This window comes from Dendrobates tinctorius, unplaced genomic scaffold (genome assembly GCF_039654945.1).
Source record: "Dendrobates tinctorius isolate UK_male_01 unplaced genomic scaffold, ASM3965494v1 ptg000211l, whole genome shotgun sequence".
In the NCBI taxonomy this organism is placed as follows: Eukaryota; Metazoa; Chordata; class Amphibia; order Anura; family Dendrobatidae; genus Dendrobates; species Dendrobates tinctorius.
Window position 1 is genome coordinate 22,231,043 of NW_027361878.1, and position 144,179 is coordinate 22,375,221.

The following is a 144,179-nucleotide window of genomic DNA, read 5'->3' on the forward strand; positions in this document are numbered from 1 at the left end:
TGAAAGAGTCAATATTGACTTTTAGGATCGCTAAGCTCAATAGAGATAGAGATCTAGTCCTCTTCCTCTATGAAGAGCATATTTGCATATTCATTTTTGGAGGAGCATTATAAGGCCTATAAGTCTCTTTACACTGGATCTTCTTCTGTGAAGAGCATATTACATGTTCGGAGGAGCATTATAAGGCCTATAAGTCTCTTTACACCTGATTGGCATTCTCTACAAGAAGAAACGTTCCCTTTTAAACACCTTATTTTAAGAACTTTTTTTTTTTTTACTACATTTTTATTTGAGTACCCCTGCAGAACCTGAACCTACGATTGATGACTTGTTCTATATATTAAAATACTTCAGTATTGCAGTATAGAGTCAAATTTACAATCTCCCAAGCCAAACCCCTGGCTGTATAAAGGTTGCAGTGGCAGGACCTTAAGAAGGCTCCCAGCGACTGTAGCAACCCATCAGCAACCTGCAATCACAGCGCGGGGGTGGAAACAGGTAACAAAATCAGTGTGCCAACGGAATTGGACCACTTAATTGCCGCTGTCAAAAATTGACACTTAAGTGGAGAAAGTATACACTATGGAAGAGACCTGTCGATTACCTCTAGCGGCGCTAGGAAAAGCCGTTCAAGGGTAGAACTGGACTAGTCTGGATTGGCCACGAGCTGCGCAAAATTTTCCTTAACCTCCAGGCTCGGCTAATGATAAACTGGGCTGGCGAGACCTCACTCCTGTGCTCAGAATTTCAAGAAATTCGTCAGTTTCTGTCGCCGGCCAGAGAGCACTGACCTGGACTGGGATTGTGCACAGAGATAGGCTCATCTCGCTCAAGTCGTAAAAACATAAAGTCACAAAAAAGGCTGTGTGTGTACTGAGTCTAATATCTCCCAGGAAAATTTTGTTGCAAAAAATGCAGCGTGAAGCCTCATAAAAAACTATTTAAGGGTGTGTGCACACGTTGCGGATTCTGCTGCGGAATTTTCTGTACGGATTTTGCAAAATCCGCAGGTCAAAAGACCTGCGTTTTATCTGCAAATTAGCCTGCGGTTTGACACCTCTACAATGGAGCTGGTGTGAAGCCGCTGCGGATTCCGCACAAAGAATTGACATGCTGCGGTTTTGAAACTGCAGCAAATCCGCGCGGAAAAATCTGCACCGTGTGCACTGCGGTTTTTGTTTTCCATTGAAAATAATGGTACTGTACACCGCAGCAAAAACTACTGCGGATCCGCAGGGCCAAAACCGCTGCGGATCCGCAGCAGAGTCCGCAGCGTGTGCACACACCCTAAGAGTTATCCTGTGATCTGGGTCGATCATGGAGCAAAGTCGATAACAAATGAAGCAGTCTGTAAGTTTATATTCTTTAATACACAGTATACACACTTGTCACACATAGGATCAGATACATGAAGAGAAAAAAAATGACAATTCGTTCACCGTCTCCGAGCACCGTTTTTTCTCTTATTTTCCAGCCTCATCTTTCAGGTTTCGTCCATACAATTGCCTGAGCCTTTCTTCATGTTTTTGCTGTAGGATCTCCTGCTGAAGGTTAAATCCATTCATCCTGTACAAAAGAATAACATGAACTATTCCTAGTATTTACACTACAAGTCTTGTGTCCTCAACATAAGACACATTAATAGGGCTGGAGTTAAGACGGGTCACGTTAATAAGACAACGAGGGCTTATGCACGCTGCGGAGGTCTGCACACGAAGCCTGCACTACATGGACTCGTTAGTATGATACTGTACAGTACTAGGAGAGTTTATAATAATGGGAATAACCATAATTTACCTCCTTTATTTACCTCGCGGGTAATAACGGTCAACCAAAAGACTGATTGGCAACAGCTACAGTCATGGCCGAAAGTGTTAGCATCCTTGAGATTATTCCAGGAAATGATTGCAATTACACGTTTTGTTATACACACACGTCTATTTCCTTTGTGTGTATTGGAACAACACAAAAGAACAGAGAAAAAAAAAAAAGAAAATTGGACATAATTTCACACAAAACCCCCAAAATGGTCCGGACAAAATTGTTGGCACCCTCAACTTAATATTTGGCTGCACACCCTTTGGAATAAATAACTGCAATCACTTCCTATAACCATCAACAAGCTTCTTACACCTCTCACCTGGAATTTTGGAGCACTCTTCATTTGAAAACCGCTCCAGGTCTCTCATATCTGAAGGCGCCTTCTCCCAACAGCAATTTTAAGATCTCTCTACAGGTGTTCAATGGGATTTAGATCCGGACTCATTGCTGCCACTTCAGAACTTTCCAGTGTTTTGTTTCCATCCATTTCTGGGTGCTTCTTGAAGTATGTTTGGGGTAAATGTCATGCTGGAAACCCATCTTTCTGACACTGGGCACTACATTCTGACCAAAATCCGTTGGTAATCTTCAGGCTTCATGATGCCTTGCATACAGTCAAGGAACCCAGTGCTAAAGGCAGAAAAACAATCCCAAAACATCTTTAAACCTCCACCATACTTGACTGTAGGTACTGCTTTCTTTTCTTTGTTGGCCTCACTCCATTTTCGGTAAACAGTAGAGTGATGTGCTTTATCAAAAAGCTCAGTCTCATTTGTCTAGAATATGATTTCCCAGAACAATTTTGGCTTACTCACGTACATTTTGGCAAACTGCAGTCTAGCTTTTTTATGTCTCTGTGTCAGCAGTGGGGTCCTCCTGGGTATCCTGCTGTTGTGTTTCATTTCATTAAAATGTTGATGGATAGTTCGCGTTGGCACTGATGCACCCTGAGCTTGAATTTCTTTGGAACTTGATTGGGGCTGCTTATCCACCATTCGGACTATGCTGCGTTGCAACCTTTCATCAATTTTCTCTGTCGTCCACATCCAGGGAAATTAGCTACAGTGCCATGGGTTGTAAACTTCTTGAGTATGTTGTGCACCATAAACAAAGGAACATCAAGATCTCTGGAGTTGGACTGGTAAACTTATGATTGTTGATATTTTTAAACAATTTGGTTCTCAAGTCCTCAGACAGTTCTCTTCTCCTCTTTCTGTTCTCCATACTTAGTGTGGCACACAGGCACACAATACAAAGATTGAGCCAACTTCTCCCCTTTTTACCTGGTTTTAGGTGTGATTTTCATACTGCGCACACCTGTTACTTGCCACAGGTTAGTTTGACGAGCATAGTTGTTTACCCACTATTTTGGAAAGATACCAACAATTTTGTCCAGCTCATTTTTGGGGTTTTGTGTGAAATTATGTCCAATTTGTATTGTTTCCTGTGTTTTTTTGTGTTGTTCCAATAGCCACAAAGGAAATAAACATGTGTACAACAAAACATGTATAATGGCAATAATTTTCTGGAAAATATGCATGTGTATTCTGGTCTTTAAGAAAGCCCTTCAATTTTTGAAGGTTAATATATCTTACAACATGATTAGACATGTAAAAAAGTTATAATAGACTGCAATTTCCCTTTCCGGTTTCTTCTCTAGTGCGCTCCAGAACAGTACAGACAAGGTGTTAATGCAAAATAAAAGTAAAAAAAGTAGGATAATTTGACACCTTGCTGTTTCTTGAAACATTCATCCACTCCTTCATTTTATAGAACATTCAAAAACTAAAAAAAAAATATAAATGTAAAAGTCACAAGAATACCTATGTGTGCTGTGTGTGCACTCACCTGGCATTCTCTTTCCTTTCATTGTAAAATTTCAAAATTTTCATCTGTTGTTCGTCCAGTTCCTTATTCCGAACATCTCTAAATGCTCTATAACAAGGCAAACATCAAGGTTTAGGCCAAAGAAGTCACATAAAAGGCTTAGATCAGAGTATGACTATGTTACACAACCGAGTGCTGTCCATGGAAAAAAAAAACTTACTGCATTCAGATCAATGCTATCCATCAATAGGGTAGTTCAGATGGCTTTTTTTTCCCAACACCTGATCTATTGAAACATATCCCGCTTTCAATTGACTACCCTAACCATATGCCACTATTCAATTTTAAAGGGGTTGTCCGGGCTTTTCACATAATCTCAGTACATATCTGGGCTGCAGAATTATGACAATAAGTAATTTACTTTCTGTCACTAGTTTGCACGGTTTTCTAGATATTCTGAACAGAACGTCCAAGGGGGGGTGTTATGGCATTGAAATGAGAACTAGTCGTAACCTCCTACTCTACTCCGAACATGCCCTCTATAGCAACAACCCCATCCTCCATAGCTACAGGCCCTCCCCGTCCACATGAAGAAGCCTATCCCTCATCATACCGTAACAAATCCTCCCCTCTAGCAGCCTCAGTGCAGAGAGCAGACCACCCAGCTGCTCCTCCCCCAGACACATGCTGAACAGTGATCTATGGAAAGTGAAACCAGTGAGGAGGGAAAATCATCCTGTATTCTGGGCATTCCATGATTACAATACATAACTCATTATCAGTAATACCTTCCCTCACTGTCCCAGGCTGCTGGCAGCAGTGAGAACAGACTGTGTGATGGCCAGTGATGGGGGTCTGCAGCTTCTAATCTGCACAGGGGATGGCAGTTACTGATGTAATCTGTTGTGTGACAAAGCCTCTGCTGTGTGAATGAGACAGCTCTGTGTCACTGATGTCTTCACACAGCAGCAGATTTGGTGCAGTGTATGTGTGAGCACTGTGTCTCTAATGACACAAATACTGATGGGAGCAGCCTGTCCCAGAATAAAGGACGATTTTCCCGCCTCACTAGTTTCACTTTCCATAGATCACTGTTCAGCGTGTGTCTGGGGGAGGAGCAGCTGCTCTCTGCAGTGAGGCTGCTAGAGGGGGAGGATTTGTTACTGTGTGATAAGGGCTTCTTCATGTGGACGAGGAGGGCCTGTAGCTATGGAGGGTGGGGTTGTTGCTATAGAGGGCATGTTTGGAGTAGAGTAGGAGGTTACGACCAGTTCTCATTTCAATGCCATAACACCCCCCCCTGGACGTTCTGTTCAGAATATCTAGAAAACCGTGCAAACTAGTGACAGAAAGTAAAGTACTTATTGGCATAATTCTGCAGCCCAGATATGTACTGAGATTATGTGAAAAGCCCGGACAACCCCTTTAATCCTTTTGGGACCCGGCCACCCTACATTTCTTCCTCCCTTTCTTCCGTGAGCCATACATATTTTTTTTAGTTTTTTCTCTCAATATGAGGTATAGTTTAGAATTACATCATTAATTTTACCTTATAATGAAATGGTGAAAATAAAAATGCAAGTTTTTCATTGATTTTTTGGGTGGGTTTGATTGTTGAAATGTTCATTGAGCGGTAAAAAAAAAAAAAAATGACCTGCCAATATGATTCTCCAGGTCAGTATGCGTGATCCCAAACTTGTATAGCGTTTGTGAAAAACCAGGAAGGGTAATAATTTTTAGACACACTGATCAAATTTAGGCCAAATATTTTTGGCAAATTCTGGATTAAATTGGCAACTGCTCACAGGAGGAAATGATTTAATTTTTGGACTTTTTTTTTCAGACTTGCTTTTAAACCACTAGGCTTGATAAATCTGACTCTTTGGGCAGATTCATTAAAGGGGTTATCCGGGAATAGTTTTTTTTTTTAACAATGTGCATAAGAACTTACAAGCAGGAGGCTTCTACCTTCCTGTTGTGCCTTGCGCCTCTCTCTGCCGGCACAAAGTGGTCACAGACCACTTCTTCCGGAGTCTCAACGGCTTCTGTTGACGTCACGTCGACAAAGCGGTGACTTCTATTTCTCTGCTCTGATGGGGCATGACTGCCAACATCATGCTGACTGACAGACGGTTCCCTGCTGCATAACTGTGGGGATCCGGCTGTCAATCAGTATGAGGTCCTCATTCACGCCCCATCAACAGAGCAGCCTGGAAGAAGAAGAGCTGCTCTGTTGACATGACGCAGCTGAATTGTCAGCAGGAGGGATTGGTGATTGCATGGTGTCGGGTAGAACAGGGCGGTAGTTGCCTCTGCTAGCAAACTACATGCCTGGTTTTTTTTTGTTTTTTTTTTTTACCATGGGCCTAAAAAACTAAGTCCTGGACAACTTCTTTCTGACTGGCACTTTGATGGGCGTGCAGTCGTAAGATACACCTAATATAGTAAGAGTCACCCACAGCCTAATGAATTTGGCGCATCTTACCACTGGTGTCCGCCTCCGTGCAACTCGCTAGAAGTGTTACTCCAGTTAGTATATTTCTGTCATAACTTTTGAAGAATTTGTCGGATGAGCTTCAACATGCCCGGTCTCGCCCACCTGGGTAGATATGGACTGATGTGAAAACGTCAAAAGTCTCAAAGTTTTTGTGCAACTTCCGAGTTGCACGAAACTTTAGCAACCTTTCAAAGTGTTTTAAGTCAGAAATCTGTCAAAACACCATTATGTTTAAGACACATTACTAGTTTTGGACACCAAATTTATCCTCCATCTCGAGCCTCGGTCATAAATTTTGCACATTTTAAGACTGCCTGGTCTGCTTCAGTTTTGCTGGACGGCGTGCACTTTAATGCAACGACCTGTACAATGGCAACGTATATGTACGGCGCTTATTGGGTCAAATGAAACTTAAAGTGATGAAAGGTAATTACCTAAAAAGCTCAAAATGTACAAAAACACTTAGGCCTCCAACTAAGAAGCAATAAAAAACTATCGCGATATTGCTCCTTCTGCGTTCTTCTGTAGGTTCTTCCCAATTTCCTTTTGGAGGAAATTCGGACCAGTACCGTGCGTGGTCTTGTGATGTGGACCTGATTAGGGAATAAGCACAATCATAAGTAAAAAGTGAAAAATCTAAACAAAATGAAAGAGAAAAAGTAACTGATATGGGGAAAGTTAGTTTGGTTTGACATCAACGTTAATGACTTTTTTGTGAGTTTTGTGTATACGACGTTGCATTCCTCCCCCACTCCGGCCCTTATACATTAGTATCAACCAAAGAATGTTCTGATATCACGGATTTTTGGAGAGAAGAGTGGAACGTAACATGAAGAAAGGGAAAGTTGCTACAGAAAGAAGGCCGAGAACAAGGATGGAGACGTGTGAAGGTGTTCTGCAAGAAAGGAGCCCTGAGTTTCGGTGGTCACCTGGTATATGGTCCCTGCTCTGTCTGATATGATTGTTTCCAGTTGTTTGTTGTACCGGAAGGTTTATATTGGCTGCGGCCTCGTAAATTCCAATTTTCTCTCTGTATTGCGTCCAAGACATCATCATACTGTGTGCGGGAAGCGTGCTTGCTTAACACTCTGTAGGCCTCATTCAGACGCACAAACTGGGAATGCAGAAGAGGGTTTGTGGGGTCGCTGTCGGGATGGCACTGAAAAACATGGGCAAATGTTTGCACATAAATGCGAGATATTTACTTAAGTCTAGTATTAAAGTGGTTTTCCAAACCCCCAATATGCAGTATGTTTTAAAGATACAAAATGAGCCTTACACACCATCCTCAGGTCCAGTGCCGAGTCTTTGCAGCTGCTGCTATTGTCTGCGGCGCTGTCGTCACATCAACAGCTCTGCAGCCAATCAGTGAGCTCAGTGGTGCCACCAACTTGGGCAGAGCCGCTGAGCTACATGAAAGCTGATCGGCGCAAGTGATTGGAGCTTGCTCTGATTGCTGCTATTTAACTCCTTAAATGCCACTGTCAATCACTGATAGTGGTACTTTTGTCATGCCATCCTGATGGCATGACCATTCGGATGCCCATCGCCCACCACCGGCAAGGTGACTGTGGGAAGCCGATGGGTTGCCATCGCAGCCGGGGGGGCCATCTTGGTACTCCTGTGAGGTCTAGTCTAGTCACAGCAGTGCTCTGTCCTATATATTGCAATACAGAAATATTTTTTGGTAAAAAAAAAAATAAATAAATAAATCACAGGTTCAAGTCCCCTACTGGGAATAAAAAAATTAAGTGTAATGTAAAAAAAAAGTTTTACAAATATTAAAATAAATACAATTTTTAATCACCCCACTTTTCCCTAGTTAATATTTAAAAAAACAACTTCAGTATTGCCAGTGTAGTCCACTAAAATCAGATCCCTCATAATATAAAACTATTGAAATCATACAATAAACGTTGTAAAGAAAAAAAAATAAAAAGTGGCAAAATTGCCATTTTATTGAGTCACCTCACCTCCCCCAAAAATGCAGTAAAAAGTGATCAAAACATCATATTTACCCCCAAATAGTGCAATGAAAAACTACAGCATAAAACTAGACCTTATACAGGTCCACTGATATAAAAATAAAAAAAAAAAAACTATGGGTCTCTGAAAATGAACAATTTTTATTTATTTATAAAATACTGAATTTTTTTAAGTTACTAAATCAATAAAAAAAACCCTACAATCTTATAAGTTTATTCTTGTCGTAATTGTACTGACCTGGAGAATCATGTAGCCCAATCCATAAAAACAAAACCCAAAAGGCATTGTTTGAAATGATAATTTTTGCACTATTTTGCAGCTCTTGGAACAAAAAAATCCCATTTTTTAGGGCAAATGATATTAGTCAAAACTAAAACTAGACAATAAAAAATCCTGGCTTCTAGAAGAAGAGATGGAAAAATATAAAATCCAAAAATAAAAATTGGCTGCGTCCTTAAGGGGTTAAGTAAATGTCCTACTTAGTGCATGCTCAGCTGTTTTTTTTTTTTTTTTTAGGGGGGGGGGTGAATTTCTAGGACTCCTGGATGTTCTTAGTAAATTGATCAAAACCTATGACAAGGGATGCTTATAGAGACGCAGAATTCTTTCTGGAGGAATGATGAGGGATGTGTATAAACTAATGGAGGAACAAGTTATCGGGATTCGCTTATCACTAGAGACCTTGGTGACATGATAAGGATGTACCAGCCTCAGCCATTTCATTAACTCCTTCAATGCTTCAATGTTTCGGTCACTACCGCAGTGTCTAAGGTTTAACGTTTCTCCTTGTGGAGAGTGACAAACCAAGCTTGGCATGCCAGAGTGAGGAGACTTATAAGCCATGCATGTTCCTCTAAAAGTAATCGCTTTGGAAGTTTTTCTGCACTCTCTGGAGTTATGACACGAGCTGTAGTAGATAAATAGATAAAATTGCAGGTTTATTGCAATGCTCCTCTGGGAAATTAAATATGCAAACTGTCTCTTCTGAGAGGACAAGGACTAGAACTCTAGCTCTACCGATTGTAAGCAGCGATTCTAAAAGTCAAATATCGACCCTTCAATAAGCCTTGCACTGTCACTTAAGATAAAAGCCAAAACCAGAATCTTAATTTTCAGACACAGTGTTTTGGGGTGTTGCCCCTCATCAGTGCAAAGTATGAGATCTGATTTGGCTGGGTGAGAAGCATAAGACTGGGATTTAAGTGATAACGTTTCTCCTTGTGGAGCGTGACATCGCTGATACCAATAGGTGACGCTAGCGTTCAAGTCAATGTATATTTAATTTCCCAGAGGAGCATGAATGGCTTTTAAGTTTCCTCACGCTGACATTCCATGCTCTCCGCAAGGAAAAATGTTACCTCTTAGGCTCTGGACCGTGGTCTCTCATCCAGCCAAATCAGGTCTCATACTTTGCACTGAGGAGAGGCAATACCCCAAAACAATGCGTCTACACATTAAAATTCTGGTTTGGCTTTTAGCATAAGTCACATTGCAAGGATCGTTAATGGGTCAATATTGACTTTTAGGATCGCTCCTTCCAATAGGTGGCACTAGAGTTCAGGTCCTCTTACTCTCTGAAGAGAAAATTTGTATGTTCGCTACAGATAGAAGCAGATGTAGAAAACTCAAATTGAAGTATTGGCGGCCTTTCCATTATGCAGAACTGACTTAAGGGGCATTTACACTGCAAGATAATCGAGATCAAGCATTGTTAAAGGCAATTATCGCAGGTCAGATGATCTGGCAGTCAGGACAGATATTGAAATTGCAATATTTCATGGACGAGTGAAACTAGTCGTAAAGGGAAGAAAATGACCGATTGTTAGTGTTACATTAATTTTTTAAACATTTTTTTCATTTATTTTTCTTATGCATATCACAATTTGTATTAAAATGTATTTCGACTCCTTGTTGCTTCAGGAAACAACACATGTATAAAGCCACAATTACGGTAAGAGACAATGACCCTATCTTTTGTACTGGAGCATCTAATAAGCATGTGCAAAGGGCAGTGTAAAGGGAGGAGCAGGGAGTCATTGTAATCCTGCCTCTGCTGATAATGAGACTGCTGAAAGCTCTTCCTGAAAGGAAAGTGAGTAACAGTCTAAAAAAGTCCTAGTGGCCAGTGAGAAAAATACAAGATTACTATTTTTTTTAATAAAGAAAAAAATATTTTTTTTAAGTCAATTTGATATAAAAAAAAAATAGGTAATTTTCTGATGATAGCTTCCCTTAAAAGACATCTCTCCAGTCTCATTCACAGCCAGTACTTATCTGCGCCTTAAAAATAATGAAGATGATGACGCCTTACACTAAGTACTGGCCATCATTTTTCTCCTTTCTAGTTTCATACAATGGTGACATCATGGCCGTAAATAAAACTAACCTTCTTTGACAAAGCGAAAAAGGCATTCTTGATTTCCTCACTTGTGGCTTTTCTCCCAACACCTAGGACTTGGTAATGATCCTTTAAATTTGACCTTAAAAAGTATATAACATAAAACAATTAAAAAAAAAAATGAACACTAGCCGTTAGGCGTATATACATGTAATATTAATATTATACACGCTACTCAACTCAAGAAGGAAGAATCGTGGAATTATGGAAATCATGGATGGAGACAAGTTAGTGATCTCTAAATGCTGGAAAAATGAGGGATCGTCACACCGGTCCCACTCCCGTGATTATGGTGTGAGGTGGCATAATGTACGGTAGTCAGACCCCTCCAGTCTTCATTCCAGGTGCACTAACAGGTCGCCGTTAGATTGTTTGGTCGTAGAACCAGTGGTGCGACCGTTTCTCCAAAGTGTCCCGGGAACCATTTTTCTACATGACAACGCTAATCCACAAGTTGCTCGTATTCCTGAGAGCAACCTGCGTGGCCTAAACCTGCTACCATGGCCATGGATGTCTCTTTATCATTACAGGGTGAAGCATTTCATGGGGTTCTCCACTACAGAGCAATCAATGGCCCCAGAGTGATGCACAGATTAAATTATATATACTCACCGCCTGGACTGGAGCCGCTCCTCCATTCTTAGTCCCATGTCCCCAACTGTTCACCTGACATAAATAATGTCACATGACCGCTGAAGCAAATCAGCAACTCAACTCCCAGATCGTCTGCAGGCGTCACATTTACATCTTAGTGGGAAAAAAATACTTTTCTTCTGCTCATATGTAGTTGTGAAAACTGCAGCTGATCAGCTACTACTGATTGGCTGCAGCAATGTCACACTGTGAAGGTCTTCGGTAAAGAAGGGTGGCCTCAAACTGTCCCTGGAACTGGAATCCTAACTATCCCATTCCCGAGGGTACTGTTGAAGGTAGAGAGGCCCGAGTCTCCGACCTTACTATGCTCCTGTTAAACCCTGATCTACCCCTCCCCCACCACATGAGGTCTAGGACAGAAATATAAGGTAAACAAGACACAGACAAAATCGGGATAACAGAAAGCAACAAACATGCAAACACTCGCCAAAGGTAGAGCGATATATAGGGAAGGATAGGAATACACCAACCAAATGGGAATAAGACAATGAGGAAAGCAGTCACCCAAAAAGAGCATGCAACAATCTACAGCAGCAACAATGATCTCCTATTCAGCACAGCGTCTCCAAAGAGCTAGGAAGCAAACCTTTCACTGGCAAGGCAGAGAGGGTTTGGCCAGGTTTTATAGGGAGAGGTAATGACCAGATCAGTAGCAGCTGAAAATACAGCTGCAACTTCCTGACCAGCATACAAAGGGTTGTTAACCTCTTCAGCACCAAAGGAAACCAAATCCATTTAATATGGGACACAAACACCCAGGCTAAATGGAAGATATGGGATTCACAATATGCAGTGACTGTCTAACCCCAGATCTCCCAGGAGGACGTGACACATTCGTGACAGGTGGTCATATGATATTGTTTATATCAGGAGACTGTTAGGGCACATAAGACTGAGATTGGAGGAGTGGCACTGGTCTGGGAGGTAATTATAGATTTCTTTTTAAATTTATGCAACATTCTGGAGCCATTAATAATGGATATGTCTCACTCCTCTTAATGAAAACTGACTGCTCTATTGTACAACTGGGGGCACGGATAAGGCAGAAAAACAACACTATACAAGCATATATGATGCTACTCCCTGGTCGATGGGACGCAAGGTTGTATCCCATCTTTTGTAGCCAATCACTGCAGCTGCCATAAAGCAAGCACAGCCAGCTGCACTGTCTGTAAAGAAAATGCAGGAAGGATGCTTCTCCAATATGGCCGCCCCCTGGAAAGAGCTAAACCATAGGAAATAAATATCCAAAAGGAATTTGAGTTCTAGAACTAACATTAAATGTTTGAAACATTTGTCTTAAGGATTATTAAATGCAAATTGGTCACTAAAGTTGTATTTGTCTGTTTGATATTCAGCCCCTTTAAATCCCGAAATCTACAACTTGTGCGTTCATCTTTGGTCATCTCTGTCACCATTGATTGAATGTTATAGTCTTGTTATATTTTATGATTAATACATGATGTAGGATACAGAATAAGTGATTTACGCAGAACTGGCCAAGTCTGCTCTAGATAAATAGATAATGGTGGGTAGAAACATGGGGCATCTACGAGTTGGCTTCTTAGCGGAAATGTAATATATATACAGTATATATATATATATATATATATATATATATGTATATATCACTCAGGAGACCTGGCGGAGACCTTTGAAGGAATTCCCAGAATTTATTAAGTGCTGATCCTCCCACATGTATTTACAAAGGGCATCCCCCTCTGCATCCTCCATTATCTATTGTTGACACCAATCATGATGGGGATGGCCGGAGCAAAACCTCTACGATCTAGAGTTAGGTTCCGGATAACCCACACGAGGTAGGGCATTTTGGTGATTTTTTTTGGCCCTATGAGTGACATCTTTGGGATGAGCCAACTGGCAGAGGAAGTAGTAGGGTCTTAGGGTTTAAGTCTGTAATGACAAGGTGGCTCAGACACGGCTTGCGCAATCGAAAGAAGGTCTAGGTGGGATCTGATCAATTGTTCTAAAGGCGGCAAGGTGCAGCAACACATCGCAATGGTATCAAGTGACGCTGGGGTCATGAGTTCAGTTCCAATATTACAAGCATCTGGAAGACTTTACGTCCTCGGCGTTCATTGCCTGTGGTAGGTCAGTTTCTCCGCAGAGTTCAAAAAACACAGGTAATAGGGTATTTTCTAGGCAGTATAATTAACCTCAATGTGTGTGGTAAGGAAATTCAATTATGTGTCAGCAAATGAACACAATTCTCTATGATGGCTGCAAACGATGGAATGACCGGTAGCTTAGTCTTGGTCTTGTGTTGATATACTGGTACAATAGTCAGGGGTTTTCTGCAGCCGGGATCACATTCCAGCCACTGCTTTTATTTGTTCCAGAAGGTGCAACACTCTTCCTGATCTGTTTGTGCGCCAACAGACCCCACTAACTCATAATGGGGTCTGTCAGGTGCCGCCCAGGAGTCTGATGCAGACATGATCCTATGCCCTCATTCAGACAAGAGTGTAAGAAAAAAACGGAGCCATGGTCAGCAACATGCTGGATCTGATCTTCATTCATTGCCCATTTTTACCATCAGTGCGACATCCGTTTTGCTTGTATGAAAAAAAAAAAATCTAACCTTTTTCTGCCCATTAAAATAAAAACCACAAGGATAATATAGAGATGGCATCTGAGTCCTAGCCCTTTATTAACAGACTCATGCCCCCAGTTTTTTTTTTCTTTTGCAGACAATCTTCCCCCAAAAAAACGGACATGTGAGCAGCCACATATAATGGGTATGTGTTGTATCATTGAAAAACACAGATACCTGAAAAACGAACGTAGGAATAAGAATGAAAAGAGTTTTCATTTTTATTTCATAAATCAATAGTATGTGTGAAAATAAGAAACTTCACACTATATCTTATCAGAGAAATCTGCTTCTTTCTCCTGCTGGACTGATCTTTCATTCTTGAAATTCTCAATTCTTGGGTGACATCTGTCTTCAGCGAGTACAGATTTTTCCATTACGGAGATAGGAGATGACAGTTGGTGCTCATAAAGTTCTATGGAGAACCATATCTGTGGTTTTAGGAGAACTTGCAGCACAGTGTTTGTGTCTGCCTCTATCAGACGCAACAGAAAACCACAAAAATCCACAACAGAAACCAGTGTAATGTAAGTGGTTGTCCACGTTTGGAGACAATTTTTGTTCACTTAATTTTTGTCTGAAAATCAGTTTCATTAAACTTTAGCACCGTTTGCCTTTTATTACCTCTGTGTTGCACTGTCCTATGCTGGTTGCAGAATGAGTTATCTGAGAATCTGTCAGTGAGCTCATTCCGATGGTCCAATCAATAAATTTCCAACTCTCTCATATCTGTGTTTTATTGAGCACCACCTCTCAGCTCATTTATCCAATTGCAAAAATAACTTTAGTCCAAATTACTTATATTCAGGATTAGGCCATAATTAAAAGAAAAAAAAAAAAAGGTTGTTATTGAAGGAGAACTCCCCTACGACATCAGTATTTATTAGGCGCTACATGGCCACTTGGCAATTTAATGTCTCATTTATGTTACAGGTTATAGGAAAGCTTTTCGTAGCGTCATACCGCAATATCACAAGGAACATTACTGAAGAGGTTAAACATAGGAATAAATTGAGAATGTTCAGAGCAGGGTGCAAATAGCACCCATAACTATATACTATACAGAAGCCTGGGGGTTGTCACAAACGCTCCCCATTATTAGCCCTATGGCCCAGGACACATATACCACCTCACCGTGAATACGTTCCAGCACAGCGATGAGTCTGCAGCATACATAGTTGTCGTCCTTCTTTACACAAACCGCGCCATGACATCATGGGTCATGTTAAATCCCTGTGAGTTGAGAGACAATGGGGTAAGTGTTAAATGAGAACTCACGTTCCATTAAATTACTCTAAAATATGGCTATTATTCTAACACATCAGCCACTACAGGGGCCTACTGCTAGGGGCTGTCAGTTATAGTTTATTCTAGCTCTGGTTTACTACTGCTTCACCTAATTGATTCCTGTTTTGCCCTCAGCCAGTTTACTGGTGATTCTTCTGACTCACGACTTTGTCTCTTGTCTAGCCTCCAGGATCTGACCCAGCAAATTGACCAATCCTGCCATCCTGCTCCACCGGTCAGCTGCTACTTCACGGACTCAAATCAGGGCTCGTGTGTAAGACCACCTCAATGTACAGGGATTTAAAGGTGAAGGCAAGGGCTTGCTGACGATTCTCCTGACTCATGATTTAGTCTCGTCTAGCCCGTTCTGACCCGGCGGCATCAACATTTCTGCCATCCTTCTCTACCGGCCAGCTGCTACTTCAAGGACTCAAATCAGGACCATGTGTATGTCCACATCCTTGTACAGGGGTTAAAAGGTGAAGGTAAAGGCTTACTGACTATCCTCCTGACTCTGTCTCTTGTCAATCCTCTGCGTTCTGACCCGGCAGCATGACCATTCCTGCCATCCTTCTCCACCAGCCAGTTGCTATTTCAAGGACTTAAATCAGGGCCCATGTGTACGTCCACACACTTGTACAGGGGTTAAAAGGTGAAGGTAAGGGCTTACTGACAATTCTCCTGACTCATGATTTTGTCTCTTGTCAATCCTCTGGGTTCTGACCCGGTAACCTGACAATTTCTGCCAGCCTGCTCCAACAGTCAGCTGCTACTCCAACAACTCAGGGCCCATGTGTAATTTCACACCCACTGCACAGGGGTTAAAAGATGAATTTATAGATTTCCCTGGGACCTGATAGTCAGAGGGGCTGGCTAAAGCTGACAAACTATGGAAGCCAAAATACAGTTGTGTACTGGCTCATCTGTATGAAGCCTTATACTGCAGTGATTTGACTGTAGACAAAACTCATACTTCATGCAATAAAGACTGTGGGGGAAAGTTGCATGTGACCCCTCTGAACAATAATCAAAAATGGATCGTTTTTTTCTTTTTTTACAATGGTAGTCAAGTGGTTGCGTTGGGTCATGTGCTGCAACATTGGTTTAAATGCAATATAGCAATATTACACAAAGATCATCATGCCACGCTACAGATCACCCTAAAACTGGGTTCACAGAGCAGAAAATGTGTGTTCAGTGGGAGAACCTGAAATCCCAGGAACAAGTTGTATTGATAAAGTGTCAGAAACATGTAACGTGTGGGAGCTGGGGAGCAATAGGGTCTTATCCCACAGTAAACAATTATTTTAAATGGGGTTTGATAACCTGATAAAGTTGTGTGTCACACATTTTAGAAGTGATCAGCTACCAGAGATCCATAGGTCGCCAGACTAGATACAAGTGGTGAAGAAAAAGTTGTGGATTATTCCCTGCTGCTAGAGGAAAGACAGGATCCAGAATACAAGGAGTTGTTTTTTTGTGGTTTTATTATCAAAGCATTTCAAAGCATAACACACATCATCTTCAGGATAAACCACATATAGTGGTTTGCCAAAGTATTCACCCCCTTTGTATTTTTTGTGTTATGCTTCCTCACAACCTGGAATTTCAGGTGTTTTTTTAAGGGTTTGCATCAGTTCATGTAAAGAACATGCCTACAACTGTGAACATTTGGTTTTCTTTTTATGTGAAGCAAAAAACAAATAGGACAAAGTAACTGAAAATTTCACTGTGCACAACTATTCACCCCCCTAAAGTCAGTACTTTGTAGATCCTCCTTTTGAAGCAATTACAGCTGCAAGTCACTTTGGATAAGTCTCTATGAGCTTTCCACATCTTACCACTGAGATTTTTGCCAATTCTTAAGAGAAAACTGCTCCAGCTCCTTCAAGTTAGATGGTTTCCTCTGGTGAACATCAATCTTCAAGTCTGACCACAGATTCTGAATTAGATAAAGGTCTTGGATTTAACTAGACCAAATCAAATCACATTTACACGTTTCCCCTTACACCACTCGAGCGTTGCTTTAGGCCTGTTTCACACTTCCGTTTTTTCAAATACGTCAAAATCCGTTGTTTTCCTTAAAAAAACGGATCCGCCATTTTTTGCAGGATCCTTTTTTTTGTCCCATAGACTTCCATTACGGTTACCGCGGATCCGTCAAAAAAACGGATCCGTTTTTTAAAAACGGATCCGTTGGCATCCGTTTCCGTCAAAAAACGGAAACGGATCCGTTTGGCGGACACAAAAACGGAAGTGTGAAACAGGCTTTAGCAATATGCATTGTGTCATTGTTGTGATTCAGAGTGGTCAAGGAGTCCAAGGTCAGAAGCCAGCAAGGGTAAGTCATAAACAAAAGGAAGAGACAGAAGAGTAGTCAGGTAAGGTTCCGAGGTCAGAGTTCCGGGAGGATAATGGATCAGAGCTGAAGGGGTTAAACAGGTGGATGGTCAGAACGAAGTCCAAGGTCAGGCAACAGATCAAGCATATAGAACTCAAGGCACAGGGAAGCACAAACCTCACAAGATGAATGTATGTCTGGCAGTGGTCTGGGCAATTACCGGGATAGTGAACACTTGGGAGACAGCCAACGCCTCCCAGTCACCGATTGGATAGTCAAGCTGTCAATCAACACACAGATCAGCATGCCCCTGTACCAGATTGGATGGCTGAGCTGTCATTAACTGCATTCCAGACACCTTGAGGGGTGGAACCGTGACAATTGTCTTGTTGAAAGGTGAACCTCTGTCCCAGTCTTAAAACAATGACAGACTGAAATAGGTTTTGCTCAAAAATATCCCTGTATTTCACACCATCCATCTTCTCCTCGACCTGCACCATTTTCCCTGTCCCTGCTGCCGAAAAACATCCTCACATCATGATGCTTCCACCGCGTTTCACTGTGGGGATGGTGTTCTTGGGGTGATGACCTGTGTTGGTTTGACACCAGACATAGTGTTTACCTTGGTGGCCAAAAAGTTCAATTTTGGTCTCATGTGACAACAGCTCCTTCCTCCGCACATTTGAGGAGTGTCCCACATGTCTTTTGGCAAACTCAAAACAAGCCTTATAATTTGGGTGTTTGGATAATGTTGTTTAGTGAGTGGTGCTGTTGTTGTGGTGATGTTTGGTCAGTGCTACCTCTTGCTTAATAATGTTGCAGCCTCTGTGGCCTTTCAGAAAAGGTAAAGTGTATATACTGACAGACCATGGGACACTTAGATTGCACACAGGTGGACATCCTGTCACTAAACACGTGACTTATGAAGGTAATTGCTTGCACCAGGCGGATCACACACGAATCAGATTACAAAAATATTTAAAACACAGGTTGTAATATAACAAAAATAGGTAAAAAGCCAAAGGGGTGTATACTTTTGCAAGCCACTGTATGGCTACGTTGACAGAGAAAACAGCTTTAAAGGAATTAAATTGAAAAAAAGGCACCGAGGAGACACGTGACATGACAGAGGTCACCTCTCAACCATTCTGATGAAAAAACGATGATACTTATCCCAGTTTAAAAACTAGCCATATATTAGAGGATTTTGCACAAAGCAAAAAAAACAAATGTAATATATCAATTTAAAACAGTGTTGTTTTTTTAATAAATTATTTTTAATGTATAAAGAAAAATGGAAAAATAGAGAAAAAAAATGGAATCGAATAAACTAATGGAGTCGAACTGGTGATTGTATTTGGAATAAAGTGTCAATGAGTCGGTGCTGTTAAGTGAGCCATGGAGAATGGATGTAAAAATGTCTTCTAAAGTAGACTACAATTATACAAAGGGACGTGAATGAATGAATATAATAGTAAAATAAATTATGTAAGCGATGGAGATTTTTTAAAAATGACATGCAACTTGTTTAAATACCAAACTGTAAATGGGATTCGTACCAGTGTTTGTGAGGACATATGTGGTTTTGTCCTTAAGAAGAAGTTTGTTATACTCCGAAACGCGTCGATGATAAAACTGCAAAAATATAGCTCCTTGAATTCTGGATTTTATCATTCCTTCAGCCGGGTGGAATAATCCACAATTTTTCTTTCATCAAGAATATGTGATGTACAGATGACAGTCCACGATGTGTAATCAATGGAGTTTTGTACTAATTGTGTTTCGCATTAACGAGATTGATCATGTGATTTTCGGTCAGTATCAGGTCACGGTTGGGCTTCCACATTGGACGCAGCATGTAATTATCACTCTCTACCCGTCATCGCTATAGTTCTAATGCAAATACCCGTGTAATCGCCTACTAATGGCAGGGAATATTTTGGCCTTCACTTCGGTGTATGGTAAACTTTGTGGGCAGGCAATTAGATATGCCGCTGCTGTGAGGAATCCTGTTTGTGCCATTATCCGGTTTTCTACTCAGACATAAATGATCAAACGCCGGGAGAGGAGAGGCCGTCCGCTGGTGGAGATGCCAATGTAAACCACATACATGAAAACTAGTGCAGCTGAGCTACAAATAACAAACTAGCACACAGCACAACCAAGCATCAGGACTTTATATACATAAAGCTAAGTGGTGTTTCCCTGTTTGTGTTTTTCCTTAGTGTGTATTAGTACAGCGGTGGGGCCAGTGCCTGCGCCACCCAACTCCCTAGCAAGGGATAGGTGTAGGGTGTGCTTGGGTGACAGGTTCCTGATCGACGCCCCGGTGCGGAACCGGCATAGGGAACGTTAGGAGCGTTAGGGACGATGACTCAGGGGAGTGCAGGAGATCTCCATGGCCCATTTCCCTATTGCAGGGCCCACCGTTGTAACTGTTTCCCCTTTCCCAGTGTCTTGTTGTTGTAGTACCGGCCGACTGGCCATGTCACACAGGACAGTATCACGTGCCGCGTCTTATAGTTTCAGTTACCGGCCTGCGGGTCGCGTCACACAGGACGGGTCATCGTGACACTCAGCTCCATTTGTTGTCTACAGGATTGCTGGAGAAAGCCAAGTACAGTGCTTCGCTAACTCCGTCAGTCCCATAGGGAACGAATGGGGTGGAGGTGTGTATGCTCGGCCTCCGCTTCTTTCGGATGTGGCACTGCAGAGCCCCATTCTCAACATAGGTAGGGGTCCCAGTTCTTCTGAAGTTATCACATATATTTAGGATGGGGGATAATTTCCAAACTTGGTGCAACCCCTTTAACCCCTTACTGCCACTGGACGGAATAGTACTTCCAATGGCAGTACCCCCGCTTTGATGAGGGCTCCAGCGTTTTCAACAGCTGACATGTGCCCACAATAGGCACAGGTGGAATCGCGATCCACCCACGCCTATTAACAAATGCTGACAGCGGGATTTAACCAGCGCTTCCAGGCCGCCGGGCTGGAAATACGTGCATTGCTGACCCCCGTCACGTGATCAGGGGGGTCAGCGATGCATTGCCATAACAACCTGAGGTCTCTTCGAGACCTCTATGGTTGTTGATGAGGCATTGCTATGAGCGCCACCTGGTGGTTGGCGCTCATAGCAATGCTGTAATTCTGCTACATATAGGCGATCTGCTCATCACCTATACAGTTTGTAGCAGAGCCGATAAAGTAGTGGATGCTTCTAGCCTCCGATGGAGGCTATTGAAGCATTCCAAAATTACAAAAAAAAAAAAAATTCTAAAAAATATGCAAAAAATAAAATATAAAAGTTTAAATCACCCCCCTTTCGCCCCATTCAAAATAAAACAAATAACACATACACATATTAGGTATTGCCGCGTTCAGAATTGCCCAATCAATAAAAAGAAAAAATAAAGGATTAACCCGATCGCTAAATGGCGCAGCGGGAAAAAAAAGAAAATCGAAAAGCCAGATTTACGTTTTTTTTTGGTCGCCGTGACATTGCATTAAAATGCAATAATGGGTGATCAAAAGATCGTATGGGCACATAAATGGTATCCTTAAAAACTTCAGCTCGGCACGCAAAAAATAAGCCCTCACCCAACCCCAGATCACGAAAAATGGAGACGCTATGGGTATCGGAAATGGCGCATTTTTTTTTTTGCAAACTTTGGAATTTTTTTTCACCACTTAGATAAAAAAATAACCTAGACATGTTTGGTGTCTGTGAACTCGTAATGACCTGGAGAATCATAATGGCAGGTCAGTTTTAGCATTTAGTGAACCTAGCAAAAAGCCAAACAAAACAAGTGTGGGATTGCACTTTTTTTGCTATTTCACTGCACTTGGAATTTTTTTTCCCGTTTTCAAGTACACGACATGGTAAAACCAATGGTGTCGTTCGAAAGTGCAACTCATACTGCAAAAAATAAGCCCTCACACGACCATATTAACAGAAAAATAAAAAAAAGTTATGGATCTGGGAAGAAGGGGAGTGAAAAACTATAAGATATGCCATCATTTAAATGGCTTATTAGATGTTGCACACTAAGGGTGTCTGCACACGTCGTGGATTCTGCTGCGGATCCGCAGCGGATTTGGCCCTGCGGATCCGCAACAGATCCGCAGGCATTGTACAGTACAATGCTAATCAATGGGATTTCAAAACCGCTGTGCACATGCTGAGGATTTTTCCGCGCAGATTTGATGCGGTTTTGAATCCGCAGCATGTCAATTCTTTCTACGGATTCTGCAGCGATTTGACACCTATTCCATTGTCCAGGTGTCAATCCGCAGGCAAATCCACAGGTCACTTTACCTGCGGTTTTACCTGCAAATCCGCGCGGAAAAATCTGCAGATGATTATGCACTGTGTGCACTGACCCTTACACATCAGGAGATGAAGGAGTTCGGTCAGCACAAACCTGCATATGCTTGTGTCCTAATCTAATGGATAAGACAGGTGCATGATACCTGTCGATCAAGCACACATCCTACAATTAATGTGCCGACAATTAAGGGATTTGTCCCCTGGTACCCCACTGATCCTGATTATGAAGGGTTTCAGCGTTACCTTCCTCAGTTTTACTTCTGCAGTGTCGCCAGTAGAAACTGGGGACAAAGCGCTGAATCTGCACTGTAGCCCTTTCATTTTTAGGATTGGTGGGGTTTCCAGAGGTTAAGTTAAGCAATAATTCATTGATGGCTTATTCTAGGGATATGCCATCACATACTCAGTTGGAATAACCCTTTAAACTCTTTGGGGGTGTAAGCAAAGCCAGATAGGACTGGGTTAAATCCTAGCACTGCAAGTCTTGATTAGATGCACCTAGCTAGCTTTGGCTAAGAACCAGGAAATTGATTCACCTTGTGCCAGTCGACTGGATGTTGAACAGAGTGCAGTGTGTTGAATCTGGTGAGTGACCAGCCAAAATGTGAGCTGTAGCTGGGAGAGAGACAAGCCAGAGTCTCTCTCTGAATGGAGCCTGCAAGTGTCAGCTAGGAAAGCTGAGCAGTCTGCGTGATGGAGTGGCATAGAACCATATGGTAGCTGCAGCCTGTTCAGTGTGAACTGTGTATGGATTTGAACGCTTTTTGGTCAAGGAACTCAGTGTGAAGGAGATACCGAAACTGGTAGGACACTACCTCTTCTGTGTGTAAAGTTTGCTCAGGGACAAAGGACTGTAATCTGTCCGGAGTAGCCCATACTGACATATATGTGCCTGCTGAATAAACTTTATTTGCAGTGATACCTTTGTGCCCAGAAGAGGTCAATTTTGAGACTAAACTGCATTGTCTTTGTGAACGCTACCTAATTCCATTCTGAGAGCGTGAATCCCTACGAGGTCCTTCTGACAATCACTCCCAATAGTTATTTATTGGATGTTGTATATAGTGACCTATTTTTCTGCCTAAAAGCTATCCAGCAAAAAAAAAAAAAAAATCCCCCTTCATAAGTTTCTGTAGTGTATGTATTGGACGCATAACCTGAAGATCTGATTCTCAGTGTAAAATCTGTCTCCCCAGGTCCACATGTGCCATTTATAACACTTTGCTGGGCCCCTCACACACCTGGATTTGGGGCACAACTACCTCCTCTGTACCCCCTATAGATACACCCCAGCTGACTGGAAAAAGCTTATGTGGATTAGGCTTCAAACAACATCTGGATAAAATTCAAAGGATTTTTAGCAATGATTATGATAAAAAATATGTGGAAATGAATAACATGTATCACCGAATATGGAAAGTTCCACCAAAGCAGTGAAAGTCTGCGGCGCACAACATTTTTTTTCCACAAATTTAGGACCCGATTAATCAAACAGCTCCCACCCGAAATCTGCAGAACTGTCTGAAACTTAAAGGGAATCTGTCACCCTATTTTTTCGACTATCAGCTGCCGGCACCGCCATCAGGGGCTTATCTACAGCATTCTGTAATGCTGTAGATAAGCCCCCGATGTAACCTGAAAGAGTAGAAAAATTAGTTAGATTATACTCACCGGGGGGCGGTTCTGGTCCAGTCCGGGTCCGATGGGTGTCAGAGTCCAGTCCGGTGCCTCCCTTCTTCGAACGGTGACGTCTTCTTCTTTCATTCCCGTCACGGCTCCTGCGCAGGCGCACTGCTCTGCCCTGTTGAGGGCAGAGCAGAGTCCTGCAGTGCGCAGGCGGCGGGAGAGGTCCGGCGCCTGCGCACTGCAGTTTTCTGCTCTGCCCTCAACAGGGCAGAGCTGTGCGCCTGCGCAGGAGCCACAACAGGCAGCAAAGAAGAAGACGTCACCTGTTATGAATGAGTCACCGTAGGAGGCAAAAACAGAAATACTAGCTAAGTCCAGAAAACCAGAGAAGTTGGCAGCTATCGGATTGCAGACCCCTGAACCTATCATCAACAACTAGCAGTAGCCGTGGGGGGTTCCTACGGTGCCCTAGACCCCTCGATCACAGCCGGAGAACTACATAGCCTAAAGACAGAAAGGGAAATCTAAACTGCCCCAGAGCAGACCCCAAAGCAATAGGCAGCCCCCAACATATAATGACGGTGAAGCAAGATGAAAAAACATTCACACAGATAGAAAGATAGGCTGAGCAAATGATGGGGCCCAAGCTAACTAAATAGGACAGGATAGGAAAGCTGCTGTCTGCAATCCGCCAAAAACTCTATCAAAACAAGGGCCAACAGGCTGATAGGGAAAAAGGCCCTGAAGACGCTAGGCTTCAAAAAGACTATATCAGCATTCAGGTATTTTCTGAAGACAGAGCAAAAAGGAATTCAACTCACCCCAGCAGGGAATGGCAGAAATTCAGAAAAACAAGGCAAAACAAAACAAAACACAAATGCAAAAAGCAGTGCAGAAAACTTAGCTTTTGAGGAGCAGGAATCAGACTGGTCTCCTAGAATCCCTCAAAGAGATCATCAGCAAGGCAGAAGGGCGTCGGCTGCCTTATATCCAGTCAGCAATTCCCGTCACCCAGTCATCATCATCATACCCAGGTGCTTGGTAATCAGCCTCACTACCTTCCTTCACCAGATGAGGGAGTTCATCAGACCTCAATGGTGAAGGGGAAAATGAACTCACAACAGTACCTCCCCCTTGAGGAGGGGTCACCGAACCCTCATCCACGCCACCAGGGCGATCAGGGTGAGCCCGATGAAAGGCACGCACCAATCTTTTGGCATGAATATCAGAGGCAGAGACCCAGGAATTATCCTCCTGACCATAACCCTTCCACTTAACCAAATACTGGAGTCTCCGTCTAGCCAGACGGGAATCCAGTATCTTCTCTACCTCATATTCCATGTTACCTTCAACCAATACAGGGTCCGGAGGTGCCCCCCCAGGAACTACTGGTTCAACAAACCTCTTCAACAAGGACTTATGAAACACATTATGGATTTTAAATGTGACAGGAAGAGCCAAACGAAAAGAGACCGGATTAATAATCTCCAAAATCTTGTAAGGTCCAATAAATCTAGGCTTAAACTTAGGAGAAGCCACCTTCATAGCGATATTTTTTGATGATAACCAAACCATATCACCAACCTTTTACTGGGGACCAATGGTCCTATGTCGGTTGGAAAACCGCTGGGCATTTTCCTGGGAGAGAGATAACTTATCCACCACTTGGTCCCAGATCTGGTGCATTCTCTCCACCACAGTGTCAACACCTGGGCAGGCAGAAGACTCCACCTGCCCTGAAGAAAATCGAGGATGAAACCCAAAGTTACAAAAAAAAAAGGTGACATCAAAGTGGCAGAACTAGCTCTATTATTTAAAGCAAATTCGGCCAAGGGCAAAAATGAAACCCAATCATCCTGATCAGCGGAAATAAAACATCTCAAATACGACTCCAAGGTCTGGTTTGTTCTCTCCGTCTGCCCATTGGTCTGAGGGTGAAAAGCAGAGGAGAAGGACAACTGAATTCCCAGCTTGGAACAGAAAGTCCTCCAAAATCTAGACACAAACTGAACTCCTCTGTCAGATACAATGTTCTCAGGAATCCTGTGCAAGCGAACCACCTGTTGCAAAAACAGGGGCACCAACTCAGAGGAAGATGGCAACTTAGGGAGTGGTACAAGATGAACCATCTTAGAGAACCTATGACAAATCACCCAAATAACAGTCATTCTCTGAGAGACAGGTATATCAGAGATGAAATCCATTGAAATATGGGCCTCCTGGGGACCGGCAAAGGCATCAACAACCCACTACAGCGAGAACAAGGTTTAGACCGGGAGCAAGTCCCACAGGACTGCACAAAATTCCTGACATCACGAGACAAGGCGGGCCACCAAAAAGACCGACTCACCAGATCTCTAATACCAAAAATACCTGGATGACCAGCCAATGCAGAGCAATGAACTTCAGACATCACCCTCTTCTTCCACTGGTCAGGAACATACAACTTTCCCCTGGGACAACGCTCAGGTTTGTCCTCCTGGAACTCTTCCAGAGCACGTCTCAAATCGGGCGAGATGGCAGAAAGAACTACCCCTTTGCCTAAGATGGCAGCAGGCTTGGTCACCACAGGAGAATCAGCAATGAAGCTCCTAGAGAGAGCGTCTGCCTTGACATTCTTAGTGCCAGGAAGAAAAGAGACCACAAAATCAAAACGTGTAAAAAACAAGGCCCACCTAGCCTGTCTAGGGTTCAAGCGTTTGGCCGACTCCAGGTAAATCAAATTCTTGTGGTCAGTGAGGACCACGACTTGATGTTTAGCTCCCTCCAACCAATGTCTCCACTCCTCAAATGCCCATTTCATGGCTAACAGTTCCCGATTTCCCACATCATAGTTACGTTCAGATGGAGAGAACTTTCGGGAAAAGAAAGCACAGGGATTCATTTTAGATGTTACAGGATCCTTTTGGGACAAAACAGCTCCTGCACCAATCTCAGAAGCGTGCACCTTTACCTGGAACGGGAGAGAGACATCAGGTTGCCGCAAAACCGGGGCAGAAGTGAATCTTCGCTTCAGCTCCTGAAAGGAAGAAACAGCCTCCGGAGACCAATTCAACACATCAGCACCCTTCTTAGTCAGATCAGTCAATGGCTTGGCAATACTAGAAAATTTTGCTATAAATTTCCGATAAAAATTAGCAAAACCCAAAAACTTCTGGAGGGCCTTCAAAGAAGTGGGCTGAACCCAATCATAAATGGCCTGTACCTTGGCCGGGTCCATTTCAATAGTTGACGGAGACAAAATAAATCCCAAAAAAGAAATCCTCTGTACCCCAAAAAGGCATTTCGATCCTTTGACATACAGGGAATTCTCCCTCAAGTTCCGGAACACAGTCCGAACATGTTCCACATGAGAATCCCAATCCTTGGTGAAGATCAAAATATCATCCAGATAGATAATCAAAAATGTATCCACAAAGTCTCGGAAAATGTCGTTCATGAAGCACTGGAAGACAGAAGGGGCATTAGTGAGCCCAAAAGGCATCACCAGGTACTCAAAATGTCCCTCCGGAGTATTAAACACCGTCTTCCATTCATCCCCATGCTTAATGCGGATAAGATTATACGCCCCCCCTGAGGTCAAGCTTGGTAAACCAGCAAGCACCTTTAACTCTGGAGAATAGATCAGAAATCAGGGGTACCGGATACTGATATTTAATAGTAATTTTGTTGAGGGCACGATAATCAATACAAGGCCTTAATGAACCATCCTTTTTGGCCACAAAAAAAAAAAACCAGCACCTAAGAGGGAAGAGGATGGTCTAATATGACCCTTCTCCAACACCTCCTTAATATAGGATCGCATAGCCTCGTGCTCGGGTACAGATAAATTGAAGAACCGACCCTTGGGAAATTTACACCCCGGGCTCAGTTCAATTGCACAGTCATAACTCCTATGAGGAGGCAAAGACGCAGACTCATTCTCACTAAATACATCATAAAAGTCCGCCAAATAGTCAGGAACATCATGCGACTGAGGAGAGGTGGAAAAAACCGGAGCCTCACTAAGGGCACACCGACAACCCCAACTCACCACAGACACAGATTTCCAATCCAAAACTGGATTATGAATTTGCAACCAGGGAAACCCCAGAACAATGGTATCATGCAAATTATGCAACACCAAAAATCTGCAATTTTCTTGATGGTCTGGGGCGACCCGCATTACCACCTGGGTCCAAAACTGAGGTTTATTTTTGGCCAAAAGAGTGGCATCAATCCCTCTCAAAGGGATAGGCGTCCGCAGAGGTGTCATCGGAAATCCACAACGTTTAGCAAAATCCAAGTCCATGAGGTCCAGGCTGCTCCCGAATCCACAAAAGCCTTGGCGCAAAATGTGGACAGGGAGCAGATCAGAGTAATTGCCAGAAGTAACTTAGGTTGAACACCACCCACAGAAAACGTGTGTGCAAAATGTTTCTCTCGTTTAGGACAGACAGAAATAATATGCGAGGCATCTCCACAAAAAAAACACAGCTTATTACGCCTTCTGAACTCCTGACGTTGCTCCCTGGACAAAACTCTATCACATTGCATAGGTTCAGACACTTGTTCAACAGGTGGCAACACCTCTCGTGCAGTCCTGCGTTCACGTAAACGCCGATAAACCTGAATGGCTAATGACATAGAATCGTCAAGACCAGAGGGAACAGGAAATCCCACCATAGTATCTTTTACGGCTTCTGACAAACCCTTCCGAAAGAGAGCTGCTAAGGCATTATCATTCCAGGTAGTAAGGACCGCCCACTTTTGGAATTTTTGACAGTACAATTCTGCAGAATCTCGACCCTGGCTCAATGCCAACAGGGTCTTTTCAGCCTATCAATAGCATTAGGTTCATCATACAACAACCCCAAGGCTTGAAAAAAATGTGTTCACATTAGTCAGAATAGGATCATCTGGTTTCAAAGAAAACGCCCAATCCTGGGGATCGCCACGCAGCAAAGAGATGACAATTTTAACCTGCTGCGCGGAGCTCCCTGAGGAGTTAGGCTTCAAGGCAAAAAATAATTTACAATTATTTTTGAAATTCAAAAATTTAGACCGATCCCCAAAAAACACATCAGGAGTAGGGATCTTTGGTTCAGCAGCATGTGAATGAGCAAGGTAGGCGGAAATTCCACGCACTTCTGCAGCGAGCTGCTCCACACGATCAGACAATTGCTTTATCTCCATTGAGAGAAAAAAAAAATTCCCCCTATGCCTCAGAGATATAGAGGAAAGAATATACACACTTTTTTTTTTTTTACAATTCTTTCCTGCTATTGAGTACTCTAGGATCTGCGGTATGGCTGGTGATTCTGTTATGAATGAGTCACCGTAGGAGGCAAAAACAGAAATATTAGCTAAGTCCAGAAAACCAGAGAAGTTGGCAGCTATCGGATTGCAGACCCCTGAACCTATCAACAACAACTAGCAGTAGCCGTGGGGGGTTCCTACGGTGCCCTAGACCCCTCGATCACAGCCGGAGAACTACATAGCCTAAAGACAGAAAGGGAAATCTAAACTGCCCCAGAGCAGACCCCAAAGCAATAGGCAGCCCCCAACATATAATGACGGTGAAGCAAGATGAAAAAACACTCACACAGATAGAAAGATAGGCTGAGCAAATGATGGGGCCCAAGCTAACTAAATAGGACAGGATAGGAAGCTGCTGTCTGCAATCCGCCAAAAACCCTATCAAAACAAGAGCCAACAGCTGATAGGGAAAAAAGCCCTGAAGACGCTAGGCTTCAAAAAGACTATATCAGCACTCAGGTATTTTCTGAAGACAGAGCAAAAAGGAATTCAACTCACCCCAGAAGGGAATGGCAGAAATTCAGAAAAACAAGGCAAAACAAAACAAAACACAAATGCAAAAAGCAGTGCAGAAAACTTAGCTTTTGAGGAGCAGGAATCAGACTGGTCTCCTAGAATCCCTCAGAGAGATCACCAGCAAGGCAGAAGGGCGTCGGCTGCCTTATATCCAGTCAGCAATTCCCGTCACCCAGTCATCATCATCATACCCAGGTGCTTGGTAATCAGCCTCACTACCTTCCTTCACCAGAAGAGGGAGTTCATCAGACCTCAATGGTGAAGGGGAAAATGAACTCACAACAGTCACCGTTAGAAGAAGGGAGGCACCGGACCGGACCGTGACGCCCATCGGACCCGGACCTGACCAGGACCTCCCCTGGGTGAGTATAATACAGCTCCTTTTTCTTATCTTTCAGGTTACATCGGGGGCTTATCTACAGCATTACAGAATGCTGTAGATAAGCCTCCGATAGCGGTGTCGGCAGCTGATAGGGTGACAGATTCCCTTTAAAAGTTGCAAAAGGGTGTGTGCACACGTTGCAGCTTCTGCTGCGTTGCACAGTACCCTTTTAATCTATGTAAAATGAAATCCGCAGTGCCCACAATGCGGAATTTTCCGCGCGGATTTGCTGCGGTTTCAAATCTGCAGCATGTCACTTCTTTGTGTGGATTCCGCAGCGGTTTGGCACCTGCTCAATGACAGGTGTCAAACCACAGGCTAATCCGCAGAAAATCCACAGATAAACCACAGGTCTTTTGACCTGCGGATTTACCTGCTGATTCAGACAAATCCACACGGAAAATTCCGCAGCAGAATCCGCAACGTGTGCACACACCCAAAAAATGTTTTGAGTTTTGGCATTTTCATTTTTTTTTTTTTTTTTTTTTTAAAAAGGAGCAATACTTAGCGGGAAAGGGGAGTGGAAAACTTAGCTTCGCCATTAAACTTGTCCAGGCATATGATATTAACTTATCCTTTGGCCACCTTCACACGTTCAGTATTTGTAAGCCAAAACCAGGAGCGGGTGATAAATACAGAAGTGGTGACGTGTTTCTATTATACTTTTCCTCTGATTTTTCCACTCCTGGTTTTGGCTTACAAATACTGATGGAAAATACTGACCAAATACTGAATGTGACCTTTGAATTAGTTATTAATATCAAAGTCACATAAAAGCTCTGTGTGAACATGCACTAAAAAGCAAATGTCATTTGAGGTGTTTCTGCTTAACCCCATAACAATTTTGTTTTTAACTTTCCTTCTTCCACGAGCTATAACTTTTTTATGTTTCCGTTGACATACACACATAAGAGCTTGTTTTATGCATTACGAGATGTAGTTTTGAATGAATTAATTTTACCATATAATGAAGTTAAAATCCGTCAAAGAAAACAACAAATTAAATAATTGATAAAAAAATGTTTTTAAAATATTAAAAAAAAAAAAAAATCGAAAAGTTCAAATCGCCCCCGTTTCGTCCCATTCAAAATAAAAAAAAAAAAAAATCAAACATACACATATTTGGTATCACCGCGTTCAGAATCGCCCGATCAATAAAAAAAAGGATTAACCTGCTCGATAAACGGCGTAGCGAGAAAAATAAGTCAAAACGACAGAATTACGTTTTTTTGGTCGCCACAACACTGCAATAAAATGCAATAGCGGGCGATCAAAGGATCGAATCTACACCAAAATGGTATCAATAAAAACGTCAGCTCGCCTTGCAAAAAAAATAAGCCCTCACCCAACCAGAGATCACGAGAAATGGAGACATGACGGGTCTCGGAAAATACCGCGATTTTTATTTTCAAACAAATTTTGGATTTTTTTTTCACCACTTAAATAAAAAAGAACCTAGACATGTTTGGTGTCTAAGAACTCGTAATGACCTGGAGAATCATAATGGCAGGGCAGTTTTAGCATTGATTGAACATGGTAAAGAAAAAAAAAAACAGTTGCGGGATTGCACTTTTTTTTTGCAATTTCACTGCACTTGGAATTTTTTTCCCGTTTTCTAGTACATGACATGGTAAAACCAATGGTGTCGTTCAAAAGTACAACTCACCCCACAAAAAAACCCTCACATGGCCGTATTGATGGAAAAATAAAAAAGTTATGGCTCTGGGGAGAGAAAAACAAACGCAAAAACGAAAATGGGCCGCGGCGAGAAGGGATAAAGTATTTTAGTCCAAAACCCCACCCAATGTGGCACTGTGTGCGCCCTATGTATCCGGGATCCTGCAGGACGCCCCAAAATGCTAGCACAGCCCTCTGACACTGACTCTGGGACTGCTGTCAGGGCCAATAGGGAACATGTTGGAAATGAGTGGTGTCTGCTGCAGTGTGCCATAATGGAAGGGGTATTCATGGAGGAACTTAACTGCCCCTGTCCCCCCTTGCTGTGACTGGCTGCAGGGTAGGTAGGCCTTCTCTTTACACTGAGGTTATGTACAAACATTCAGCCTCACAGTCAGACCCCCCTATAACGACGCATCAGATCACTAACCCCCATTAAAGACAACACAGTCGCGGGGTAAACCATCTGCGTATCGGGGGGGGGGGGTTGGGGGAGTAACCAATCCTACTTACCGTCTTCACAGATGTCACCTTCGACGGGCCGCGCATGCGCTAACCAATCCAGTGGTCGCTTCTGATTGGCTGTGATGTTTCCTTGTGGCCGGTAAAGTCATCCAATGAGAGCAGAGGAGGCGGGGTCGTAGCGTTGAAGTAGGTAGGTATCGGAGGATTTTACGTGCACGATATATTGCGATATCACCAGGTACAGAGTGCGATAGATGTGGTCGGTGCATGAGGGGGATCGGTGTAGAGCTCGCGCTGCAGATTACCGCGTGCCGGCTGGGTGAGTGACGTATGTATGTGGTGGGGGCCAGGCTGCCTCCTGCCGTTCCTAGGACGGATATCAGCGACGTGACGTCACCAGCGCTGCAGGTATGACGTGAAGAAGTAAAAAAAAAAGTGCTCTTCCTCCCTTCAGGGTAACATGAAGCTCCCTGACACTGGCTCAGTGGGCTCCTCTGTGCTTCCAAGTTTCCAAAAGCGAAAACCTTTTTTTTAAAATTTTTTTCCCCCTGGTTGATCGCGTTGTGTCAGAGCGCGTGTATTGGGGACGAGCTGTAGTTTTTATCATTAACCCTATGGGATTTTTTTAAGAGAACTTGTTGGCCATTTGGAGAAACTCTACTTTGAAGCTCAGTCCAGTGATTCCCTAGGCCGGCTCTCCCCAGCGCTGCCAGAGGTGATGGACAAGCCTCTCCTCTGTCAGTCCCGGCAGTGGCGCCGGCCGGTCCCTGATGAATGGGACGGACCGTCCCCGATTTGTAAAATTGCTCTTATATGAAGCCCGGCCATTGGCGGGCAGACACTCCGGCCTTATTATGCCCCTGGCGACCATGTTGGCTCCATTTCTAACCGCTTAAATGCAGCTGGCGAAATTGACTGTGGCATCTATGGGGTTAAACTGGACTAGCACCTATGGCAGCAACTCGGCCGAGTCTCACACGTTAATACTCGGAGCGGAGCGTGCGGCTCCATGTATCACTTTGCGGCTGCCGCACGCTCCGATCTGAGTGCCGGACTCGGCCGTGTTTCTCGCACGTGTGACCCCGGCCTTAGTCTCCGGTGCTGGCTGTACGACACAACCAGCACCGGTTCTGTATAGAGCGGGCTCAGCTTCTGTTCCTGCAGTGCGCACAGGGCTGTGTGGCCCCGAGTGTTGGAACCTGCTGTCATATTCTATGGAGAAACTATGACAACATTTCCCATAACAAAAGGCTTGGAAAATGCTGCCCACGACCATTGCTGCTCCCGGACAGCTGGGACCAGAATTGCTGGTTACGTCTATACTCCTGAGCAGAATGGACATCGGTGCTCCTTCCTTCTACTGTATAGAAAAGCAAAATGAAGAAATCAGTCAGTAGATATGATACTGTATAAAGATACAGTTCGGGGAGTTTGGTGTCCTAATTTTTTTATTTTTTTTCTTCTTCTTTAAGGCCGCTTCCTCCTAGAAGCCACTAAAACAACAAAAAAACCCTACTACAGTACACAGCAATGTAAAAACGACACTGCTGTGCACGTGCTCAGCCTTTTATTATGTCTTTTAGCCGCTGCATGGTTCGGAAACTGTGTAGCACGGACTCTTTTTCTAAGGAGGTTTTCTGGCAGATGACTATTGAGTGACAGCTGTAAGTGTGCAGAGGCGCTGCAGGCAATCGGCTGCGCAAGCAACTGCAGATCCGGCGACCTGGGCTCTGCTGTGCGGGAAACCCAGGTTTGGGGGCGCAGAGAGGAATAAGCCTTGTTTGTGAATACACGTGACCCAATTATTTCGATGGAGGTAAATTCTGCACCTTGTTATACACTGAGTAATTCAATAGACGTGTGACAATCGGTGTGTGGGATTGTTGAACACTTGCAATTTCCTCCTAACAAATCCTCGTTTATATGCGCTAATTGGTGTGAACTCCGGGACCTGAGCGGAGGATTAGCGCTGCAGCATTAGTTCAGCTGCTGGCCTGGTATTAGGTGTCTTATGTAACACAATGTACAGAATGTGGGAACCAAAAAGAAAACAAAGACAAAATCCCAACGATTAAATACCCTGCAGTAAATAAATGGCATAGTGCATGAAAATAATATTCGGTACTCGGTTAATGTGGTTTTTTGACTTAAAAAGAAAAAAAAATGTGAAAGCCATCCCACTGCGTCACGGTGACCGTAGTTGGGACAGTCCTAACCGTAATATTAAAAACCAAGTGACATGCATGTGGGAACCAGTCTGTGCTGCGGCGGGTCCGTGACTGTGCCTGGAATGTGCACATGGTGCCTACATCACTGCCCCATCATGGCTGCACCCATCTGCCGGCTCCTTTACAGTGATGTATGACACACACTGCCACTAATAAATATATACATAATGACGCCACTGTGAGTGTGATTACAGCACGTTGGGCATGACTGTTCTCGGATGCATGGCAGCGTTTCGTAATAGTCTGCATTTACAGCAGAAACTACATTGATAGTGTCAATCACTACTAGGACCGCCTACTGGACTCCTATGCATGCAAACACTGGAAATTTCAAGAAATAAAATGCAAGTTTTACTGATTGTTTTCCCACAAATCAGATCTGAGCTCCTCCTGCTTGATAACAGCCGGCAGATCAGAGACTGTCATCAACATAACAGGTCCCTTTTAGAATGCGATTAGACCCTTAGGGTATGTGCAGACCATTAGGAACTGGCAGCGCTTCGGACGCAGAGCATGTTCTATACGTCCAAAGCGCCGTCGGCTATTGAACGCAGGTGAATCCACATGTGTTCACCGAACCGTTCCGAATCACCGCGTCCAATGCAGTATACGGGAGAAATTTATCTTGCGCAGAATCGCGTCTCCGTGAGAGAAATAGACATGTTGCGGTCTGGAGGTGAGTCATGGGCGTCTCTAGACGCATCTGGATGCTGCGGGTTGGACACTACAGAAGTACACAAAGTCCAACATGCCGTGCATGAGACTTCTGAAATCTCATAGGCTTTGCTGGTACTGTAAAAAGTAGCTGAAAATTTGCATTAAAAAACGCAGCAAAAAACTCTGCAAAACGCCTAATGTGAACTTAGCCTCATACTGAGGTCTGTGACAACTCCTCTGTATGTGCTGTGTAAGGAGTCACTAGGTGAGGCAGAAACAACCACACTGGATGGGTGACATTCCCGGGGTGTCCGTGACGCGAGAGAACAGGAGTGGTATGCCTTATTATCACTGCGGCTCCCGCACTGGAGGCGGCTGGCCAGGAGCGCTCCATACTACGCTGTCACTGGTAAGATCTCTATTGCTATTGTAATGCTTTACATATATGGCAGCCATTGGGGGCTTCATAGAAAACAAATGATTAACTACAATCCCCATCTTTTGGCAATGGAGCTAAAGTCCTACAGCGGATGCACTGGAAGTTAATGGCCTCATTTCATGTTCTCTCTGCAGGACACATGGATCCCGAGATCTCCATCTTATACTGCAGTCCGACCCCCAGGGGGATCCCTCAACGTAAAGTTCACGCTCAGCTCTCTCCTCTGTATCAGCGTCGCCGTCTTCCTCCTCCATTGGAAGAACGGATTCTGTCGGACTTTGAAGAACGTCAGCGGAAGCAGCCATGGGTATTTAACGGAGCCAAATTCAGGCTTCATTCTGTCCTTCCTGAAGGAGAATCTGGAGCAAGAGAGGCAGCCGAGCAGAAAAAGGAGAATGTGAATAGAGATGGCGGAAGGCAAGGAGGAGATGATGAAATTATTCTGGATGAACCGGGAGGGTTGACCCTACACCTGGCGTTGACCTGCTACAGAGACTTCCTTGGTACCAACTGGTCTGGCGAGGCGAGTGCCCTGCAAGAGAAGGGAGGACAAGAGTATGGGGACACGCAGGCTTACTTGGCACAGCCACTTGGTGTAGGAGCCGCTCTTCAGTGTAAAGATGGGCTCTTTGTGATGCTGAGAAGAAGCCATAGAGTAGGAGAGGCACCAGGCCAGCTCGATGTACCAGGAGGACATCCTGAACCTAAGGTAAAAGAAATGTGGAGAAAATTGGACCTTTCTCAAACTGCTGCATAGCAAAAGAGTAAGTGATAACTGAGCTGCATCAAGCAACATCACTGATTTCAGGGCGACAAGTTGACCATTGGATGTATAGGATTAGACTGCTGGAAATCAAAATGCCCAATCCTTTAGTTATCACATGAAAAGAGCTGTCTGGTGTAGTTTGACACCCTTATTCCGAATCGGGACGCATTCACACTCGGCCAATCATCTAAATGTTTGGGGGATCGGGTGGAATGGCTGTCGGCCACACAAATACCATTTATTGTGTATGGCCAGCTGAAGAACAAGTGGTGATTTTGGCTGCCTCTAGGGGGTTATTCTTTTGCCCTTCTAGAAGTGAATCAGAAGCTGAGCAGCTCCTTGGGGTGAAGACTTGTCCAGACTGGTAGGACTAGTTAACGTGAAAGGTCATGTATGACGGCGAGTTGATGACATTGGTAGTAACCAGGTGACGTGGGAATATAAGTATATATGTGAGATAAAGTTATAACGCCCAATTTCTGTCTCCCATTTTAGGCTGTGGCTCCCAATATTCCAGAGGAAGAGCTGAGCCTGGAAGTTTTGCAACCAGAATTAGTCATTCGGGAGCTGTTCTCCTCCATTCTTGCCGAAATACGGGACGAGGTGAGGGTCTCCTTCGAACCGTACGGGGTCTAATGCTTCCTGTTACTGGACGCTATCATCTATAATTATTTAATCATTAAATAGAAACAATGTTCTCAGCCGGTACCTGCCTATAGCAGCGGTGATCGGAGCTGGCCCTGATCGCTGCTGTTTACCCACTATCAATCTCCAACAGTGACAGTAAGTGGAGGGATTGCGTCCGCAACCATTATAATAATAATAAATTTTATTTCTAAAAGCGCCGACATATTCCGCAGCACTTTACATTTCAGAGGGGACTTGTACAGACAATAGACATTATAGCATAACAATAATCACATAGATCATAACAGATACCAAGAGGAATGAGGGCCCTGCTCGCAAGCTTACAGTCTAAGGGGAGACAGGAAAGGTGGGTGGTAACAGTTGCCCTGATTGCATGGACCAGCCATAATGTTAAGTGTGTAACAGTACGGACACAGAGGGCTAATGGATGCATAAAGCATGTTGGAACATGATGCGTGGAACCTGGTTATGGTACAACTTGACTGTGCCACACAGGGATAGATTAGGTTAATGTGTTGAGGCGGTAGACCAGTCTGAATAAATGCGTTTTCAGGGTACGCTTACAATTGTGGGGATTGGGGACTAATCTCATTGACCTGGGAAGTGCATTCCAAAGAATTGGCGCAGCACGTGTATAGTCTTGGAGACAGGAGTGGGAGGTTCTGATTATTGAGGATGCTAACCTCAGGTCATCAGCAGAACGGAGGACGCAGGTAGGGTGGCACACTGAAACAAGGGAGGAGATGTAGGGTGGTGCTGAGTCATGGAGTGCTTTGTAGGTAAGGGTAATAAGTTTGTACTGGATTCTGGAGTGGATGGGTAGCCAGTGTAATGACTGGCACAAGGTAGAGGCGTCGGTGTAACGATTGGTGAGGAATATGATCCTGGCTGCAGCATTCAAGACAAATTGGAGGGGGGAGAGTTTGGTAAGAGGGAGACCGAATAGAAGAGAGTTACAATGGTCCAGACGAGAATGAATAAGAGAAATAGTAAGAGTTTTTGCGGAGTCAAAAGTAAGAAAAGGTCGAATTCTAGAAGTGTTTTTGAGAGGCAGATAACAAAAGCGAGCCAGTGATCTGGTGTGGGGGGCAAAGGAAAGCTCGGAGTCAAGTATGACCCCAAGACAGTGGGCATGTTGCTGGGGAGTAATAGTGGAGCCACACACGGAAATGGCAATGTCGGGTATAGGTACATTTGTAGAGGGAGGAAACACAAGGAGTTCAGTCTTTGACAGGTTCAGTTTAAGATCTAGTGAGGACATGTTAGAAACAGCGTTTAGACAATCCCTGGTGTTATCTAAAAAGGCTGGCATGATGTCAGGAGAAGAAGCGTATAATTGGGTGTCATCAGCATAGAGATGGTACTGGAAACCAAATCTACTGATTGACCAATAGGGGCAGTGTACAAAGAGAAGAGGAGGGGGCCTAGGACTGATCCTTGAGGAACCCCGACAGGGGAAGGTGTTGTGAGTTCATTTTCCCCTTCACTACTAAGGCCCGAGGAACTCCCTCTTCTGGTGAAGAAAGGTAGTGAGCCTGATTGTCAGACACCTGGGGCTGATGATGATGACTGGCTGAGTGGAGTTGATGACTGGATATAAGGCTGCCGACGCCCTTCTGGCCTGCGGGTGATTTCTCTGTGGACTTCTAGGAAACCAGTCTGATTCCTGCTCATCTAAAGCTAAGATTTCTGCTTTGCCTTTTTGCATTAGTGTTTTGTTTTCCTTGCTTTTCTGGATTCTGCCATTCCCTGCTGGGGTGAGCTGAATCTCCTTTTGCCTGTTGCTCTGTCTTCAGAATATTCCTGAGTACTGACATAGCTTTTTTGAAGCCTAGCGTCTTCAGGGTCTTTTTCACTGTCAGTTTGTTGGCTCTTATTTTCATAGGGCTTTTCACGGATTGCAGACAGCAGCCTTCCTGTCCTTTCCTATCTAAGCTAGCGTGGGCCCCATCTTTGCTCAGTCTATCTTTCTGTCTGTGTTTTGTTCTTTCTTCTTGCTTCACCGTCATTATATGTTGGGGGCTGCCTTTTACTTTGGGGTCTGCTCTGGGGCAGTTTAGATTTCCCCTTTCTGTCTTTAGGCTATGTAGTCCTCCGGCTGTGATCGAGGGGCCTAGGGCATCGTAGGAGCCCCCCACGGCTACTGCTAGTTGTGTTGATAGGTTCAGGAGTCTGCAATCCAATAGCTGCCAACTTCTCTGGTTTTCTGGACTTAGCTAGCATTACTATTTTTGCCTCCTACGGTGACTCAATCATAACAGAATCACCCGCCTTACCGCAGATTCTAGGGTACTCAATAGCAGGAAAGAATTGTATAAAAAAAAAAAAAAAGTGTATATTTTTTCCTCTATATCTCTGAGGCCGTAGGGGGAACTTTTTTTTTCTCTCAATGGAGATAAAGCAATTGTCTGATCGTGTGGAGCAGCTCGCTGCGGAAGTGCAGGGAATTTCCGCCTACCTTGCTCATTCACATGCTGCTGAACCAAAGATTCCTACACCTGATGTATTTTTTGGGGATCGGTCTAAATTTTTGAATTTCAAAAATAATTGTAAATTATTTTTTGCCTTGAAGCCTAACTCGTCAGGGAGCTCCGCGCAGCAGGTTAAAATTGTCATCTCTTTGCTGCGTGGCGATCCCCAGGATTGGGCGTTTTCTTTGAAACCAGATGATCCTATTCTGACTAATCTGAATGCATTTTTTCAGGCCTTGGGGTTGTTGTATGACGAACCTAATGCCATTGATCAGGCTGAAAAGACCCTGCTGGCATTGAACCAGGGTCGTGATTCTGCAGAGTTGTACTGTCAAAAGTTCCGAAAGTAGGCGGTACTTACTCCCTGGAATGATAGTGCCTTGGCTGCTCTCTTTCGGAAGGGGTTGTCAGAAGCCGTAAAAGATACTATGGTGGGATTTCCTGTTCCCTCTGGTCTTGACGATTCTATGTCTTTAGCTATTCAGGTTGATCTGCGTTTACGCGAACGCAGAGCTGCACGAGAGGTGTTGCCACCTGTTGAACAGATGTCTGAACCTATGCAATGTGATAGAGTTTTTTCCAGAGAGCAGCGTCAGGAGTTCAGAAGGCGTAATAAGTTGTGTTTTTTCTGTGGAGATGCCTCGCATATTATTTCTGTCTGTCCTAAACTTTGCACACACGTTTTCTGTTGGTGGTGTTCAACCTAAGTTTCTTCTGGCTATTACTCTGATCTGCTCCCTGTCCACATTTTCCGCCAAGGCTTTTGTGGATTCGGGAGCAGCTCTAAACCTAATGGACTTGGATTTTGCTAAACGTTGTGGATTTCCGATGACACCTCTGCAGACGCCTATCCCTTTGAGGGGGATTGATGCTACTCCTTTGGCTAAAAATAAACCTCAGTTTTGGAGCCCGGGGTGTAAATTTCCCAAGTGTCGGCTCTTCAATTTATCTGTACCCGAGCACGAGGCTATGCGATCCTATATTAAGGAGGCGTTGGAGAAGGGTCATATTAGACCATCCTCGTCACCCTTAGGTGCCGTTTTTTTTTTTTTGTAGCCAAAAAGGATGGATCATTAAGACCTTGTATTGATTATCGTGCTCTCAACAAAATTACTGTTAAATATCAGTATCCGTTACCCCTGATTTCTGATCTATTCTCCAGAGTTAAAGGTGCTTGCTGGTTTACCAAGCTTGACCTCAGGGGGGCGTATAATCTTATTCGCATTAAGCATGGGGATGAATGGAAGATGGCGTTTAATACTCCGGAGGGACATTTTGAGTACCTGGTGATGCCTTTTGGGCTCACTAATGCCCCTTCTGTCTTCCAGTGCTTCATGAACGATATTTTCCAAGATTTTGTCGATACATTTTTGATTATCTATCTGGATGATATTTTGATCTTCTCCAAGGATTGGGATTCTCATGTGGAACATATTCGGACTGTGTTCCGGATCTTGAGGGAGAATTCCCTGTATGTCAAAGGATCTAAATGCCTTTTTGGAGTACAGAGGATTTCTTTTTTGGGATTTATTTTGTCCCCGTCAACTATTGAAATGGACCCGGCCAAGGTACAGATCATTTACGATTGGGTTCAGCCCACTTCTTTGAAGGCCCTCCAGAAGTTTTTGGGTTTTGCTAATTTTTATCGGAAATTTATAGCAAAATTTTCTAGTATTGCCAAGCCATTGACTGATTTGACTAAGAAGGGTGCTGATGTGTTAAATTGGTCTCCGGAGGCTGTTTCTTCCTTTCAGGAGCTGAAGCGAAGATTCACCTCCGCCCCGGTTTTGCGGCAACCTGATGTCTCACTTCCGTTCCAGGTAGAGGTGGATGCTTCTGAGATTGGTGCAGGAGCTGTTTTGTCCCAAAATGATCCTGTAACATCTAAAATGAATCCCTGTGCTTTCTTTTCCCGAAAGTTCTCTCCATCTGAACGTAACTATGATGTGGGGAATCGGGAACTGTTAGCCATGAAATGGGCATTTGAGGAGTGGAGACATTGGTTGGAGGGAGCTAAACATCAAGTCGTGGTCCTCACTGACCACAAGAATTTGATTTACCTAGAGTCGGCTAAGCGCTTGAACCCTAGACAGGCTAGGTGGGCCTTGTTTTTTACACGTTTTGATTTTGTGGTTTCTTTTCTTCCTGGAACTAAGAATGTCAAGACTGACGCCCTCTCTCGGAGCTTCTTTGCTGATTCTCCTGTGGTGACCAAGCCTGCTACCATCTTAGGCGAAGGGGTAGTTCTTTCTGCCATCTCGCCCGATTTGAGACGTGCTCTGGAAGAGTTCCAGGAGGACAAACCTGAGCGTTGTCCCAGTGGAAAGTTGTATGTTCCTGACCAGTGGAAGAAGAGTGATGTCTGAAGTTCATTGCTCTGCTTTGGTTGGTCATCCAGGTATTTTTGGTACTAGAGATCTGGTGAGTCGGTCTTTTTGGTGGCCCTCCTTGTCTCGTGATGTCAGCAATTTTGTGCAGTCCTGTGGGACGTGCTCCCGGTCTAAATCGTGTTCTCGCTCTAGTGGGTTGTTGATGCCTTTGCCTGTCCCCAAGAGGCCATGGACCCATATTTCAATGGATTTCATCTCTGATATGCCTGTCTCTCAAAGGATGACTGTTATTTGGGTGATTTGTGATAGGTTCTCTAAGATGGTTCATCTTGTACCACTCGCTAAGTTGCCGTCTTCCTCTGAATTGGTGCCCCTACAGGTGGTTCGCTTGCACGGGATTCCTGAGAACATTGTATCTGACAGAGGAGTCCAGTTTGTGTCTAGATTTTGGAGAACTTTCTGTTCCAAGCTGGGAATTCAGTTGTCCTTCTCCTCTGCTTTTCACCCTCAGACCAATGGGCAGACAGAGAGAACAAACCAGACCTTGGAGTCATATTTGAGATGTTTTATTTCTGCTGATCAGGATGATTGGGTTTCATTTTTGCCCTTGGCCGAATTTGCTTTAAATAATAGAGCTAGTTCTGCCACTTTGATGTCACCTTTTTTTTTTTTTGTAACTTTGGGTTTCATCCTCGATTTTCTTCAGGGCAGGTGGAGCCCTCTGCCTGCCCAGGGGTTGACACTGTGGTGGAGAGAATGCACCAGATCTGGGACCAAGTGGTGGATAAGTTATCTCTCTCCCAGGAAAAGGCCCAGCGGTTTTCCAACCGACATAGGACCATTGGTCCCCAATTTAAGGTTGGTGATATGGTGTGGTTATCATCAAAAAATATTGCTATGAAGGTGGCTTCTCCTAAGTTTAAGCCTAGATTTATTGGACCTTACAAGATTTTGGAGATTATTAATCCGGTCTCTTTTCGTTTGGCTCTTCCTGTCACATTTAAAATCCATATTGTGTTCCATAAATCTTTGTTGAAGAGGTTTGTTGAACCTGTTGTTCCGGGGGTTGCACCTCCAGACCCTGTATTGGTTGAAGGTAACATAGAATATGAGGTAGAGAAGATACTGGATTCCCGTCTGGCTAGACGGAGACTCCAGTATTTGGTTAAGTGAAAGGGTTATGGTCAGGAGGATAATTCCTGGGTCTCTGCCTCTGATATTCATGCGAAAAGATTGGTGCGTGCCGCTCATCGGTCTCACCCTGATCGCCCTGGTGGCGTGGTTGAGGGTTCGGTGACCCCTCCTCAAGGGGGAGGTACTGTTGTGAGTTCATTTTCCCCTTCACTACTGAGGCCCGAGGAACTCCCTCTTCTGGTGAAGAAAGGTAGTGAGCCTGATTGTCAAACACCTGGGGCTGATGATGATGACTGGCTGAGTGGAGTTGACTGGATATAAGGCTGCCGACGCCCTTCTGGCCTGCGGGTGATTTCTCTGTGGACTTCTAGGAAACCAGTCTGATTCCTGCTCATCTAAAGCTAAGATTTCTGCTTTGCCTTTTTGCATTAGTGTTTTGTTTTCCTTGCTTTTCTGGATTCTGCCATTCCCTGCTGGGGTTAGCTGAATCTACTTTTGCCTGTTGCTCTGTCTTCAGAATATTCCTGAGTACTGACATAGCTTTTTTTGAAGCCTAGCGTCTTCAGGGCCTTTTTCACTGTCAGTTTGTTGGCTCTTATTTTCATAGGGCTTTTCACGGATTGCAGACAGCAGCCTTCCTGTCCTTTCCTATCTAAGCTAGCGTGGGCCCCATCTTTGCTCAGTCTATCTTTCTGTCTGTGTTTTGTTCTTTCTTCTTGCTTCACCGTCATTATATGTTGGGGGCTGCCTTTTACTTTGGGGTCTGCTCTGGGGCAGTTTAGATTTCCCCTTTCTGTCTTTAGGCTATGTAGTCCTCCGGCTGTGATCGAGGGGCCTAGGGCATCGTAGGAGCCCCCCACGGCTACTGCTAGTTGTGTTGATAGGTTCAGGGGTCTGCAATCCGATAGCTGCCAACTTCTCTGGTTTTCTGGACTTAGCTAGCATTACTATTTTTGCCTCCTACGGTGACTCAATCATAAGGCTGTGTTCACACACAGCGTTTTTTTAGCGGTTTTTACCGCGGTTTTCACTATAAAACCGCTATAAAACCGCTAAAAATAAGGTGCACAGTCATTTCTATGCATTTTGCACTTTTTGTGCACATTGATGCGTTTTTTACCGCGAAAAAACCGCATCGCGGTAAAAACCGCAGCATGCACATTAATTTTGCGTTTTTTTCCGCGGTTTAGGCTTCTCCCATGCTTTTAGAAACCGCTGCGGTAAAAAACGCATCAAAACCGCAGCGGAAAAATAGGTGCGGTTTCTGGGAAGGGATTCAGGTTTTTGTGCAGAGATTTTCTGCAACGTGTGCACATACCCTAACAGGAAGGTGAGAGGAGGAGGAACCAGCAAAAGATACAGTAAAGGAGCAGTCAGAGAGATAGGAAAACCAGGAGAGAACGGTGTCCTTGAGGCCAATGGAACGGAGCATAGTGAGGAGGAGCTGATGATCCACAGTGTCGAATGCTGCAGAGAGATCCAAGAGATTTAGCATGGAGTAATGACCATTAGAATTAGCTGTTAGTAGATCATTAGAGACTTTAGTGAGGGCAGTTTCAGTAGAGTGTAGAGAGCGGAAACCGGATTGCAGAGGGTCGAGAAGAGAGTTATCGAAGAGATGGCGGATAAGACGGGAGTGGACCAGGCGTTCCTGGAGTTTAGAGATGAAGGGAAGATTAGAGACAGGTCTATAGTTGGCGACACAGTTTTGGTCGAGGGATGGTGTTTTAAGTAGTGGATGTATGATGGCATGCTTAAATGAGGAGGGAAAGATACCAGAAGAGAGAGAGAGGTTAAATATTTTAGATAGGTGAGGGGTGACAGCAGAGGAAGGGGCTGGAGGAGATGTGATGGAAATGGGTCACTGGTGCAAGTGGTTGGGTGAGAAGATGCAAGGAGCCTGCTTACTTCTTCTGTGACTGGTTCAAAAGCAGAGAGTGAGCTAGATGCAGTGGGGGAGGGAGGACAGTGCATGGTATGAGGTGATTGGGAGATAATTTCCTGTCTGATCTGGTCAGTTTTTTCCTTAAAATAATTGGCCAGATCGTCAGCTCGAAGCTCCGTGGTTGGGGCCTGTACTCTTGGATTGAGTAGAGAATGAAAAGTGTCAAAGAGACGTTTCGGGTTATTGGACAGTGAGGTGAAGAGAGTGTTGAAATAGGCTTGTTTGGAGAGGTGAAGGGCAGTGTGATATGTTCGAAGCATAAACTTATAATGGATGAAATCTTCGGGTAGGTTGGATTTTCTCCACAGACGTTCGGCGCACCTGGAGCACCGCTGCAGGAAACGTGTTTACAGGGTGTGCCAGGGTTGTCGCCGTCTGTGTTGTGTTCTATTTATAGGGGGTGCAAATTCATCCAGGGCACTTTGAAGTGTTTCATTGTAATGCTTCAGTGCAGAATCAGGACATGAGAGGGAGGAGATAGGGGCCAATGAAGACTGCAAGTTCTTCAGAAGTTTCTGGGTGTTAATGGCCTGTATGTTTCTATAAGTCTGGACAGTGAGGGTGACCTGAGCAGCCTGGCAGTTCTTGATAGAGAATGAAAGAAGATTGTGGTCAGAGAGCGGGAGAGGGGAGTTTGTGAACTCATCCACTGCACAAAGCCGAGAGAAGACCAAGTCGAGGGAGTTTCCGTCTTCATGCGTTGGAGAATTAGTAAGCTGCGAAAGGCCAAACGAGGAGGTTAGAGATAAAAGGTAAGTAGCAGATGGGGAGAGGGGAAGAGCAATGGGGATGTTGAAATCGCCCATGATGAGGGTAGGGATGTCACAGGAGAGAAAATGTGGAAGCCAAGTGGCAAAATGATCCAGGAACTGATCGGAGAGGCCGGGAGGACGATATATACCACCGCCACTCGCATGGAGAAGGGGGTGTAGAGTCTGACGGCATGGACCTCAAAAGAAGGTAAGACTAGTGAGGGTACATTTTGGTGATAGGAGCAGACCAACGCTTCCACCTGCTCTATTGTCTGATCTTGGGGTATGAGAGAAGTGTAATCCACCATATGAAAGAGCAGCAGCAGCGGTAGTGTCTGACTGCTGGATCCAGGTTTCAGTAAGAGCCAGAAGGTTAAGAGAATTAGAAAAGATGAAGTCATGGATGAAGGGGAGTTTGTTACACACTGAACGAGAAGTCCAAGGGCACTATTAAGAGAGACAGATGGCAGGCAGGGAATATTAATAAGATTAGAGGGGTTTCTGAGTGTAGCAGTTGGGGGGGTTTGACTTTCTATAACATGGGGGACCAGGTTTGGGAGCAGTGTCTCCTGCGACTAGTAGAAGGAGGATAGAAAGAGTGAGCAGAAGGATAAGTGATTTGTGAGAGCGTATCTGATGTTGAATGGTGGGACTGAATGGATCTGTGCAATTTAGCAATGTGAAAAGAGCGAGAGTGCTATACATAGGAGAGGAAAGGAGTGAGGGGCCGATATGGATGGAATGTAGAGAGTTAATGCCAGGGCGGTGGATGTGTGTGAATGCAGCGGCCAGGATATGAATCACACAAATGCATATAGTATATATTTGTTGTAATCCAAATGTACAGGGAGTAGATGAATATAAATGTCTTGCCTGTCTCCTGCCATGTTATAACTGCCTCATACTTTGATTAAATGTGCATAAATGCCCCCTGCATAAATGCCTTCTCCAAGCTATGTCTGAATATATAGGAGGCTAAGGCTTAGATCTCTTTTTTTTTTTTTTTTTTTTTTTTTTTTTTTTGCTCTCTCCCTTCTCGTTAATCAATCAAACTAAACTAAGACAGCAGGGCACAATAAATATTGGGCTCAGATAAGCCAATGTCCAGGCCTACATGCATCATAAACCACTTTGTAAAGTTTCTTGACCTCATAGCATAAGGGGACGAGCAGAGTAAGTTGAAATAACTATATACTGTCATGATCCATGCTGGATTATGACAGATAAAAGCACTAGTAACTTTTTTTTTTTTTCTTTAAGCTGGTAGTTTCAGTTCTAGCTTGCCCCCGGTGGCCGTTAGGGTCATTGCACTTGATGTTTTCTTTGCTTTGCCTTTTGCCCCCCGGTGGTCACTGGGATTATAGCAGCTTTTGGCCCCTGATCATTTGACCATTCCCTTTTCCTATATAGGGTCACATGGTCTATGAGCAGGTGTTGGTGATATTGCTCATTTCCAACCAAGACTGGTGAAGGAAGGAACTACAGAGAGCAGCTCAGGGGAGCTCTGGTGTAAAGTCTGGTGAAGGAAGGAATTACAGAGAGGTGTTCCTTGCAGCTCTGACAAAGCTTGGAGAAGTAGCAGCTATTCTGGAGGAAAGCTGCATTCTGGTGGTGTACTCTGTTGCTGGGAGCTATAGCAACAGAGCAAAGCTAAGTGGTGTTATCCCTGTTTGTATTTTTCCATGGTGTGTATTAGTACAGCAGTGGGGCCAGTGCCTGCACCACCCAGCTCCCTAGCAAGGGATAGGTGTAGGGTGTGCTAGGGTGACAGGTTCCAGCTCGGCGACAGGTGAGGAGCCTGTATAGGGAACGTTAGGAGTGTGAGGGACACTGACTCAGGGGAGTGCAGGAGGTCTCCACGTCCCCGTTCACTATCGCAGGGCCCTCCATTGTATCAGTTTCCCTTTATTATTTAAATTCACCCTGCTGGAGGTGGAGTATCCAGTTATACGTGTAATACTGAAATTTGCCTGCTGGAGGCGGTGTATCCGGCTGCACGTTATATTATTTAAACTCGCCCTTCTGGAGGCGGTGTATCCAGGGTCACGTGTGCCATAGAAATTCGCCCCCTGCTGGAGGCGGTGTGTCCAGTCACACGTAACCATCACATATACCAGATATAAGCTTGCGTAGTTGAAAACACATATGTAGCATTCAGGATTAACTGCTTGCTGACATTGAATGGAGTGGAGACACACAGGAGTTGATTCAGAGCAGAGATTGAAAAAGCTGGTTACCTGTGTGAAAAGAATAGAGATGCGTGTCACATTAATCCATGTTGTAACTGCCTCATACTTTGATTAAATGTACATAAATGCCCCCTGCAATAATTCTCGTCACACATCGATGATCTGGTTTCAGGAGCCAATGGTTAGCCGTGGCGGTGATGATGCTGTTTCAGGAGCTAATGGGTAGCCGTGGCAGCGATGATGCTGTTTCAGGAGCCCGTGGTTAGCCGTGGCAGCGATGATGCTGTTTCAGGAGCCAGTGGTTAGCCGTGGCGGTGATGATGCTGTTTCAGGAGCCAATGGCTAGCCGTGGCGGTGGTGATGCTGTTTCAGGAGCCAATGGTTAGCCGTGGCGGCGATGATGCTGTTTCAGGAGCCAATGGTTAGCCACGTCACTGCCATCTCTGTACTTCCATGAAGCCTTGCACCAGCCTTAATACAAAAGTTTGAATTTGCCCCCTTTTTCGAAGTTCATAAATAAAAGATAATTTGAAAAATCCTTTATCTCCTCATACCTTTCCAACAGCACATTCAGCATCTCCCACACTACCTCCTCATCCCACCTCTCTCTGTTGGAGTCCCCCAAGGCTCTGTTCTAGGACCCCTACTCTTCTCAATCTATACACTTGGTCTGGGGCAACTCATAAAGTCCCATGGATTCCAGTACCACCTTTATGCTGATGACACTCAGATCTACCTCTCTGGCCCGGACGTCACCTCTCTGCTCTCCAGAATCCCAGAGTGTCTATCAGCCATATCCTCCTTCTTCTCCTCTCGCTTCGTCAAACTCAATGTGGACAAATCTGAATTAATCATCTTTCCCCCATCTCACAGATCTTCCTTACTCGACCTTTCTATAACAATTGACGACATCACACTTTCCTCAGTACCGGAGGTCCCCCTGCCTCGGAGTAACCCTTGACTCTGCCCTGTCATTCAAACCGCACATCCAAGCTCTCTTCACCTCCTGTCGCCTCCAGCTCAAAAATATTTCCAGAATCTGTCCCTTCCTCAATCTACTAAACTACTTGTGCATGCCCTCATCATCTCCCGTCTCGACAACTGCAACATCCTCTTCTGTGGCCTCCCTGCTAACACCCTCGCACCTCTCCAGTCCATCCTCAACTCTGCCACCCAACTAATCTCTCTCCTCGCTAATCCTTCGCTTCTACCCTCTGCAAATCTCTTCACTGGCTCCCATTCCCTCAGCGTATCCAATTCATATTACTAATTCTGACCTACAGAGCCATCTACAACCTGTCTTCCTCCACATGTCTCTGAACTAATCTCCCGATACCTTCTCTCACGTAATCTCCGATCCTCTCAAGACCTCCTTCTCTCCCCCACACTTATTCGCTCCTCACCCAACCGCCTCCAAGACTTCTCCCGAATAGCCCCCATCCTCTGGAATTCTTTGCCCCAACACGTCCGGCTATCATCCACACTCGGATCCTTCAGACGGAACCTGAAAACCCACCTCTTCAAGAAAGCCTACAGCCTTCAATGACCCCGCTGCCTCCTCACCACTACCGGAGATATCACCTCAACCAACACCGGAACTGCTGCAACCCCCCCCAACCTACTGTCTCCTTCCCCACCATCCTGTAGCATGTAAAGCCCCCGTTACACACTGCGATATCGCTAGCAATATCGCTGTAAAGTCACCGATTTTGTGACGTTGCAGTGATATTACTAGCGATATTGCTGCATGTGATACTTGCCTCCGACCGGCTTCCCCGCTGGTTATCGCTGATCGCGCGAGAGGCTGCTGGACCATTCCTCGTCGGTCACTTCCTGCGGCACTTCCTGCTGTGACGACTAGCGACGCGTGGACGCGGGCGGGAGGATGCAGGATCGCCGCGTCTGACAGGTAAGTAGCGACCCCCCCCCCCCCCCCAGCGATGTCGCTGGCGAGATCTGCCTGAGTGGCAGCTCACTAGCGACCATCTAGTGATGCACCAGCGATCCTGACCGCGTCATATCGCTGGTCGGGATCGCTGGTGCATCGCTAGGTGTAACGGTACCCTAAGCCCGAAAGGGCAGGGTCCTCTCCCCTCTGTATCAGTCTGTGATTGTTAGTTTGTTTACTGTGACTGATATCTGTAATTTGTATGTAACCCCGTCTCATGTACAGCACCATGGAATCAATGGTGCTATAGAAATAAATAATAATAAAAAATAACCATACTTCATAATACGCATCTGTACAAGTCCGACCTATAAAAAATGATACAACTAGTGGTATGTACTCCCAAATGGCATTAATAAAAACATTCAGTTCACAGCTCCAAAAATAAGACGTCGCACAACTCCATCCACATAAAACTTAGACACAAACCATAATTTTATTGTTTTTAGAGAGTTTAGAATTATTTAGCCACTAAAATATTTTTAAAAAAGTTTGGTATCGCCTTCGATGTACTTACTTGAAGAATCGTGTTGACAGGTCTCTTTTTATCACAAACTGAACTTTTTTTTTTTTTTTTGTTTCTTTTTTTTCCATTGCTTGGAATATTTTTACCATTATTTATTTATTTATTTTTTTTCGTACCTTATTTGGTAAATGAATAGTGTGATCCAAAAATGCAACTTGTTCTGAATTTCGGAAGAAGGGGAGTAAAGAAAAATAAAAATAAATGAAGATCAAAAGCGAAAATTGGCTGCAGTGGGGAAAGGGTTAAAAAAAAATGTGTTTGGATTTGATCTTAAAAATGTTGACGAGAGTATTTAGTGGAAATGCTAGATGGAGACATCAGATGTAGGATCTTGTGGTTTCCATGTTTAAATTCCAGACTTGCTTTCATCTCCTGTAGACCTGCAGTACGTGCAGTGACCAGGAGGTGTCAGTATGTCGCACCCGCTGTCCTAGTTGCTTTTGCTTCCTCTCCTGAATTACACACATCTAATGCATTTCTATAAAATATTCATGAAGCAGATATATTTTTATTTTTTAGGTTAATCTACCCGTGTCTACCCTTAGTGAACCTCTTCTCTTGGGCATTGCACGCAATCACACCAGCGCAGGACGACCTAGTGCTGAATTCTACGTCAAGTGAGCACAGTTTAGACGCAAATAATAGTTTTTAGTTTTTTTTTTTTTTTCTTTCTAAGGAATGTTTTTGGCGTTGCTTGTTCTTAGGTGCAGTCTGACTTCATCAGAAGTGCAGGAGAGGTACTTGCAGGGTGGACCAGAAGCGCATGAATCAACAGAAATTATTTTTCTTGAAAAAGAGGTAAGAACCGGTGTGTGTTTTGCTCACTTCTGCACCCCTATGACATAACTTTACAATGAATACTTGCAAAGGGGCTAAAATGATTGTGGGACTTTTTTATTTAAATGCATGTATCCGATGTTTTTGGTCATAAATCAGCTGAACGGAGCTTCGAAATAGACAGATAAGAGGTACAACCCTATTGTTAGAAAGAGCTCACTGGTGGCATCTCAGTTAGCTCATTCTGATATATCATTTATTTTTTTTTTTATTAATATATTTTTTTACTAAATACATATCATTATTTTTTTGGCCTTATTCAGACATCAGTGATTTTTCTGTTACCCAAAAACAAACTGGTCCGATTTTCATCAGTGTTTTGTTCGAATCCGTTTTTATCCTCAGTGGTTTTCTCATGTGAAAAAAAGAAAAATCGATAAATTACCAAATCTTCTTCTATTCACTGTAATGTTAAAACGGAAAGTACACTGCTGATAGTGTGCTTTCAGTGTTTTGGTTTTTTTTCTTCCTTCCCTAGCCCCATAGACTTGTAAGGGTAATTTTGATCTGTGACTACTATCACAAAAGGACATGTCTCCTCCGGAGATGAGAACATTCCCATTGACTATATAATGGGTTCATGTTCTATCCATGGAAAAAAAACAAAAAACAAGACCACATTTGTGATTCATGGACATTTTGATTGATGCCTTAAGTGCCCGTCACACTAAACGATGTACCAGCGATCCCGACAAAGATACCACCTTGTCAGGATCGCTGGTGCCTCCCTACATGATCGCTGGTGAGCTGCCAAACAGACAGACTCGCCAGCGATCACCACCAGCGAGGACGCTGGTATCCAAGGTAAATATTGGGTAGCTAAGCGAGCGCGGCACTTAGTTACCCGCTGTGTACCTTGGATACCAGCTCCCAGAGCGAGCACGCAGGTATCCAAGGTACACAACGGGTAACTAAGCACGCGCGTTGCTTAGTTACACGATATTTACCTTGGATACCAGCTCTCAGCATCTGCTTACATTGCTGGGAGCTGGCTGATTGTTGCTTTCCCACTGCCACACACAGTGATGCGCGCTGGTCAGCGGGAGACCGACTATCAAAAAATGGCCCAGGACATTCCTGCACGATCAATGATACCCGGCGGGGGCCGGTCGCTGATACGTGTCACTCACAGTGATATCGCTGATGCATCACAAAATCAGCGATCTTGCTAGCGATCTCGCTGTGTGTGACGGGGCCTTTAGTCCCAAAAATTGTCTCCAAAAGTGGAGAACCACGTTAAAGTCTAGTGGCATTACAAAAAAGGAAAAAAAACTATGAACGTTGCTTGTTTGGCTTTTTCCTTAGCCACTAATTCTCCATTCAGTTTGTTGGAGTCTCTTTCGGTTGTTAATTGGTCGATGCAAGTTATAGGTCATCTACCATTACTCAAAAGTAGTTATGGGATACCCTCTTATGCCCAGGACTAGAGTTGAGCAACTTTGGTCGGATCGGGTTTCATGAAACAAAATTTGTTTCAGATGAAACTCGTCCGACTAGGGCAAAAAAAGTCGGAGTTTCGTCCGCTCAATGCCAACTTTTATTTCCCATTGACTTGCATTGGGGTCGGGTTTCGGACGAAACTCCGACTTTTTTTTGCCCTAGTCGGACAAAACCTGATCCGACCAAAGTCACTCAACTCTACCCAGGACAAATCTTGTGTTTTTTTTTTTTTTTTTTTGTTTTTTTTTTTTTTTATTGTGTGAAAAATATATAATATTTTTAATTTTTTTTTTTTTTTTTTTAAGGATCTACTGACCATGGAAAACTCAGAAATGTGGAAAGAATTATGCCCTTCAGCAAAAGGTTGTGTAAAACTGTATCTCATGGTACGAGAGCAAAGGCCTGAGACCGGACTGCTGGACATACGCTGACAGCATTGTTCTCTTTTATGTCAAAAATAATTTGCATTCCTAGATAGGACACAGTGGTGTGAACTCGCTGAATATAAAGAAGCACACGTTATTATAGAATATTTGCTATGTTTTGTAATATAATTGTGTGTATTTTAGGAATATTTGCTTATGTATCGGTGAACGAGGAAATCGCACATTGGAGGTGGATGACCGAAAGATGTAAGCTTGAGAATCTTTACAGATTATAAATTGAGTCAATCGTTGAGAACAAAATGATGAATCTATGGTCAATCCGAAATAATACCATCAACCAAATGTGGGCTAGGTTCCAAATCGCCCCGAAATTCAAAGCAAAAAGTTTTAAATCACAGGCAGATGCAAGTTATGTGAATGTCAGCACGTATCACATAAAATATAGTTACCAAAGTATAAGACTGCAACTAAAAGCCCCCATACACATTATAGAAGTCCTTTGACTCCACCGATATCAGCTGGAACAGCCAATGGTCTAATGTGTATGGCGGGACACATGACACCCGCGAAGGGAAGTTTCATCACATTGGAAGTTTAAAGATTAATCCTTTTGTTCATTGGGAGAGAGACCAAGATGAATTCAGCAAGTGCTCTACTAGAGAACACCGGAACAGTTAACCCGGCAGTCCTGTGTATTGAGGAGTTAGGAGAGATTGCTGATGGCCAGTTTGAAGTCCCTCCTTCCATATAATTGTGGCACTATTCACGTCTGCGATTCCGAACGCCTTTTCTATTCCGTTTCAAGAACCGGTGGGAAAAAAAATTGGACGGATCTGTTACATAACAAATACAAACAGCTTGGAGAGAAAAAAAAACAAACCCTAAAAATGTTATCCTAGAGTAAAACAGGAGAAAGAGATTAAAAAAAAATGCAGGCCTGAATAAGAGTCTAAGGCCGGGGTCACACTAACCGACGCAAAATACGGTCAGTATTTTACATGCATAATACGGATGAATGGCCCCCTAAACAGTGCTCCGTATGTCATCCGTAATCAAGGTGTGGTCGCGTATTTTGCACATGTAAGCATCCATATGTAATCCGTATGGCATCCGTATGGCGAGATGTTCTCGCAGGCTTGCACAGTGGACATATAATGGAGCCCTATGACAGGTTTTATAACACAAACCAAAGAATAGATATAGACACATAGAAAATATATATATATATATATATATATATTCTTTCGTTTCTTTATTAAACCTGTCAGTGTGAGTTTACTGTATAGCGCACTGAATTGCCGGCTTTGCTAAAAGACACCGGGTGCGTATTTCTCGCAAGTCACACGCGTGGTCCGTGTGTAATCCGTATTTTTTGCACACTCATAGACTTGCATTGGTGTACTACGGGCGTAGTACGCTGACAATCGCAGCATGCTGCGATTGGCACGGAGCGTAGAATACGGATGAGAAATATACGGCTGGTGCGAGGGACCCCATAGAGAATCATTGGTCCGTGTCTAATGCGTGCTTTTAGGGCCTCTCACTCCGCTGTATTCCTCGCCGGTGTGACCCCGGCCTAACATGAAGATTCCATCAAACTGAAAAGCTAATACATGCCTAAGGCTATGTGCACGCATTGCAGATTTTTTTTTCTGCGTGGAATTGCACCAAATCCGCAAAGGATTGCTCATGCAGTGTTAAGCAATGGGAATCCAGAATTGGTGTGCACATGCTGCGGAAAATTCCGTCCTGATTCACAGCGCTTTAGTTTCCGCAGCATGTCAATTCTTTTTGCGGATCTCCAGCGTTTCTGCACCCATTGACTTACATTGAGTAAGTCAAATCCGTAGCCTACCTGCAGGTGTAAAAAGTTTGCGGATTTGCGTGCCAAAAAATGCTGCAGAAAGGAAATGTCAGAAGGAGGAAGAGTGTGTGTGTGTGTCATCTGATGGGACTACTGCTTCCATCTGGCTATGTCTGTTTTCACATATAACAGTTACTGCATGAGCTGATGATGGGAGCATAGTCTCATTATCTGGCAACTGTGTTCAATTGTAAAAAAAAAAATAATTTACATAATTACATACTCGCCGAACACCTAATCCCCAGCGCCCGCGTCTCCTGCAACAAAAATAAAATAAACCAACACATACTCCTTGTTCGCTGTAGTCCATTTAATAACGTGTGTCCCACGGCGATATCACGTGTAGAACAGTCATAACGGGATATGTGACTGCTCTACCCGACCCCCGGTGATACACTGACAGGAGGTGATCCCTCCTGCAGTGTATCACTGTACTGCAGTGACAGCTCACTGGAGTTCATCAGCTGATCAGCTCTGGTTCTCACTTGCAGCATCGCTTGGGTGAGAAAATTCTCATGCAGAGGTGCCGTGAGAGCATGAACTCCAGTGAACTCTCAGTGATACACCCTAGGAGGGATTACTTCCTGTCAGTGTATCACCGGCAGCCGGGTAGAGCGGTCACATCTCCCGATGTGACTGTTCTACACATGAGATTGTCGTGGGACACTCATTATATGGACTACGGCAGACAGGGAGTATTATATGTTGTTTTATTTTATTTTTGTTGCAGGAGATCGAGGGATGAGGTAAGTATGGTAAATTAAGATTCAATAAAGGAGTCTGTGATTATTTCAATTAATGGACTTTACTCTGGCTGTGTCTTTATTTACCATACAACTATAGGATTAATAATGGATAGGTGTCTTATTTACACCTCTCCGTTACTAAGCTGAGGCCTTGATGTCCTTGGACAATACAAAGGTGACATCAACCCCACAAATAGTACCCCACTTGTCACCCCTACAGGGCAAGTGGGAAGAGCGAGGGGCTAAGTGCTAGAATTGGAGCATCTATAAGATGCTCCATTTCTGGGGCAGCCGAAAGCTGATGTTTTCAGCTAGGGGGGTACCAATATACATGGCCCCTTCCCAGGCTATTAATATCAGCCCGCAGCTGTCTGCATAGCCTTTGCTGGTTCGATTTTATAGGGAGACCCCATGTCAATTTTTTTTTTCTGGGGTTCCCCTGTAAACTAGCCAGTAAAGGCTAAGCAAACATCTGTGAGCTGATATTAATAGCCTGGGAACCTTTATGGCTATTGGCTCCTTAACAGAATATTAACATCAGCCGTCGGCTTTCATTCTGCTGGTTCTGAAAACTACGTGGGAGCCCACGATTTTTTTTTAGCATTTTGAAAAATAAACAGAATATTGTGTGTATTTATTTAGCTAATTATGTACCATTCTATTAATGAGGGTATCTGGCGGACACCTGTTCATTACTACACCTCGGGCTTGGTATTATGTGTATAAACATATATTTCACTTATATTTGTTTTGTGTGTCTGTAAACATTATATTTGAACAGGGTATGTGATGGTATTATGGTCTTCAATGGAAAATGAAAAAGAAGAGGTTGAATAAGGACATGACCTCACAATTACATTTTTTTTAAATAGTATCTTTATTTAGCTTACAAGTCCACATGTAAATCCGCACGAATTTTCAACTGCGTTTTCTGCCAAGAGAGGCAGAATCCACACAAAGTTTTACAAAAGCAAATCCGCAACGTGCGCGCCGGGACAAAGTATTTTAGTGCTCTAGACAGATAAAGTTAGTGGCGACCCCACCCCAAAGGAATGGCTCAGAGATTAAGGTAACAAGACCCCTAATGCACATCCCCCCCCCCTTCCCCTCCGATGGGTTAGGAAGCAAACGCTGATGACCACTTCCACTAGAATTGTTACCTTTTTCACAAAAAAAGGTCAAAAATAAAATAAAAATAGTGATTTTTTTAGGGATGTATCTTAACAGGGAGTGCAATTTCACAGTTAGATACAGAATCAATCATTTTTTGCAGACTATACAATACAGGGCAAAAAATAGCGAAATTCATCCGTGATGTCCTATATTTTAAATGTAGATCCCAAGGATAGTTATGGAAACTAATAAGGCGTAATGATAAGAGATCATGACTAAGACTTAAAGTTGAAATGCGTCGATCATTAGGGTATGTGCACACGTTGCGGATTTGTGTACGGATCCGCAGCGGATTCTCATGCGGTGTACAGTACCATGTTAGCCTATGGAACAAAAAACGCTGTGCACATGCTGCAGAAAATTATGCGCGGAAACGCAGCGGTTTACTTTCTGCAGCATGTCAATTCTTTGTGTGGATTTTGCAGAGTTTTTACACCCATTCCATTATAGGAATCTGCAGGTGTAAAAATGCAGGCCAAATCCACAGTGAATCAGCAGGTAAAACGCAGGCATTTTGACCTGCGGATTCTGCAGATTCCGCGCGGAAAAATCTGCACATGAATCCGTAACGTGTGCACATACCCTTAGGGGCATTGAGCCAGTGTGTGCATTGTGCTGGACATTATATGGAATTTTAACCATTTTTTGCATTAAAAGTTAATTTTTATTCTCATTATCTGCTGGACATCATCTATGCTTATTGGGTAATGAAAAGGTTTCAATTAGGGTATCTGCTACATACTAGACACCTTAACAGAAAATAAACAGACGCCGATTATAAATATTTATTAATAAACAGATACGTCTGATGGTTTTTACGTTCTTCATGTGACAAATACAGCTTTCACAAAACTGATGGTGGTTCTGATGACACATTCATGTAGTGATGGTTGTTTTGGTGCTGTATTCATGTAGTGATGATGAGTCCAGTGATATATTAATCATCAGAGCCATCAATAACACATGACTATGGCACCAGAAACATCATCAGTAAAAAAGATACGTCACCAGAAACACCTCAGCCACCCCATATATAGTATGCTGTCCACCTCAGCCACCCCATATATAGTATGCTGTCCACCTCAGCCACCCCATATATAGTATGCTGTCCACCTCAGCCACCCCATATATAGTATGCTGTCCACCTCAGCCACCCCATATATAGTATAATGTCTACCATAGCCCCCCCCATATATAGTAAGATGTCCACCACAGCCTCCCATATATAGTAAGATGTCCACCACAGCCCCCATAGTATAATGTCTACCACAGCCCTCCCATTTTTAGTATGATTTCCAAAACAGCCTCCATGTATACTACTATGTATTATACTATGTATAATGGCTATCACAGCACCACATAAAGTATTATGGCCCACAAACAACACCCCAAACCATACGATATTCACCACAGCCCCCTATCCAGTATGGTCACCACAACCCCAACTATATTGACCTCCACAGCCCCATATACAGCATGGTCACTATAGCTCTTCATATACTTTGATGTCCCCCATTCACAGCCTCTCATTTCATGGCTTAGACACACAACCCCTCATTTCATGGCCCACCTCACTGCCTCTTATTTCATTCCTCACCATCTGCACAGCTCTTCAGTTCATTCCATCTGCAAATCCCTCATTTTATTCCCCCAATCTGCAGTTCCTCAGTATATTCCCCCATCTGCAAATCCCTCATTTTATTCCCCCATCTGCACAGTCCGTCAGTTTATTCCCTCCTCTGCACAGCCCCTTATTGTATTCCCTCTCTCTACACAACCCCTCATTTTATTCCCCCCTATCTGCATAGCTCCTCCGTTTATTCCTCCATCTACACAGCCCCCCCGTTTATTCCATCTGCACAGACCCTCATTTTATTACACCCTACACAGTCTCTCACTGTATTCCTCCATCTGCAAAGCCCCTCATTTCATTACCCCCCTCAAGTCTCTCATTGCATTCCTCCATCTACACAGCCCCTCATTTTATTCCCCTCCTATGCACAGCCCCTCAGTTTATTACCCCCCCCCCCCACACACACTTTCCTTCATTTTATGACCCCTGCTTAGCAATATAAGATTAAAACACTGTGCACACAGCAATTGTATTCATGTCTGACAGCCAAGAATATAATTGAGTGCGAGGCGGGAGCGACGGCTGGTGCGCAGGGAGAGACTGACTGACATCGCTCACCTTCTTGCCTGTGCCACAGCTGTCACTGTGCTGAATGTCTGTGGCTGGAGGAAGGTGCAGGCGGCCGCAGGCATTCAGCAATTTTTTTTCTTAAATTGTGCACCCCCCCCGGGGTAGGCTGGAGGTGGCTCCCAAGGCGGGTGCTTACCCTGCTTATCCCTTGTCCCGGCCCTGAGTACAATGATACATAGACTTCACTTTTGGAAAAATGATCCTCTCTGGGATCAAGACCCTTCTGTTGACACCTCTTTCCCGTGTTTTTATTTACTGTAAAGTATAGGATTGTAGAAAAGCAAAATAAAAAGTAATGATCAGTGGGAAATTGGCCACAGAAAGGTCTGAAAGCATCTATACCTACATAGCTGTCTGCCAAATGGCTTGTTTGGAAAGCAATCAGCCTGGAAAACGTGCATGTTATACTGATGAAGGAATGAGAGGTTGCAAGGAAGCTCCAGCGCTGCTCGTCCACCAGAAGAGAAACATCACCTTAATATTTACTTAGCGCCTTTTCAGGCAGGTTAAAGTGCGGGATTAATGTGGGAAGGTGGGTAAGTATTATTAGTGCAATCTAACCAATACTGTGTAACTGAGATAATCATGTTACTAAAGCTGGACTATACGTTCTCGCTACCTGGGCGTCTGGACCTCAGTGCGAAATCTGTAAGGGGGCTCCCCACCTATCATTTGGTGAAACATCTATCATTTCTTTATACATTCTGGCTTTCTTTTCAGCATTCTATTTCCCTGCTAGAAGATCTAGACCTGCCGCGTTTCTCAAGTCATTCAGTCCTTTGTCCTCATCTGACTTCTAGTATCCTCAATTCACCTCCTATTGATCTGCTGAACGCCGACAAAACAAAGCAGACTCAGCTGTGTGTGTTCTGTACGACGCAAACAAAGTAATACTATAGAGGAGATCACTTATCTGCGGCGCTGCACATTTCTTTCAGGGTTCGTGTCATTCTTTCAGAAATGTATATATATATATATATATATATATTCAATATTGAGGGATGTGCGTGTATATACACTGCTAACAAAAACAAGGGGAACACTTAAACAACACAATGTAATGCAAGTCAATCCCTCTTCTGTGAAATCAACCTGTCCAGTTGTGAAGCAACACTGATTGCGAGTCAATTTCTCCTGCTGTTGTGCAAATGGAACAGATAACTGGTAGAAATGATAGACAATTATCAGGACAACCCCTATCAAAGAGTGGTTCTGCAGGGGGTGACCACAGACCATTTCTCTTCCATTTTGGTTGTTTTGGTAACTTTTGCATTTTGTTATTGCTCTCAAACCTAGAGGGGATGCTATGGACTGGCCCGCCCATCCCTGAATCCAATCGATCACATCTGAGACATCGTGCCTCGTTCCATCAACCAACGTCACATTGCACCACAGACTGTCCAGGAGTTGACTGATACTTTAATCCAGGTCTGGGAGGAAATCACTCAGAACGTCCGCTGCCTCATCAGGACCATGCCCAAGCTTGGTAGGGAGGTCATACAGGCACGTGGAGGCCACACACACTACTGAGCATCATTTCATTGTCTTGGGGCATTTCCACTGAAGTTGGATCAGCCTGTAATTTGATTTTCCATCTTGATTCTGTTTTGTTAGCACCAGAGCAAGCTTAGATAACACTTATGTGAGTACGTTTGCTCATCGCTAATTATTAACCATTGAGAATGAGAGCCATGTGCAGAAATCCCCCCACTTACAGCCTTGGCTGCTTTGAATAGGTTATTAAAGGGAATCTGCCACCTCATTTTTGGCCTATGAGCTGCGGCCACCGCCATGAGGGGCTTATCTACAGTATTGCTGTAGATAAGCCCCCATGTGACCTGAAAGATAAGAAAAACAAGTTAGATTATACTCACCGGGGGGCGTGGTCCCGTGCGGTGGGTGTCACGGTCCGACACCTCCCATCTTCTAGCGATGCCGTCCTCCTTGCTTCTGCCGCGGCTCCTGCGCAGGCGTACTTTATCTGCCCTATTGAGGGCAGAGTACTGCAGTGCGCAGGTGCCGGACCTCTCTGGCCTTTCCCTGCGCACTGCAGTACTTTACTCTGCCCTCACTAGAGCAGATAAAGTACGCCTGCGCAGGAGCCGCGGCAGAAGTAAGAAGGAGGACGTCATCGCTAGAAGATGGGAGGCGCCGGACCGCCCCCCCGGGGGAGTATAATATAACTTGTTTTTCTTATCTTTCAGGTTACATCGGGGGCTTATCTCCAGCATTACAGAATGCTGCAGCTAAGCCCCTGATAGCGAGACCGCATCTCATAGGCCAAAAATGAGGTGACAGATTCCCTTTAAAGGGGTTACTCCTTGTCTATACTGACGGCGCCTCTGAGCTCAGTGACTTCAACGCCGCAACCAATACCAGACACCGGTGCTGCAGCGGAGACACCCTGGTGGACCCAAGGAAGGGGTAGACTCTTAATGGAACAAGAACAACCCCTTTAATGGTTCTCAGAGGACTGTTCTTCGCATGATGAATGCACTTGGGCAAATCATCAAGATCCGCTGGTGGCAGCTCCTGTGTGATCACCGACCAATGAGGTCCCAGATGTGCTGGATGGGAGACGCTGCAGCTGTGGGAGCACATTCAGGCCTCTCACAGGAGCACCTGCAGGTGACGCACAGCTCCTGGGAGCCGCCATATCCCAGTCTATGGTCATGGTGCCTGCGGCTATAGGTGAGCGGTTCCCGGGCTCCGCAGCTGTGCCGGTGCTCAGAGCAGCCCGCCGTGGACTCCGGGTATTTATAGCAGCTGTCTCTATGCAGGGCGCCGCTTTCTTACGGTTTGCTATTGTTTTGCGAGTTTTCGCAGTCTAGACACCGGACCGTGCCACTTTTGCAGCACTTTAGGGGGTAACAGTTCACTTTACTCCCCAATTATTCGGCTTTCCTCACAGAAGCGCTGAGCTACTTTAGTTACAGCACCATTCTCTTATCCAGCACAGTGTGAATTTTCCCCAGGATTTTGCTCCCACGATAATGACGGCGCTGGTTGTCCCCCCCCTTTTTCTGAGTAGTGGCGTCCGGCCGTACCGCTATGTCCCGACGTGGCCCCTGATCACTTGACAAAGACAGCTGGGGCTGACCAATCAGCGGGCGCCGGTGATGTTCCCTGCGATGTGATTGGATGATGTGAGTGGTGACGTACACGGATGCGGAAGAGGGGTTGAGTCGGTGTGAAGCCGCGGCGTGCAGACAGATCAGGGGAGAGGTGAGGGCAGGAGGCCCGGGAAGGTGGGATGAGGAGGCCGGGGGAAGAGCGGGGCGCTGAGGCCCGGGGGAGGGAAAGGAGAAGACTCCGGGGAGGAGCCAGAGTGACTTGGGATGTCATTAGGGGCCCCCAGGATCTGATTATGGGCCGGAGAATGGAGGAGGTAATCCGGGAGACTCAGGAGAGAGCAGAGGGCGGCAGGGACGTGCAGGCGCGGGGCTCCATGGAGATGATCAGGGAACCGCAGGGGGAGAGGGCTCTGACACTGACCAGGAGCCTCACAGATGAGGACAAGGACTGGGGGAAGGGCAGCAGTAACACCAGCTGCCTCCAGGAGGCGACAAACCGGGGATGTGCAGGGGAGAGGGGTCCTCAGAGCCTGGACACTGGTGACTGTGCAGGGGAGAGGGGTCCTCAGAGCCTGGGCACTGGTGACTGTGCAGGGGAGAGGGGTCCTCAGAGCCTGGGCATGGGCACTGGTGACTGTGCAGGGGAGAGGTGCCTTCTGGGCATGGGCACTGGTGACTGTGCAGGGGAGAGGTGCCTTCTGGGCATGGGCACTGGTGACTGTGCAGGGGAGAGGTGCCTTCTGGACATGGGCACTGGTGACTGTGCAGGGGAGGACATCCCCGTCTGTGTGTATGGGAAGGATGCTAGTGGACCTGGGCTTGAATTGTGTACCATGCAGGAAAGGATGGATGTGCCGAACTCTCGTAGTCATGATGTCTCAGTCCTGCAGAAACGAAAGAAGAGCAAATCCTCTAAAGAGAAGAAGCGCATCCAGGGTAATGGTGGCTGCACAGGTGGTCACCAGTGCATGGAGGACAGTAGCTTTCAGGATCTTTATAGGGGGCAAAGTTTAGAGGAAGATGCGCTGGAGGACATTGGAGACTCTCAGTGGGAATTGAGTAGTAGCAGTACTGTGACCACCGACATAGGGACATCCAATGTGGACCTGAAAGACCAGGAACAGGAAATTAATGGGAATAAAAGACTATTGATTGGGGGCTCTAGTAGTCTAGGGGTGATGAAGGGCGTCAGTGAAGAGTGTCTGCAGTCCAACGGGAGCTATTGGGATGCGTTTAGGAGTCCTGGAAATGGATGTAGTGGGTCTACAGAGGGTCTTAATGTGGACCAGGGTAACTATCGTAGTGGAGACCCCTTTAGGGGATTAGGTAGTTGTGAGAAAAAATGGGACGATGAGGTGGAAGAAAAGAATTCCAACCCCATCAATTGCTTTTCACCGGCCCATCAGGTGGGATTGGCTGCTCACTCCAGCTTGGAAGGTTGCGGAACTGGGGAGAAAGCGGGCAGCTGGTGTTGGTGCCTTCATCTCTATTTAGGGGATGCTGAAGGGACTCCGCATGTGGAAAGTGATGAGGCCGATGAGGAGCACTCTGGAGAGAGTGGCTACTCAATGAGTAGCACTCTACGTGTAGGGGAGCACCCAGATAAAATAAATGGGGATGATGGCGCAAATCTAGGAGATATCCCTGAACCTCTCACTAAAAAAGGAGGGAAACTTGGAGAAACTCCTGAACTCCAGGAATGGGTGAACTGGTGGCAAGGGTGGGCTGGTTCTTGTCGTGCCGTATCTGGTCGTAAAAGGGGGAAACCTGCACAGTCTTGGGGGTGTCGAGAACAATCAAGAGGTGATGGACAGAAGCCACAGGATGTCTGGGTGTTACGAGAATGGGCCAGGAGAGATGGAAGGAAGGGAGGTGGGAATGGGCCAAGAGTTTCGGATAGTGAGGTGTGGGTACTGCGAGAGCAGGAGGAAGAAAAGCAGAGCTCTGCATGGCCATTAGGAAAGGAGGATGTATGGGTTCCCCGAGAACCGAGAAAACATAGAAGTGCATATTTCATGTCGGACAACACCAAGTGGACTCCTCATAGTGGGGTTTCAGATCGGGAGGACCCTTAATTTGCCATATGGGGTCTTATACCTCATTATAGGAGGAGACACTAAACTGTTATGTGTGCGTGTTGTGCGTGTCTGTCCTTAAGGGGTATGGGAGGGTATTTGAGGGGGAACTACTTGTTACTTTGTCACCTTTTGGAGGGGGGGAATAAGACACTTCTAGGGTGCACTTTGATTCACTGTACTAAGCTGATTTACTGGTGCTGCATTCCTTTTTCTATACAAGGTGCTACAACCAGGTGCTATGAGGTGCTGTATACTGCATGCTGATCATTTTGTATCCTCCTTTAAGGGGCTAAGAGGAACTATTCCTATCCAGGGTCCTTACCCCCCCAGGACGGGGCAAGTCGGGGCTATTAAGATCTTTTGAGTGGGTTAGGGAGGGGATACTTTTTGATAAAATAATATGGTGCTGTTGCCTTTTTTGTGGCAAACATGACTTCTACCTGTTAAACTATGTGAACAGAGCCAGCAATCCAGGTAAGTGTTATTAACAATATAACATTACCGGCCGTAATCTACACTGAGAACCCCCTGCGTGGTGCACCCTCTCATCTATCTCATGTAAGAGAAGACCCCAGTAGTCTATAACGTTCTAATCGGTATTTTCTGCCCCTCGGTAATACGTAGAGGACAGTCATACTGACAGTTTCCTTTTATTGTCACCCCTAGTACAGTAATCACTTTAGCTGGCTTCGAGGAATAGGGATCTTGGTCTAGATGATCCCTTCTCTTGCACAGTTTACCGATCCTCTCTTGTGCCCGCTTATCCATTACATTGGAGTCCCTGTTGACCATGGTCCCTTGTCTCCATATGTCCGTCCCCCCATCTTTTATGTTTTTAGAAATGAGACCCCTATTAACTAGCTTTTTCCATTCTTCTATCCTAACAGAAATTAAAATTGCGTGACTGTTAACTGTTTGGGTGCCCATCTTGCCATCACCATGAATTCTCTGTCACTCACGCCTCTGTGGTGCCTACTTGTCTTCTCTCTGCTTCCCCCGACTCTTGCTAAAGAGGGAAGTAAGAAGTTACAGATTGGTGTGAAGAAGAGAGTGGAGAATTGCCCGATTAAATCTCGGAAAGGGGATACCCTCAACATGCATTACACAGTGAGTACGTTATATTAGAAGCATGATTCTATTGGACGTTCTCCCTTTTTAGAGGGCATCTGTCAGTAGGATTAACCCTCTTAAACCGTCTATATGATCACGTTGGTGATAGAAAGATGAATAACGTAATACCTTGATATCTGCAATCCAATGTATTATTCCAGAGAAAGACACATTTTTTTTCTTAATATGCAAATGAGCTGTCACGATCTATGGGCCGGACAGTTCTCCCTGAGAATCTGCCTCCAGAGATTATTTGAAATGAAAGGAAATGTGGCCAGTGTGAGACATGTAATGACTGACAGTCTGCTCTCCTGATCTACATGTCTCACACTGGTAACGCCCCCTTTCATTTAAAATAATCTCTGGAGGCAGATTCTCTGGGAGAGCTATGTCCGGCCCAGAGAGCTTAACAGCTCGTTTGCATATTAAAAAAAAAAATGATTTCTATGGAATAACATATTGGATCACAGATATCAAGATATCATTTTATTCAGCTTTCTATGACCTGCATGACTATATAGATGACGTAAAAGGTTTTTTTTTTTATTACTTTTTTTTTTTTAAAAAAAACAAAAAATTGAGAAATACTCACTGTCACTAATGTTCTGCTGAACCCATTCTGATGCTGATTATGTCCTCACTGAACTCTATTTCTGACTCTCCTCTTGACATATTGGAGATCACTGGCGGCAGTGGTGACCTCTCTTAACCAGGCATGGCAGATATGTCAAGAGAAGACCCGAAAATTGAGGTTAACAAGGACAGAGTAAACATCAGAGTAGGAGCTGTAGGGGTTCGGTGAGAGTGTTTTATTTATTTCTTTTCATTGTCTGAGTAACTTTTAGGGTAGTTGCATATGGTGCAGATAAGCAAAATCTGCAGCATAATACAATACCAGAAAAGTTAATTGTGACACACAAATTTCTCCTACCATTATGGTCTAAGGGGTAACATTTCTCCTTGTGGAGAGTGAAGGTAAGGAGGCTTATTTACTCTGCTGGGAAATTTATTATGCAAATTACCTCTTTAGAGAGGAAGAGGACTTGACCTCTATAGCACCATCTATTGGATGCAGCGATCCTACAAGTCCCTGTTAACTTTGAAATGTGACTTGGGATTAAAGCCAAATCAGAATCTCAATTTGCGGCCATGGTTTTTCAGGCTATTGCCCCTCTTCAGTGCAAAGAAGGAAAAGTTGTGGAATTATAGAACTCACATGATGGATAGACATGTTACTGAAGAGGAAATGATGATAAACTGGAAACACATTCAAATTATCTTGATTTATTCCGTACTGTGTATGAGCGCCACACTCAGAAATCCCCGCACTTGCGGCCTGGCTGTGTGGTTTAAACGGACTACCATGGCTTTCAGCGTCTCCGGACTTGTCTCCTGTCGATCAGATCTGGGATGTCATTGGTCAGCAATTGCAAAGGGAGCTGCCAGCAGCGGATCTTGATGATTTGCCCAAGCACAGTCAGCACGGCAGAACATTGCTCAAACAACCACTAATAACCTCATAGATAGCAGCCAAGACTGTATGTATAGGGATTTCTGCACATGGCGCTCAAACCAGATGCTGAATAAAGATGATTTAAAAAATTTATTGTCTTTTTTTTTTTTTCCCATCACTTCATGTCATTAACATGTTTATCCATCCTGTGCTTTCCATAATTGCACAAATTTCCTTCTTGGTGCTGCAATTTCAATGTTCACGAATGTATTTCAGTAAAGCTTTACAACCTGATGACTGCAGTTGTGTTATTGGGCTGCGGACAGCATACATATTTTGTTACAAACTTTGTTTATTGTTTTTTTAAAAGTCTTACATTGGCCTTTAAACCTCTCTCCCTAGCAACTGCTTGCACACAACCAGTGTAATACTAATAGGCCAAAGTGTACAGACTTCATGACGAGGTGGTGGTCTTAATGGCTATTCCTATTCTAGCAATCATTGCTCAGTGACTTTAAAATCCTAAAATAAAGAAAGTTATAAAACGCAATGCATTTCCAAAACTGCTCGCTACTCCGGATATTGTCCCCCCTAAAAACGCGCGTCAGAGGCTTTTGCCTTCCTGGTTGCCCATGGATACGTCCGGTCGTTCTCTCATAAGAGGTCGCACATGCTCAGTAGTCACCTGCTCTTCTTCTATGTTAGTGTCTTTTTCTCACATTGTAATGAAGCAGCGCGTGTGTGACTGCGCCGTCCTCCCTGCACAGGGTGGGCACTGACATTGTGGGGAACAGCCCTCCTCCTCTCTGACTGCGCTGCTCGGCTGTGTGACAGACGAGAATGCTTTTTTTTTTTTCTCTGAAAGGCGTGAATATTTCCATCCATATGTGATATAATGGCCGCCTCCTCTCTACAGTCATGGCCAAAAGTTTTGAGAATGACACAAATATTATATTTTCACATGATCTGCTGCCGTCTGGTTTTTATGTGTGTTTGTCAGATGTTTTTATCACATACAGAAATATAATTGCAATCATATTATGAATAGCAAAAGGTTATATTGACAGAATGAGTTAATGCAGCAAGTCAATATTTGCAGTGTTGACCCTTCTTCTTCAGGACCTCAGCAATTCTCCCTGGCATGCTCTCAATCAACTTCTGGATCAAATCCTGACTGATAGCAGTCCATTCTTGCAAAATCAATGCTTTTATTTTGTCTGAATTTGAAGGTTTTTGTTTGTCCACCCGTCTCTTGATTGACCACAAGTTCTCAATGGGATTAAGATCTGGGGAGTTTCCAGGCCATGGTCCCAAAATCTCTGTTTTGTTCCCTGAGCCATTTAGTTATCACCTTTGCTTTATGGCAAGGTGCTCCATCATGTTGAAAAAGGCATTGTTGATCGCCAAACTGCTCTTGGACGGTTGGGAGAAGTTGCTCTTGGAGGACATTCTGGTACCATTCTTTATTTATGGCTGTGTTTTTAGGCAAGACTGAGAGAGAGCCCATTCCCTTGGCTGAGAAGCAACCCCACACATGAATGGTTTCAGGATGCTTGACAGTTGGCATGAGACAAGACTGGTGGTAGCGCTCACCTGGTCTTCTCCAAATAAGCCGTTTTCCAGATGTCCCAAACAATCGAAAAGGGGATTCATCAGAGAAAATGACTTTACCCCAGTCCTCAGCAGTCCACTCCCTGTACCTCTTGCAGAATATCAGTCTGTCCATGATGTTTATCCTGGAGAGAAGTGGCTTCTTTGCTGCCCTCCTTGAGACCAGGCCTTGCTCCAAGAGTCTCCGCCTCACAGTGCGTGCAGATGCACTCACACCTGCCTGCTGCCATTCCTGAGCAAGCTCTGCACTGCTGGTAGCCCGATCCCGCAGCTGAAACACTTTTAAGAGACGGTCGTGGCGCTTGCTGGTCTTTCTTGGGCGCCCTGGAGCCTTTTTGGCAACAAGGGAACCTCTCTCCTTGAAGTTCTTGATGACGCGATAGATTGTTGACTGAGGTGCAATCTTTCTAGCTGCGATACTCTTCCCTATTAGGCCATTTTTGTGCAGTGCAATGATTACTGCACGTGTTTCTTTAGAGATAACCATGGCTAACAGAAGAGAAACAATGATGCCAAGCACCAGCCTCCTTTTTAAAGTGTCCAGTGGTGTCATTCTTAATCATGACAGATTGATCTCCAGCCCTGTCCTCATCAACACCCACACCTGTGTTAATGGAGCAATCACTGAAACGATGTTAGCTGGTCCTTTTAAGGCAGGGCTGCAATGATGTTGAAATGTGTTTTGGAGGATAAAGTTCATTTTCTAGGCAAATATTGACTTTGCAAGTAATTGCCGTTAAGCTGATCACTCTTTATATCATTCTGGAGTATATGCAAATTGCCATTAGAAAAAATGAAGCAGTAGACTTTGTAAAAATTAATATTTGTGTCATTCTCAAAACTTTTGGCCATGACTGTACACTGTGTTCCAAATTATTATGCAAAAAATAATTCCTCCTATTTTCTGTAAATTACCTATATGAATTGCAGTCATTGCTATTTTCCAGTCATCTAATATTCTAGTATAATTGCAATGTTTTTGAACAAACTGCCTATGAAAACAGTATATTTTTAAAAATAAGAAACACTCAGAATGCATGTTCCAAATTATTATGCACAGCAGAGTTTTCAACCTTTTTATTTTGCACAAAAAAATGGTCAATTGTGAAGTTATAAGCATTATCAGATTATTGCAAAATGAAATCAAACCGTTTTCAAGTCAAAACTTTCTTCTAGGTGATGTTACATTTGCACATAGGACCCCTTGTTCGAAAGAAGCTTCTGAACTCTCTCGTCCATTGAATTTGTCATTTTTTGGATGGTTTGTGCTTCAATTGTTTTGCATGTGGACAGAATCCCCTCCCAGAGCTGTTGCTTAGATGTGAACTGCCTCCCGCCATCATAGACACTCCTTTTGATGATGCTGCAGAGGTTCTCAATGGGGTTGAGGTCAGGGGAAGATGGTGGCCACACCATAAGTTTGTCCTCTTTTATGCCTATAGCAGCCAGAGATGCAGATGTGTTTTTTGCAGCATGAGACGGTGCATTATCATGCATGAAAATGATCTTGCTGTGGAAAGCACGGTTCTTCCTCTTGAACCATGGCAGGAAGTGCTGTTTTAGAAACTCCACATAGATTATGGAGTTCATCTTTACCCCTTCAGGGATCCTAAAGGGGCCGACAATCTCTCTCCCCATGATTCCAGCCCAAAACATTACTCCACCTCCTCCTTGTTGGCGCCTTAGCCGTGTTTTCATGGGGTGTCCATCAACCAGCCATCCTCCACTCCATCCATCTGGACCATCGAGCGTTGCACGGCACTCATCGGTGAACACAACAGTTTGGAAGTCAGTCTTCATGTATTGTTTGGCCACTGGAGCCGTTTCTGCTTGTGTGCAGTGGATAGAGGTGGTCGACAGGATGGCTTACGCACAGCTGCAAACCTCTGAAGGACCCTGCATCTTGTTGTTCGGGGGACGTTGGAGGCACCAGCAGCTTCAAAAACTTGTCTGCTGCTATGACAAGGCATTTTTGCAGCTGCTCTTTTAACCTGATGCAATTGCCTGTTGGAAAGAGTCCTCAATTTTTCCTTTTCAGCACGCACACGTGTGTGCTGGGAATCAGCTACATACTTCTTGATTGTGCGATGATCACGATGAAGTGTCTTGGCAATGTTGATTGTAGCCATGCCTTGACCTAAATACTCCACAATTTGTTGCTTCTCAGCAGCCGACACATCCTTTTTCTTTCCCATTTTGGCAAAAAATGTAGGCTGCATAATAATGTGGAACAGCCTTCTTCAGTAGTCTTGCCTTTATTTGGACACACCTGCCAAACTAATCTGCACAGGTATCTGCAATTCCTTCAGTGATATAAAGAGCCCTGACACACATCACCATCAATGAGTGTAAATGACAAACAAAAAAATTCTAACCTTACCACTCCTAAACTCTTTCTGCATAATAATTTGGAACACAGTCTATAACTACTACCGGGCCTCTATGTCAACTGTCTGAAGGTGAAACTGGGTTTGTTGTCCACAGCAACCAGAGCTCAACTTTCATTTTTTAAACCGCTCTAGTAAAATGAAAGCTGCGCTGTGATTGGTTACTATGGGCAACACAAACAGCTTTTGGAGGCCGGAGAGGAACTATAGGGCCAATACACAGAATTGGAGGACAGAGGATTAGAAGGTGAAAGGATGGGATTTGTAGGGACAGACAAGTGGTAACTAATGTTATCTGGGTATGGAGAGTTCAGCAGTCTGGAGAAGAAGCAGGTGCTTGTGGGAAATGTAGTTTACAGTGGTCACATGGGCAGCAGTGAAGGACCGCCCACTTGTCACTGAGCAGATACGCACGAGCATGGAGGAGCTGGTGCCAGAAACTGATATAAGGAGTTAGCTAGGGCAGAGTTTATAAGCAAAATCTGCACAAAAATTGAATTTTGCAACTGAATTACAATCCAGTCTGTAAAAAGAGAAAAAAAAAATTTGCTCTGCAAAAAAAAGTGTAGTGTTCATACACGACACACGACTTTAGCCACTGATACGTGTGTTAGAGAGAGGCCAAAACCGTCCAGAAATGCACAAAGCATGCTAATTACATTGGGGATCGTAAATGTACAGAATTTCCCCCTGCGCAAGCGCCATCCCTAATCCATCATCCTAATCTAATCTGTGAAGTTTTACTACTCATCTTTTTTTTTTTTTTTTTTTTTTTTTTCTTAATTTAACTAATTGGAAATAGTCATTGATTGCACAGTCGGTCAATGACAATGTAATTTCTGTTCCTTCCGTCAGAAACATGTGCGGCGGTCCTTCCTAGTGTGTAATGAATGTCTCTAGAGCAGCGATTGACTGATTCTTATGATAAAGATCAGACTGAGATCGGCTAGGGACAACGTCCATTTTATTGATGCTCGTGTGCACCTGCCTGACATTGTGCGTACGCCATAGATGCAGATGCCCGTTAAACTCTTCAGGCCAAAGGAGGAAAAGAATCCAGGGTAAAAACAAACTAAGAACATAATCTTTTCTGCCACTTGCAATTGTGCAAACATGCTTTTACACCGTACTTGGCCTTTTTAAAATGTGGGCAGACCAGACCTGTGCACTCGTTATCAAGACTGACGCCAATCTTGATGAATTGGGGACTGAAGGATACCTCTTCCCCCCCTCATTTCTGAGAGGTTGGATCTTCTTTCTCATACACTCACATTTTAGGACAATATCGATGAGGGATCACTATTACCTTTCCTGAACTGGGCACCCACCAGGATTATTATTTATTATTATAGCGCCATTTATTCCATGACGCTTTACATGTGAGGAGGGGTATACATAATACATACAAGTACAGTAATCTTAAACAATACAAGTCACAACTGGTACAGGATGAGAGAGGACCCTGCCCGTGAGGGCTCACAATCTACAAGGGATGGGCGAGGGTAGAGCTGGTCGGGCAGTGGTTTGGTGGATCGGTGGTTACTGCAGGTTATAGGCTTGTCGGAAGAGGTGGGTCTTCAGGTTCTCTTTGAAGGTTTCGATGGTAGGCGAGAGTCTGATATGTTGTGTTAGAGAGTTCCAGAGTAGAGGGGATGCGCTCGAGAAATCTTGTATGCGATTGTGGGAAGAGGAGTTAAGAGGGGAGTAGAGAAGGAGATCTTGTGAGAATCGGAGGATGCGTGCAGGAAAGTACCGGGAGAGTAGGTCACGGATGTATGGAGGACTCAGGTTGTGTATGGCTTTGTATGTCATGGTTAATGTTTTGACATTGAGTCTTTGGGTAATGGGGAGCCAGTGCAGGGATTGACAGAGGGGAGATGCCGGGCAGCAGAGTTAAGAATAGATTAGAGGGGAGGCCACAGAGCATGAGGTTGCAGTAGTCAAGGCAGGAGATGATGAGGACATGGATTAGAGTTTTTGCAGATTCTTGGTTGAGGAATGTACGGATCCGTGAAATATTTTTGAGTTTAAGCCGGTAGGAAGTGGAAAGGGCTTGGATATGTGGTTTGAAAGAGAGATCAGTGTCAAGGATTACCCCGAGGCAGCGAGCTTGTGGGACTGGGGAGAGTGAGCAGCCACTCTCGCATTATGAGTTCCCCTTCCCCCACCCCGAGTCCTGACATTTGCAGCATTCATCAACAAAAATATATTTTTTTTATAATGTAAAATTAAAAAAAAAAAAAAAAAAATTTGGACGCAAAGGTCAGCCATACAAAAAGTGGATCTGTGGGGATTACCAGAAGCGCAAAGGTTCTTAAGCCTCAATATATACGGTCAGTGACTGGTTATGTGTATGTCCTGCTGGAATAACACTAATGCAAACACAAGACGATTGTTTTATAGTACAGGTTGTTACAGTGCAGCCATACAACATATTTTTTTATATATATTTAAATATATTTTTATATATTTAACTATTATATATTTAGTAAATAACTATTTTTATATATTTATATTTAATAATCACTATTTTTATATATTTTTTTTGCATTTTGTAAGATTACATTTTTAGAATGTATATAATGTTTTTTTTTTTGTTTTTTTAAATTAATACATAATTTTACACTAGTCCTACCTGCAGAAACTGACCATGCAGCCATTTGATAATTTCAATAGTAAACCACACTTCTTTATTCCAGTTTTAGGTTATAAATCGGATAAGTGCCATCTGATAAAAAAAAATCTGATAGCTCTCCGACCAATGTGATACAATGAGTGTAGATGTTCACTTTTTTTTTTTTTTTTCTCAACTGTATTCGGTGTATTGCAGCATGCTATGATTTCACCCCGAAATCGGTACAGTGAGATAATAAAAACCCATGTGATACGGACTGTCGGTACGGCTTATGATTTTTACGGATACGTTACAGTTCTGTAGCATAGGAAACTGTAAATGGTTGTGTAAAAGATTAATGGCTTCCAGGGTTAAACAGCCAGGATATATGTCATCTCTGATCACGGCTGTTGCAGTGGATTATCCGATGTAATATGCACTAAGAAACAGGCAATCCCCGCATGTTTTGCATCTCTCGAACAGCAGCGAGACATGCAGCCGCGAGGACTTCAACATATTATTCGAGCTCGCCGAAGTCACTCGGTTAGCAACCGAGCATGCTCAGATAACACCTCATCGGAGCACACTCGCTCATCACTACCATGTCTTCGTCAGCAGTCTACTAAATTCTCCCTAATTGGTCAGATCATCTTTATTTTGGCTGCTTGAAATATCCTAAATCTGCAGGAATGCTGCTGATATCGTGTAACCTTTCTCTTTCTTGCAGGGGAAGTTGGAGGACGGCACAGAGTTTGATAGCAGCATACCCAGAAATCAACCCTTCACCTTCACACTGGGCGCTGGACAGGTCATCAAGGGCTGGGACCAAGGTTTACTAGGGTACGTCCGCTCTGATGCTTAGAAAGTAACTTATTTTTGACAATGATGCAAAGTCCGCCAAGCTCCAGATCACATTGATACTCTTCCTGAAAATGAAACGCTTGATTAAATGCTCCAGCGGTAAGGCCTCGTTCACACAGCTGTTTTTTTTTCCTGAACGTGTTCTATCTATGGAAATCGGCCATTAGTCTAAAGATCCGTTCATATGTCCGTCAGTCAGACTCTTGTCTGTTTATGATCCGAGCAATGGATCAAAATTGCCCGTGCAAGTCTACGGGACCCACAGGACAGCAATCGCTGACGGCGCACGAACACCATGGGAGTGCTGTCAGTGATTGACATTGTAATGGGTAGAAGCTTTGCATTTTTTTTTTTTAATATTTTGTACACGAGAAAACACAATGATGAAAATCTGATCCAAAACAGCGATGGAAAAAAAACATTGTTTGAATGAGGCCTAACTAAAGGAGAAGTAAGAAAACCGTATGGTAGAACCTGTCCTTGTAAATCTTGGCAGGAGCAATAGGGCAGTCTGAAGCTCTATTCAAAAATGCAGGAGCCTCTGCGGAAACCTGAATTTTTTATAATTTTTTTTTTGTGTAGATTTTCATACTTGCCTTATTCATTTGTACTCCGTCCTGGCAGCGATACAAGCCCTGGCAGGGTTCGGATGGCTGGCACCTCACTATGTTGTTCAGCAGCGCCATTAATCATTTAGACCGGTGCAGAGCCGCTGGTCTCTGATCTGTGAGCTGGTAACGCGCCATATCTTATTGCAGCTTTATACGCATGGTTGTTCTGACGTCTTCCATCTCCCTTTATTTGACAAGAATCTGAGGAGAGACGGCATTTTATCATGTGTGCTGAAGAGGTGTCAGACGGAAGAAGAAATGCTGCATTTTGTGTTACAGCCCCATAGATTGAATACTTATCACCACCGATTAGAGGAGAGCTTGAATCTGACAGGTCTCCTGTAATAACAATTCCTCCTTGTCACCAGGGTTTTTATATATTTTATGATGTAGGGGCAGAGACGCTAATTCCAGCTATGTGACACTTACTGGACTGCTTGCTGCAGCTTTGCTAAAACCCCCCTGTTTTATCTGCTGCAGATCCACCAGTTCTCTGAATGCAGAGCTTTGTATAACCCCGCTAACACCACTGATTGACAGCTTTCTGTGTACAGTACGCTGTGCATAGGCAGAAAACTGCCAATTAGTGTTGTGGTAGGGGAGTATGCAGAGCTCAAGAATATAAACGAGTACCTGGCAGCAGGTTTATTAGTCCTCTAGTCATAATCTCATGCTGATAAAACAGAAAACAGCCTAGTAAGTGACGCATCTCTGGAATCAGGGTCTCTGTCTCTGCATTATGCTGAACCTGGTGACAGATTCCCTTTTTATGGATATTTTTTTTTTCTTGCGCTTCCAATTTTTTCCTCCCTTTCTTCCAATAGCAATAAGTTTGTTTTTTCAGTCAGCATAGCTGTAGGAGGGCTTGTCTTTTTGAAGGAAGAGTTGTAGTTTTGAATGACGCCATTCATTTTAGCCAGTGCAAAAAAAGAAAGACTTGCTCCATCCTTGCACTCCCTGCATGCCTCCTTAGCCTGCATGTCCTCATCAAAGTTTTTTGTTGCACAGATGAAATAAAACAACTTTGATATCCTTCTCAACGTGGTGAGTGCAGCAAGTCTTTCTTCTTTTTTTGCATTGACTATGGTAATGTTCTCTTTGCTGAGCACCAAACACCAGTTGAATATGCTGTATATACATTCAGTTTACTTAAAGGATCTGGCATTGAATGCAAAGTGCGAATAAGACCATTCTGCTGCAGTTCACTTTTTTTCTCTTTTTCAAAGACTATTCATTTTAGCATCTAATGTGTTGCACAACAGGGAAAAGCATTCCAAATGCTGGTTAAAAAGAGCAACAACCTGCAATTCCACCAACATTCATTGTATTTAAGTGCCACTGTTCTGACATTGTCATTTAAAGTGAACCTGACAGCTGATGAATGCTGCCCAACCCCCTCCAGGCGGCTGGCGCGTGCTGCCCGACCCCCGTTACATTAGTGTTATGGCCTCTTTACACATAACGATGTCCCAGCGATCCCACCAACGATCCGACATGGATGGGATCGCTGGGACATCGTTAGGCTGATCGCTGGTGAGCTGTCACATAGACAACCCCTCCAGCGATCAGGACCAGCGAGCAAGCTGGTATCCAACCTAACATCGGGTTTCTAAGAGCCATGGGGCTCTTAAAAACCCGATGTTTACGCTAGATACCAGCGTGCACTGCAGGGTGAGAGGTGGAGGCAGAGCGGCGCACAGACAGATCGGATTAGAAGATGGCAGAGCTACTCCGATCTGTCTGTGCGCCGCTCTGCCTCCACCTCTCACCCTGCAGTGCACGCTGGTATCTAGGGTAAACATCAGGTTTCTAAGAGCCCCGTGGCTCTTAGAAACCAGATGTTTACGTTTGATTGCAGCGTCGCTCATCTCTGGCTCCCGCTGGCCAGCGGGAGACCAGCGATGAAAAGACGGCCCAGGACCATCCAGCACGATCAGCGATACCCGGCAGGGGGGCCTGTCGCTGCTGGGTGTCACACACAGCAATCTCGCTGGAGATATCGCTGATGTGTCACAAAAGCAGTGATCTCGCCAGCGAGATCGCTGTGTGTAACGGGGCCTTTAGAAACAAGCAGCCCAGCATGCTGACCTCCCAAAGGGTGAGAACAGCCACTGCAGCTTCTAGCAGAGAACTGCACTCCTGTCCTTTTTAAATCCAGCCCCTCTTGTTCATTATCGTTCCCCTCCTCTTTACAGCAGCTCTTCTATTTATATAATTGCCTTGTAATTTTTTTCATTTCCTGTTCTGACCAGATGTCACCGTATCCCAGAATTCCAAGCGGAGGAAGTTCACCGACCACCATATTGGGACACCCATGTGATGGGTGTCTCAATATGGGGACTGCTGCTGGTACCAACCTATTGGGTGGTACCACCAGCGGAACACCGTTGCACCACACACACACTCTACATGCCGTACACACCACTCACACACACTCACTCGCACACACTTACAGTCAAACTCAGTCAGCCTCTTGCGCGGTACCTCTAGTGGAACACCGATGCCCTGTGTGAATTCCACACAGGCACAGTGAATCATTTGGCTGATCCCGGCGGCAGATGCGCGACGTTTCTACAGGCAGAGGAAGCCGGTCACATTAAAGGGGTTTTCCCACAAACAAAAGTTAATTTTAAAAATTGTCTGTGTGTGACCATGTACAGAGCATACCACAGCTCCTGGGCAGGGGAGGAAGCAAAAGACAATACTGACATTACAGCAGGGGATCACAGAAGATTCTTTTTGTGAGGTAAAATATTTCACTGACTGTTTTTAAACAATATTTCTCGTTCGCCTTATTGGGGGACACAGAGACCTTGGGTGTATGCTGCTGCCACTAGGAGGCTGACACTATGCACAAAAAAAGGTTAGCTCCTCCTCCGCAGTGTACACCCCACCGACCGGCAGAGAATTCCTCAGTTTAGCTTGGTGTCAGTAGGAGGTGGACACGGGTCTTTTATTAGACCCTTATCTACCTCGTCGTGCGTCATTCCTTTTCAGGTTCTACGGAGGGATACAGAGTGAAAAGTCACATCTGTACTCCCACGTGGAGTCTGCAAGTACGGCGTGTACTGCCACCCCGTATCCTTGCAGTTCTCCGCGGCAGGACCAGCCAGACGGACGCCGACACCAAGACGTGCCAGCGACTCCAGGGGTCCTTGTCGCCAGTCTCCCTCCCACTCGCCTACCAGAGCCTGTCGGTTGGATGAGACGCAAGACTTCTTCAGACAGGTAACGGATCGTGGATGGGTGAGTATTTTTTTTTTCATTTACCTGGCTGCCCATTCCCGACGGTCGCCTCTTCAATGGTCACAGGGGAACCCCGGGTGTAGGCGCTGCGGTCGCTCGCAGTCGCCACAAGGCTATAGGCAGCTCAATGTTGCTGGGCATCCCCCCCTTCCCTCCCCCCTTTCTGGGGACAGGGAGCACAGGGTTTTTTCTCATTGGGAGCAGCTTGCTACTGCGGCGTCCCACTTTTTCGGACCTCCGCGCCGACCCCCTGCTGACAGGCGGCCGCCACAACTAATTTAGGCCCCGGCTTCAGTTCGGGCCTACCGCTGCGTCGCGGCCACGCCCCCCGCCCCTTTCTTCTAAGCGGGCTTCTCTCCCGCTCTTCCCAGGCCCTCCCACCGCCTGTCCTTCACCTGCCCAGCCTGTTATTGGCTAGAGGGCAGTGAATTGTTAACCCTGCGTGGTGCTCTGCCCTCCCTCCTCTCCTGAACGCGCGCTTTTTCTCAGGCAGGCGCCATTTTCCCAGCCTGTTAGCCGGGCACCAGCTCCTCACTGGATAGCATCTTCTCCAGCTGGTTTTTTCAGGAGTTCTGTCGGCCGGATTTCGCTCTGACCTGCATCCACTGACAGGTCGCAGAGCATCGCTTCTGGGGACACCGGACCGTGAGTAGCTCTGCACTGCAGACTGACCCTTCTCCGCCCTCTGTCCCCCAACCTTCCGGCATTACCTCAGCTTTTCACTATGTCTAACTCTAAGTCTGATCGTACCCGCTCTACCGCCCCCCCTGCACTTTAGTCAAGTACTTTGCATGTTCTTCGTGCAATCGCAAACTTCCCTCAGGCCAGTCCACTCCCCTCTGCCTGGATTGTAGCAATCCAATTCAGCCTGACGCCGTCCAGGAGCCATCTGCGGCCCCAGGTGAGAGTGAGCCCCCCATGCCTGGCTGGGCCTCCTCGCTATCTCAATCAGTTGCAGACCTCACCAGGGTGTCTCAGTCCCTGGTAACAGTTCTTGATAAGTTGCCCCTGGACTCTTCAGCAGGGCCAAGCAGGTCCCAAATTGTTCCATCTGAATCAGCCAGCGGTGGTCGCAAGATTCCCAGCCGGAATCCTCTCCTAGTCCCATCTCACCGCATAGCCCTTCTCACCAGCCTCCCTCTCGGGCCTCCTCTCCCGAGTCAGGGGAAGCGCTTTCGGACAGGTCATCTGAGGGGATTTTAGAGCTGGATTCAGACCAGGATGCAAGCATGAAGGTCACAGTGCAGGACCTCATTGCTGCGATCCATCATACCTTCGATATTGCTGACCCCCCTGCGAAATCCTCAGATCAGGAGGTTTCGTTCAGACGGGCAGAAACTCCCTCCAGGGTTTTTCCTTTCCATTCCGAGTTTGGGAAAATTTTTACCAAGGAAAGAGAGGATCCGACCAGACGCTTTCAAAGAGGAAAACGTCTCGGCATACTCTACCCATTTGCTAAGGAGCTCACGGACAGCTGGTCGGCCTCTCCCTCGGTCGATCCGCCCGTGTCCAGGCTATCCAATAACACGGTTCTCCCGGTTTCAGGCGTGGCGTCCCAAAAGGATTCTAATGACAGGATTATAGAATCCCTGGCGAAGTCTGCCTTTGAAGCGGCTTCAGCGGCGGTGTGTCCAATCTTTGCTTCATCCTGGGCAGCAAAGGCCATAGCCACGTGGGCAGACGACCTTCGGCAGGGTAGCTTAGATAAGGCGCAACCGGAGCATTTGGCCTATCTCGCCAATCAGATCTCCCATGCTGGGGACTATCTTCTCTCCGCTTCCTTGGATGCTGCATCCTGTGCAGTTCAGGCGTTAAGCAACGTTGTTGCAATTCGACGTACAATTTGGCTAAAGGCATGGCAAGCGGACTTGTCTTCTAAAAAGTCCCTCACTAACCTACCTTTTCAGGGGGTGCGCCTCTTTGGGTCCCAATTGGACCAGATTATTAAGGACGCCACCGGAGGCACGAGTTCACTCCTCCCTCAGTCCAAGCCTCGCAGACCCCCACTAAGGCGTCAGTTTCGACCCTTTCGGACTTTCCGCCGTTTCAATACGGCGGACAACTCCTCCAGCCAACAGAGACCGCAGACTCGCCAGGAGAGAAAGAAAGTTTCCTTCAGACCCACTCCTTCCTGGCGACCCCACTCCTCCCAGGGCAGACCGTCCAGATCTAGATCTGGACGGTCTACTTCAGCATGACTATCATCGGGCACGCGAGGGGCCTTTCCAATTGGGAGATCGACTTCTTTCCTTAAGGGACGTTTGGCTGGCCGCCGTGGAGGACGCCTGGGTCAGGGAGGTCGTATCCTCAGGATACAAGATAGAGTATCTTCGAATCCCGGCCTCCAAAGGATCCAGCCTTGATCCCGGGGTTCTCTACGGCTATCGCCGCTCTCCTCAGTTCCGGGGTGATTGTGCCCGTTCCCGAATCGGAGCGCTTCACGGGGTTCTACTCGAACCTGTTTGTAGTGCCGAAAAAAGACGGCGCAGTTCCACCCATCTTGGATCTCAAGCTGCTCAACAAGAGGGTCCGCCTTCGCCACTTCCGCATGGAGTCGCTTCGCTCGGTCATCGCCTCCATGGAGGAGCAGGAATTCATGTGCTCAATAGACATCCAAGATGCCTATTTACATGTTCCAATTTTCTCCGGACATCAGTAGTTCCTGCGCTTTGCGATTCGACAGCACCACTACCAGTTTGTCGCACTGCCCTTCGGTCTTGCCACCGCTCCCAGAGTCTTCACGAAGATCATGGCTGCGTTGATGGCTTTGTTGAGAGTCAGAGGCCTCGTTCTTTTCCCGTACCTAGACGATATTCTGATCAAGGCTCCCTCATTCCAACAGGCTCACCAAAGTTTGTCAATCGTCCTGGACACTCTTTCCAATTTCGGGTGGATCGTCAACAGGAAAAAGTCCTGTCTGGTTCCTACCCAACGCCTGGTCTTTCTAGGTCTTCTGTTCGACACTCGTCGGTCAAGGGTCTTTCTCCCACAAGAAAAGATTCTCTCTCTGCAGCAGGAAGTACGATCGCTGCAGACCTCGCGATTCCCATCCCTCCGTACAGCCATGAGGGTCCTGGGAAAGATGGTGGCGGCGATAGAGGCAGTTCCCTTTGCCCAATTTCACGCCAGGCCTCTCCAGCAGGCCATTCTGTCGAAGTGGAACAGGTCGCCTCGGTCCCTGGATCGCCCTGTCCATCTTTCTTACCGGATCAAGCGGTCTCTCAACTGGTGGTTGTCGTCACCTCTCATTCTATCGGGTCGATCCTTCCTTCCCTTTCACTGGCAGATAGTAACCACAGATGCCAGTCTCCTCGGTTGGGGTGCTGTGTAACGCAACCACACTGTTCAGGGTCGATGGTCGGATCGGGAATCAGCGCTGCCGATCAACGTTCTGGAGATTCGAGCGATCCATCTTGCTCTGGTCCACTGGGAAAGGCTCCTCAAGGGACTGCCGGTACGGATTCAGACAGACAACGCCACAGCGGTGGCATATGTCAACCGCCAAGGGGGAACACCGAGTGTCTCAGCCCTGGCGGAGGTGTCCAAGATTCTTCGTTGGGCAGAGATTTCCGTTCCGACAATTTCCGCGGTTCACATTCCCGGCGTAGACAACTGGGCCGCCGATTTTCTCAGCCGCGAGGGTCTCGCGGCGGGAGAATGGTCCCTACATCCGGAAGTGTTTCATCTGCTCTGCCTTCGGTGGGGAACCCCGGATGTAGACCTCATGGCGTCTCGCCTCAACAGGAAAGTCCCACAATTCGTGTCCAGGTCTCGGGACCCTCTGGCAGTGGGCGCCGACGCCCTGGCTGTTCCTTGGTCCCAGTTCGAACTTCCCTACCTGTTCCCTCCTCTGCCTCTTCTTCCCAAGCTGTTGAAGAAGATCAAGGCAGAAGGACTTCCGGTCATTCTCATCGCCCCGAATTGGCCCAGAAGGTCTTGGTTCGCGGACATTGTCAACCTTCTCGCGGACGCCCCCTGGAAGCTTCCAGACAGAACAGATCTGCTGTCTCAGGGTCCGATTTGCCACCCCAATTCTCGGCCGCTCAATTTAACGGCGTGGCTGTTGAGACCGAGGTTCTGAGACGAGCAGGATTTTCCGACCACGTAATTCAGACCATGATCCGAGCCAGAAAGCCATCATCTTCCAAGATTTGCTACCGTACTTGGAAGGCCTATGGTGTGAGACCAATGACGTCGCGCCCATGTCCTTTTCGCTCCCTTCAGTCCTAGCGTTTCTTCAGGCAGGATTGGATGCGGGGCTTGCCCTCAGTTCCCTGAAGGGTCAAGTTTCGGCGCTGTCCATTCTGTTTCAGAAAACGTTGGCTTCCCGTCCTCAGGTTAAGACCTTTCTTCAGGGCGTGGCTCACACGGTCCCGCCGTACCGGGCGCCCGTGGATCCATGGGATCTTAATCTGGTTCTTGAGGTTCTGCAAGGTCCGCCCTTTGAACCCCTCAGGGATATTTCCCTTTCTCTCCTTTCTTGGAAGGTAGCCTTTCTGGTGGCCATCACCTCCGTCCGGCGCGTGTCGGAATTGGCAGCTCTTTCGTGCCGCTCTCCCTTTCTGGTTCTCCACCTGGATAAGGTAGTTCTGCGGCCTCCGCCCTCGTTCCTTCCGAAGGTGGTGTCCTCGTTTCACCTCAACGAGGATATCGTGCTACCGTCCTTTTGTCCGAATCCAACTCATCCCCGAGAGCGGTCCTTGAACAAGCTGGACCTGGTTAGGGCGGTAAGAGTCTGTCTAGGACGACTTCCTTGCGAAAGACAGAGTCTCTTTTCATTATCCCTGATGGAGCGCGGAAAGGTCACCCGGCGTCAAAAGCCACCATTGCTCGCTGGATCAGATCGGCTATCCTGGAAGCCTACCGTGTTAAGCGTCGCGGAGCCCCTCCGGGTATCAGGGCCCACTCTACTCGAGCAGTGGGTGCCTCCTGGGCGGTGCGCCACAGAGCTTCCGCACTGCAGCTTTGCAAAGCTGCAACATGGTCATCTGTTCACACGTTTGTGAAATTCTACAGAGTCCACACCTACACTTCGGCGGACGCCAGCCTAGGTAGACGGATTCTGCAGGCCGCGGTGGTGAGTCCGCTGGCCTGATGGAAGTTTGTTTCCCACCCCAGGGACTGCTTTGGGACGTCCCAAGGTCTCTGTGTCCCCCAATAAGGCGAACGAGAAAACAGGATTTTTGGGTTGCTTACCGTAAAATCTGTTTCTTGGAGCCTTCATTGGGGGACACAGCACCCTCCCATGTTTTACAGCTCCTGTTCTTACTTTGGTTGAATGGTTACAGTTGAGTTGTTTATGTTGTCAACCTATTCTGTTACTTCTCCTACTGCTTTCTCACTAACTGAGGAATTCTCTGCCGGTCGGTGGGGTGTACACTGCGGAGGAGGAGCTAACCTTTTTTTGTGCATAGTGTCAGCCTCCTAGTGGCAGCAGCATACACCCAAGGTCTCTGTGTCCCCCAATGAAGGCTCCGAGAAACAGATTTTACGGTAAGCAACCCAAAAATCCTGTTTTTACCTCACAAAATGTATCCTCTGCGATCTCTTGCTGTAATGTCAGTATTGTCTTTTGCTTCCTCCCTTGCCCAGGAGCTGTGGTATAGACAGGTCAAAGAAGAGAGCACAGACGGGAGAAGTCAGCACATGGGGAAAGAGAGAGTGGATAGGTGGGTGAGCACATGGGGGGAGAGATTCTCAACACTGCAAAGCCTGCCCCCATCGTGGCATTGCCGCCCTCCCGATGCGATAGCATCGGACCTCCATCTAGTCTGAACATAAACCCCCCCCCCCCTGCAGCGCGACCATACAGAAAATCAAGAGGTACAGAGCACCAGTTAAAACCACAATGCTGTTTTTGTAATGCAGATTTTTAGTTTTTCTTCCACTACTTGTAGGATCGTCAGCTCAGATCTTTGGTGGTTTCTGCTTTTGCTCATCTGATCTTTCTTGGCACAGTGAGTTTAATGTTTGCACTCGCTTATCAGTAGTTTTGACTATAGTCTCCATAGAAAGTAACAGTCGTGACAAATATATTACACACAGGTGAGCATAACCCAAAGATCCGAGCGCGTGTTTACAGCTCCCACCGGCCTCACCTGGCTCATGCCGCATTCCTGCCCAGATAACCCACAGAGCTTTGTGTTAGCCGTCTACGATAAGCCTCGCAGAAAATCCTCACTGTAGCAAATGCAAAATTAGTCCTAGACCATCACAAATTAGTACTGCGCTGCGGGGCTTTATGCGTTTTGTTTTTTATTTTTCTGTTTGATATTGATTACAGAGTAATTTTATGAACCCAAATTGTAAAAGTGATAAAGGTGACCGCACGTGCTCCTTCTGGGCATGGTAGGGATATCGTTACCTTCCTGATGCAGGCCTCTGTTGCCGCTTGCAAGCTGCGTCTACAGCGTATTGTCTATAGAGCCGGTGCCTGGATGGTGCACGACGCCCTCAGAGTGCGACACAAAGGAAATGCAAGCACGTCTCTGAGGCCTGCGACAAGAGGCATAGTTGCGGCACATTGATTGAATTGGCTTAAGGCTGTGTTCACACACAGCGTTTTTTTTAGCGGTTTTTACCGCGGTTTTCACTATAAAACCGCTATAAAACTGCTAAAAATAAGGTGCACAGTCATTTCTATGCATTTTGCACTTTTTGTGCACATTGATGCGTTTTTTACCGCGAAAAAACCGCATCGTGGTAAAAACCGCAGCATGCACATTAATTTTGCGTTTTTTTCCGCGGTTTAGGCTTCTCCCATGCTTTTAGAAACCGCTGCGGTAAAAAACGCATCAAAAACGCATCAAAACAGCGCAAAAAACGCACAAAAACCGCCGCAGAAAAATAGGTGCGGTTTCTGGGAAGGGATTCAGGTTTTTGTGCAGAAATTTTCTGCAACGTGTGCACTTAGCCTAATACATTTGGGTTATCTAGTCAAAAGGATGCCCGGTCTAAGCGTGTGTCTTAGAGGCCGGGCGACCCATTCAGTTTTTGAAGCAGAAGACGATTCAAGGTGGTGTTTTCCCTGAATCTTCCTTTTATAATTTTTGCATTTCCTTTCATTTTGACTGCATAAATAAATTAGCAGATTCCAAACACCTGAAACCGCATTAAAGGTTGTCTGGCCTTACACTACAAGTCTGCAGTCACTTTGTGTGCCTGCAGACTTGTTAGTCCTCACCATGCCTGGCAAGCATTGTCTGGTGCTGGCGCCAACAGCAGGCGGTCTCACATGTATGAGATTTTCACACTCCCGGCCACAGTCCCACTAGACTTGTCCAGCCTTGCTGAATTCAGTTGCATTGAGCGAGGCTGTGCATGTTTGCGCTGTGAGGATTCACAAGTCTGCAGTCACTTATAGTATTCCATACTTGTAGCGTAAGGCCATACAACCCCTTTGCAGACCATGTTTGTTTTTTACACTCTTAGAACCTCCTTTCATGCGAGTTATGGAGTAACTGAAAAAAAGACAGTGTACATCTTTAACCCCTTTCTGACATCAGACGTACTGTCCCGTCCATGGGACCCGGGCCCCTATGCCCATGGACGGGATAGTACGTCTAGCACGATCAGCTGCGCTCACGGAGGGAGCGCAGCTGATCGCGGCCGGGTGTCAGCTGATTATCACAGCTGACACCCGGCACTATGTGTCAGGGGCGGTCACGGACCGCCCCCGACACATTAACCCCCTCGCACACCGCAATCAAACACGATTGCGGTGTATCGGGGGTTAAATGGAAGCATCGGCAGGGAGGGGGCTCCCTCCATGCTTCCCTGAGCCCCCCACAGCAGCGCAATGAGCAGCGCTACTGCGGGGGTCTCCTTCTCTGCAGGTCCCCGGAACAAAGATGGCGACGGGGGCCTGTAGGGAGCTGACTTCCTCAGTGCCTGCAAAGCACAAGCATGAGGAAGTCTGTTTCTATGCCTGTGACAGATCGCTGTTCTGCATTGTTAGGGAAGGCAAAAAACCCAGAGTAGAAGCCAATTTTCTCCACAGGGAAAAAAATTCCTTCCCCTAAGCTGGGTCAACCATCTACCTATAATATTCTGTTATTCGTTACCTTCTATACTGTTACTCACAAGAAAAGCATCCATTCCTTTCTTAACCCCTTCCTGACATCAGACGTACTATCCCGTCCATGGGACCCGGGCCCCTATGCCCATGGACGGGATAGTACGTCTCAGCGATAAGCGGCGACCACGTGGTGAGCGCCACTGATCGCGGCCGGGTGTCAGCTAATTATCACAGCTGACACCCGGCACAATGTGTCAGGGGCGGTCACGGACCGCCCCCGACACGTTAACCCCTTGCACACCGCGATCAAACATGATCGCAGTGTATCGGGGGTTAAAGGGAAGCATCGGCAGGGAGGGGGCTCCCTCCGTGCTTCCCTGAGCCCCCCACGGCAGCGCAATGTGCAGCGCTGCTGCGGGGGTCTCTTTCCCTACAGGCCCCCGAATCCAAGATGGCAACGGGGGCCTGCAGGGAGCTGGCTTCCTCAGTGCCTGCAAAGCGCAGGCATGAGGAAGTCTGCAGTAGTGCCTGTGACAGATCGTGATGTGACAGATCAGCGATCTGTCACAGGACAGTGATGTCCCACCTGGGACTATGTAATAAAGTTAAAAAAAAAAATCGCCAAATAAATTAGAAAAAATAAATTCCCCCATTAAATCCATTTTTTGGAGAAAAAAAAATAAAATAAATAAAAAGTACACATATTAGGTATCACCGCGTCTGTAACGACCTGTCCTATAAAACTGTCCCATTAGTTAACCCCTTTAGCGAACCCCTTAAAAAATAAAAATAAAGCACGAAGCAAAAAATAAATGATTTATTATACACAGGTCAACGAAAAAAAATTTTTTTTCTGGTGTCCAAAATATTTTAATGAATTTGGGGTATTTTTGGGGTGCTGATTCTGAATATGTCATCAGTTTTGCCAGATTGGCTCAAGTTTTTGAGATTTTTGGTATCTTATTTATAGCACTTGTTGGTAAATGCGACGCATCATCTCATTAATTTCTTTGGATTAGTACTTGAACTGAGCAGTTCTCAATATAGTTTTGTGTTAATTAGTGTTCTAAAAGTTTGTTCATAGCTTGATTTTTGCACTAACTTTATGTTGTTGTCTGTTTTCCAGTGAAAAGCATGAACTCATCATGAAGAAGTTGTCTTAACGATCCAGACTCATTCTGTTACATTTGTGGTGAATATACACTGCCAAAACATAGAAGAAACATAACACACTTCGTAAAAAAAGTGTATTTTGCCTATTTTGGGGTTATGCTTGGGGACCAAGACAAGTTTTGGGCACCACACATAGTGTGCAAAGCATGTATCGAATTATTACGAAAATGGAGCAAAGGACAAAGAAAAAGCTTCAAATTTGGTGTTCCAATGGTGTGGAGAGAGCCAAAAAATCATCATGATGACTGTTATTTCTGTGCAGTGCAAGTGCAAGGATTCAATAAGCATAAGAAACGAAAATGGGAGTAACATGGAATCTGCAAGAAGGCCTGTCCCTCATTGTGAAGATGTGCCTGTACCTGTGTTTACCATAAATAACAGTCATCATGATGATTTTTTGGCTCTCTCCACACCATTGGAACACCAAATTTGAAGCTTTTTCTTTGTCCTTTGCTCCATTTTCGTAATAATTCGATACATGCTTTGCACACTATGTGTGGTGCCCAAAACTTGTCTTGGTCCCCAAGCATAACCCCAAAATAGGCAAAATACACTTTTTTTACGAAGTCTGTTATGTTTCTTCTATGTTTTGGCAGTGTGTATTCACCACAAATGTAACAGAATGAGTCTGGATCGTTAAGACAACTTCTTCTTGATGAGTTCATGCTTTTCACTGGAAAACAGACAACAACATAAAGTTAGTGCAAAAATCAAGCTATGAACAAACTTTTAGAACACTAATTAACACAAAACTATATTGAGAACTGCTCAGTTCAAGTACTAATCCAAAGAAATTAATGAGATGATGCGTCGCATTTACCAACAAGTGCTATAAATAAGATACCAAAAATCTCAAAAACTTGAGCCAATCTGGCAAAACTGATGACATATTCAGAATCAGCACCCCAAAAATACCCTAAATTCGATGAAATATCTTTGGCACCAAAAATGCTGTTGACCAGTGGATCATACCGCCAAACAAAAATTGCAATAACGCGCGATCAAAAAGACGCATATAAATATCCATGGTACCGCTGAAAACGTCATCTTGTCCCACAAAAAACGAGCCGCCATACAGCGTCATCAGCGAAAAAATAAAAGTTATAGCTCGCAGAATAAAGCGATGCAAAAATAATTTTTTTATATAAAATAGTTTTCATTGCATAAAACCGCCAAAACATAAAAAAACCTAAATGAGGTATCGCTGTAACCGTACAGACCTGAAGAATAAAAGGGCTTTATGAATTTTATCGCACGCAGAACGGTGTAAATGCGCCCCCCCAAAAGAAAGTCCTGAAACGCTGGTTTTTGTTCATTCTGCGTCCCAAAAATCGGAATAAAAAGCGATCAAAAAATGTCACGTGCCTGAAAATGGTACCAATAAAAACGTCAACTCGTCCCGCAAAAAATAAGACCTCACATGACTCTGTGGGTCAAAATACGGAAAAATTATAGCTCTTAATATGTGGTGATGCAAAAACTATTTTTACAATAAAAAGCGTCTTTTAGCGTGCGACAGCCGCCAAACATAAAAACCGCCATAAATCGTAAATCAAACCCCCCGTTATCACCCCCTTAGTTAGGGAAAAATAATAAAACTAAAAGAAAATGTGTTTCCATTTTCCTATTAGGGCTAGGGTTAGGGCTGAGATTAGGGTTAGGGGTGTGTTGGGGCTTCGGGTTGGAGTTATAATTGGGGGTTTCCACTGTTTAGGTACATCAGGGGCTCTCCAAACGTGACATGGCGTCTGATCTCAATTCCAGCCAATTCTGCGTTGAAAAAGTCAAACGGCGCTCCTTCCCTTCTGAGCTCTGCCATGCGCCCAAACAGTGGTTCCCCCCACACATATCAGGTATCAGCGTACTCAGGACAAATTGCACAATAACTTTTGCAGTCCAATTTCTCCTGTTACTCTTGGTAAAATAAAAATTGGACCTGAAGTAATTTTTTTTGTGAAAAAAAAGTTAAATGTTCATTTTCTTTTAAACATTTAAAAAAAATCCCTGTGAAGCACCTGAAGGGTTAATAAACTTCTTGAATGTGGTTTTGAGCACCTTAAGGGGTGCAGTTTTTAGAATGGTGTCACTTTTGGGTATTTTCTATCATATAGACCCCTCAAAGTGGCTTCAAATGTGATGTGGTCGGTAAAAATAAAATGGTGTTGTAAAAATGAGAAATCGCTGGTCAACTTTTAACCCTTATAACGTCCTAACAAAAAAAATTTTGGTTCTGATGTAAAGTAAACATGTGGGAAATGTTAGTTATCAAGTTTTTTGTGTGCCGTATCTCTGTGATTTAAGGCCATAAAAATAGTTGGAAAATTGCGAAATTTTCAAAGTTTTTTGCCAAATTTCCGTTTTTTTCACAAATAAACGCAAGTTATTTTGATGAAATTTTACCACTAACATGAAGTACAATATGTCACGAGAAAACAAGGTCAGAATCACCGGGATCCATGGAAGAGTTTCAGAGTTATGACCTCATAAAGGGACAGTGGTCAGAATTGTAAAAATTGGCCCGGTCATTAACGTGTAAACCACCCTTGGGGGGGTAAAGGGGTTAAAATATTGTGATAGATATATTTATTAACCCTTACAGTTTTTTTTTTACCAACAAATAAATATATATATATATATATATATATATATATATATATATATATATATATATATATTTTATGCAACTCCCCCTGTCTGGCCCTAGCCAATATTGGCAGTCTAATCTGAAAGGCAGCACACAGTGGAATTTCGTTAAAAAGAATAATTGTGTTTTACTTTGTAAGATATAATTATAGATAAAAATTCACTCCAATGTCTCATTCAGACATCAATTTTTTTATGTGCGAGAAAAATGCATCTTGTTTCATCAATTTAGTCCATCTTTCGTCCTACTATCAACTAGTCCATGAAAATCAGATAGTTAGTAGGAGGAAAGTTGGACTAAACTGATGAAACAAGATGCATTTTTTTTTTGTAAATTGATCCATGTACTTGCATTGCCAAGTTTGCGCTGACAGATCAGTATTGGACATGTCTGTGATTTAGCATGGACTGCTCGTTCTGCAAAAAATGTGAACAGTCGCAAAGACTATCACAGGTACCAAGCACCGGCCATCCGGATGAGCCCTTTCTGTATCTTGTCCCCGTTGATATCGCCGTTCCTATTTAGATGAAGTTCCTGAACTACTTATTTGCATCGTATCGCCAACAAAATCTTTGTATGTTATGTACAGAATTTGGGGCATCTTTCACCCTGAAACCGTGCAAAGAATTGACACTGTTCCACAAGTCCTATCTGCAATGTATAAATGAGATTTTCTGAAATCTCATCCATAGCTGATAATGTATTACAATGTGGATCTTTCTGCATGAAAATCTGCACCGAATACACCAAGGCTGTGGAGTCGGAATCGGAGCCCATTTTGGTGGAGTCGGTGTCATGGAAATTGAGGAGTCAGAGGTTTGGCTTACTGACTCCACAGCCCTGGAATGCACAATATGTGAACTTGGCCTTGGGTTATCTTTAACAATACATAGTCCATTCGATTGTGAGGGAAGGATCCTACCGCTCCACAATATTCTGGCTAGTCATATTCCCTATTGATGGAGTAGCTAATAAATGTTGGGTCGGTGGAATCCAAACAGATCGCTGGAGTGAGCGAGAGCCTATAACGCCGATGAAAAGCCTGACCGCTGTGTGCACAGAGCCCAGGAGTGACTGGAGGACTTGAGTTGGATAGAACACAGTGTTTCCTATCTTTTTTTTTTTTCTTACTCATTTATGAGCTAAATCCAGAAAAGTCTTTTAAAATAAAATTGCCTTTGACCCTGAGAAGGATGAGAATGTGATTGACTGCCAGGAAGAGCAGTCGGAGGGTGGAAGGGGATGACATGTGGGTGAAATAAATTAGCCCTGTGTAGCTGGAATATAAGACTGCACTCGGAGGAAGGAAAAATGAAGACTCGGCCCGGTGTACAGTATCTCCGCCATGGAGCGGAGACATCCCATACTGTAAGTAATGTCTGATATATAATGGCTGTCACCAATACATCTGTGACAAGTGGCTTGGCACGCCGCGCTCAGTGCCTGGTGATGGGGTGTACAGACGGCAGGTGCACCTCGTTCCCGCTGACATTAGTCTGTTTTTAATGCTAATGAAGCCGCTGACGAATGATAATAACATCTCCATTATGTCGGGGTCTGACTCTATCATTAGAACTGAGAACGTGCCGCCATCCGTCCGTGCGCCCCTGTATGTGGTCTGACTTTGTTTTGCGGTCTCTTATCCTCACGTTCCGGCGTTTAAAAGCCGCTGAGCATTTGTAAGAATCGCCATGTTCGTTCGTCAGACATTTTCCACCAGGAACATTCTCAATTCTTAAAATACATGAGGAAACTCTGTTTAAAAAAAAAAAAAAATCTGTTGAATACAACCCCAGGCTAACTTTGTGGGGTTTTTTTTTCTTTTCTCCACTTTAACAACAAAAGTGGAGAAAAAACCCCCCACAAAGTTAGCCTGGGGTTGTATATAACAGATTTTTTTTTAAAACAGCGTTTTCTCATGTATTTTAAGAATTGATAAAGTTTGAAAAAACACTCAGAAAATGACCAAATATAAGATCGTGCTAGCAAAAAGATTCTTCAGGTTTCCAAAACTCCAGGAAAGAGGAGAGTTTTTGGTTTTAGAAATGGATGACTGCTGGAGAACAGGTGAAGGGAGAGCGAACCCTTGGGGCTCGTGCACACTGATTACATCGGACCACTGGTTTTCACAGATGTCACTCATACCCATGATATTTAGCAGGGCTGCGGAGTCGGTAAGCCAAACCTCTGACTCCGACCCCTCAATTTCCATGACTCCGACTCCACCAAAATGGCCTCCGATTCCACCGCCCTGATATTCGGCGGGGCTGTGCATTATTTTTTTTCTGTACCACCAAAACTGATGCAAGTCATTGGACTGTTTTTCTCGGATGTAAAGAAAATTATCTGGTGCACCTACCCTTAGGCAGGAGTTTTTGGAGTAGAAACTAAATGAAAAGTCTCCAAATCTCAAAAAAAACTTTGCGTTTCTGCTCCGAAAATTCAGCAAAAAATGAGTCCGTGTTTACATGACTTTCCGGTAGTATCTGTGCACATATCGGCATCGGATTGCAGCAGAAGTCGGCAGAATTGTGCATGCAGCTCTAGGCCATAATAGGCTGAAAGGCTTGATTCACACATGCAGTTTTTTTATTTATTTTTTTAATTCCCCCCCCCCCCAAAAAAAAAAAGAAGTTTTCTTTCTGCTTTGTATCCTACAGCTCTTTTTCCAAGGCTGAGTTTGCGCCATGAATTGGATCAAACTCTTCTGCTTGAATATTAATGGACCGCACTCTGATGGCAGCCATGTCTTGTATGCTTGAAACCTGGACATGTGAATTAGACCTTACTCCGGATCCTCAGGGAATATTTAAACATTTGCTGTTACGACTATGTGCACATAGATTTTGGAGCAAAAACTGAACGGAAGCTCTCCAAATCCGCCTTCAAATGTGTAAGGATCTGTCAAAAACTTGCAATTTCCGCTCCAAAAATTCAGCAAAAAGATGCCATGTGGACATTGTGTCAAACCCTCGCTTTTTGCTGTGGCTTTCCATGTGCCTGCATCATTTTTACAGTTTAGTTTACATATTTTGTGTATAAAAACTGCAGCGGCATTGGAAACCATGTATCTTTCTTTTCTTTTTTTTTTTTTTTTTATGTGGCTTTAACTGCATCATTGCCGGAATGTCTGGCTATGCACTTACACCCAGTTCCCGTAAAAAAATAAATATATAATTATGTATGTAGATGTAAAATACTATATATATATATATATTACACACACTTTGCTGTAGAGCCCAAAAAAATCTGCAGATAAATCTACATGTATTGCAGGTTCTATAATATTTTATTAACTCAACACCTAATATTTTTTCAGGGATAACCTGAAACATGTTTCTCTACTCCGAGGAGGAGACATAAAAAGACCTTGGATAGATAAATTCCAACAATGATGGATGCAAGGCCACCGACGACTCTTCCCCGGCCCCCCCTATGAAGCATTTGATGTATGGTTTGGGAGTCTCGGACTCCGGCGCTTCTTTGCATTTAGAGATACTTTCCAATCTGCATCTAGAAAACCGCACCTGGGCCTGATTTGAGAAGTTTTTTTTCTCTTCACTTTTCATTCATTTTTGGTCTGTGTCCATTTTCACCATTAGTGCGGCATTATTTTTGCATGCAAAAACAAAAAAAAAAAAATCACAAATCTTTCTGGTAAAAACGAGGCAGTACTATGAAATACATCCATGTGAAAAATACTGGGAAAAAAAAATGCACTTGCAGTACGCAGGTTTTTCCTGCCATCACAACGTGTGAACGTACCCATAGCCCTCGGCGTGGGGTCTCGCCCTAATAAAGAAAATGGGCGTCTGCAATACCAGATGCTGCCTATACACAAGAGTGGCATCGTTTTTGGAAATTAAAAATACCCTTTTTTTTTTTTTTTTTTTTTTTTGCTAACCCTAGATCTGTTTTTTTATTTAAATGGGATCCACTCTTAGTAGTCTTTACCACGAATAATTTGATAGTTTTCCGTATCAAGAAGGTAACAGAACGATCGGTGGAAAAATAGATTGCATCATTAAATAATAGTTCCGTCTGCGTCCCACGCTGAACTATCAGCCTCTCTTACTGGTGCAATACAATTGCTAGATAGTGAACATAAAAGGTATTGAAAATTCTTAAAAATTCTCTGATACCACTGTACAAAGAAACATTTTAAATAGAGGAATTATTATAAGCTGCATTCTTTTTTTCCGCCTGCAGGGAGCCCTCTTGTCATCCCTTGCTTGGTGATCTGAATGGGGCTTTGTTTCTGGCGACATGACGGAGGCAGAAATGTGCTCCCGATTCTGGGGGTACACGATGGATCGGTGGGGGTTCACATATACCATTCGCTCTAACGTTCTGTCCCTGTAACCTTTAGCAGTCGTCTGATGTCAGTGCCACAGCAGCACCACATTGTATAAATGCCCTTTAACCACCATGTGGATTTGCTATACTTGATCTTTGTTCGTCCTTAATTTTAATTTTTTTTTTTTTTTTTTATTGTGTGTGTTATAGGAAGCTGCTCTAGAAATAATAAATCCGGCAGCTGATTAATATGTATTATCTATTGTGGCAGACGAGAAGCAATGTGCCTTAATTTACCCGTGCTCCTGTCTCCTCGCTATGGGAGGTGGGCAGATCCCAAATCCTATTTAATTAGCACCCGTCTCCTCTCCCATTTATCTGGCTTCCAGTTCTCCGTGCCCTCTGTTATAAGCCGGCTAATTTATGGCTGTGCGCTCTGCGTCCCCCCTGCCTGTGCAGTCTGGTCCCCCTGGCAGTGATCTGCGCTGACACGGACTCGCTCATAGAAGCCGAGGCGAAGGCATTAAATTCCCCCTCTCATTTGATGGGCAGATGATGGATTCCTCATTTTGCCGTTATTCCCTCCATAAATATGGCCCTCACTTTATTTTTCATTAATCCGTGCTGCCCACAGCCATCAGCAGCCGTTTATCAAGAACGGGTTTAGGAGGAGCTAAATTTCTTTAAAAAAAAATAAAAAGTTTAATTGCATAAAAAAAAAAAAATGAATGTTTAGGATTTTAAAGACTTTGACATGGGAAAAAATAACGAGTTTTAGGGATTAGTTTTTACCATTAGTCCTCACCTACATGTTCTAAATCCGTTTTTCTCTGTAAAGCACGCACCCAGTTTACAAAGCTCTTCACATACAGGGGTTGGATAAAATAATGGAAACACCTGGAAACATCAACAAAAGTTAGTTTAATATGGTGTAGGTCCACCTTTTGCGGCGATTACAGCCTCAATTCTCCGAGGTATGGATTCATACAAGGTGTGAATTGTTTCCAAAGGAATTGTAGCCCATTCTTCAGGTAAAACACCCTCCAGTTCTTTGAGCGACGATGGCGGCGGAAATTGACGTCTAACTTGAATCTCTAAAATCAACCATAAATGCTCAATAATGTGGAGGTCTGGGGATTGTGGGGGCCAGATGAGATGCTCAACTTCATTACAATGTTCCTCGTGCCATGCTTTAATGATTCTAGCTGTATGAATTGGTGCATTATCATCCTGAAAGATGGAGCTCCCCTCCGGGAACAGTGCTTGAACCATAGGATGCACTTGGTCGCCCAAAATGCCTAAATAATATCGCGGCTGTTAATTCTTCCATGAAGGGATATCATTGGCCCGGCGGATCTCCATGAAATAGCACCCCAGATCATCACAGAACCTCCGCCATGTTGTACGGTTGGGAGAAGGCAGTCTAGATGGAATGCTTCTTTCGGCTGTCTCCAAACGTACACTCGGCCGGAGGTCGGAAATAGGGTAAACGATGATTCGTATGAGAAATATCAAATGTTTCCACTACTCGAGGGACCGATTCTGGAGGTTTCTACACCACTCTAAACGCTTGGGAACATTTGTCATTGAGAGCAGCGGTTTTCTAATTGCAGCTCTTCCGTGGAATCCGGATTTGTGCAGCTCCCGACGAACAGTTTTCGTGGAAACTGGGTTCTGTAGGTGTTCATTGAGCTCAGCAGTGATTTTCGGAGCCGTGGTCTTGCGATCCTCTCTGACAATTCGCTTTAGAATCCGACGGTCTCTCTGTCAACTTCGACTTTCGGCCGGACCTGTGCTTTGCTGCGGACGTTTTTCCTTCTCTTTCAAACGCAGTCATTACTTTGCAGACAGTACCTCTTGACACGCCAAGCATTCGGGCGCTTTCTGTTACACTAGCGCCTGCCATACGAGCACCAACAATTTGGCCTCTTTGAAAATCCGAGAGGTCTGCCATTGGTATCAGGTTCTCATCAATGTTCTTACAATTCTGCAAAACAAACAGTTAATTTACATACACATAACACAAATAATCAACTACAAAACATTACCACATGTCACGGTTTGCATGTTTATAACATGTTCGAAGATTATGATGCCAAAACGTTAGGTGTTTCCATTATTTTGTCCAACCCCTGTAGCTGTCCTTTTATGTTTTGTGAATAAAAAGTCATTAATGGAAGAAAAAAACAACTGCAACACTGGTCAAAACTGCTGAAAAACTGATCCAAAACCAAAATAAAAATTGTCCAAGTTTCATCTAACTTATGAGAAAACATACTGACATCTGAATAAGGCATTGGTTATTAAATTGCTTTAAGTTTCAATATGAAATCTTCCCTTTTAGACCCCCCCCCCCCTTCATATGCAATTTGCAGCCCGGTCCAAGTGTCAGATTTTTCTCTTTAGTGACTTTCCCTCCCTGTAATACAGGCTGGGTGTGAGAGCTGTGTATATCCTGGCTGCTGCTGCTGCCGTTACTCCCCATGTGGTTCTCTCCTTGTCGATAACCTGTTTTCTGTGCCCTTCCATGGATCCTTTCTCCTTCTGTACACTACAGATCTGTGTACAGCCCCCTTCCCATCACTCCTGCTCTCATTAATGGCGCAGTAAGACAGCCGTATAAGTCAGACCAAGATCGGATCGCAATGCACGGACTGGATGGCGACTCCTGACCCAAGAGTGACAGCTGCATAGAAATGATTGAAGCTGCCATGCTCGGGAGAGACGCCGGCCAGTCCGTGCAACAGATCCCGGTCCAATTTATATGGCCGCCTGACTGCACCCTAACTGAGAGTCTGACCATTAAATCTTTTGATCTAACTTACCAGTTTGTCCATTTGCTTTACTTAGTCTGGTGGCATAACTTTTTTTTTTTTCTTTATTAAGAGACAAATAAAGTGCTTGTCACCTTTTTATTTTCCAGAATGTGTGAGGGTGAGAAAAGGAAGCTGGTTATTCCTTCAGAATTGGGTAAGGATCACATCTCCAGGGCAGCGGACGGATGGATATTGCTCGTTTTACAATGAGAATAAAATGTACATTTTTTTTTTGTTTTCTTAGGATATGGCGATAGGGGAGCACCCCCAAAAATTCCAGGTAAGATGCGCCCCACTTTTACATGTTACAGTATTTGTATTTCACAGGTCCTTAAAGGGAAGCTATCGTCGGAAATTTATATTCAGTTTTTGTGTTTAAATGCATTTTTTGTAAGTGTTTTTTTTTTTTCCCATATCACATGCTGTAATAAAAATCAAACTCTTACAGTTTTTATACCAGCCAACAACTTTTTTGTTTGTTTTTTTTTAAACTTTAACTTCCTGTTGTTTCACAAAATCCACATGCACATTAGTCACAATGAACAGACACTGACTTTTTATTTTGTATTGAAGCATCTAAAAGCAAAAGTAATTATGAAGGGAGGGGGAGAAGGTCGGCTGTGACATCGCCTATTGTGATTGGTGGATCCTGTGTTATGAGTCTGATATAGCCCCAGCGGCCAATGTGACAAATGAAAGATTACTAATTTTGCTATATATACTGATTTTATGGAAAATAAAATGGGCAAATTTTTAAAAAAATAAATAAAGACATGAAAAGCAACTTGATTTAAACTATCAGTAAGTTTCTGATGATAACTTCCCCTTTTAAGCTGACCTTAAATGTTCGTTTGCAGACCACTATCTCTTCGGACACAACTATGCACATACGGGCATTTGGCTCGGCCGAGTGTTCGTGGGTAGTTAACTGGGAGGGATAAGAAAGCAACATCTACCGAGAAAATAAATGGATAGAAAAGGTCCTGAAAGTCATACTACCTGGTCTTTGTCATCCCAGACATCATCTGTTGGGAGCCCCCCATATACATAATAAAGTTGACCAGTCCTACTGATATCCCTGGATTCGGGTGATTTTCATCTAATGTGTATGGGGGTCTTCAGCACTTAATCTCTTGGGTATATTTAACAGTGTTGCCCTTTTTTTTCTTTTCTTTTTTTTTTTTTAAACCAGATTTGGTATAATCACTGCAAATAAGCCACAAAACAGCACACGTGAATGCGCCCTATGCCCTACCTTGCTAAACAATATCATTTTGGACAGACTTGAAACTTTAAACGGAATCTGTTCAAAGAATAGTCTGGCAATACCTTTACATGGCCAGACCGTTCCCCTATTACTGATAAATCAGCTTTTGAATTGATATGTAAATGAGACTGAAGAGCTATGGTAGATCTGACTCTTCCGTCACTCCAGCTCTACTCCCTCCCCCCCGACGCCTCCTCCCGCTTCTTTGCCTGTAGTCACACAGCCAGCGTGGAGGCATTGTAGGGCAGGGAACAGATCTGGAGTGACAGAGGCTTCAGCTCTACCATAGCTCTTCAGTCTCATTTGCAGATCAATTCAAATGCTGATTTCTCCATAATGGAGGAACGGAACGGCCATGTAAAGATATTGCTGGACTTGTCTTTGAAAGAGCTACATGGGAATGTAAGTTGGTGGGGAGAATCCTGCTGACTGATTTTCCTTTTGTGATGTAACGCAAATAGTCCTAAAGATTAACTTTTGGACTGTGTTTGACCTGCTTTCCAGTGGCAGTGCTATTGTAATGCGTGCTCAGCCTTACTTGTTACAAGCTGCTGGGTTCTTATACATGGTGTGTAGTGATATTGTCCACACACATTTAATGCAGTCAAGGACCAATCACAGCGATATTGAATAACCAAAGGATCAATAAGAGGGGTTAATCTTCAGTCAGATAAGGGAACGTTAAAATAAACCACACAGTGTTATTCACGGATCTCTTGGGGATCAATTCGCCAATGAAAGTGTTTTTTTCCAGTCCTGCGTGGGCATGTGACTGGTGCAGTGTATGAAGGGTGCTTGCTATCTGCCTACTTCAGTAGGTAAGATTGCCCTCTAGTCACCATTTATTGAAAGAAAAGGGGTTTGGCTTAGTCATTAACAGTCAGCTGGCCCCATTAATGCACTGGTACTATATCGCTATATCGGCACAGGGCCGGTAGTGAGGTGTCCAGGACCAGAAATGAAGTGACAAATGGAGGAACCAGCCTGATGAAGGGGCCTCTGTGCTCCAAATGCTGGCAAATACAATTTTTTTTTAGATGCCCCAATGCCGAAGCTTTTCCACCACCCTACATTCACCACTACAGGAGTAAAAATATAGAGAAAAGGAAGTGTTACAATAAAAAAAATGTGAAAACTGACCAATTCCTGGCTAAGCTGTAGACTAGAAGCAGGTATTTTGTTGTTTTGAGGGCGTGCCAAGTACTGCTGCTGAATAAGAGAATGGCTCTAATGTCTGTCATTCTGTTCCAGGAGGAGCCACTCTGATCTTCGAAGTGGAACTGATAAAGATCGAAAGGAGATCGGATTTGTAGACGGGGATACGGGACAAGCTTGTTTCTATATTTGGGGTCCGTTTTGTGACGGAAAGTGGCGTCTCACAAAATGCTCAATAAACACAAACACACAGTTTTGGCCTCGTTATTTCTTCGTGTTTCAGGTCAGGATTAGTGATGAGTGAGCGTGTTCTGATATTGTGTTATTTGAGCATGCTCGGGTGTTTTCCAAGTATCTTCAGCGTGCTTGATTAATATGCTTGTGTTCCTGCGGCTGCATGTTTTGTGGCTGTTAGTCGCAACACATGAGGATTGCCTGTTTGTTAGACAGCCGCAACATATGTGGGGATTGCTAACCGCAACGAAACATGCAGCTGTGTGGACTCTTAACAAATTAATCGAGCACGCCCAAGCTACTCTGATAACACCTGAGCACGCCCAAGCTACTCTGATAAACACCCGAGCACGCTCGCTCATCACTAGTCAGGATCAAAAAAAAAAAAAACTTATGGGTTTAATGTGCCTCACACCTAACCTTGGAGGAGTTTACAAAGATTAAAGGAATGTTCCACTTCCAACTGTTTTTTTTTTTTTTTTTTTTTTTTTTTTTAACAAAAACCACTGAGCTTTAGCCACTCATCCCTGGTTTATCGCTGAGTCTCGGTATCTGTAGCGGTGACATAACGAGCATATCGACAGCGCTGAGGCCAATTATTCAGTTCCGTGGCTCTTGCCGTCAAATGGGGTAGAGCCACTAAGCCCAACAATTGGGTGCAGTCGATGTCATGTGACGTGATGGCTGCAGACAGGCACCAAGGGTGCTAGACCTGGGGAGGGCAAGAAAAGCTAGTTTGTGTTTTTAAAAGTGCAAATGGGGAAGAGTGATTTTCTGAAACCGGAAAACAGATTTAAAGGGCCTTGTGAAGCTCTGAGGTTGTGGGTTGTAATAATCACCTAGGCAGGTTAACAATGGTGGGAATAATACATATAGTACAGACCCATCCATGGTTCTCCATGTGTCTTTGTGGGGTCAGTGATGGGCAGAGAAGCAGACTTGTATTCCACCAGATGGGCTGCTGTTCCTGAAGAGTGTCTCTTTGCAGAGGGAGCCAGAGACTTTATATCCACAGCTTCCTTTTTCGGACATTCTTCCACAGGATTGGATGAAGATGGGGAGTTGATCCTTCATTGCTTAATTATTCAAATAACCTGCATATTTATCCTAAGTTGTGTAGATCAGTGGTCCCCAACCTTTTTTGCACCAGGGACTGGCTTCAAGTAAGACCATTCTTCCATGGCATGGCAGGGCGTGGATGGAGGTGACAGGGGCGGGGCTTTGGACATAAGGGGGCGGGGCTATGGACGCGGTTGTAGTTTAGCAGTGTAAACTTATCATTTAATTATAACTTTTATAATGTGACTCAACTCACCATAGGTTTTGAATGAGTGGGAGCACCGGGCTACTTCTACTGATGACCGTCACTGCTAATGATGATTGGAACCTACAAGGAAATGGAGCATTGAGCACTTAAGAAAAATTGTACTGGAGTACTGTACATGCTGATTATTTTCTAATCATCAGAAAATGTATGTGTGGCGCCCCCCGTCCTGTCCAGCTCTGTGTGGCTTCCCCTGTCCCATCCTTGTATACATGGCTCTGCTCCCACTCTCCCATCCTGTATACATGGCTCTGCTCCCACTCTCCCATCCTGTATACATGGCTCTGCTCCCACTCTCCCATCCTGTATACATGGCTCTGCTCCCACTCTCCCATCCTGTATACATGGCTCTGCTCCCACTCTCCCATCCTGTATACATGGCTCTGCTCCCACCCTCCCATCCTGTATACATGGCTCCGCTCTCACTCTCCCATCCTGTATACATGGCTCCGCTCCCACTCTCCCTCCCTTGTATATTTGGCTCCGCTCCCACTCTCCCTCCCATGTATTTATGGCTCCGCTCCCACTCCCCCTCCCCCTCCCATGTATTTATGGCTCTGCTCCCACTCTCCCTTGCATTTATGGCTGCTCTCCCACTCTCCCTTCCTTGTATTTATGGCTCCGCTCCCACTCTCCCTTCCCATGTATTTATGGATCCGCTCCCACTTTCCCATGTATTTATGGCTCCGCTCCCACTCTCCCTCCCTTGTATATATGGCTCCGCTCCCACTCTCCCTCCCTTGTATATATGGCTCCGCTCCCACTCTCCCTCTCTTGTAAATATGGCTCTGCTCCCACTCTCCCTCCCTTGTAAATATGGCTCCGCTCCCACTCTCCCTCCCTTGTATATATGACTGCTCCCACTCTCCCTCCCTTGTATATATGGCTCCGCTCGGATCCCCCATCCTCCCCCATCATACTTACCCTCACATCGCTGAACTTCCCTCCCTACATCTCGCGGCGCTTCAGCTCCTGTGCGGAGCGGTCACGTGCTACCGCTCATTAAGGTCTATGAATATGGATGCCACGCCTATGAGAGATGAGTGGTTGTCCATATTCATGACCTTAAATGAGCGGTACACTTGACCGCTTAGCGATGGATAAAGCCGACAGGGACCGCTAGGTGCGTATCAGCTGCTGCACCGCCGCCGACTCCCCTTGTGTCCGCGGACCGGCAAGGGCACTGCAACGGCCTGATGCTGGGCCGCGGACCGGCGGTTGGGGACCCCTGGTGTAGATTAATAAACTGCAGTGTGCGGATGCAATATGTATTCAGCAGGCATTCGCAAATTAACATACAACTATCGTCAACGTAGTCTCGTATGAAACAATGGCTCAATTGAAGCCTCTAAAGGGGGCTTCACACATAGCGATATCGCTAGCAACCTCGCTAAAGTGTCACCGATTTTGTGACGCAGCAGCGATATTGCTAGCGTTATCGCTATATGTGACACCTCCAACCGGCTCCCCCGTTGGCTATCGCTGATCGCGCGAGAATGTCCTGCGCCGTTTCTCGTCGGCCGCTTCCTACTGGCGCCGACGAGCGACGCGTGGACGAGGGCGGGAGGATGTCTTCATTGCTGTGTCTGACAGGTGAGTAATGACTGCCGACTGCTGCTACATCACTGGTGAGATCTGCCTGTTTAGCAGCTCACTAGCGACCATTTAGCGATGCACCAGCGATCCTGACCGGGTCGTATCGTGGTCGGGATCGCTGGTGCATCGCTAAATGTGACGGGACACTAAAGAGTAATGGAATGATTGCTTTACCTGATTACCATTCTCCTGTCTGGCCTTAAGGCCCCGAGATCGCGGTGTGTGATGGGGATCAGCGACCGGCCCCCCTGCTGGTTATTGCTGATTTTGCAGCATCGGCCAGGGCCGTTTTTCGATCGCTGGTCTACCACTGGCCAGCGCGCATCGCTGCATGTGGCAGCGAGAGATCAGCGATGCTGTATGGTGGTTTCTAATGTAAACATCGGGTATCCAGGAACCACGGCTCCTGGATACCAGACGTTTACATTAGGAAACCAGCGTCGCTGGGGCTGTCTAACGATGACCCAGCGATCCCGTCATGTCGGATCGTTGGTGGGATCGCTGGGACATCGTTATGTGTAACGGGGGCTTTAGGCAAACATAAGAACCAGCCTGCATGTCTTCCTCTGCTTACTGTCATTGAATGGAATCATTGATTCCTGAGGTTGAACTGACGAACAAGCAAATCTCTAAGATGACGGAACAATAAGATTGATGTAACCGGTGCTCCATGATGGAAAGCCTGCATCCCTTACAGCCGTGGACTATGCTCTATGTGAGTTGGTCCAGTAGTCTTTAGCTCAAGGCCAGCTCCTCACAGGCTTGGTTTATGGCCTTCACGACCAATTTTATCTAAGGATCCTAAGAGCTATAGCTTCTTGTTGACAATGCCACGACATCTCCGATAATTTCAAATTCTTATTACCACCATTTTTGAGCTACATTTAAGTTGAATTATGGCCATTCGGTTGAGCTAGTTTTTGGCAACACTTATCTACCAGCTGCGTACGGCGGCTGATGAAAACTGATGGGAACAAAAAAAAAATAATTTCCTTTTTTTTATGCTGGAAAAAACAATCCTACACGGGGGGGGGAGACTTGTTATTGATCTCAGCAGCTGGGACCACAGTCACTAAGAAAACCATTGGCAACACATTACGACGTAAAATCCTGCAGTGCCCGCAAGGTCCCCCTGCTCAAGAAAGCACATGTGCAGGCCCGTCTGAAGTTTGCCAATAAACACCTGGATGATTTTGTGAGTGATTGGGAGAAGGTGCTGTGGTCAGATGAGACAAAAATTAAGGTCTTTGGCATTAACGCAACTCTCCGTGTTTGGAGGAAGAGAAATGCTGCTTATGACCGAAAGAACACCATCCCCACTGTCAAGCATGGAGGTGGAAACATGTTTTGGGGGTGTTTCTCTGTTAAGGGTACAGGACTACTTCACCTCATCAATGGGAGAATGGATGGAGCCATGTACCGTAAAATCCTGAGCGACAACCTCCTTCCCTCCACCAGGACATTAAAAATGGGTTGTGGCTGGGTCTTCCAGCAAGACAATGACCGCATGCTCATATAAGGAGGTGTGGAAACTAGGAGGGGTTGATCTTACTAATTAGATTCATTTTAAAGCCTATCCTACAGATAAGTGTGTTCACCAGATTCATGTGTTTTACAATATCATTTTTTTGTGCTTGGTAAGGCGAGGGTCCTGGCTTAGACATCAAAATTTGTCTAAAATAAGAAAACCAAGAAGTGGTATGAAAAGTTAGTCCCAGCAAATCTATCAGAGACATGAATGTGGTGCAACTAGTTCTAAAGTGTCTCAATTTAAAGGGAATCTGATAGCTGTTCTGACCCTCATTTCCCAGGGGCAGTTTTAATAAGACCACATTATCAGCTCAATTTTTGCAGAGATAAAAAAAAAATAGATCACTAACATAATGAGGATGATTTACTAAGGCTAGTGCATAAATGTATTCTTTTTAACATGGTCGACTACGACCTTGATAAAAGAACACTGCCGACAATCAGCTCAGACAGAACACAAGAGTGAGTCCATCTGCTTCACTAAAGTCAATGGTGATGTCGGTCGATATGCCCAGATCCTGTTTTCCAGGGCCTCAGGTCTTTGTAGATCGTTTTACGCTTTACAAATTGGACACTGGACAATGCGGTTCTAAAATTACACTAGTGTAAAAACAATATATACACTGAGTCATACAGACATGCCTGTTTGATGTACTTTAGTGAACTTTTCACTTTTATGATCCTAAAAGCACTAATAATGCGCCGTCTAGTCAACGCTTGAGTAACCGTATCACCCTTTATGGTTGCAATGCATCATTTTCGGCATGTCTCCTGGGCACCGTCACCAGGCAATCGGTCTCTCGAGGCAGGAAAGATCAGGTTTGTTGTGAAGGTGAATTACTAGCGAGAGGGAGACAGCCCATGATAAATACGGAGCAGGCAGATCGAACACTTAATTACAGCTTTATTTAGTTAAAAAAAAGATTTCTACAAAATAGTCATATAAAAAAAGGCTCCCCTGCACCCCCATCCTCCCTCGAAGTAGACTGCGAGCAGCCACACACCCTGAGTGCAGGGGCAGCCTGGGACCCTGCGATTCTGCACTTCTACCAGGATGATAGGGAGGTGCCATGTTCCATCGTCTCGGTGCGTCAATCACTTCTTCTGGGGAGTACTCAGCTTCTGCATTCCCTGTATCTTCTCCAGTAATCCAGAAATAAAGGCCTGTTTGATGACAGACTAGAATTAGAATGATCTTCGATTACATGCAAATCACCGATTGGTTTTGGGGGAAAGAAAAAAAAAAATCAATGACACACCGCTTGATCTGTAGACTTTTTTTGGATGGGGGGGGGATATATTGGCGCTATAGAGTATTGTCCAACATAAGCTTCAGACATGGGCCACCCTATAGTCATGGACTCCCACTGTAAATGGCAGATCTTGCATGGTAATTTTTTTATTCTGCATCTCCGAGTCAGAAACTGTTGTAGACTGCATCTTCCCATACAGTGAAATAAAACAATATGTACACATTTACTGGGGCACACATCAGAGTATATATCGGACATACCTAAAAAAGGGGGTGAGAAAAGCGCCTCTGTGGGATATCCATATTTTTAAATGTGCTCTTTGTGCCTGCAGGGCTCCATCAAAATAATGCCTAAATCTGGCAGACACTCTCGTTGGCTTGAGGCCTTTACCCTTTATCAAAATTTCAGCTGGTAGATGATTTAAAGAGTAAGGTTTCTCCTTGGGGAGAGTGACAAGCCAAGCCTGGCATGTCAGAGTGAGGAGACCTATAAGCCATGTATTACTCCTCTGGGAAGTTGAATATGCAAATTGTCTCTTCACAGAAGGAGAGGACTAGATCTCTAGTGCCACCTATGGCTAGGTGAGAGAGGCTTAAGATCTAAGGGTAACATTTCTTCTTGTGGAGAGTGGCAAGCCAAGCCTGGCATGTCAGACAGAGGAGACTTGTAAGCCATGCATGCTGCTCTGGGAAATTAAATATGCAAATCACCTCTTCAGAGGAAGAGGACTAGAACTCTAGCGCCATCTATTGGAAGCAGAGAGTTGGATTCGGACTAAATAAAGTAGTATACTAATCCTGCATTATATGAGATGCACTGGGAAGAGACTGACTACCTCCCAGAGACAAAGCAGGTGAGGGAGGGCAAGGTAATCTCATAGATCGCCTGTATAGTCGACCTATGAGAAATCTGCTTTTAGAAAGATCCCAACAAATCCTGGCAGATCCCTGACCTAGAATAGAGTCTGTTAAAGCTGTGCTAGATTAATGATGCAGTTTGTGATATTTTTGCAGCCAATAGTACCAGAACCACAGGCAGAAGGCAGAGAACGATAAAGCAAAGTGGAAAGCATCCACGCTTATCCTCCGATGTTGCATTAATCCCTTCCTGCTCCATGGCGTATACATCACTTATAGTGTTGGTGCATGGAGCAGGCTCAGGAGCTGCACCCGCTCTACACAGGGCAGACATCCCAAATCCACTAAGGGTGTGTGCACACGCTGCGGATTGTGCTGCAGAATTTTCTGCGCGGATTTGCCTAAATCCGCAGGTCAAAAGACCTGTGGTTTATCTTCATATTTTCTGCGGTTTAGCCTGCGGGTTTCCCCTGCGGTTTGACACCGATCATGGAGCAGGTGCCAAACCGCAGCGGAATCCGCACAAAGAATTGACATGCTGCGGATTTGAAACCGCAGCAAATCCACGCGGAAAATTCTGCACTGTGTGTACTGCGGATTTCATTTTCCATTGATTATAATGGTACTGTACATCGCAGCAGAAACTGCTCCGGATCCGCAGGACCAAATCCGCTGCGGATCCGTAGCAGAATCTGCAGCGTGTGCACACACCCTAACGGTTAACTAGCGCTATCTCTGCTGTGGCCATTCACTGACAGCAGCGGTAAAGTGGCACAATTATGCTCGGATCTCTATTTGTGAACTTATTCATCTCCCCTTTCCCCCGTGTTTCCTTGCCATCTTTGTGCTGCCGTGAAGCCCAGGCACAGGCTGAGCTTCAGGGGAGACCAGCATGCTCCCTACAAGGATGTGTAAAAAAAAAAAAAAACCACAAGCCGTCATATGGCTAAGTGGATGGAAAAAATTTAAAAAGTTATAGAGGGTAAAGAGAGACAATATAGCTGTAAATACCAGTTTTATAAATGTATCACCCAAACACGAAGCGGAGACGTCCACTCACCTCAGTTGGTTTGTAACAGTCATTAAGAAGCTCCTGCAAAGAATGAAGACCGAGATCAGATGTTGCAGGACACGTCGCAGCCATCTCTACAGAACGGCCACTTACCTTCACCCTCTCACCCCTCTGTTCATCAGTTTCCATATCTAATAATTCATCCACATCAATTTCCAGTTCTGGGATTTCTTCTTCCTGTGAAAACAAGACATTTCTAAGACATTTCATATATAAAACCCATAACAAGGAAGCAATGGTCTACGAGGCATATCAGAGCGACTGTCACACATTCCGGAGGTCAAATGTAAAGAAATTCAGAACAAAGGGAGAGGAGGGGGCTGCGAAATTCCATAGAGAAAATATAAGCCGCTCATTGCCAGCGTGAAATACTGATAGGATCACAGCTGGGCACACATGGCCTGATACTACAGCCCTGCCCGCTCATCAGGCTAACTGACACCTTGTGTACTGCTGTCACAGCAGGGGCACCGGGGGAAAGGCCAAAGTCTCCCACCCAGTTAGTTGGGTATCTGCTAATCACAATATAATCCTGAAAATCCATTCTGATGAATTAGCTGCTGGGATGCAGGATTGCAAAATATCATACAGAAGCAATATGGCAAAAAATATCACTGAGGCCGAACTCGATAACGGAACGTCATAATGAACCAAAGGGTGGAAAGATCGTAAATCCATAAAGAAAAATAAGTGCATATGTAAAAGCATTACCTTACCAATCAATTAATGTCACTCAGTGCTCGAGCCTGGTTCACGCGAACCTAAATAGCAGCCATAATGTCCTTTTAATCACCCAAAATAAGTTTTGTAAATGATAGGGTCAGACAAAGAATATAGTGCATGATGGTATCTCTCTGGCACCGATGTCAGTTCTGGCAAAATTCAGCGCTCATTCAAACCCAACGTTATAATCAGTTTTCTCATTATAATGGCCTTCCTCTAACATTTCTCTAGCATATATGGACGAGATAAGGAAATGAACTGTCGGGCCGAGGACTGATGTGTATGACAATCTCTGTACAAAAAAATGTTGGCACCATATAACTGCTACGAATATACAGTAAGAAGATCATATCGAAACGCGCGTTGGGGTAGGAAGCAGGTCTCTCTTGGTCTCATCATTGAGGTAATGTTATTTGACTAGCACTTCATTAAGCTTTGTTAGGCTCAGTAATATGTACATGCACTCAGGCACTTTGCTTTCTCTAAAGCTGGACACATGATTTAGGACACAGCCTTTGTTATTCCAATTGCACTTTGTGGATTTTTAGGACCTTTATATATGTGATCTATGCATTTTCTATGAGTGACATTACTAAAGGCTATACCATTATTTGTATGCTAATATACATGGCCTACATACTGGGGACCATTTGTTGATCTGTTTATGACAGGAGGCATCATTACTTGTGAATTTTGATGATATTTTGACTCTATGATGTAAATAAAATATATGTTTAAACGATACATTCTTTGCCTGTCCATCACTGGGGAGGCGTGTTTTTATACTTATACAGAGGTAGACAAGCTAAACCTACAGTTAAAGGGTTTGTCCAGTGGAAACAAGTTTATCGCTTATTTATACCCTACAACTTGTACAGGACTATGGTTAGTGGAGAGGGTAGGTTGACGCCACCATCCATAGGTGCACAAGTTGCGGTGGCCAAAGTTATCCCCGGCGCGGTGGAGAAAATTGCTCAATGTCAATCAAAGAAGACAGGGGGGGGGGGTTAAGACTGAGGAAAAACAAGCAAGTGGAAATGATTGACCCTGCCATTATGACGACTCCTGGAGTGGACCCTCTGGGCCGTGATACCAACACACCCCGGGCGAGCTGACCTAGTGAGGACCATCCCCTATACAGGGAGCGTCAGGGGTAGGTCCAGGGGCATAAAGTACCACGACTGCTGGAACCAGGTGGCCGGCTCGAAGGAGGAACGATAGGCCGTGTTTAGCAGGGTGAAGAAGGGGATATGCCGGGTACAGGAGTATGTAAAGCATGTGCTCGGGGCTTGCTGGGTACGGAAGTGCATAAGGCGTGTACACGCAAGGTACAGGATGGTGCAGGACGCGAACTGGGAAGCACGCCTGGGTACAAGACAGAGCAGAGCGCATGCTGGGAAGCACGCCTGGATACAAGGTAGTGGACCTGAGTACAGAGAGCCACCATGCAGGCACCAAGCAGCCTAGCAAGGAAGCAAAAGCGATAATCAGTGGCCGCCTACAGGAAGAGGCTGCCTGATATAGGGAATGCGTGCAGGGACATCCGGGTCAGGTCCTCCAGGACCATGGAGACGTCAGAGTCAGTGCGGGAGCAGTCAGAGCTGCAGTTGTGTGCAAGCGCACCGATGGGTCCTGGGACTGGGCGCGCAGCTGCAGAGTCAAGAGCACGCGGCACGTGCACCCTACGAGGCCCCAGCGCCGGCCGCAAGACCGGAAGTGAAGATGTCGGGCGGCATGCACCAGCTTCGGAGGTGAGCGGTGAGAGCGGCATAACAGCCATGATGCACCGAGCAGCAGAACTTAGTTTGAACAGTCATCCTGTGCTGACGAAGTCCCTTTAAACCCGCATGTCCTGTCAATAAATATTTTGGATATCTTTCTCAGCATGTACATGAGATTTCTTAAAATTTTATGTCCTAAACAGGCACTGTAAAACACAGCAGATTTTCCACAATCGAATGCGCTGCAGAAAAGCCAATGTATTTTTTTTGGATTGTGGGAATTTAACGACATTGCACCGAGTCACTGGTCCCTCTGCATCGACCAAGACTTGATGTAACAAGTAACCTTAAGGCGTCCCTATAGCATCCGTGTACAGGGGATTGTCTGTATCACTTATTGTATCGCTCACACCATGCCGGGTCTCATAGCGCACCTATGTCCAACTTGTTTGCGCAGCAGATATAGATTATTTATTGTAGCCTGTTCCGTTCTGTAAAGTGTGGATATGAATGCGATGCCGGTGAGAAAAAGGCTCTACGCTTGCTAAAACATTTACAGCTCGAGAATGCTCAGCTAAGCACATTCACAGCCAGAAAAAATGTGTCCTGAGGAGACTTACACCCCCAAAAATACCCAGTGACACGCAGCATTACTTTCATACACGAGCAATAGACACACCATGTATGACTTGGGCTATACTCCTAAGGATCACAGAGATCCTGACCACAAAGACCGGCACATAGAGCGTATATACCGCTAGTAGTCATAGTCAGGGCTGCACTAAGTGTATGACCAACAGATCTTCCGATGTTGGAGATCACTCCTGCAACCACACGTCACGTGCGGGAAATCTGGCCAGTCTGTGGTATAATTAATTATCTTCCACACTCATACAATTTTCAATTTCTATTTACAGTGGTCTGTATGCTGCGCGCAAAGGAGAAAAAAATTATTAAAAGGCCACAAAAGCGGGGATGTCAAAATCGGAAGACCTATATAATGCAGCACGAGTACTGTCTGTACTTGTGGGGCGGCTGCAATATGCTGAGAGCTTTTATCCTAGACCTGGCCGTCCAACCAAACTGAGCAATCGTGGGAGAAGAGCCTTGGTGAGAGGTAAAGAAGAACCCCAAGATCACTGTGGCTGAGCTCCACAGATGCAGTAGGGAGATGGGAGAAAGTTCCACAACGTCAACTATCACTGCAGCCCTCCACCATTTGGGCCTTTATGGCAGAGTGGCCCGACGGAAGCCTCTCCTCAGTGCCAGACATATGAAAGCTTGCATACAGTTTGCTAAAAAACACATGAAGGACTCCCAGACTATGAGAAATAAGATTCTCTGGTCTGATGAGATGAAGATAGAACTTTTTGGTGATAATTCTAAGCGGTATGTGTGGGGAAAAAAACCAGGCACTGCTCATCACCTGCCCAATACAATCCCAACAGTGAAACGTGGTGGCAGCATCATGCTATGGGGATGTTTTTCAGCTGCAAGGACAGGACGACTGGTTGCAATTGAAGGAAACATGAATGTGGCCAAGTACAGAGATGTCCTGGATGAAAACCTCTTCCAGAGTACTCTGGACCTCAGACTTGGCCGAAGGTTCACCTTCCAACAAGACAAAGACCCTAAGCACACAGCTAAAATAACAAAGCAGTGGCTTCAGAACAACTCTGTGACCATTCTTGACTGTCCCAGCCAGAGCCTTGACCTAAACCCAAATGAGCATCACTAGAGACCTGGAAATGGCTGTCCATCAACATTCACCATCCAACCTCACGGAAGTGGAGAGGATCTGCAAGGAAGAATGGCAGAGGAACCCCAAATCCAGGTGTGAAAAACTTGATGCATCATTCCCAAGAAGACTCATGGCTGTACTAGCTCAAAAGGGTGCTTCTACTCAATACTGAGCAAAGGGTCTGAAAACTTTCCGTAACCACTGTATATGAGTGTCATACTCTCATGGATGTGCAAATTGAATGTAAGGGTTAACAACTTCCTCTCTGCTGCCACTAGACTATATGAGATATGTGTGTATACTGTACACATCCCCACAGGAGGGAATGTTACCATGTACATAGGAGTGCGGATCACACCTACGTAACACAGGCTAATCTGTTTAGATACACTCTGGAGACATTACCACTAATGTATTAGGCAGCTGCGGTAATGATGTCACGTCACACATCCTGCCACATGTTTGTACAGCTCCTATGCAGACCAGCATGCAAACAAAAACCTGTGTGGTCTGATCCTACAGCCATGCATTACTCCGAGACCACGTTCCCACGTGCATCTGCACCGTGCAGCAGGGATGTTGCACCGACATTTACATCTGCGGACACCATTGTGAAGAAGGAGCAGAGGAGCCGCACAAGTCACTCAGTATTGCAAAGAGTTAAATCACTGATGCAGGGTCTCATGGATGACCGTAATACCGCACACATAAACCCTTAGCTCCGCTGAGTGGTCATGAGTTCTTATTGAGGAAAAAATAAGGAAGACCCCACACATGTCCAATGGTCGGTGGGTCTAATATGTATCGGGAGCTTAATGAGACTAACTGCTTTTAGGGTATGTGCACACGGTACGGATTACCCTGCAGATTTTTGCGCACGGATTTGGCTAAATCCGCAGGTCAAATGACCTGCATTTTATCTGCGGATTTTTTGCGGATTTAAATCCGCAGCATGTCAATTCTTTGTGCGGATCCGCAGCGTTTTGACACCTGTTCCATAATAGGAATCCGCAGGTGTCAAAATGCAGGGGAAATCCGCAGGTTATTTGACCTGTGGATTTAGCGAAATCCGCACGGAAAAATCCGCACCGTGTGCACATACTCTGAGACTACAACGTGTGCACATACTCTGAGACTACATTCTTAATAGGGCTCAGTCACTGATCTGTTGACCTGAACTCGTCTCGTATATGCCTATGAAGTCGTGACGTTCAAGTCAGGAGACTTACCTGCCACCGGTCCGGATATTACGGTCTGTACTCTGGCGTGACAGTTACCAAGTCTTCTAGGCTCTGGGGGGCACAATGGCCCGAGTTGTACAGTCATTGCGGCTCCCCCCATTGGGCACAGCTTTACTAGGGTAGACTGGGGCTATATATTCAGGAATGTTAGGGTTAAATCAGACAGCGTTTAGAATGAGTCACGCTGTGCCCCACACCACAGTATGAAGAAATCACTGTAATTTCCACTACTCCACACACAAGAGATGGGTGGGACGACATAGACCTCTTAGTATGAGCAAGGATCTGACATGGGATGAATGGAGACCCTCCCACAAAGTGATATTGTACTGGATATAATGGCACCTCTGTGCGGAGCGTCTACAGTCGCCGGTCGGCCGTGTACATACCACAGGCTGCCAGAAATAGCCGGGGGGGTTATTGCTGCCATATGTAGGATTGAACCATCCCTTTAGCTTAGGCCGGTGTTCTATGTCCGTTTGGGGAGCATTAAAACCAAAATAAATTGTTCCGTTACAGGGCGCTTTCTTTTGAATAGGCTTTTAGGTTTCCTAAAAAAACAAAAACAAAAGACATCCGTTCTGTTTGCAGTTTGTTTTTGTTTTTTTACTATGGGAAGTGGATAGATCATTTTTTTCAACATGAACACCTATGGGATACGGATCAGACATTGGTTTTATCAATCAATGAACATATCAGAGTTTTTCCTCAGCACTGCACATGCTCAGCGGTGACAGAGAACCTCTAGGATAAACAGTAACAAATGTTTACTAACAAATACATACCTTTCTGGTGAATGGATACATATAAGCTTTGTTTTCAGTTTAGTATCTGAGTGTATCCTTTTTTTTTTTTACATCTGTTTTTTTTTCCTACTGGATTTGTCAACAATTAAGAATTAACCCTCCGTCAGGAACAATGGATCTGACAGGCACAGCTCTTCTACTTTCATTTCTCCCTTCTCACCAGATTTTCAGGAAACCCCCTCCCTCTAGATAGTCTCCTGGCTCTAGCTGCTGTGTGAAACCTGATACCACAGTTGGTCTGCAGAGCTTCAGGAAGGAAGATATAGCTGTGCTGTGCTGAGCTGAGCTCAGGCTCATTGGTCCCGAACACATCACACTTTATAAGGTTGGTATGTAATGTTTTTAGTCATTACTATTGTTTATTTAGCTTGTTTTATGAATGGATAGAGAAAGGTTTGTGGATATTTCATATAAATAAGGCAGATTTCTTACAAATGAAAGTGTACTTCTCAGGAGTTTTGAAATTCGTATATATCAAAGTTATTACTTTTATGTTGAGTAAATGGGTTTGTTTTGCACCTGATAATGTGTAGTCTCTTTTATTACATCCCTATGAAGGTCCCTGATCACTTTTAGATCACTGAAATTGAGAAAATTAGATATTCTAGGCACTTTTCTAGCCTGCACTTGACAGGCACATTGTTCCATTACGAGTTAGTGCGAATATTGTTCCTGACGGAGGGTTAAAGGATGATTTAATTAAAAATCAATCAATTCAGGAATGGCCATGCAAACAATTCTCTCAAGAAATATAATGCCGGTGTCACCGGATAGAGGAATGCACATCCTGATTTATGGCCCATCCCGCCCACAATCTACGGACTGACAGATCCAGGGAGGATTACAGGATCCCCATCCCGGGAAGGATGAGGTCACTTCCACAGCTAGTGGTGACGATTCCAATGAGAGCATGATATTAGGGAATTGCCATGTGAGCGATGGCGAGACGTCATTATAAAATCGCTGAAAGGTTTTATGATTTCCTAATGATGTTATAATGTAGGGCAGATTATTCCCCTAATTATCCTGAGCTCGTTTCATGCCCACATGATGCCACCCCTCCTCAATGTCTTCCGATTTATGGCAGACACATGCGGATGACAGGTATCACCAGCTGTTCCTAGGACTCAGGGCAGCATCAGGGGGCGCTGCCAGCTCATACCATGGGAATAGATTACAGTCCAGGCCAGAGGGCATATTAATTAGACACCGATGCCCACCCAGGCTGCCAGCTCAGCTCTTCTATTGTCCTAGGTGATGGCAGTGATAATCTCATTGACTGTGCAGCACAGAATTAGCAATCTCATTACTGGGATTTGTCTGCTTGCTGTCAGTGCCCTCTATGGGCCTTGCCCTAACCTGGCAGTACCCGTGTGGGAGTCTGTACCCTCACTTGGCAGTGTACCCTGTGGGTGGTACAAGTGCCCCTACTGATGTATGTGCTTTCACATTGCAGTGCCCCCTATGGGTGACATGTGTGCCCTCACCTGGCAGTGCCCCTATGGGTGACATGTGTGCCCTCACCTGGCAGTGCCCCTATGGGTGACATGTGTGCCCTCACCTGGCAGTGCCCCTATGGGTGACATGTGTGCCCTCACCTGGCAGTGCCCCTTATAGGTGACATGTGTGCCCTCACCTGGCAGTGCCCCTGTGGGTGAGATGTGTGCCCTCACCTGGCAGTGCCCCTGTGGGTGACATGTGTGCCCTCACCTGGCAGTGCCCCTATGGGTGACATGTGTGCCCTCACCTGGCAGTGCCCCTTATAGGTGACATGTGTGCCCTCACCTGGCAGTGCCCCTGTGGGTGACATGTGTGCCCTCACCTGGCAGTGCCCCTGTGGGTGACATGTGTGCCCTCACCTGGCAGTGCCCCTGTGGGTGACATGTGTGCCCTCACCTGGCAGTGCCCCTATGGGTGACATGTGTGCCCTCACCTGGCAGTGCCCCTATGGGTGACATGTGTGCCCTCACCTGGCAGTGCCCCTTATAGGTGACATGAGTGCCCTCACCTGGCAGTGCCCCTGTGGGTGACATGTGTGCCCTCACCTGGCAGTGCCCCCTATAGGTGACATGTGTGCCCTCACCTGGCAGTGCCCCTATAGGTGACATGTGTGCCCTCACCTGGCAGTGCCCCTATGGGTGACATGTGTGCCCTCACCTGGCAGTGCCCCTATGGGTGACATGTGTGCCCTCACCTGGCAGTGCCCCTATGGGTGACATGTGTGCCCTCACCTGGCAGTGCCCCTTATAGGTGACATGTGTGCCCTCACCTGGCAGTGCCCCTGTGGGTGAGATGTGTGCCCTCACCTGGCAGTGCCCCTGTGGGTGACATGTGTGCCCTCACCTGGCAGTGCCCCTATGGGTGACATGTGTGCCCTCACCTGGCAGTGCCCCTATGGGTGACATGTGTGCCCTCACCTGGCAGTGCCCCTTATAGGTGACATGTGTTCCCTCACCTGGCAGTGCCCCTTATAGGTGACATGTGTGCCCTCACCTGGCAGTGCCCCCTATAGGTGACATGTGTGCCCTCACCTGGCAGTGCCCCCTATAGGTGACATGTGTGCCCTCACCTGGCAGTGCTCCCTATAGGTGACATGTGTGCCCTCACCTGGCAGTGCCCCTATAGGTGACATGTGTGCCCTCACCTGGCAGTGCCCCTATAGGTGACATGTGTGCCCTCACCTGGCAGTGCCCCTATAGGTGACATGTGTGCCCTCACCTGGCAGTGCCCCTATAGGTGACATGTGTGCCCTCACCTGGCAGTGCCCCTATAGGTGACATGTGTGCCCTCACCTGGCAGTGCCCCCTGTGGGTGACATGTGTGCCCTCACCTGGCAGTGCCCCTTATAGGTGACATGTGTGCCCTCACCTGGCAGTGCCCCTATAGGTGACATGTGTGCCCTCACCTGGCAGTGCCCCCTGTGGGTGACATGTGTGCCCTCACCTGGCAGTGCCCCCTGTGGGTGGTATGTGTGCCCTCACCTGGCAGTGCCCCTATAGGTGACATGTGTGCCCTCACCTGGCAGTGCCCCCTGTGGGTGACATGTGTGCCCTCACCTGGCAGTGCCCCTATAGGTGACATGTGTGCCCTCACCTGGCAGTGCCCCCTGTGGGTGGTATGTGTGCCCTCACCTGGCAGTGCCCCTGTGGGTGACATGTGTGCCCTCACCTGGCAGTGCCCCCTATAGGTGACATGTGTGCCCTCACCTGGCAGTGCCCCTATAGGTGACATGTGTGCCCTCACCTGGCAGTGCCCCTATGGGTGACATGTGTGCCCTCACCTGGCAGTGCCCCTATGGGTGACATGTGTGCCCTCACCTGGCAGTGCCCCTATGGGTGACATGTGTGCCCTCACCTGGCAGTGCCCCTTATAGGTGACATGTGTGCCCTCACCTGGCAGTGCCCCTGTGGGTGAGATGTGTGCCCTCACCTGGCAGTGCCCCTGTGGGTGACATGTGTGCCCTCACCTGGCAGTGCCCCTATGGGTGACATGTGTGCCCTCACCTGGCAGTGCCCCTATGGGTGACGTGTGCCCTCACCTGGCAGTGCCCCTTATAGGTGACATGTGTGCCCTCACCTGGCAGTGCCCCTTATAGGTGACATGTGTGCCCTCACCTGGCAGTGCCCCCTATAGGTGACATGTGTGCCCTCACCTGGCAGTGCTCCCTATAGGTGACATGTGTGCCCTCACCTGGCAGTGCCCCTATAGGTGACATGTGTGCCCTCACCTGGCAGTGCCCCTATAGGTGACATGTGTGCCCTCACCTGGCAGTGCCCCTATAGGTGACATGTGTGCCCTCACCTGGCAGTGCCCCCAGTGGGTGACATGTGTGCCCTCACCTGGCAGTGCCCCTTATAGGTGACATGTGTGCCCTCACCTGGCAGTGCCCCTATAGGTGACATGTGTGCCCTCACATGGCAGTGCCCCCTGTGGGTGACATGTGTGCCCTCACCTGGCAGTGCCCCCTGTGGGTGGTATGTGTGCCCTCACCTGGCAGTGCCCCTATAGGTGACATGTGTGCCCTCACCTGGCAGTGCCCCCTGTGGGTGACATGTGTGCCCTCACCTGGCAGTGCCCCTATAGGTGACATGTGTGCCCTCACCTGGCAGTGCCCCTATAGGTGACATGTGTGCCCTCACCTGGCAGTGCCCCCTGTGGGTGGTATGTGTGCCCTCACCTGGCAGTGCCCCCTATAGGTGACATGTGTGCCCTCACCTGGCAGTGCTCCCAATAGGTGACATGTGTGCCCTCACCTGGTAGTGCCCCTATAGGTGACATGTGTGCCCTCACCTGGCAGTGCCCCTATAGGTGACATGTGTGCCCTCACCTGGCAGTGCCCCTATAGGTGACATGTGTGCCCTCACCTGGCAGTGCCCCCTGTGGGTGACATGTGTGCCCTCACCTGGCAGTGCCCCCTGTGGGTGGTATGTGTGCCCTCACCTGGCAGTGCCCCTATAGGTGACATGTGTGCCCTCACCTGGCAGTGCCCCCTGTGGGTGACATGTGTGCCCTCACCTGGCAGTGCCCCTATAGGTGACATGTGTGCCCTCACCTGGCAGTGCCCCTATAGGTGACATGTGTGCCCTCACCTGGCAGTGCCCCCTGTGGGTGGTATGTGTGCCCTCACCTGGCAGTGCCCCCTATAGGTGACATGTGTGCCCTCACCTGGCAGTGCTCCCAATAGGTGACATGTGTGCCCTCACCTGGTAGTGCCCCTATAGGTGACATGTGTGCCCTCACCTGGCAGTGCCCCTATAGGTGACATGTGTGCCCTCACCTGGCAGTGCCCCTATAGGTGACATGTGTGCCCTCACCTGGCAGTGCCCCCTGTGGGTGACATGTGTGCCCTCACCTGGCAGTGCCCCCTGTGGGTGGTATGTGTGCCCTCACCTGGCAGTGCCCCTATAGGTGACATGTGTGCCCTCACCTGGCAGTGCCCCCTGTGGGTGACATGTGTGCCCTCACCTGGCAGTGCCCCTATAGGTGACATGTGTGCCCTCACCTGGCAGTGCCCCTATAGGTGACATGTGTGCCCTCACCTGGCAGTGCCCCTATAGGTGACATGTGTGCCCTCACCTGGCAGTGCCCCTATAGGTGACATGTGTGCCCTCACCTGGCAGTGCCCCCTGTGGGTGGTATGTGTGCCCTCACCTGGCAGTGCCCCCTGTGGGTGGTATGTGTGCCCTCACCTGGCAGTGCCCCCTGTGGGTGGTATGTGTGCCCTCACCTGGCAGTGCCCCCTGTGGGTGGTATGTGTGCCCTCACCTGGCAGTCGTACAGCACCACCAGCTGCTCCAGGATCCACTCCTCCAGCCGCAGCCTCTTCCTCAGCTCCTTGCGGTCATACTTGACTGTCACTTTCCCCGGGTGCCGTCTCTCCGGCTGCTCCGCCGTCTCTCCCGGGGATTGGAAGTACACCCGGGGGGAGGTGGGATGCGGCCCGGAGCCGGGGCTGCTGAGCGCGGCCATGGGAGAAGGGACAGCTCAGGGGGAACGGGGGGCAATTGACAGCCGGACGAACAAAGACAGGCAAAAAGTGACAGTCACTGGGAGAAGAGACTGCTGACAGCCGGGGCACTCACTGAGACCCCCGACACCAGTCCATAACGTGGGGCAGTCAGCAGACAATGAAGACTGTCACAAGTGTCTCTTCCTGCAGCTCCAGCTCTCACACTGAGGCGCTCTCCTCCATGCCGTGTCCGGTGCTGTCTCTTCCCACGTGGAGTCCTCCCGTGCCCGGCTGCAGTCTCTTCCCTTCTTCCTGTCCGTCTCTTTATCTCCTTTGTTTCTGCCCGTCTCTCCCAGTTCCTCCCTCTCCCGCCTCGTACAGAGCCGTCCCCTCCTCCTGGGCTGACTCGGCAGTCGCAGCTGTCCCGGGTGCTCCTCACTCCAGCTGTCCCTTTCTTGGGAGACAGTTTCCTGTGTCCTCTCACATGGCTGCAACCGGCGCACCCGGGGGAGGAGGAGGACAGTGCCATGTCTCATGGCGTGAGGAGGGTTCATGTGTGATGTGTGATGTCAGTGTGTGATGTCAGTGTATGATGTGTGATGTCAGTGTATGATGTGTGATGTCAGTGTATGATGTGTGATGTCAGTGTGTGATGTGTGATGTCAGTGTATAATGTGTGATGTCAGTGTGTGATGTCAGTGTATAATGTGTGATGTCAGTGTATGATGTGTGATGTCAGTGTATGATGTGTGATGTCAGTGTGTGATGTGTGATGTCAGTGTGTGATGTCAGTGTATAATGTGTGATGTCAGTGTATGATGTGTGATGTCAGTGTATAATGTGTGATGTCAGTGTATGATGTGTGATGTCAGTGTATGATGTGTGATGTCAGTAAGTGATGTCAGTGTATGATGTGTGATGTCAGTGTGTGATGTGTGATGTCAGTGTATAATGTGTGATGTCAGTGTATGATGTGTGATGTCAGTGTATGATGTGTGATGTCAGTGTATAATGTGTGATGTCAGTGTGTGATGTCAGTGTATAATGTGTGATGTCAGTGTATGATGTGTGATGTCAGTGTATAATGTGTGATGTCAGTGTATGATGTGTGATGTCAGTGTATGATGTGTGATGTCAGTAAGTGATGTCAGTGTATGATGTGTGATGTCAGTGTGTGATGTGTGATGTCAGTGTATAATGTGTGATGTCAGTGTGTGATGTCAGTGTATGATGTGTGATGTCAGTGTGTGATGTCAGTGTATAATGTGTGATGTCAGTGTATAATGTGTGATGTCAGTGTATAATGTGTGATGTCAGTGTATGATGTGTGATGTCAGTGTATGATGTGTGATGTCAGTGTGTGATGTCAGTGTATGATGTGTGATGTCAGTGTATAATGTGTGATGTCAGTGTATAATGTGTGATGTCAGTGTATGATGTGTGATGTCAGTGTATGATGTGTGATGTCAGTGTGTGATGTGTGATGTCAGTGTGTGATGTCAGTGTGTGATGTGTGATGTCAGTGTGTGATGTGTGATGTCAGTGTGTGATGTGTGATGTCAGTGTATAATGTGTGATGTCAGTGTGTGATGTCAGTGTATAATGTGTGATGTCAGTGTATAATGTGTGATGTCAGTGTATAATGTGTGATGTCAGTGTATAATGTGTGATGTCAGTGTATGATGTGTGATGTCAGTGTGTGATGTGTGATGTCAGTGTATGATGTGTGATGTCAGTGTGTGATGTGTGATGTCAGTGTATAATGTGTGATGTCAGTGTATAATGTGTGATGTCAGTGTATGATGTGTGATGTCAGTGTGTGATGTGTGATGTCAGTGTATGAAGTGTGATGTCAGTGTGTGATGTGTGATGTCAGTGTATGATGTGTGATGTCAGTGTATAATGTGTGATGTCAGTGTATAATGTGTGATGTCAGTGTATAATGTGTGATGTCAGTGTGTAATGTGTGATGTCAGTGTATAATGTGTGATGTCAGTGTATGATGTGTGATGTCAGTGTGTGATGTCAGTGTATAATGTGTGATGTCAGTGTATAATGTGTGATGTCAGTGTATGATGTGTGATGTCAGTGTGTGATGTCAGTGTATAATGTGTGATGTCAGTGTATAATGTGTGATGTCAGTGTATAATGTGTGATGTCAGTGTATGATGTGTGATGTCAGTGTATGATGTGTGATGTCAGTGTATGATGTGTGATGTCAGTGTGTGATGTGTGATGTCAGTGTGTGATGTCAGTGTGTGATGTGTGATGTCAGTGTGTGATGTGTGATGTCAGTGTGTGATGTGTGATGTCAGTGTATAATGTGTGATGTCAGTGTGTGATGTGTGATGTCAGTGTATAATGTGTGATGTCAGTGTATAATGTGTGATGTCAGTGTATAATGTGTGATGTCAGTGTGTAATGTGTGATGTCAGTGTATAATGTGTGATGTCAGTGTATGATGTGTGATGTCAGTGTGTGATGTGTGATGTCAGTGTATGATGTGTGATGTCAGTGTGTGATGTGTGATGTCAGTGTATAATGTGTGATGTCAGTGTATAATGTGTGATGTCAGTGTATGATGTGTGATGTCAGTGTGTGATGTGTGATGTCAGTGTATGATGTGTGATGTCAGTGTATGATGTGTGATGTCAGTGTATAATGTGTGATGTCAGTGTATAATGTGTGATGTCAGTGTATGATGTGTGATGTCAGTGTATGATGTGTGATGTCAGTGTGTGATGTCAGTGTATGATGTGTGATGTCAGTGTGTGATGTGTGATGTCAGTGTATAATGTGTGATGTCAGTGTGTGATGTCAGTGTATGATGTGTGATGTCAGTGTGTGATGTCAGTGTATAATGTGTGATGTCAGTGTATAATGTGTGATGTCAGTGTATAATGTGTGATGTCAGTGTGTGATGTCAGTGTATAATGTGTGATGTCAGTGTATGATGTGTGATGTCAGTGTATAATGTGTGATGTCAGTGTATGATGTGTGATGTCAGTGTATGATGTGTGATGTCAGTGTGTGATGTCAGTGTATGATGTGTGATGTCAGTGTGTGATGTGTGATGTCAGTGTATAATGTGTGATGTCAGTGTGTGATGTCAGTGTATGATGTGTGATGTCAGTGTGTGATGTCAGTGTATAATGTGTGATGTCAGTGTATAATGTGTGATGTCAGTGTATAATGTGTGATGTCAGTGTATGATGTGTGATGTCAGTGTATGATGTGTGATGTCAGTGTGTGATGTCAGTGTATGATGTGTGATGTCAGTGTATAATGTGTGATGTCAGTGTATAATGTGTGATGTCAGTGTATGATGTGTGATGTCAGTGTATGATGTGTGATGTCAGTGTGTGATGTGTGATGTCAGTGTGTGATGTCAGTGTGTGATGTGTGATGTCAGTGTGTGATGTGTGATGTCAGTGTGTGATGTGTGATGTCAGTGTATAATGTGTGATGTCAGTGTGTGATGTGTGATGTCAGTGTATAATGTGTGATGTCAGTGTATAATGTGTGATGTCAGTGTATAATGTGTGATGTCAGTGTATAATGTGTGATGTCAGTGTATGATGTGTGATGTCAGTGTGTGATGTGTGATGTCAGTGTATGATGTGTGATGTCAGTGTGTGATGTGTGATGTCAGTGTATAATGTGTGATGTCAGTGTATAATGTGTGATGTCAGTGTATGATGTGTGATGTCAGTGTGTGATGTGTGATGTCAGTGTATGATGTGTGATGTCAGTGTGTGATGTGTGATGTCAGTGTATGATGTGTGATGTCAGTGTATAATGTGTGATGTCAGTGTATAATGTGTGATGTCAGTGTATAATGTGTGATGTCAGTGTGTAATGTGTGATGTCAGTGTATAATGTGTGATGTCAGTGTATGATGTGTGATGTCAGTGTGTGATGTCAGTGTATAATGTGTGATGTCAGTGTATAATGTGTGATGTCAGTGTATGATGTGTGATGTCAGTGTGTGATGTCAGTGTATAATGTGTGATGTCAGTGTATAATGTGTGATGTCAGTGTATAATGTGTGATGTCAGTGTATGATGTGTGATGTCAGTGTATGATGTGTGATGTCAGTGTATGATGTGTGATGTCAGTGTGTGATGTGTGATGTCAGTGTGTGATGTCAGTGTGTGATGTGTGATGTCAGTGTGTGATGTGTGATGTCAGTGTGTGATGTGTGATGTCAGTGTATAATGTGTGATGTCAGTGTGTGATGTGTGATGTCAGTGTATAATGTGTGATGTCAGTGTATAATGTGTGATGTCAGTGTGTAATGTGTGATGTCAGTGTATAATGTGTGATGTCAGTGTATGATGTGTGATGTCAGTGTGTGATGTGTGATGTCAGTGTATGATGTGTGATGTCAGTGTGTGATGTGTGATGTCAGTGTATAATGTGTGATGTCAGTGTATAATGTGTGATGTCAGTGTATGATGTGTGATGTCAGTGTGTGATGTGTGATGTCAGTGTATGATGTGTGATGTCAGTGTATGATGTGTGATGTCAGTGTATAATGTGTGATGTCAGTGTATAATGTGTGAAGTCAGTGTATAATGTGTGATGTCAGTGTGTAATGTGTGATGTCAGTGTATAATGTGTGATGTCAGTGTATGATGTGTGATGTCAGTGTGTGATGTGTGATGTCAGTGTATGATGTGTGATGTCAGTGTGTGATGTGTGATGTCAGTGTGTGATGTGTGATGTCAGTGTGTGATGTGTGATGTCAGTGTATAATGTGTGATGTCAGTGTATGATGTGTGATGTCAGTGTATGATGTGTGATGTCAGTGTGTGATGTGTGATGTCAGTGTATGATGTGTGATGTCAGTGTATAATGTGTAATGTCAGTGTATAATGTGTGATGTCAGTGTATGATGTGTGATGTCAGTGTATGATGTGTGATGTCAGTGTGTGATGTGTGATGTCAGTGTATGATGTGTGATGTCAGTGTATAATGTGTAATGTCAGTGTATAATGTGTAATGTCAGTGTATAATGTGTGATGTCAGTGTATGATGTGTGATGTCAGTGTGTGATGTGTGATGTCAGTGTATAATGTGTGATGTCAGTGTGTGATGTGTGATGTCAGTGTGTGATGTGTGATGTCAGTGTATGATGTGTGATGTCAGTGTATGATGTGTGATGTCAGTGTGTGATGTGTGATGTCAGTGTATGATGTGTGATGTCAGTGTATAATGTGTAATGTCAGTGTATAATGTGTGATGTCAGTGTATAATGTGTGATGTCAGTGTATAATGTGTGATGTCAGTGTATGATGTGTGATGTCAGTGTGTGATGTGTGATGTCAGTGTATAATGTGTGATGTCAGTGTGTGATGTGTGATGTCAGTGTGTGATGTGTGATGTCAGTGTATGATGTGTGATGTCAGTGTATAATGTGTGATGTCAGTGTATGATGTGTGATGTCAGTGTATAATGTGTGATGTCAGTGTATAATGTGTGATGTCAGTGTGTGATGTGTGATGTCAGTGTATAATGTGTGATGTCAGTGTATGATATCAGTGTATGATGTGTGATGTCAGTGTATAATGTGTGATGTCAGTGTATAATGTGTGATGTCAGTGTATGATGTGTGATGTCAGTGTATAATGTGTGATGTCAGTGTATAATGTGTGATGTCAGTGTGTGATGTGTGATGTCAGTGTATAAAGTGTGATGTCAGTGTGTGATGTGTGATGTCAGTGTGTGATGTCAGTGTATGATGTGTGATGTCAGTGTATGATGTGTGATGTCAGTGTATGATGTGTGATGTCAGTGTATAATGTGTGATGTCAGTGTGTGATGTGTGATGTCAGTGTATAATGTGTGATGACAGTGTATGATGTGTGATGTCAGTGTATAATGTGTGATGTCAGTGTATGATGTGTGATGTCAGTGTATAATGTGTGATGTCAGTGTATAATGTGTGATGTCAGTGTGTGATGTGTGATGTCAGTGTATGATGTGTGATGTCAGTGTATAATGTGTGATGTCAGTGTATGATGTGTGATGTCAGTGTATAATGTGTGATGTCAGTGTATGATGTGTGATGTCAGTGTATAATGTGTGATGTCAGTGTATAATGTGTGATGTCAGTGTGTGATGTGTGATGTCAGTGTATAATGTGTGATGTCAGTGTATAATGTGTGATGTCAGTGTGTGATGTGTGATGTCAGTGTATAATGTGTGATGTCAGTGTATGATGTGTGATGTCAGTGTATAATGTGTGATGTCAGTGTGTGATGTGTGATGTCAGTGTGTGACGTGTGATGTCAGTGTGTGATGTCAGTGTGTGATGTCAGTGTATAATGTGTGATGTCAGTGTGTGATGTGTGATGTCAGTGTGTGATGTCAGTGTGTGATGTCAGTGTATAATGTGTGATGTCAGTGTATAATGTGTGATGTCAGTGTGTGATGTGTGATGTCAGTGTATGATGTGTGATGTCAGTGTATAATGTGTGATGTCAGTGTATAATGTGTGATGTCAGTGTATGATGTGTGATGTCAGTGTATAATGTGTGATGTCAGTGTGTGATGTGTGATGTCAGTGTGTGATGTGTGATGTCAGTGTGTGATGTCAGTGTGTGATGTCAGTGTATAATGTGTGATGTCAGTGTGTGATGTGTGATGTCAGTGTGTGATGTCAGTGTATAATGTGTGATGTCAGTGTATAATGTGTGATGTCAGTGTGTGATGTCAGTGTGTGATGTGTGATGTCAGTGTATGATGTGTGATGTCAGTGTATGATGTGTGATGTCAGTGTATAATGTGTGATGTCAGTGTATGATGTGTGATGTCAGAGTGTGATGTCAGTGTGTGATGTGTGATGTCAGTGTATGATGTGTGATGTCAGTGTATGATGTGTGATGTCAGTGTATAATGTGTGATGTCAGTGTATGATGTGTGATGTCAGTGTGTGATGTGTGATGTCAGTGTGTGATGTGTGATGTCAGTGTATGATGTGTGATGTCAGTGTATAATGTGTGATGTCAGTGTATGATGTGTGATGTCAGTGTGTGATGTGTGATGTCAGTGTGTGATGTGTGATGTCAGTGTATAATGTGTGATGTCAGTGTGTGATGTGTGATGTCAGTGTGTAATGTGTGATGTCAGTGTATGATGTGTGATGTCAGTGTGTGATGTGTGATGTCAGTGTATGATGTGTGATGTCAGTGTGTAATGTGTGATGTCAGTGTATGATGTGTGATGTCAGTGTATGATGTGTGATGTCAGTGTATGATGTGTGATGTCAGTGTATAATGTGTGATGTCAGTGTGTAATGTGTGATGTCAGTGTATGATGTGTGATGTCAGTGTATGATGTGTGATGTCAGTGTATGATGTGTGATGTCAGTGTGTAATGTGTGATGTCAGTGTATGATGTGTGATGTCAGTGTATGATGTGTGATGTCAGTGTATGATGTGTGATGTCAGTGTATAATGTGTGATGTCAGTGTATGATGTGTGATGTCAGTGTATGATGTGTGATGTCAGTGTATAATGTGTGATGTCAGTGTGTGATGTCAGTGTATGATGTGTGATGTCAGTGTATAATGTGTGATGTCAGTGTATAATGTGTGATGTCAGTGTATGATGTGTGATGTCAGTGTATAATGTGTGATATCAGTGTGTGATGTCAGTGTATGATGTGTGATGTCAGTGTGTGATGTCTGTATGATGTGTGATGTCAGTGTGTGATGTGTGATGTCAGTGTATAATGTGTGATGTCAGTGTGTGATGTCAGTGTATGATGTGTGATGTCAGTGTGTGATGTCAGTGTATAATGTGTGATGTCAGTGTATGATGTGTGATGTCAGTGTGTGATGTGTGATGTCAGTGTGTGATGTCAGTGTATAATGTGTGATGTCAGTGTGTGATGTCAGTGTATAATGTGTGATGTCAGTGTATGATGTGTGATGTCAGTGTATAATGTGTGATGTCAGTGTATAATGTGTGATGTCAGTGTGTGATGTCAGTGTATGATGTGTGATGTCAGTGTATGATGTGTGATGTCAGTGTATAATGTGTGATGTCAGTGTATAATGTGTGATGTCAGTGTATGATGTGTGATGTCAGTGTATATGTGTGATGTCAGTGTGTGATGTCAGTGTATGATGTGTGATGTCAGTGTGTGATGTCAGTGTATGATGTGTGATGTCAGTGTGTGATGTGTGATGTCAGTGTATAATGTGTGATGTCAGTGTGTGATGTCAGTGTATGATGTGTGATGTCAGTGTGTGATGTCAGTGTATAATGTGTGATGTCAGTGTATGATGTGTGATGTCAGTGTGTGATGTGTGATGTCAGTGTGTGATGTCAGTGTATAATGTGTGATGTCAGTGTGTGATGTCAGTGTGTGATGTGTGATGTCAGTGTGTGATGTCAGTGTATGATGTGTGAGGTCAGTGTGTGATGTCAGTGTATAATGTGTGATGTCAGTGTGTGATGTCAGTGTGTGATGTCAGTGTATGATGTGTGATGTCAGTGTATGATGTGTGATGTCAGTGTGTGATGTCAGTGTATAATGTGTGATGTCAGTGTATGATGTGCGATGTCAGTGTATGATGTGTGATGTCAGTGTATGATGTGTGATGTCAGTGTGTGATGTGTGATGTCAGTGTATAATGTGTGATGTCAGTGTATGATGTGTGATGTCAGTGTATAATGTGTGATGTCAGTGTGTGATGTCAGTGTATGATGTGTGATTTCAGTGTATAATGTGTGATGTCAGTGTATGATGTGTGATGTCAGTGTATGATGTGTGATGTCAGTGTATAATGTGTGATGTCAGTGTATAATGTGTGATGTCAGTGTATGATGTGTGATGTCAGTGTATGATGTGTGATGTCAGTGTATAATGTGTGATGTCAGTGTGTGATGTCAGTGTATGATGTGTGATTTCAGTGTATAATGTGTGATGTCAGTGTATGATGTGTGATGTCAGTGTATGATGTGTGAGGTCAGTGTGTGATGTGTGATGTCAGTGTATAATGTGTGATGTCAGTGTGTGATGTCAGTGTATGATGTGTGATTTCAGTGTATAATGTGTGATGTCAGTGTATAATGTGTGATATCAGTGTGTGATGTCAGTGTATGATGTGTGATGTCAGTGTGTGATGTGTGATGTCAGTGTATAATGTGTGATGTCAGTGTGTGATGTCAGTGTATGATGTGTGATGTCAGTGTGTGATGTCAGTGTATGATGTGTGAGGTCAGTGTGTGATGTCAGTGTATAATGTATGATGTCAGTGTGTGATGTCAGTGTATGATGTGTGATGTCAGTGTGTGATGTGTGATGTCAGTGTATAATGTGTGATGTCAGTGTATGATGTGTGATGTCAGTGTATGATGTGTGATGTCAGTGTATAATGTGTGATGTCAGTGTGTGATGTCAGTGTATGATGTGTGATGTCAGTGTATAATGTGTGATGTCAGTGTATAATGTGTGATGTCAGTGTGTGATGTCAGTGTATAATGTGTGATGTCAGTGTGTGATGTCAGTGTATGATGTGTGATGTCAGTGTATGATGTGTGATGTCAGTGTGTGATGTCAGTGTATGATGTGTGATGTCAGTGTGTGATGTCAGTGTATGATGTGTGATGTCAGTGTATGATGTGTGATGTCAGTGTGTAATGTGTGATGTCAGTGTATAATGTGTGATGTCAGTGTATGATGTGCGATGTCAGTGTATGATGTGTGATGTCAGTGTGTGATGTGTGATGTCAGTGTATAATGTGTGATGTCAGTGTGTGATGTGTGATGTCAGTGTATGATGTGTGATGTCAGTGTATAATGTGTGATGTCAGTGTGTAATGTGTGATGTCAGTGTATGATGTGTGATGTCAGTGTATAATGTGTGATGTCAGTGTATAATGTGTGATGTCAGTGTGTAATGTGTGATGTCAGTGTATGATGTGTGATGTCAGTGTATGATGTGTGATGTCAGTGTGTAATGTGTGATGTCAGTGTATGATGTGTGATGTCAGTGTATGATGTGTGATGTCAGTGTATAATGTGTGATGTCAGTGTATGATGTGTGATGTCAGTGTATGATGTGTGATGTCAGTGTGTAATGTGTGATGTCAGTGTATGATGTGTGATGTCAGTGTATGATGTGTGATGTCAGTGTATGATGTGTGATGTCAGTGTGTAATGTGTGATGTCAATGTATGATGTGTGATGTCAGTGTGTGATGTCAGTGTATGATGTGTGATGTCAGTGTATGATGTGTGATGTCAGTGTATAATGTGTGATGTCAGTGTATGATGTGTGATGTCAGTGTATGATGTGTGATGTCAGTGTATAATGTGTGATGTCAGTGTGTGATGTCAGTGTATGATGTGTGATGTCAGTGTATAATGTGTGATGTCAGTGTTTAATGTGTGATGTCAGTGTATAATGTGTGATGTCAGTGTATGATGTGTGATGTCAGTGTATAATGTGTGATGTCAGTGTGTGATGTCAGTGTATGATGTGTGATGTCAGTGTGTGATGTCAGTGTATGATGTGTGATGTCAGTGTGTGATGTGTGATGTCAGTGTATAATGTGTGATGTCAGTGTGTGATGTCAGTGTATGATGTGTGATGTCAGTGTGTGATGTCAGTGTATAATGTGTGATGTCAGTGTATGATGTGTGATGTCAGTGTATAATGTGTGATGTCAGTGTGTGATGTGTGATGTCAGTGTATGATGTGTGATGTCAGTGTATAATGTGTGATGTCAGTGTATGATGTGTGATGTCAGTGTATAATGTGTGATGTCAGTGTATGATGTGTGATGTCAGTGTATAATGTGTGATGTCAGTGTGTGATGTGTGATGTCAGTGTATAATGTGTGATGTCAGTGTATGATGTGTGATGTCAGTGTATAATGTGTGATGTCAGTGTGTGATGTGTGATGTCAGTGTGTGACGTGTGATGTCAGTGTGTGATGTCAGTGTGTGATGTCAGTGTATAATGTGTGATGTCAGTGTGTGATGTCAGTGTGTGATGTCAGTGTGTGATGTCAGTGTATAATGTGTGATGTCAGTGTATAATGTGTGATGTCAGTGTGTGATGTGTGATGTCAGTGTATGATGTGTGATGTCAGTGTATAATGTGTGATGTCAGTGTATAATGTGTGATGTCAGTGTATGATGTGTGATGTCAGTGTATAATGTGTGATGTCAGTGTGTGATGTGTGATGTCAGTGTGTGATGTGTGATGTCAGTGTGTGATGTCAGTGTGTGATGTCAGTGTATAATGTGTGATGTCAGTGTGTGATGTGTGATGTCAGTGTGTGATGTCAGTGTGTGATGTCAGTGTATAATGTGTGATGTCAGTGTATAATGTGTGATGTCAGTGTGTGATGTCAGTGTGTGATGTGTGATGTCAGTGTATGATGTGTGATGTCAGTGTATGATGTGTGATGTCAGTGTATAATGTGTGATGTCAGTGTATGATGTGTGATGTCAGAGTGTGATGTCAGTGTGTGATGTGTGATGTCAGTGTATAATGTGTGATGTCAGTGTGTGATGTGTGATGTCAGTGTGTGACGTGTGATGTCAGTGTGTGATGTCAGTGTGTGATGTCAGTGTATAATGTGTGATGTCAGTGTGTGATGTGTGATGTCAGTGTGTGATGTCAGTGTATAATGTGTGATGTCAGTGTATAATGTGTGATGTCAGTGTGTGATGTGTGATGTCAGTGTATGATGTGTGATGTCAGTGTATAATGTGTGATGTCAGTGTATAATGTGTGATGTCAGTGTATGATGTGTGATGTCAGTGTATAATGTGTGATGTCAGTGTGTGATGTGTGATGTCAGTGTGTGATGTGTGATGTCAGTGTGTGATGTCAGTGTGTGATGTCAGTGTATAATGTGTGATGTCAGTGTGTGATGTGTGATGTCAGTGTGTGATGTCAGTGTGTGATGTCAGTGTATAATGTGTGATGTCAGTGTATAATGTGTGATGTCAGTGTGTGATGTCAGTGTGTGATGTGTGATGTCAGTGTATGATGTGTGATGTCAGTGTATGATGTGTGATGTCAGTGTATAATGTGTGATGTCAGTGTATGATGTGTGATGTCAGAGTGTGATGTCAGTGTGTGATGTGTGATGTCAGTGTATGATGTGTGATGTCAGTGTATGATGTGTGATGTCAGTGTATAATGTGTGATGTCAGTGTATGATGTGTGATGTCAGTGTGTGATGTGTGATGTCAGTGTGTGATGTGTGATGTCAGTGTATAATGTGTGATGTCAGTGTATAATGTGTGATGTCAGTGTATAATGTGTGATGTCAGTGTATGATGTGTGATGTCAGTGTATGATGTGTGATGTCAGTGTATAATGTGTGATGTCAGTGTATGATGTGTGATGTCAGTGTGTGATGTGTGATGTCAGTGTGTGATGTGTGATGTCAGTGTATAATGTGTGATGTCAGTGTATAATGTGTGATGTCAGTGTGTGATGTGTGATGTCAGTGTATAATGTGTGATGTCAGTGTATAATGTGTGATGTCAGTGTATGATGTGTGATGTCAGTGTGTGATGTGTGATGTCAGTGTATGATGTGTGATGTCAGTGTATAATGTGTGATGTCAGTGTGTGATGTGTGATGTCAGTGTGTGATGTGTGATGTCAGTGTGTGATGTGTGATGTCAGTGTATGATGTGTGATGTCAGTGTATAATGTGTGATGTCAGTGTGTGATGTGTGATGTCAGTGTATGATGTGTGATGTCAGTGTATAATGTGTGATGTCAGTGTATGATGTGTGATGTCAGTGTGTGATGTGTGATGTCAGTGTGTGATGTGTGATGTCAGTGTATAATGTGTGATGTCAGTGTATGATGTGTGATGTCAGTGTATAATGTGTGATGTCAGTGTGTGATGTGTGATGTCAGTGTATGATGTGTGATGTCAGTGTATAATGTGTGATGTCAGTGTATGATGTGTGATGTCAGTGTATGATGTGTGATGTCAGTGTGTGATGTGTGATGTCAGTGTGTGATGTGTGATGTCAGTGTATAATGTGTGATGTCAGTGTATGATGTGTGATGTCAGTGTATGATGTGTGATGTCAGTGTATAATGTGCGATGTCAGTGTGTAATGTGTGATGTCAGTGTATGATGTGTGATGTCAGTGTATGATGTGTGATGTCAGTGTATGATGTGTGATGTCAGTGTATAATGTGTGATGTCAGTGTGTAATGTGTGATGTCAGTGTACGATGTGTGATGTCAGTGTACGATGTGTGATGTCAGTGTATGATGTGTGATGTCAGTGTGTAATGTGTGATGTCAGTGTATGATGTGTGATGTCAGTGTATGATGTGTGATGTCAGTGTATGATGTGTGATGTCAGTGTATAATGTGTGATGTCAGTGTGTAATGTGTGATGTCAGTGTATGATGTGTGATGTCAGTGTATGATGTGTGATGTCAGTGTATGATGTGTGATGTCAGTGTGTAATGTGTGATGTCAGTGTATGATGTGTGATGTCAGTGTATGATGTGTGATGTCAGTGTATGATGTGTGATGTCAGTGTATAATGTGTGATGTCAGTGTATGATGTGTGATGTCAGTGTATGATGTGTGATGTCAGTGTATAATGTGTGATGTCAGTGTGTGATGTCAGTGTATGATGTGTGATGTCAGTGTATAATGTGTGATGTCAGTGTATAATGTGTGATGTCAGTGTATGATGTGTGATGTCAGTGTATAATGTGTGATATCAGTGTGTGATGTCAGTGTATGATGTGTGATGTCAGTGTGTGATGTCTGTATGATGTGTGATGTCAGTGTGTGATGTGTGATGTCAGTGTATAATGTGTGATGTCAGTGTGTGATGTCAGTGTATGATGTGTGATGTCAGTGTGTGATGTCAGTGTATAATGTGTGATGTCAGTGTATGATGTGTGATGTCAGTGTGTGATGTGTGATGTCAGTGTGTGATGTCAGTGTATAATGTGTGATGTCAGTGTGTGATGTCAGTGTATAATGTGTGATGTCAGTGTATGATGTGTGATGTCAGTGTATAATGTGTGATGTCAGTGTATAATGTGTGATGTCAGTGTGTGATGTCAGTGTATGATGTGTGATGTCAGTGTATGATGTGTGATGTCAGTGTATAATGTGTGATGTCAGTGTATAATGTGTGATGTCAGTGTATGATGTGTGATGTCAGTGTATAATGTGTGATGTCAGTGTGTGATGTCAGTGTATGATGTGTGATGTCAGTGTGTGATGTCAGTGTATGATGTGTGATGTCAGTGTGTGATGTGTGATGTCAGTGTATAATGTGTGATGTCAGTGTGTGATGTCAGTGTATGATGTGTGATGTCAGTGTGTGATGTCAGTGTATAATGTGTGATGTCAGTGTATGATGTGTGATGTCAGTGTGTGATGTGTGATGTCAGTGTGTGATGTCAGTGTATAATGTGTGATGTCAGTGTGTGATGTCAGTGTGTGATGTGTGATGTCAGTGTGTGATGTCAGTGTATGATGTGTGAGGTCAGTGTGTGATGTCAGTGTATAATGTGTGATGTCAGTGTGTGATGTCAGTGTGTGATGTCAGTGTATGATGTGTGATGTCAGTGTATGATGTGTGATGTCAGTGTGTGATGTCAGTGTATAATGTGTGATGTCAGTGTAAGATGTGCGATGTAAGTGTATGATGTGTGATGTCAGTGTATGATGTGTGATGTCAGTGTGTGATGTGTGATGTCAGTGTATAATGTGTGATGTCAGTGTATGATGTGTGATGTCAGTGTATAATGTGTGATGTCAGTGTGTGATGTCAGTGTATGATGTGTGATTCAGTGTATAATGTGTGATGTCAGTGTATGATGTGTGATGTCAGTGTATGATGTGTGATGTCAGTGTATAATGTGTGATGTCAGTGTATAATGTGTGATGTCAGTGTATGATGTGTGATGTCAGTGTATGATGTGTGATGTCAGTGTATAATGTGTGATGTCAGTGTGTGATGTCAGTGTATGATGTGTGATTTCAGTGTATAATGTGTGATGTCAGTGTATGATGTGTGATGTCAGTGTATGATGTGTGAGGTCAGTGTGTGATGTGTGATGTCAGTGTATAATGTGTGATGTCAGTGTGTGATGTCAGTGTATGATGTGTGATTTCAGTGTATAATGTGTGATGTCAGTGTATAATGTGTGATATCAGTGTGTGATGTCAGTGTATGATGTGTGATGTCAGTGTGTGATGTGTGATGTCAGTGTATAATGTGTGATGTCAGTGTGTGATGTCAGTGTATGATGTGTGATGTCAGTGTGTGATGTCAGTGTATGATGTGTGAGGTCAGTGTGTGATGTCAGTGTATAATGTATGATGTCAGTGTGTGATGTCAGTGTATGATGTGTGAGGTCAGTGTGTGATGTGTCATGTCAGTGTATAATGTGTGATGTCAGTGTATGATGTGTGATGTCAGTGTATGATGTGTGATGTCAGTGTATAATGTGTGATGTCAGTGTGTGATGTCAGTGTATGATGTGTGATGTCAGTGTATAATGTGTGATGTCAGTGTATAATGTGTGATGTCAGTGTGTGATGTCAGTGTATGATGTGTGATGTCAGTGTATGATGTGTGATGTCAGTGTGTGATGTCAGTGTATGATGTGTGATGTCAGTGTGTGATGTCAGTGTATGATGTGTGATGTCAGTGTATGATGTGTGATGTCAGTGTGTAATGTGTGATGTCAGTGTATAATGTGTGATGTCAGTGTATGATGTGCGATGTCAGTGTATGATGTGTGATGTCAGTGTGTGATGTGTGATGTCAGTGTATAATGTGTGATGTCAGTGTGTAATGTGTGATGTCAGTGTATGATGTGTGATGTCAGTGTATGATGTGTGATGTCAGTGTATAATGTGTGATGTCAGTGTGTAATGTGTGATGTCAGTGTATGATGTGTGATGTCAGTGTATAATGTGTGATGTCAGTGTATAATGTGTGATGTCAGTGTGTAATGTGTGATGTCAGTGTATGATGTGTGATGTCAGTGTATGATGTGTGATGTCAGTGTGTAATGTGTGATGTCAGTGTATGATGTGTGATGTCAGTGTATGATGTGTGATGTCAGTGTATAATGTGTGATGTCAGTGTATGATGTGTGATGTCAGTGTATGATGTGTGATGTCAGTGTGTAATGTGTGATGTCAGTGTATGATGTGTGATGTCAGTGTATGATGTGTGATGTCAGTGTATGATGTGTGATGTCAGTGTGTAATGTGTGATGTCAGTGTATGATGTGTGATGTCAGTGTGTGATGTCAGTGTATGATGTGTGATGTCAGTGTATGATGTGTGATGTCAGTGTATAATGTGTGATGTCAGTGTATGATGTGTGATGTCAGTGTATGATGTGTGATGTCAGTGTATAATGTGTGATGTCAGTGTGTGATGTCAGTGTATGATGTGTGATGTCAGTGTATAATGTGTGATGTCAGTGTTTAATGTGTGATGTCAGTGTATAATGTGTGATGTCAGTGTATGATGTGTGATGTCAGTGTATAATGTGTGATGTCAGTGTGTGATGTCAGTGTATGATGTGTGATGTCAGTGTGTGATGTCAGTGTATGATGTGTGATGTCAGTGTGTGATGTGTGATGTCAGTGTATAATGTGTGATGTCAGTGTGTGATGTCAGTGTATGATGTGTGATGTCAGTGTGTGATGTCAGTGTATAATGTGTGATGTCAGTGTATGATGTGTGATGTCAGTGTGTGATGTGTGATGTCAGTGTGTGATGTCAGTGTATAATGTGTGATGTCAGTGTGTGATGTCAGTGTATAATGTGTGATGTCAGTGTATGATGTGTGATGTCAGTGTATAATGTGTGATGTCAGTGTGTGATGTCAGTGTATGATGTGTGATGTCAGTGTATGATGTGTGATGTCAGTGTATAATGTGTGATGTCAGTGTATAATGTGTGATGTCAGTGTATGATGTGTGATGTCAGTGTATTATGTGTGATGTCAGTGTGTGATGTCAGTGTATGATGTGTGATGTCAGTGTGTGATGTCAGTGTATGATGTGTGATGTCAGTGTATGATGTGTGATGTCAGTGTATAATGTGTGATGTCAGTGTGTGATGTCAGTGTATAATGTGTGATGTCAGTGTATGATGTGTGATGTCAGTGTATAATGTGTGATGTCAGTGTATAATGTGTGATGTCAGTGTGTGATGTCAGTGTATGATGTGTGATGTCAGTGTATGATGTGTGATGTCAGTGTATAATGTGTGATGTCAGTGTATAATGTGTGATGTCAGTGTATGATGTGTGATGTCAGTGTATAATGTGTGATGTCAGTGTGTGATGTCAGTGTATGATGTGTGATGTCAGTGTATGATGTGTGATGTCAGTGTGTGATGTGTGATGTCAGTGTATAATGTGTGATGTCAGTGTGTGATGTCAGTGTATGATGTGTGATGTCAGTGTGTGATGTCAGTGTATAATGTGTGATGTCAGTGTGTGATGTGTGATGTCAGTGTGTGATGTGTGATGTCAGTGTGTGATGTCAGTGTATAATGTGTGATGTCAGTGTGTGATGTCAGTGTGTGATGTGTGATGTCAGTGTGTGATGTCAGTGTATGATGTGTGAGGTCAGTGTGTGATGTCAGTGTATAATGTGTGATGTCAGTGTGTGATGTCAGTGTGTGATGTCAGTGTATGATGTGTGATGTCAGTGTATGATGTGTGATGTCAGTGTGTGATGTCAGTGTATAATGTGTGATGTCAGTGTAAGATGTGCGATGTCAGTGTATGATGTGTGATGTCAGTGTATGATGTGTGATGTCAGTGTGTGATGTGTGATGTCAGTGTATAATGTGTGATGTCAGTGTATGATGTGTGATGTCAGTGTATAATGTGTGATGTCAGTGTGTGATGTCAGTGTATGATGTGTGATTTCAGTGTATAATGTGTGATGTCAGTGTATGATGTGTGATGTCAGTGTATGATGTGTGATGTCAGTGTATAATGTGTGATGTCAGTGTATAATGTGTGATGTCAGTGTATGATGTGTGATGTCAGTGTATGATGTGTGATGTCAGTGTATAATGTGTGATGTCAGTGTGTGATGTCAGTGTATGATGTGTGATTTCAGTGTATAATGTGTGATGTCAGTGTATGATGTGTGATGTCAGTGTATGATGTGTGAGGTCAGTGTGTGATGTGTGATGTCAGTGTATAATGTGTGATGTCAGTGTGTGATGTCAGTGTATGATGTGTGATTTCAGTGTATAATGTGTGATGTCAGTGTATAATGTGTGATATCAGTGTGTGATGTCAGTGTATGATGTGTGATGTCAGTGTGTGATGTGTGATGTCAGTGTATAATGTGTGATGTCAGTGTGTGATGTCAGTGTGTGATGTCAGTGTATGATGTGTGAGGTCAGTGTGTGATGTCAGTGTATAATGTATGATGTCAGTGTGTGATGTCAGTGTATGATGTGTGAGGTCAGTGTGTGATGTGTGATGTCAGTGTATAATGTGTGATGTCAGTGTATGATGTGTGATGTCAGTGTATGATGTGTGATGTCAGTGTATAATGTGTGATGTCAGTGTGTGATGTCAGTGTATGATGTGTGATGTCAGTGTATAATGTGTGATGTCAGTGTATAATGTGTGATGTCAGTGTGTGATGTCAGTGTATAATGTGTGATGTCAGTGTGTGATGTCAGTGTATGATGTGTGATGTCAGTGTATGATGTGTGATGTCAGTGTGTGATGTCAGTGTATGATGTGTGATGTCAGTGTGTGATGTCAGTGTATGATGTGTGATGTCAGTGTATGATGTGTGATGTCAGTGTGTAATGTGTGATGTCAGTGTATAATGTGTGAGGTCAGTGTATGATGTGCGATGTCAGTGTATGATGTGTGATGTCAGTGTGTGATGTGTGATGTCAGTGTATAATGTGTGATGTCAGTGTGTAATGTGTGATGTCAGTGTATGATGTGTGATGTCAGTGTATGATGTGTGATGTCAGTGTATAATGTGTGATGTCAGTGTGTAATGTGTGATGTCAGTGTATGATGTGTGATGTCAGTGTATAATGTGTGATGTCAGTGTATAATGTGTGATGTCAGTGTGTAATGTGTGATGTCAGTGTATGATGTGTGATGTCAGTGTATGATGTGTGATGTCAGTGTATGATGTGTGATGTCAGTGTATGATGTGTGATGTCAGTGTATGATGTGTGATGTCAGTGTATGATGTGTGATGTCAGTGTGTAATGTGTGATGTCAGTGTATGATGTGTGATGTCAGTGTATGATGTGTGATGTCAGTGTATGATGTGTGATGTCAGTGTGTAATGTGTGATGTCAATGTATGATGTGTGATGTCAGTGTGTGATGTCAGTGTATGATGTGTGATGTCAGTGTATGATGTGTGATGTCAGTGTATAATGTGTGATGTCAGTGTATGATGTGTGATGTCAGTGTATGATGTGTGATGTCAGTGTATAATGTGTGATGTCAGTGTGTGATGTCAGTGTATGATGTGCGATGTCAGTGTATAATGTGTGATGTCAGTGTTTAATGTGTGATGTCAGTGTATAATGTGTGATGTCAGTGTATGATGTGTGATGTCAGTGTATAATGTGTGATGTCAGTGTGTGATGTCAGTGTATGATGTGTGATGTCAGTGTGTGATGTCAGTGTATGATGTGTGATGTCAGTGTGTGATGTGTGATGTCAGTGTATAATGTGTGATGTCAGTGTGTGATGTCAGTGTATGATGTGTGATGTCAGTGTGTGATGTCAGTGTATAATGTGTGATGTCAGTGTATGATGTGTGATGTCAGTGTGTGATGTGTGATGTCAGTGTGTGATGTCAGTGTATAATGTGTGATGTCAGTGTGTGATGTCAGTGTATAATGTGTGATGTCAGTGTATGATGTGTGATGTCAGTGTATAGTGTTTGATGTCAGTGTATGATGTGTGATGTCAGTGTATGATGTGTGATGTCAGTGTATAATGTGTGATGTCAGTGTATAATGTGTGATGTCAGTGTATGATGTGTGATGTCAGTGTATTATGTGTGATGTCAGTGTGTGATGTCAGTGTATGATGTGTGATGTCAGTGTGTGATGTCAGTGTATGATGTGTGATGTCAGTGTATGATGTGTGATGTCAGTGTATAATGTGTGATGTCAGTGTGTGATGTCAGTGTATAATGTGTGATGTCAGTGTGTGATGTCAGTGTATGATGTGTGATGTCAGTGTGTGATGTCAGTGTATAATGTGTGATGTCAGTGTATGATGTGTGATGTCAGTGTGTGATGTGTGATGTCAGTGTGTGATGTCAGTGTATAATGTGTGATGTCAGTGTGTGATGTCAGTGTATAATGTGTGATGTCAGTGTGTGATGTCAGTGTGTGATGTGTGATGTCAGTGTGTGATGTCAGTGTATGATGTGTGAGGTCAGTGTGTGATGTCAGTGTATAATGTGAGATGTCAGTGTATGATGTGCGATGTCAGTGTATGATGTGTGATGTCAGTGTATGATGTGCGATGTCAGTGTATGATGTGTGATGTCAGTGTATGATGTGTGATGTCAGTGTGTGATGTGTGATGTCAGTCTATAATGTGTGATGTCAGTGTGTGATGTCAGTGTATGATGTGTGATGTCAGTGTATGATGTGTGAGGTCAGTGTGTGATGTGTGATGTCAGTGTATAATGTGTGATGTCAGTGTGTGATGTCAGTGTATGATGTGTGATTTCAGTGTATAATGTGTGATGTCAGTGTATAATGTGTGATGTCAGTGTGTGATGTCAGTGTATGATGTGTGATGTCAGTGTATGATGTGTGATGTCAGTGTATAATGTGTGATGTCAGTGTATAATGTGTGATGTCAGTGCATGATGTGTGATGTCAGTGTATAATGTGTGATGTCAGTGTGTGATGTCAGTGTATGATGTGTGATGTCAGTGTGTGATGTCAGTGTATGATGTGTGATGTCAGTGTATGATGTGTGATGTCAGTGTATAATGTGTGATGTCAGTGTGTGATGTCAGTGAATAATGTGTGATGTCAGTGTGTGATGTCAGTGTATGATGTGTGATGTCAGTGTGTGATGTCAGTGTATAATGTGTGATGTCAGTGTATGATGTGTGATGTCAGTGTGTGATGTGTGATGTCAGTGTGTGATGTCAGTGTATAATGTGTGATGTCAGTGTGTGATGTCAGTGTATAATGTGTGATGTCAGTGTGTGATGTGTGATGTCAGTGTGTGATGTCAGTGTATGATGTGTGAGGTCAGTGTGTGATGTCAGTGTATAATGTGTGATGTCAGTGTATGATGTGCGATGTCAGTGTATGATGTGTGATGTCAGTGTATGATGTGTGATGTCAGTGTGTGATGTGTGATGTCAGTGTATAATGTGTGATGTCAGTGTATGATGTGTGATGTCAGTGTATAATGTGTGATGTCAGTGTGTGATGTCAGTGTATGATGTGTGATTTCAGTGTATAATGTGTGATGTCAGTGTATGATGTGTGATGTCAGTGTATAATGTGTGATGTCAGTGTATAATGTGTGATGTCAGTGTATGATGTGTGATGTCAGTGTATGATGTGTGATGTCAGTGTATAATCTGTGATGTCAATGTGTGATGTCAGTGTATGATGTGTGATTTCAGTGTATAATGTGTGATGTCAGTGTATGATGTGTGATGTCAGTGTATGATGTGTGAGGTCAGTGTGTGATGTGTGATGTCAGTGTATAATGTGTGATGTCAGTGTGTGATGTCAGTGTATGATGTGTGATTTCAGTGTATAATGTGTGATGTCAGTGTATAATGTGTGATGTCAGTGTGTGATGTCAGTGTATGATGTGTGATGTCAGTGTGTGATGTGTGATGTCAGTGTATAATGTGTGATGTCAGTGTGTGATGTCAGTGTATGATGTGTGAGGTCAGTGTGTGATGTCAGTGTATAATGTGTGATGTCAGTGTGTGATGTCAGTGTATGATGTGTGAGGTCAGTGTGTGATGTGTGATGTCAGTGTATATTGTGTGATGTCAGTGTATGATGTGTGATGTCAGTGTATGATGTGTGATATCAGTGTATAATGTGTGATGTCAGTGTGTGATGTCAGTGTATGATGTGTGATGTCAGTGTATAATGTGTGATGTCAGTGTATAATGTGTGATGTCAGTGTGTGATGTCAGTGTATAATGTGTGATGTCAGTGTGTGATGTCAGTGTATGATGTGTGATGTCAGTGTGTGATGTCAGTGTATGATGTGTGATGTCAGTGTGTGATGTCAGTGTATGATGTGTGATGTCAGTGTATGATGTGTGATGTCAGTGTGTGATGTCAGTGTATGATGTGTGATGTCAGTGTGTGATGTGTGATGTCAGTGTATAATGTGTGATGTCAGTGTGTGATGTCAGTGTATGATGTGTGATGTCAGTGTGTGATGTCAGTGTATGATGTGTGAGGTCAGTGTGTGATGTCAGTGTATAATGTGTGATGTCAGTGTATGATGTGTGATGTCAGTGTGTGATGTGTGATGTCAGTGTGTGATGTCAGAGTATAATGTGTGATGTCAGTGTGTGATGTCAGTGTATAATGTGTGATGTCAGTGTGTGATGTCAGTGTATGATGTGTGAGGTCAGTGTGTGATGTCAGTGTATGATGTGTGATGTCAGTGTGTGATGTGTGATGTCAGTGTGTGATGTCAGTGTATGATGTGTGATGTCAGTGTATGATGTGTGATGTCAGTGTGTGATGTCAGTGTATAATGTGTGATGTCAGTGTATGATGTGCGATGTCAGTGTATGATGTGTGATGTCAGTGTATGATGTGTGATGTCAGTGTGTGATGTGTGATGTCAGTGTATAATGTGTGATGTCAGTGTATGATGTGTGATGTCAGTGTATAATGTGTGATGTCAGTGTGTGATGTCAGTGTATGATGTGTGATTTCAGTGTATAATGTGTGATGTCAGTGTATGATGTGTGATGTCAGTGTATGATGTGTGATGTCAGTGTATAATGTGTGATGTCATTGTGTGATGTCAGTGTATGATGTGTGATGTCAGTGTATGATGTGTGAGGTCAGTATGTGATGTGTGATGTCAGTGTATAATGTGTGATGTCAGTGTGTGATGTCAGTGTATGATGTGTGATTTCAGTGTATAATGTGTGATGTCAGTGTATGATGTGTGATGTCAGTGTATGATATGTGATGTCAGTGTATAATGTGTGATGTCAGTGTATGATGTGTGATGTCAGTGTATGATGTGTGATGTCAGTGTATAATGTGTGATGTCAGTGTATGATGTGTGATGTCAGTGTGTGATGTCAGTGTATAATGTGTGATGTCAGTGTATGATGTGCGATGTCAGTGTATGATGTGTGATGTCAGTGTATGATGTGTGATGTCAGTGTGTGATGTGTGATGTCAGTGTATAATGTGTGATGTCAGTGTATGATGTGTGATGTCAGTGTATAATGTGTGATGTCAGTGTGTGATGTCAGTGTATGATGTGTGATTTCAGTGTATAATGTGTGATGTCAGTGTATGATGTGTGATGTCAGTGTATGATGTGTGATGTCAGTGTATAATGTGTGATGTCATTGTGTGATGTCAGTGTATGATGTGTGATGTCAGTGTATGATGTGTGAGGTCAGTGTGTGATGTGTGATGTCAGTGTATAATGTGTGATGTCAGTGTGTGATGTCAGTGTATGATGTGTGATTTCAGTGTATAATGTGTGATGTCAGTGTATGATGTGTGATGTCAGTGTATGATATGTGATGTCAGTGTATAATGTGTGATGTCAGTGTATGATGTGTGATGTCAGTGTATGATGTGTGATGTCAGTGTATAATGTGTGATGTCAGTGTATGATGTGTGATGTCAGTGTATGATGTGTGATGTCAGTGTATAATGTGTGATGTCAGTGTGTGATGTCAGTGTATGATGTGTGATTTCAGTGTATAATGTGTGATGTCAGTGTATGATGTGTGATGTCAGTGTATGATGTGTGAGGTCAGTGTGTGAAGTGTGATGTCAGTGTATAATGTGTGATGTCAATGTGTGATGTCAGTGTATGATGTGTGATTTCAGTGTATAATGTGTGATGTCAGTGTATAATGTGTGATGTCAGTGTGTGATGTCAGTGTATGATGTGTGATGTCAGTGTGTGATGTGTGATGTCAGTGTATAATGTGTGATGTCAGTGTGTGATGTCAGTGTATGATGTGTGATGTCAGTGTGTGATGTCAGTGTATGATGTGTGAGGTCAGTGTGTGATGTCAGTGTATAATGTGTGATGTCAGTGTGTGATGTCAGTGTATAATGTGTGATGTCAGTGTATAATGTGTGATGTCAGTGTGTGATGTCAGTGTATAATGTGTGATGTCAGTGTGTGATGTCAGTGTGTGATGTGTGATGTCAGTGTGTGATGTCAGTGTATGATGTGTGAGGTCAGTGTGTGATGTCAGTGTATAATGTGTGATGTCAGTGTATGATGTGTGATGTCAGTGTGTGATGTGTGATGTCAGTGTATGATGTGTGATGTCAGTGTATGATGTGTGATGTCAGTGTGTGATGTCAGTGTATAATGTGTGATGTCAGTGTATGATGTGCGATGTCAGTGTATGATGTGTGATGTCAGTGTATGATGTGTGATGTCAGTGTGTGATGTCAGTGTATAATGTGTGATGTCAGTGTATGATGTGTGATGTCAGTGTATAATGTGTGATGTCAGTGTGTGATGTCAGTGTATGATGTGTGATTTCAGTGTATAATGTGTGATGTCAGTGTATGATGTGTGATGTCAGTGTATGATGTGTGATGTCAGTGTATAATGTGTGATGTCAGTGTATGATGTGTGATGTCAGTGTATGATGTGTGATGTCAGTGTATAATGTGTGATGTCAGTGTGTGATGTCAGTGTATGATGTGTGATTTCAGTGTATAATGTGTGATGTCAGTGTATGATGTGTGATGTCAGTGTATGATGTGTGAGGTCAGTGTGTGATGTGTGATGTCAGTGTATAATGTGTGATGTCAGTGTGTGATGTCAGTGTATGATGTGTGATTTCAGTGTATAATGTGTGATGTCAGTGTATAATGTGTGATGTCAGTGTGTGATGTCAGTGTATGATGTGTGATGTCAGTGTGTGATGTGTGATGTCAGTGTATAATGTGTGATGTCAGTGTGTGATGTCAGTGTATGATGTCTGATGTCAGTGTGTGATGTCAGTGTATGATGTGTGAGGTCAGTGTGTGATGTCAGTGTATAATGTGTGATGTCAGTGTATGATGTGTGAGGTCAGTGTGTGATGTGTGATGTCAGTGTATACTGTGTGATGTCAGTGTATGATGTGTGATGTCAGTGTATGATGTGTGATGTCAGTGTATAATGTGTGATGTCAGTGTGTGATGTCAGTGTATGATGTGTGATGTCAGTGTATAATGTGTGATGTCAGTGTATAATGTGTGATGTCAGTGTGTGATGTAAGTGTATAATGTGTGATGTCAGTGTGTGATGTCAGTGTATGATGTGTGATGTCAGTGTATGATGTGTGATGTCAGTGTGTGATGTCAGTGTATGATGTGTGATGTCAGTGAGTGATGTCAGTGTATGATGTGTGATGTCAGTGTATGATGTGTGATGTCAGTGTGTGATGTCAGTGTATGATGTGTGATGTCAGTGTGTGATGTGTGATGTCAGTGTATAATGTGTGATGTCAGTGTGTGATGTAAGTGTATGATGTGTGATGTCAGTGTGTGATGTCAGTGTATGATGTGTGAGGTCAGTGTGTGATGTCAGT

General features: G+C 44.5%; 4 protein-coding genes across 10 annotated transcripts; 2 read left to right on the plus strand and 2 right to left on the minus strand.

Annotated features, from left to right (window-relative positions):
* Positions 1-1,351: 1,351 nt before the first annotated feature.
* DNAJC4 (DnaJ heat shock protein family (Hsp40) member C4) lies at positions 1,352-31,897 on the minus strand. The gene is made up of 7 exons (XM_073554594.1): positions 31,768-31,897; positions 14,932-15,030; positions 10,518-10,611; positions 7,075-7,304; positions 6,580-6,738; positions 3,670-3,756; positions 1,352-1,566 (listed from the first exon to the last, which is right to left on the minus strand). Exons 2-7 carry the CDS (start codon positions 15,012-15,014, stop codon positions 1,464-1,466), a joined length of 756 nt encoding a protein of 251 aa, XP_073410695.1. The 5' UTR covers positions 15,015-15,030; positions 31,768-31,897; the 3' UTR covers positions 1,352-1,463.
* NUDT22 (nudix hydrolase 22) lies at positions 31,837-52,559 on the plus strand. Of its 4 annotated transcripts, none has more exons than XM_073554591.1 (6): positions 31,837-31,909; positions 35,178-35,752; positions 36,305-36,412; positions 50,272-50,369; positions 50,457-50,550; positions 52,335-52,559. In XM_073554591.1, exons 2-6 carry the CDS (start codon positions 35,183-35,185, stop codon positions 52,458-52,460), a joined length of 996 nt encoding a protein of 331 aa, XP_073410692.1. In that variant the 5' UTR covers positions 31,837-31,909; positions 35,178-35,182; the 3' UTR covers positions 52,461-52,559. The 4 variants fall into 4 exon arrangements, with proteins under 4 accessions (XP_073410692.1, XP_073410691.1, XP_073410694.1 ...); XM_073554590.1 differs by lacking the exon at positions 31,837-31,909 and adding an exon at positions 31,929-32,038; XM_073554593.1 differs by lacking the exon at positions 31,837-31,909 and adding an exon at positions 32,013-32,127.
* An 8,404-nt stretch (positions 52,560-60,963) lies between these two features.
* On the plus strand, positions 60,964-99,066 carry FKBP2 (FKBP prolyl isomerase 2). Of its 4 annotated transcripts, none has more exons than XM_073554598.1 (6): positions 60,964-61,092; positions 64,441-64,660; positions 73,456-73,568; positions 96,500-96,546; positions 96,637-96,672; positions 98,911-99,066. In XM_073554598.1, the coding sequence occupies exons 2-6, from the start codon at positions 64,493-64,495 to the stop codon at positions 98,970-98,972; spliced, it is 426 nt and encodes a 141-aa protein (XP_073410699.1). In that variant the 5' UTR covers positions 60,964-61,092; positions 64,441-64,492; the 3' UTR covers positions 98,973-99,066. The 4 variants fall into 4 exon arrangements, with proteins under 4 accessions (XP_073410699.1, XP_073410698.1, XP_073410701.1 ...); XM_073554597.1 differs by lacking the exon at positions 60,964-61,092 and adding an exon at positions 61,518-61,626; XM_073554600.1 differs by lacking the exon at positions 60,964-61,092 and adding an exon at positions 61,526-61,547.
* A 5,319-nt stretch (positions 99,067-104,385) lies between these two features.
* Positions 104,386-118,829, minus strand: PPP1R14B (protein phosphatase 1 regulatory inhibitor subunit 14B). The gene is made up of 4 exons (XM_073554601.1): positions 118,178-118,829; positions 106,774-106,857; positions 106,669-106,701; positions 104,386-104,662 (listed from the first exon to the last, which is right to left on the minus strand). The coding sequence occupies exons 1-4, from the start codon at positions 118,379-118,381 to the stop codon at positions 104,594-104,596; spliced, it is 390 nt and encodes a 129-aa protein (XP_073410702.1). The 5' UTR covers positions 118,382-118,829; the 3' UTR covers positions 104,386-104,593.
* Positions 118,830-144,179: the final 25,350 nt, after the last annotated feature.

Bases quoted from the DNA above. Each gene is read 5' to 3' on its own strand.
- NUDT22 (XM_073554590.1), top strand. From the start codon at position 31,987: ATGAGGGGGATCGGTGTAGAGCTCGCGCTGCAGATTACCGCGTGCCGG. The intron at 35,753-36,304 runs GTAAAAGAAATG...CTCCCATTTTAG, and splicing joins GAGGACATCCTGAACCTAAG to GCTGTGGCTCCCAATATTCC. The intron at 50,370-50,456 runs GTGAGCACAGTT...GCTTGTTCTTAG, and splicing joins AGTGCTGAATTCTACGTCAA to GTGCAGTCTGACTTCATCAG.
- FKBP2 (XM_073554598.1), top strand. From the start codon at position 64,493: ATGAATTCTCTGTCACTCACGCCTCTGTGGTGCCTACTTGTCTTCTCT. The intron at 64,661-73,455 runs GTGAGTACGTTA...TCTTTCTTGCAG, and splicing joins CCCTCAACATGCATTACACA to GGGAAGTTGGAGGACGGCAC. The intron at 96,673-98,910 runs GTAAGATGCGCC...ATTCTGTTCCAG, and splicing joins AGCACCCCCAAAAATTCCAG to GAGGAGCCACTCTGATCTTC.
- PPP1R14B (XM_073554601.1), bottom strand. From the start codon at position 118,381: ATGGCCGCGCTCAGCAGCCCCGGCTCCGGGCCGCATCCCACCTCCCCC. The intron at 106,858-118,177 runs GTGAGGGCACAC...TTGTTTTCACAG, and splicing joins TGGTGCTGTACGACTGCCAG to GAAGAAGAAATCCCAGAACT. The intron at 104,663-106,668 runs GTGAGTGGACGT...GTCATCAAACAG, and splicing joins ACTGTTACAAACCAACTGAG to GCCTTTATTTCTGGATTACT.
- DNAJC4 (XM_073554594.1), bottom strand. From the start codon at position 15,014: ATGATGTCATGGCGCGGTTTGTGTAAAGAAGGACGACAACTATGTATG. The intron at 3,757-6,579 runs GTAATTACCTTT...GCCTTGTTATAG, and splicing joins GTACATTTTGAGCTTTTTAG to AGCATTTAGAGATGTTCGGA. The intron at 1,567-3,669 runs GTGAGTGCACAC...TCTTTTGTACAG, and splicing joins GAAAGGAAAGAGAATGCCAG to GATGAATGGATTTAACCTTC.